At 40.0% G+C, this 124729-nt stretch overlaps 2 protein-coding genes and 1 long non-coding RNA gene across 4 annotated transcripts; all 3 read left to right on the top strand.

Annotated features, from left to right (window-relative positions):
* Window positions 1-6982: 6982 nt before the first annotated feature.
* Window positions 6983-15964, top strand: LOC137636480 (uncharacterized). 2 transcript variants are annotated; one of them, XR_011043113.1, is made up of 3 exons: window positions 6983-7041; window positions 8296-8482; window positions 15670-15964. It is a non-coding gene; the product is annotated as an uncharacterized lncRNA (long non-coding RNA). The 2 variants fall into 2 exon arrangements; XR_011043114.1 differs by lacking the exon at window positions 8296-8482 and having other exon boundaries at window positions 6999-7041.
* Window positions 15965-24894: 8930 nt separating this feature from the next.
* On the top strand, window positions 24895-51039 carry LOC137636482 (stromal cell-derived factor 2-like). Its single transcript, XM_068368906.1, has 6 exons — window positions 24895-24952; window positions 25641-25794; window positions 29620-29841; window positions 46646-46754; window positions 48604-48721; window positions 49588-51039. The coding sequence occupies exons 1-4, from the start codon at window positions 24895-24897 to the stop codon at window positions 46683-46685; spliced, it is 474 nt and encodes a 157-aa protein (XP_068225007.1). The 3' UTR covers window positions 46686-46754; window positions 48604-48721; window positions 49588-51039.
* An 11793-nt stretch (window positions 51040-62832) lies between these two features.
* LOC137636484 (uncharacterized) lies at window positions 62833-93556 on the top strand. The gene is made up of 5 exons (XM_068368907.1): window positions 62833-62859; window positions 71116-71322; window positions 74711-74803; window positions 77989-78186; window positions 92546-93556. The coding sequence occupies exon 5, from the start codon at window positions 92552-92554 to the stop codon at window positions 93554-93556; it is 1005 nt and encodes a 334-aa protein (XP_068225008.1). The 5' UTR covers window positions 62833-62859; window positions 71116-71322; window positions 74711-74803; window positions 77989-78186; window positions 92546-92551.
* Window positions 93557-124729: the final 31173 nt, after the last annotated feature.

Genomic DNA, 124729 nt, shown 5'->3' on the forward strand with positions numbered 1-124729 from the left:
TGCTATCTATATTATTTTTATTATTATTATTATTTTTTTTTTTATTATTATTATTATTATTATTATTATTATTATTATTTTTTTTTTATTATTATTATTATTATTATTATTATTATTACTACTACCGGTGCTATCTATATTATTATTCTTATTACTATTATTATTATTATTATTACTACTGGTGCTATCTATATTATTATTATTATTATTATTATTATTATTATTATTATTATTATTATTACTACTGGTGCTATCTATATTATCATTATTATTACTATTATTATTATTATTACTACTGGTGCTATCTATATTATTATTATTATTATTATTGTTATTATTATTACTATTGGTGCTATCTATATTATTATTATTATTATTATTATTATTATTATTATTATTACTGGTGCTATCTATATTATTATTATTATTATTATTATTATTATTATTATTATTACTACTACTGGTGCTATCTATATTATTATTATTATTATTATTATTATTATTATTATTATTATTATTATTACTGGTGCTATCTATATTATTATTATTATTATTATTATTATTATTATTATTATTACTACTACTACTGATGCTATCTATATTATTATAATTATTATTATTATTACTACTGGTGCTATCTATATTATTATTATTATTATTATTATTATTATTATTATTATTATTATTATTATAACTACTGGGGCTATCTATATTATTATTATTATTATTATTATTATTATTATTATCATTATTATTATTATTATTATTACTACTGGTGCTATCTATATTATTATTATTATTATTATTATTATTATTATCATTATTATTACTACTGGTGCTATCTATATTATTATTATTATTATTATTATCATTATTATTATTACTAATGGTGCTATCTATATTATTATTATTATTACTACTGGTGCTATCTATATTATTATTATTATTATTATTATTACTACTGGTGCTATCTATATTATTATTATTATTATTATTATTACTACTGGTGCTATCTATATTATCATTATTATTATTATTATTATTATTATTATTATTATTATTATTATTACTACTGGTGCTATCTTTATTATTATTATTATTATTATTATTATTATTATTACTACTGGTGCTATCTATATTATTATTATTATTATTATTATTATTATTATTATTATTACTGGTGCTCTCTATATTATTATTATTATTATTATTACTACTGGTGCTATCTATATTATTATTATTATTACTTCTGGTGCTATCTATATTATTATTATTATTATTATTATTATCATTATTATTATCATTATTATTATTACTACTGGTGCTATCTATATTATTATTATTATTATTATTATTATTATTATTATTATTACTGGTGCTATCTATATTATTATGATTATTATTATTATTATTATTATTATTACTACCTGTGCTATCTCTATTATTATTATTATTATTATTATTATTATTACTGGTGCTATCTATATTATTATTATTATTATTATTATTATTATTATTATTACTACTGGTGCTATCTATATTATTATTATTATTATTATTATTATTATTACTACTGGTGCTATCTATATTATTATTATTATTATTATTATTATTATTATTATTATTATTATTACTACTGGTGCTATCTATATAATTATTATTATTATTATTATTATTATTATTATTACGACCGGTGCTATCTATATTATTATTATTATTATTATTATTATTATTATTATTATTACTACTGGTGCTATCTATATTATTATTATTACTATAATTTTTATTATTATTATTATTATTACTACTGGTGCTATCTATATTATTATTATTATTACTATTATTATTATTATTACTACTGATTCTATCTATATTATTATTATTATTATTATTATTATTATTATTATTATTATTATTATTATTACTGGTGCTATCTATATTATTATTATTATCATTATTATTATTATTACTACTGATGCTATCTATATTATTATTATTATTATTATTATTATTATTATTATTATTATTACTATTGGTGCTATCTATATTATTATTATTATTATTATTATTATTATTATTATTACTACAACTACTGGTGCTATCTATATTATTATTATTATTATTATTATTATTATTATTATTATTATTACTGGTGCTATCTATATTATTATTATTATTACTATTATTATTATTATTACTACTGGTGCTATCTATATTATTATTATTATTATTATTATTATTATTTTTATTATTATTATTACTACTGGTGCTATCTATATTATTATTATTATTATTATTATTATTATTATTATTATTATTATTATTACTACTGGTGCTATCTATATTATTATTAGTATTATTATTATTATTACTACTGGTGCTATCTATATTATTATTATTATTATTATTATTATTATTATTATTATTACTACTGGTGCTATCTATATTATTATTATTATTATTATTATTATTATTATTATTATTATTATTACTACTACTACTGGTGCTATCTATATTATTATTATTATTATTATTACTACTGGTGCTATCTATATTATTATTATTATTATTATTATTATTACTACTGGTGCTATCTATATTATTATTATTATTATTATTATTATTATTATTATTATTACTACTGGTGCTATCTATATTATTATTATTATTATTATTTTTATTATTATTATTATTATTATTATTATTATTATTATTACTACTGGTGCTATCTATATCATTATTATTATTATTATTATTATTATTATTATTATTATTATTACTACTGGTGCTATATATATTATTATTATTACTATTATTATTATTATTACTACTGGTGCTATCTATATTATTATTATTACTATTATTATTATTATTATTATTATCATTATTATTATTATTATTACTACTGGTGCTATCTATATTATTATTATTACTATTATTATTATTACTGCTACTGGTGCTATCTATATTATTATTATTATTATTATTATTATTATTATTATTATTATTATTATTATTATTATTATTACTACTGGTGCTATCTATATTATTATTATTATTATTATTATTATTATTATTATTATTACTATAACTACTGGTGCTATCTATATTATTATTATTATTATTATTATTATTACTACTGGTGCTATCTATATTATTATTATTATCATTATTATTACTACTACTACTGGTGCTATCTATATTATTATTATTATTATTATTATTATTATTATTACTACTGGTGCTATCTATATTATTATTATTATTATTATTATTATTACTACTGGTGCTATATATATTATTATTATTATTATTATTATTATTATTATTATTATTATTATTACTACTACTACTGGTGCTATCTATATTATTATTATTATTATTATTATTATTATTATTATTACTACTGGTGCTATCTATATTATTATTATTATTACTATTATTATTATTACTACTACTGGTGCTATCTATATTATTATTATTATTATTATTATTATTATTATTATTATTATTACTACTGGTGCTATCTATATTATTATTATTATTATTATTATTATTATTATTATTATTATTATAACTACTGGTGCTATCTATATTATTATTATTATTATTATTATTATTATTATTACTACTGGTGCTATCTATATTATTATTATTATTATTATTATTACTACTACTGGTGCTATCTATATTATTATTATTATTATTATTATTATCATTATTATTACTACTGGTGCTATCTATACTATTATTATTATTATTATTATTATTACTGGTGCTATCTATATTATTATTATTATTATTATTATCATTATTATTACTACTGGTGCTATCTATATTATTATTATTATTACTACTGGTGCTATCTATATTATTATTATTATTATTATTATTATTATTATTATTACTGGTGCTATCTATATTATTATTATTATTATTATTATTATTATTACTACTGGTGCTATCTATATTATTATTATTATTATTATTATTATTATTACTACTGCTGCTATCTATATTATTATTATTATTATTATTATTATTATTATTATTATTATTATTACTGGTGCTATCTATATTATTATTATCACTACTACTGGTGCTATCTATATCATTATTATTATTATTATTATTATTATTATTATTATTATTACTACTGGTGCTATCTATATTATTATTATTATTATTATTATTATTATTATTATTATTATTACTGGTGCTATCTATATTATTATTATTATTATTATTATTACTACTGGTGCTATCTATATTATTATTATCATTATTATTATTACTACTGGTGCTATCTATATTATTATTATTATTATTATTATTATTATTATTATTATTACTACTGGTGCTATCTATATTATTATTATTATTATTATTACTTCTACCACTACTGGTGCTATCTATATTATTATTATTATTATTATTATTATTATTATTATTATTATTACTACTACTCGTGCTATCTATATTATTATTGTTATTATTATTATTATTATTATTATTATTATTATTATTATTACTACTACTACTGGTGCTATCTATATTATTATTATTATTATTATTATTATTACTACCGGTGCTATCTATATTATTATTATTATTATTATTATTATTATTATTATTTTTATTACTGGTGCTATCTATATTATTATTATTATTATTATTATTATTATTATTATTATTATTATTATTATTACTGGTGCTATCTATATTATTATTATTATTATTATTATTATTATTACTACTGGTGCTATCTATATTATTATTATTATTATTATTATTATTATTATTATTATTACTACTGGTGCTATCTATATTATTATTATTATTATTATTATTATTACTACTGGTGCTATCTATATTATTATTATTATTATTATTATTATTATTATTACTACTGGTGCTATCTATATTATTATTATTATTATTATTATTATTATTATTACTACTGGTGCTATCTATATTATTATTATTATTACTACTGGTGCTATCTATATTATTATTATTATTATTATTATTATTATTATTATTACTACTGGTGCTCTCTATATTATTATTATTATTATTATTATTATTATTACTACTGGTGCTATCTATATTATTATTATTATTATTATTATTATTATTATTATTATTATTACTACTGGTGCTATCTATATTATTATTATTATTATTATTATTATTATTATTATTATTATTATTACTGGTGCTATCTATATTATTATTATTATTATTATTATTACTGGTGCTATCTATATTATTATTATTATTATTATTATTATTATTATTATTATTACGACTGGTGCTATCTATATTATTATTATTATTATTATTATTATTACTACTACTACTACTACTGGTGCTATCTATATTATTATTATTTTTATTATTATTATTACTACTACTACTACTAATGGTGCTATATATATTATTATTATTATTATTATTACCGGTGCTATCTATATTATTATTATTATTATTATTATTATTATTATTACCACTGGTGCTATCTATATTATTATTATTATTATTATTATTATTATTATTACTACTGGTGCTATCTATATTATTATTATTATTATTATTATTATTATTATTATTACTACTGGTGCTATCTATATTATTATTATTATTATTATTATTATTATTATTATAGGTGCTATCTATATTATTATTATTATTATTATTATTATTATTATTATTACTACCGGTGCTATCTATATTATTATTATTATTATTATTATTATTACTACTACTGGTGCTATATATATTATTATTATTATTATTATTACTACTACTACTGGTGCTATATATATTATTATTATTATTATTATCATTATTATTATTATTATTACTGGTGCTATCTATATTATTATTATTATTATTATTATTATTATCATTATTATTATTATTATTACTACTGGTGCTATCTATATTATTATTATTATTATTTTTATTATTATTACTACTGGTGCTACCTATATTATTATTATTATTATTATTATTATTATTATTACTACTGGTGCTATCTATATTATTATTATTATTATTATTATTATTATTATTATTATTACTACTGGTGCTATCTATATTATTATTATTATTATTATTACTACTACTGGTGCTATCTATATTATTATTATTATTATTATTATTATTATTATTATTATTATTATTATTATTATTATTATTACTACCGGTGCTATCTATATTATTATTATTATTATTATGATTATTATTACTGATGCTATCTATATTATTATTATTATTATTATTATTATTATTATTACTGGTGCTATCTATATTATTATTATTATTATTATTATTATTATTATTATTACTGGTGCTATCTATATTATTATTATTATTATTATTATTATTATTATTACTACTACTGGTGCTATCTATATTATTATAATTATTATTATTATTATTACTACTACTACTGGTGCTATCTATATTATCATTATTATCATTATTATTATTATTATTATTACTGGTGCTATCTACATTATTATTATTATTATTATTATTATTATTATTATTATTATTAGTCAGATAAATGGAGGTCGGCATTATGACAATAGACTTCATTCGTTTATCTTGAAGAATTTTGACATGCAAATTGGGAAGGTGAAATCCTTAACCTTTACAATTCAGTTATGAAATATATTAACAAATGTTTGATATATATATATATATATATATATATATATATATATATATATATATGTGTGTGTGTGTGTGTGTGTGTGTGTGTGTGTGTGTGTGTATTGTATACATAATGTTATGCTAGCTTTAATAATGTCAAGTAATATTTATTTTGTCTTTTTCGTGAAGTTCCCCCTTAATTGTACTTCCATAGCATTTACTCCGTAATCCTTGTTTGAACCGTGATTTTGTTTGTATTTATTTTTCCTTGTTGGGGTGAAGTTTAGTCTTCTTTGGAAGTTAGAATTGGTTTTGAGATCAGATTCTTTTGCGCTGTGTAACTATTAAGTATTACTCTTTAAGTATCTCCAGTATTTCGTAAGTTGCTCCAGCAAGAGTTGATTTTGTATTTTATTCTATTGTTTTAGTGTACACGAGTTGTGGTGAATTTATTTGTATTTATTTTGTAGTGCAACAGAGAATAGTGACCCCTTTAGTTCAATGTTTTGAAGTGTAAGGGGCGAACTACTTATTCAGTTTTTTTAACTTTTCAACGATGCTGCGATTATGAATGTGAGGTTAGCTTGTAAGGCGTACAAGCTAACTACTGAATTCTATTGAAGTAATATTCGGAAATTTGTAAGGACGAAATTGTGTAGAACATGTTCATACCTTAGTATTTTGATGTGGGTCAAATCAGCTCGGGTTGGCATATTTGTAAAGTAAAGAGAATTGAGTGAGCCAATTTTACGAGGTATTCGGTTAAACCTTAATGGAAAGTAATTATAATATTACACATCTGGTAGGCTTAAGAACCATAGGTTAGTTCATGTGTATCTCCAGAAATTGGATGGAATTGATAGTGAAAATTCACAGTTAATTATGGCTACTGTGATTACAGGTGATAATCTTCCTACCCTAAAAGGCTAACTTTATATATGTAACACTTATAATCTTGCCTGACATTTCGTGCATTATAAAGTCCCCAGCTTGATAATACTTGGCTGATATTACTACTTTTTCAGATGTACCTCTACCATCAGTTGTTGCTTCACAGGTGGTATTGACACCTGGGACTAATCTAGTGTCAGAGACCCTACAGAATACCACTGGCTGATATTACTACTTTTTCAGATGTACCCCTACCATCAATTGTTGCTTTACATGTGGTATTTACACCTGGGACTAATCTAGTGTCAGAGACCCTACAGAATACCACTGGCTGATATTACTACTTTTTCAGATGTACCCCTACCATCAATTGTTGCTTCGCATGTGGTATTTACACCTGGGACTAATCTAGTGTCAGAGACCCTACAGAATACTACTGGCTGATATTACTACTTTTTCAGATGTACCCCCTAGTGTCAGAGACCCTACAGAATACCACTGGCTGATATTACTACTTTTTCAGATATACCTCTACCATCAGTTGTTGCTTCACATGTGGTATTGACACCTGGGACTAATCTAGTGTCAGAGACCCTACAGAATACCACTGGCTGATATTGCTACTTTTTCAGATGTACCTCTACCATCAGTTGTTGCTTCACATGTGGTTTTGACACCTGGGACTAATCTAGTGTCAGAGACCCTACAGAATACCACTGGCTGATATTACTACTTTTTCAGATGTACCCCTACCATCAGTTGTTGCTTCACATGTGGTATTGACACCTGGGACTAATTTAGTGTCAGACCCCCTACAGAATACCACTTACAAAAAAGAAGTTTTGGAAAGTTATTTTTGTCAAGAAATGGTTGGCAGAAAAGTGATCAAATCATGGACCTTCCCCTGCATCCTCTACCAAAAAACCAGGTAAGTCTTTTGAGTCTCTGAAGGTTATCGGGAGTTAAATTCTGTTGCCACCCATAAGGACTCTAATCCTTTGAAAAGTTAGAGTTTTTCAATATTAAACTTACCCGATAATCATGTAGCTGTCAACTCCGTTGCCCGATAGAATTCTACGGGAGGGATACGCCAGCTATCACAATACTAGAAGGGGGTGTACTCACCAGCGCCACCTGTGGCCAGGTACTACAGTACTTCTTGTTGACACCTCCTCAATTTTTCCTCTGTCGTGCTTCCGGCAAGACGTTCTGGGATACGCTTATGATCTTGGAGTATTTTCACGGCTTTTGGTGAAGTATTTCTCTCAGATTTCGGCTGTCGCTTTACTGGAAAACTTCTATATTAGCTTAGATAGGTATTATTTAGTTCTGATTAATGGTTAACGATCTTTTTGCTTGATTTGGAATCCCCACTTGGCTAACTCTTTGATTCAAGATGTCTGACATTTCACAAGCCCCACCCCATAGACGATGTAGGTCTTGTAATAGGCGTATTCCGAAGGCCTCGGTAGATCCTCACACCGCTTGTTCTGACTGTAGGGAAAGACCCTGTCAGTTGGAAGATCGATGTGAGGAATGCGCCGGACTTTCGGAACTTGATTTTGTCCGATTTCTTAAGTATTCTACCAAGTTAGAGAGAAAGAGAGTTAGGAGGAGTTCTTCTCGCTCTTCACTTTTTTCCTCACCTCATGATCCCCTACCTTTTCCTCCCCCTGTAGTGGCTACCCCCGAACCTACTATTTGCCCTCAACCTGATATGTCTGTTGTTTTGCGTGCCATTCAGGCTTTAAGTGACAAAGTGGAGTCGGTGGTTAGTGATCACAAGTCTCTTATGGCCGAAGTCAAGGAACTTAAGGTCAAGAGTGCAGTGGGTGGTAATAGTGCCAGTGCTGTGACGAGTGCTAGTGTCAGTGCAGTGCCAAGTGCTAGTGTCAGTGTCAGTGTGGTGCGTGAGGGTACTTCTGTGCGTGCCAGTCGTCCTCCCAGTCCGGGACCTCTTGCAAGCTCCCAAGCCCAGGGGAGAAGCAATGTCGAAGGGCAAAAGGGTTCGGCAGGCCTTGATCGGCGCACAGAAGTATCCTCGGTGGTTGCGGGCGTGTCTTCCAGAGACCGTCACTCCCACCCGCAGACGATTGAGCCCGTCTTTTACTCGTCTGCTGAAGAATTGTCAGGGAGGAAACGTTGGACTCAGGTCTCAAGACCTCTCAAACGCAGAGTCCAGACCTCAAGAGCTCTGCAACCTGGCTGCAGTCATTGGATCAGCTCTGACTCGCCGCAGTCATCAGTTGAAGGCACTCCTCCTAAGAGGAGTAAGGTGCTGCCGCAACAGATCTCTTCTGTTAAGGCTTTGCCTCAGCAGACCTTAGTGTCTGCCGACCCCAAGTTGACTCTACTGCAGTCCATGCAGTCACAACTTGCGGTCTTGATGCGTGAGTGTCAGGCTGAGAAGGTTACACCTCCTCCTGCGATCGCTCCGCCTAACCGCAGTCCTGCCTGCCAGGCGCACGATGTTGAGGCTCCTCAGGATACCTTACCACGTACTGAGTTACCAGTTTCCAGCGGTGTGCAGCTACCTCCGCCTTCCTTAAGGCAACCTCAGCAATGGGAACAGGAAGCTTATACCTTACTTCCTCCGCTTCCACTTGCGGTTCCACCAGTGAGGCAACACTCTCTTGAGGTACAACAACCTCTCCCATCCATGAGGCAGACACCTCAGCTCTCGCTGCAGCGACCTCAACCCTCCTCAAGGCGAGAGCCTCAACACCTTAGCCTTGCGCCTCAGGAACCTCAACTCGCGAGACAAGTTATGCGTTCTGCGCAGCCTCTACCCCAACTCTCGCAGCTCACACCTCAGGAACCTCTACTCGTTCCTCAGGAACTTGCTACTGCGCATCCGCTCACCTTACAGCAAGCGCAACCCTTGAGGCAAGACACTCATGCCAGGAGTCAGCCTCCTCCACCCATGCGCCTACCTTCTGCTACTTCTTTTGACCAGCCTTTGCAGCCTGAGCCTCAGGTGTTCCCTCAACAGAGGCTTGAGGAGGAAACCACAAGCGTTTTTGCTCCAGCTCGTGCAGATTCTGCTGTTCAGCATACCTTACCTCTCACTTCGCTACACTCTGGTGATGAGGTTTCTGATGATGAGGCTGCACACCTGGACCCCTCATCAGACGTGGATGAATCAAAGTCTTCTCCGCCTCCTATTGACTTTCGTAAGGTCTTGGCTCTTTTCAGAGAGGTATACCCAGACCATTTTGTCTCTGCTACCCCCCGCTCTCCGCCATCTGAGTTTTCGCTGGGCATGCAGCCAGCCAAGTCAACGTATACTAAGCTCGTCTTTGCAAGGTCCTCTAAGAGAGCGTTAAGGATTTTAGGGGAGTGGTTGCAGTCTAAGCAGCAACTAGGAAGGACTTCCTTTATGTTTCCTCCGACTAAGCTCACTTCTAAAGCGGGCGTTTGGTATGCCACAGGAGAGGAACCAGGCTTGGGAGTACCTGCCTCTGCCCAGGCTGACTTCTCAAGTTTGGTAGACTCTCCTCGTAGAACAGCAATGAGGCGCTCTAAGGTTTGCTGGACCTTCTCAGATCTTGATCACTTCCTTAAGGGTGTATTTAGAGCCTTTGAGATGTTCAATTTCCTAGACTGGTGCCTGGGGGCCCTTAGCAAGAAGACCTCCCCTGCGGACAAGGACTCAGCCATGCTCTTAATGTCCTGCATGGATAAGGCTATTAGGGATGGATCTGGCGAGCTTGCTTCGATGTTTGTGTCAGGAGTGCTTAAGAAAAGGGAGCAGCTTTGTTCCTTCCTTTCCTCCAGCATCACACCTTGTCAAAGGTCTCAACTCCTTTTCGCTCCGCTCTCTAAGTTCCTGTTTCCTGAAGAGCTTGTTAAGGACTTGTCTGCGGCCCTGATACAAAAGGACACCCATGATCTTGTGGCCTCATCAGCTCGTAAGACTAAGGTTGCTACCTCAGTCCCCAGGACTTATCGCACCCCAGTGGCTGATACTCCTGCTACGAGGTTTATTCCGCCCTTTCGTGGTAGAGCCCCCAGCCGAGGAAGCTCCCGTACAGACTCTTCCAGGAGCAAGTCTAGGAAAGGTTCCAAGACTTCTAAAGGCAAAAACTGACTCTCCTCATCTCCAGACAGCAGTAGGAGCCAGACTCAAGATCTTCTGGCAAGCCTGGGAAAAGAGAGGTGCAGACGCCCAGTCTGTCAGTTGGCTGAGGGAGGGTTACAGGATACCATTCTGCCGCAAACCCCCTCTGACCACATCTCCCATCAACCTCTCTCCCAACTACAAAGAAAAGGACAAGAGGCTAGCGTTGCACCAGGAGGTGTCGCTCCTTTTACAGAAGAAGGCAGTGGTTATAGTCCGGGACCATCAATCCCCGGGCTTCTACAACCGTCTCTTTCTGGTGGCCAAGAAGACAGGAGGTTGGAGACCGGTGCTGGACGTCAGCGCGCTCAATGCTTATGTCACCAAGCAGACGTTCACGATGGAGACGACGAAGTCGGTCCTAGCAGCGGTCAGGCAGGAGGACTGGATGGTCTCGTTGGACCTGAAAGATGCTTACTTTCACGTTCCTATTCATCCAGACTCCCAACCTTTCCTGAGATTCGTTTTTGGAAAGGTTGTCTACCAATTCCAAGCCCTGTGTTTTGGCCTAAGCACAGCTCCTATGGTGTTTACGCATCTGATGAGGAATATTGCAAAATTCCTCCACTTATCGGACATCAGAGCCTCCCTTTATTTAGACGACTGGCTGTTGAGAGCCTCCACGAGTCGTCGCTGTCTGGAGAGTCTCAACTGGACTTTGGACTTGATCAGAGAACTGGGTCTGTTAGTCAATCTAGAAAAGTCTCAGCTCATTCCCTCCCAATCCATTGTGTACCTGGGAATGGAGATTCGGAGTCAGGATTTTCGGGCTTTTCCATCGGCCCCAAGGATAAGCCAAGCCCTAGATTGCATCCTGAGCATGCTGAAGAGGAGCAGTTGCTCGGTGAGACAGTGGATGAGTCTCACAGGGACCCTTTCATCGTTGGCCCTGTTCGTCGAGCTAGGGAGACTCCACCTCCGCCCTCTTCAATTCCATCTTGCAGCTCATTGGGACAAGGGGTTGACTCTCGAAGCAGTCTCTATCCCAGTCACCAAAGAGATGAAGACCACTCTCTTGTGGTGGAAGACCAATCTCCTTCTCAGGGAGGGCCTATCGTTGGCGATTCAGACCCCCAATCTTCATCTCTTCTCGGATGCATCGGACTCGGGCTGGGGCGCGACCTTGAACGGACAGGAGTGCTCGGGAACGTGGAACGAGGAACAGGAAACGCTCCACATCAACTGCAAGGAGCTACTAGCAGTTCATTTAGCCCTATTGAACTTCAAGTCCCTCCTGCTAGGCAAGGTGGTGGAGGTGAACTCCGACAACACCACAGCCTTGGCTTACATCTCCAAGCAAGGAGGGACCCATTCGAGGAGCCTATACGAGATCGCAAGGGACCTCCTCATTTGGTAAAGAAGTCTAAACCTCACCCTAGTTACGAGGTTCATTCAGGGCAACATGAACGTCTCAGCAGATCGCCTAAGCAGAAGGGATCAGGTCATCCCCACGGAATGGACCCTCCACAAGAGCGTGTGCAACAGACTTTGGACCTTGTGGGGTCAGCCGACCATCGATCTGTTTGCCACCTCCATGACCAAGAGACTTCCTTTGTACTGTTCCCCAGTTCCAGACCCAGCAGCAGTTCATGTGGATGCTTTTCTGCTGAACTGGTCCCATCTCGACCTTTACGCATTTCCACCGTTCAAGATCATAAACAAAGTCCTTCAGAAGTTCATCTCGCACGAAGGGACACGGCTGACGCTGGTTGCTCCCCTTTGGCCTGCAAGAGAATGGTTCACAGAGGTACTATAATGGCTGGTCGACGTCCCCAGGACTCTCCCTCTAAGAGTGGACCTTCTACGTCAACCTCACGTAGACAGGTTGCACCCAAACCTCCACGCTCTTCGGCTGACTGCCTTCAGACTGTCGAAAGATTCGCTAGAGCTAGAGGCTTTTCGAAGGAGGCAGCCAGTGCGATTGCCAGAGCAAGGAGGGTATCCACTCGTAGAGTCTACCAATCCAAGTGGGAAGTCTTCCGGAGCTGGTGTAGAGCCAATGCAGTTTCCTCTACCAATACCTCTGTGACCCAAATAGCTGACTTCCTATTACATCTTAGGAATGAGAGATCCCTTTCAGCTCCTACGATTAAAGGGTACAGGAGTATGTTGGCTTCAGTTCTCCGCCACAGAGGTTTGGACCTTTCTTCCAACAAGGACCTTCAAGACATCCTTAAGTCTTTTGAGACTTCTAAAGAGCGTCGTCTACCCACTCCAGGCTGGAACCTAGACGTAGTCTTAAGGTTCCTTATGTCACCTAGGTTCGAACCTCTCCAGTCAGCTTCCTTCAAGGACCTTACCCTCAAGACTCTTTTTCTCGTCTGCCTTGCAACAGCTAAAAGAGTCAGTGAGGTTCATGCCTTCAGCAAGAACATTGGGTTCACATCCGAATCTGCAACATGTTCTTTACAGCTCGGATTCTTAGCTAAGAATGAACTTCCTTCACGTCCTTGGCCTAGATCGTTTGAAATACCTAGCCTCTCCAACATGGTAGGTAACGAGCTAGAAAGAGTTCTTTGCCCTGTCAGAGCTCTGAAATTTTATCTTAATAGGTCAAAACCTATTCGAGGACAGTCAGAAGCCTTATGGTGTGCCATCAAGAAACCTTCGAGGCCCATGTCCAAAAACGGGGTTTCGTATTATATAAGGCTTCTGATTAGAGAAGCTCTTTCTCACTTAAAGGAGGAAGACCTTGCTTTGCTGAAGGTAAGGACCCACGAAGTGAGAGCCGTAGCTACTTCGATGGCCTTTAATAAAAACCGTTCTCTGCAGAGCATAATGGATGCAACCTATTGGAGGAGCAAGTCAGTGTTTGCATCATTTTATCTTAAAGATGTCCAGTCTCTTTACGAGAACTGCTACACCCTGGGACCATTCGTAGCAGCGAGTGCAGTAGTAGGTGAGGGCTCAGCCACTACATTCCCTTAATCCCATAACCTTTTTTAACCTTTCTCTTGAATGCTTTTATTGTTGTTTTTATGGTTGTTACGGTAGGCTAAGAAGCCTTCCGCATCCTTTTGATTTGGCGGGTGGTCAATTCATTCTTGAGAAGCGCCTGGGTTAGAGGTTGTGTAGAGGTCCTTTAGTAGGGGTTGCAGCCCTATATACTTTAGCACCTTTGAGTTGATTCAGCCTCCTAAGAGGAACGCTGCGCTCAGTAAGGAAGACGAACTTAAAAAAGAGGCAGAGTAACTGTTCAAGTCGACTTCCTTACCAGGTACTTATTATTTCATTGTTATTTTGAGATAACTGTTATATGAAATACGGGATACTTAGCTATCCTTTAATCTTGTACACTGGTTTTCACCCACCCCCCTGGGTGTGAATCAGCTACATGATTATCGGGTAAGTTTAATATTGAAAAATTTTATTTTTATTTGTAAAATAAATTTTTGAATATACTTACCCGATAATCATGATTTAATTGACCCTCCCTTCCTCCCCATAGAGAACCAGTGGACCGAGGAAAAATTGAGGAGGTGTCAACAAGAAGTACTGTAGTACCTGGCCACAGGTGGCGCTGGTGAGTACACCCCCTTCTAGTATTGTGATAGCTGGCGTATCCCTCCCGTAGAATTCTGTCGGGCAACGGAGTTGACAGCTACATGATTATCGGGTAAGTATATTCAAAAATTTATTTTACTAATAAAAATAACATTTTAATATTGTTGCAAATGTTAATCTTTTTTAATAATTTTCATAAAGATTATACTATATAAGTACCCTTGACAAAATGCTAGGAAGGCTTCTTCCTGCATCATAGTGTAGTTCACTTTCAATACTGTTCTTCCCCTTTGAAATGACAAATGCTGTTGAAAACTTTCAACCTTTCAACGTAGTGTTTAATTTCAATACTGTTCTTCACCTTTGAAATGACAAATGCTGTTGAAAACTTTCAACCTTTTAACGTAATGTGTTCAATTTCAATACTGTTCTTCCCCTTTGAAATGACAAATGCTGTTGAAACCTTTCAACCTTTTAATGTTCTTTTTCAGATAAAATTATGTCATCGATGACAATGGTCCACGACGATACATGGGAAGAACTTTTAAAGCTCGTGAGACCTGTTTCTTCGCCTTGGAAATCTGGCAGAAAACTACCATTGGGAAAGTCTTGTAACTCTGGTCATGGATGTCGGGAGCGGAAAGATTGCACCCAAGGATGGCAGTTACATGCATTAAAGGATTTCCTACTCCCGTAAACAAGGCAGTTCAGTGCTCTGTTTAGCATGGCTTAATTTTATAAAGTTCTGAACGAACATTTTCGGTAGTTGCTGTACCTCTGATTAATCTCGCCAGCCCTAAGATCGACTCTAGTGGGCAAAAGATTGTCAACGTGCATTTCCAGCTATTAAAATGACTAAGTAGGCAGAAGATTGTCAACGTGCATTTCCAGCTATTAAAATGACTATAGTGGACAGAAGATTGCCAACGTGCATTTCCAGCTATTAAAGTGACTGTAGTGGGCAGAAGATTGCCAACGTGCATTTCCAGCTATTAAAATGACTGTAGTGGGCAGAAGATTGTCAACGTTCATTTCCAGCTATTAAAGTGACTGTAGTGGGCAGAAGATTGTCAACGTGCATTTCCAGCTATTAAAATGACTGTAGTGGGCAGAAGATTGTCAACGTGCATTTCCAGCTATTAAAATGACTGTAGTGGGCAGAAGATTGCCAACGTGCATTTCCAGCTATTAAAATGACTGTAGTGGGCATTAAAATGACTGTAGTGGGCAGAAGATTGCCAACGTGCATTTCCAGCTATTAAAATGACTGTAGTGGGCAGAAGATTGTCAACGTGCATTTCCAGCTATTAAAATGACTGTAGTGGGCAGAAGATTGCCAACGTGCATTTCCAGCTATTAAAATGACTGTAGTGGGCAGAAGATTGCCAACGTGCATTTCCAGCTATTAAAATGACTGTAGTGGGCAGAAGATTGTCAACGTGCATTTCCAGCTATTAAAATGACTGTAGTGGGCAGAAGATTGCCAACGTGCATTTCCAGCTATTAAAATGACTGTAGTGGGCAGAAGATTGCCAACGTGCATTTCCAGCTATTAAAATGACTGTAGTGGGCAGAAGATTGTCAACGTGCATTTCCAGCTATTAAAATGACTGTAGTGGGCAGAAGATTGCCAACGTGCATTTCCAGCTATTAAAATGACTGTAGTGGGCAGAAGATTGTCAACGTGCATTTCCAGCTATTAAAATGACTGTAGTGGGCAGAAGATTGCCAACGTGCATTTCCAGCTATTAAAATGACTGTAGTGGGCAGAAGATTGCCAACGTGCATTTCCAGCTATTAAAATGACTGTAGTGGGCAGAAGATTGTCAACGTGCATTTCCAGCTATTAAAATGACTGTAGTGGGCAGAAGATTGTCAACGTGCATTTCCAGCTATTAAAGTGACTGTAGTGGGCAGAAGATTGTCAACGTGCATTTCCAGCTATTAAAGTGACTGTAGTGGGCAGAAGATTGCCAACGTGCATTTCCAGCTATTAAAGTGACTGTAGTGGGCAGAAGATTGCCAACGTGCATTTCCAGCTATTAAAGTGACTGTAGTGGGCAGAAGATTGCCAACGTGCATTTCCAGCTATTAAAATGACTGTAGTGGGCAGAAGATTGCCAACGTGCATTTCCAGCTATTAAAATGACTGTAGTGGGCAGAAGATTGTCAACGTTCATTTCCAGCTATTAAAGTGACTGTAGTGGGCAGAAGATTGTCAACGTGCATTTCCAGCTATTAAAATGACTGTAGTGGGCAGAAGATTGCCAACGTGCATTTCCAGCTATTAAAATGACTGTAGTGGGCAGAAGATTGTCAACGTGCATTTCCAGCTATTAAAATGGCATTTCCAGCTATTAAAATGGCATTTCCAGCTATTAAAATGGCATTTCCAGCTATTAAAATGACTATAGTGGGCAGAAGATTGTCAACGTGCATTTCCAGCTATTAAAATGACTCTAGTGGGCAGAAGATTGTCAACGTGCATTTCCAGCTATTAAAATGACTACAGTGGGCAGAAGATTATAAACATGCATGTCCAGTTATTAAAATAACCTATGTTGAAGGCTATCTGAATCCGACAAGCTGTTTATCTCAAAGTAGAAGATAGTGATGTGGCTGTAGGAGCAGCTTTGATGCAGACTGATGACTTGATTTACGACCCCAGATTATATATTCGAGTAAACTGAAGCCTCAGTTCCTAGATTACAGTGGAAGAGGCGGCTTGGGCTCTCCTTCGTGCTCTTGAAAAATTTTATTCTTATATAAATCATCTTTGTCTCTTGTAAATAAAGTTTAGACAAATCAATCTCGTTTTTTTAGTTTTTTTTTCTGACCGTAAACCATTGTCTTTTGTAAGTAAATTTTTAAAAAATTAGGTTAACTCTTGAGCCTTTTGGTCCTGCAGCAATATAACCTAGGGATATTGCTTATCAAAGGTAATTTTAAACACCATTGATGACATGCTTCTAGATTTTGACTTGCTTCTGTACACAAAAATCTAATCTACCAGTTTATTTGGATCTACAATGTTCTGTCTCCTCTTGGAGGGATGTGTTAAAAGTATTCTTAAACATTTATCCCTTTTGTTCCCTAATATGTGCTTTCATGAAATTACCATGTAATTTTATTGAACTGTTGTTGTTTATACTTTGTTATTCTTTGTTATAGTTTAATCTTTGCAAGTTAGAATTTGTTTTAAGTAAATTAATGTATCTGTAACTGTAAAGGTTTAACTTAACTCTCAAAAGTATTTTCGTAATTTGCTCTCCCAGCACTTGGTTTAAGTCATTGCTTTGCTCTATTAGAATAGTTTTTCAGTTTTTAAGTTTTGATGATTTGGGAGTTTTTAAAAGATAAACATTGATTTATATAAAGTATTTAAACATATAGATAGTCTTGTTCAAAATATAAATAAGTTTTTTTTCCTTTAGTTTTTGTCGCGTTTATTATATATAAAATCTTAAAGCACAGTCTCTTAGGCCAATTCAGCATGGTTACCAGTAGCGTAACAACATGTATACCTATATATGTGCATTTATATTATACAAACTCTTAATTCGTTCTTTACTTGTAAAAGTATCTAACTCTGAGGTTTTCAACAAGGGAGAATTAAAAGGAGAAACATCAGTGGCCTTTAGTGAACTCAAAGATGGTAGAAATGTTCTCTAGTCTCTTGCAGCCTTTTCAAGTGGGAGAAGGGTGCGAAGTATCTCAAAAGCAAATAAGATCAAGTTGATAAATCCAGAGGAAAGTTTAACAACATTGAACTAGGATGGCAATTTAGAGAAGCCTTTGTCAGTTCTTTTAGAATATGAACTGGCTATGTATATTCACTGAAACCAGACTGACTGGATTCGAAAAAAAAAAACCTTGGAGCAAAGTGGTTTCTACATAATGGGAAGAGATCATGGCACTCTATATTAGGAAATAGTATTTTTTTTATGTAAATTAACTGACAATAGGGAACACACTGCTTGAAAACAGATATACCAGAATATACTTGGACATCTTTCAACTCCGGGGTCACCAGTTGTAAGGACAGTGAGACAAGCGTCACCAAGATCAACTGCTACTTTATTCGTTGTTGTTGTTGTTGGGGTATTAAAGCCAACACTTGTTGGCACAGGCCTTTCCCTTGGTTGGCCCGTATGTGCACGAATGTGCACGGGAGTATATTACAAGGTGCGGACGGAAAGGTAGGATAATGCTGGCGCCAAATCAGATTGAAGTGCCCGCCAAAATATATGTGTTTTCTTACACTTACAAATATATGAATTATGGGTTAACAGAAACATGTTATGAAATGATACATATGTCAAAATTTAGCTCTGGTAGAGCGGAATATATATACATGGGAAATCACAGTGTGGCAAAAAGAGAATTCAAATAAATAAGTAGTTTGTCGATTTTCTGGACGACGAAGGGATCGGTGTCCTTACAATAGGATTTTTGTGTTTATAACTTTATATTTAGATAGTGATAGAGGTAAGGGAAAGGGACAATGCCCTAGAGACTGATCATATATACATATGGTCACAGCACTCAAGCTAGGGCCAGACAATGGCTGCTAATGACTTGGCAGGTAGACAGACATATTGCCTAAAAACATCCCATCCATAGCTCACAAAGATAATGAATTATACTAAATTTAAACAGCTCGTTGAGCCAGATGTTTTAGTATATATAAGAGAGACTTTAATCTCTGCAAGTTTTAGAGTTCCTGGTGAAGAAACCCAGCAACTTTTTACTCCTAAATTTCAGTTCCCTCTAGTTATTAGAAACTAAACCTCATTAATTCACGCTATTTTAACTATATAGTTTATTTGAATATCAAATTATATTAATGTCAACATTTTAACACCAGCTGGAGTATTTTTCAGATCATAAGTTAATTCAAGTGTTTCATCATCTGTTTAATGTTTGCTTAAATTATATGCTACAGCTAAACACACACAAACATCGTAATCAAAACAGTCATTTATTCCTTTAAGTAACCAAATTATATTTGAAATTCTACAAAACACGAATTAAAGTTGGGTAGTTCCTTCACCATCTAAGCTCTTTATAATAATATTATCTATTGAATATTCAACATTAGCGATTTTCAACACCTTAAACCAGTAAATAAAATTATTCAGTCATGTAAGCAATCTTTAAAATGCATCCCACAATTGATGACGTCACTAAAACGTGTTACGGCCTTTAATAAGAGCCTTTATTAGTTTAATTAAAGAAGTATTAACTTTTATAAGGTTAATTTTGTAAAATCTAATTGTCCAAGTCCTAATTCATCTGATATACGTATAGGTATTTCCCCCTAGGCCTGACACGTAATTTCATTCATAAAAATACAATTGTATGACGTCACATGCAACCACCAATCACAGCAGAGGACGAATCCGTCAACGAGACAACAGATATTTCCCGCTAAATATACATAAGGCGAGATGGTTCCTCTGGTTTATGGGATGTTTTTGGCGAGAGAGAGAATAGTGTCAAAGCGTTTGAACTTTTAATGTAATAATTAACTGGTTTCTCGAACAGCTCATAGATCATAGGAACTCCCTCTTGGCGGGATATTCCAGCCCTCTGATTGGCTTGTTACATTTGTTTACAAATTCATACCTCATGTTAAACATCGTAGCCAAAACCTAGTTAATTATTTCTTCTAACAAGACGTATTTATTCAGCTTTAGCATTCGAACAAGATTTATTATCTATTTTATTAATAAATTTATTATATTAAAAGTTAATTTTTACTATAAACTATAATTTATCATTCCTAATTCATCTGCAATATGTATAGATATTTAACTCCTACCGAGACGAACTCATTCATAAAATACTATTGCCTGACGTCACATACTACAACCAATCACAGCAGAGGACGTATTAACCAATGAGACGACAGATATTTCCCGCTAAAAATGCATAAGACGAGAGGGTTCCTCCGACTTATGAGCTGCTGTTGACGAAAAAATCGACTTCACGGGATCCATTTCGCGCAAACGCTCTAGTTAATGAGGTTTTTTTCATCCTATTTAAGCGTTTTAATGCAAATTTACTGAAATTTGAGCAGGTTTCTCCAACAGCAACTCATAAGTCCCAGGAACTCTTGGTGGTACATTCTAGTGTTCTGATTGGCTGTATCTTCCCCAGTTCTGATTGGTTATTGCCTTGTTTACTACGGTTTCACGCACAAACGAACACACCTACATAACATCGTAGCCAAACAAACAGTCAATTACTCCTTCAAATATGACTCATTTATCTAACTTAAGGCCTCTAATAAGATTCCTCATTTATTTTATTTCAAAATTAATAGTATTATTAAGATTATTTTTGTAAAATATATTTTTTTCAACCTCTAAATAATCTAAAATACGTATAGCTTTTTTCTTTGGCTTTACGCACAAACGAACACACGCACATATATCATCGTAGCCAGAAAGTTAGTCAATTATTCCTTCGAATATGACTTATTTTTCTAATTTACGGCCTTTAATAAGATTCTTTATTTATTTTATTTTAAAATTAATAGTATTAATAAGACTATTTTTTGTAAAATTTAATTTTTCAAGCTCTAATTAATCTAAAATACGTATAGGTTTTCCACCCCTAGGCCCCATACGTAACATTCATTCATAAATACGAGTGTCTGACGTCAAATACAACCAGCCAATGAGACAACAGATATTTACCGCCAAAAATACATAAGGTGACTTAGGTGAGAGGGTTCCTCTGTCTTATGAGTTGCTGTTGGCGAACTAGTCAAATTCGTGCCTCCTATTTCATTTTCATACGCAACAGTGTGATTATTTATTTATTTATCCTTCATATCTTCAGTCTTAGACAGTATATTTGAAAGCTCTTGAACTTACTTACAGTAGAGATTTATCTTGTCTACATTAATTTACAACCATTTGTAACTATTTTCGTGTTGACATGATTTCCTTGGCTGATGGATATTGCACACACACACACACACACACACACACACACACATATATATATATATATATATATATATATATATATATATATATATATATATATATATATATATATATATATATATATATATATATATATATATAAACTATCTCTTATGTCCCTCTTGTTCCCTAATATGTGCATCAATGAAATTGCCACGTAATTTTATTGAACTGTTATTGTTTATACTTTATTATTCTTTGTTAAAGTTTAATCTTTGAACGTTGGAATTAAGTAGATTCACTGAGTCTGTAACTCAAAAGTATTTTTGTAATTTGCTCCCCCAGGAATTGGTTTAAGTCATTACTTTGCTCTATTAGAATCTTTTTTCAGTTTTTAAGTTTTGTGATGATTTGGGAGTTTTTAAAAGATAAACATTGTTTTCTAGAAAGTATTTAAACATATAAATAGTCTCTTCAAATATAAATCAAGTTGGTTTTTCTTTAGTTTTTGTCTCCTTTATCATATATAAAATCTTATCGCACAGTCTCTTAGATCGATTCAGCATGGTTACCAGTATCTCAACAACATGTATACCTATATATGTGCATGTATAATATTATACAAACCCTTAATTCATTCTATACTTGTAAAAGCATCTAACTGAGGTTTTCAACAAGGGAGAATTAAAAGGAGAAACATCAGTGTCCTTTAGTGAACTCAAAGATGGTAGAAATGTTCTCTTCAAGTGCAGCCTTTTCAAGTGGGAGAAGGGTGCGAAGTATCTCAAAAGCAAATAAGATCAAGTTGATAAATCCAGAGGAAGGTTTAACAACATTGAACTAGGATAGCAATTTAGAGAAGCCTTTGTCAGTTCTTTTAAAATATGGCCTGTATATATGTATTCACTGAAACCAGACTGACTGGATTCGAAAAAAAAAACCTTGGAGCAAAGTGGTTTCTACGTAATGGGAAGAGATCATGGCACTCTATATTAGGAAATAGTATTTTTTTATGCAAATTAACTGATAATAAGGAACACACTGCTTGAACACAGATATACAAAAGCATACTTTGATCTATCTGTAGAAAATATCGTAACCAAATTGACCATTTAGCAATAAATATGTAATGTGATAAGTCACTACAGGATGGGAGATAAAGACAGAGACCTGATATAGGAAGAAACGACAAACTTTGATCTCTACACTTAGAGACACAAGTTGAAGACCAGGAAAACTAATGTAAACCTACCTCACAGATTCCCAGAAATGTTACCCCATGATGAAGTGGAAATAAATTCGAACGTAAATTGTAAAATAAGTTTAAATCTTTCAAGAATCTGCTAACATCACAATCAGACAGTGAATTGGAGTAAAACGAAAGAAATGGTTGAGTTGTGAAACATGAAAACTGATAAAGAAAAGAATAACAAAACTTGACAATCATTAAAGGAATAACAGCAGATTTTTTTACCTAATTAAGAACTGAATATATGAGCCTTGATAGTAAAGTAATGAGATGATTTAGAAGCGAGAAAAGAAGGGTCACAGTTCCTTTTGTTTTTGGACAAGAATGAAAAATAGCAATTTGCTGACTTATGGAACCTGTTTGAAATATCTTAGCCATATAATAATGTATGAAGGACAGCACATACATTAACGTATACTCTGCGAATATGTGTTTTATATGATTATATATAGGCCTATACAGGCCTATACGTATCAATATAAATTTTTCCCATTGTACTGAAATAACTAAACCCATATATATGGATTGAACATTGCATTTTAATGTAATATTGGTCATTTATGCATAATATAAAGTACATTCAATCAAAATAATGATGATTTCGTTTATTTTATATTGTTTTACCATATGTATGGAGACTGAACAATAAGCTAGTAGTGTACTTTAAATGTGAATAATATAATTTAGCATAAATTTATCAAAATGTTATAATAAAGTAATTATTGTAATAGAATATAATATTTATTGTATTAAAATAACTAATTATATTTCATTATGGTGGATAAAGTAATGATAATATACTGTAAAATGAAATACAATACACAAAATGGCCGTTGTCGGTTGTCCCAAATAATGCCAGCGTATGTATTAATATTACTTATTCCTTACTGTATTTCAGCATAGCAAAGCATAAAATAAATCAGAATAGAACTAAAATTTATATTTAATTCTTTTAAAAAGTATAAAAACACTCAACAATTATGAATAAAGTTTTTAAAAATATGAAATAAAATAGAAATTGGAACCATTTTACTTATCTTGCCGGTATTGGATCCCAGAATGAATGTAAACAAACGTTCGGTTCGGATGATTCGGTCCTGAGGCCCAATGTCTTGACCCGCTTACGATTCATATTAACTTATGGCCCCTAAAAGGTGTTAATACATAATTTGCTGTGAGTATAACAGCTAAGTCTTACCCATATTAATATATAATTTATATTGAACATTTCATCTTACTTTAGCAGAGCAAAGCTACCCAGGCTTGATGGAAAATAGTCATACGGTGGTGGGCTGGTTCTCGAATGTAGTTTCATCTATTTAATAATATTTTTAGATAATAGATGAATATTCTTATCATATATCACGTTTCGGTTTTATTATAGTTATATGCAGTAAATGACCAACCTAGTATAACTAGGGAGCAGTTATAGTATTGTTTTCATATAACTGGCTTATGGATGCTATCGCTTATATTTACCCTTGCACCGCTAACCCAGTTTAGGAAGGTAGCTTTACCCTGGTACCCCAATGACCAAATATCTGTTCTGTGACTCCGTTCCTACCCGCCACACCTCGAAGTATCTCGGTACAGTGCACTGGTAAGGGGTGTATGTTTGATAGCGGCCACCTGTATGTATAATGACGGCTGGGGAAGAATAAGCCAGTGTAAGGGGGATTGTAGGGGGCCGTTACACCCCCGTTATTAGGTAAGTAGGTAAGGACACAGGTTGTAGGTTAGGTTAGGGGGGAAAATTTATGTTAATGTCAATTTTTAAACCGAATGGGAGGAAGTGGCCGCTGATATGAAAAGGCTGCGGTAGCTATTCCCTGGTACCCTAATGACCTAATGTCAGTTCAGTGACTCCTTTCCCACTCGCCAGACCTCATAGTGTCTCTGAACAGTACACTAATAACGGCTGGCTAAGAATACGGCAGTGTAGGGGGCCGCTAAACACACTCCCCCTCGTTAGGTAAGTAGGTAAGGACATGGCCTGTAGGTTAGGGTGGGGAAGTTTAGGTTAGCTGGTGTCTATTTACTATGCACTCATGAGGAACTGGCCGCCGATATACAAAGGCTCCTTTGATAAAGTTGAACCGAAGGATTTTCAGAAAGAAATGCACTTTAATATAGCATACAAAAACAGATCAAACTGATTACTGTATTTCAATATACTAAATGGAATGACTGCATTTATTGTATATAATATGTATAGTAAAATAGATATGACCAGTTATTTTTTAGCTTAAGAAGAGAATTCCTCAACTCATTATAGAAAGGCTTTATTATTTCATTTCTTTTTCTCTTTCTCATGATGTCAAGTATGGATCAGAATCTGGCCAGCAATCAGTCACAGGCACCCCAACACAAGAGGATCATAATTCAAACTGGTTGATCAAGGGAACGGAAAAACAGCATTGCAAAAGAGGGTAAGTACTGTTATTTTTTTACAACTTCTGGTTAATTATACTTAGCTGCCACATCTCTCATTTATTTTGTTTATACTACTAATTCTGTTACTGGACTCTTGGATAAAAGTTTTATTCCTGTGGCTGTAGAAATCTTTTTTAGAATTTTCCTGTTAATAGACTTTTAAGTGTAAAAGATAAACCTATCACTTCCTACAAGAGAAAATTAGTTTTTAACCTATTGCGTTTTTAGTTATACAGTAGGGTTAATGAATGCTTCTTCCTCATCCCTTTTGTTCTCTAGACAGAGCAAAGTATGTAGTTTCATCAGTGTTAATTTACTTTTATTTCTATGAAACTCGTCTGGGGTTCATACGGCTTTGTCCTTGAAAAGCTGCCCATTTATCGATGTCTATCTTTTAAATGTTTTGTCTTTTTCCCTCACTCCCCATTGCCAGCCCCCTTGCATACTATTGCCGCATATAATACTGTAGATAATATTGTTTGGCAAGAAGCATGGTCTATTCTTTGGTTCTTCAAGCTTATTGCAATTAGTTGTGTTGTTAGTGCTCCTCTTTTCTAGGTTGAGATGTTGAGTATTACTGTACTTTATAATTAAAATTAGTTAACTCATATGTTTCCTTCTAATGTTGGAATGCATTTGTGCAAGTAGTTTATGGCAAGAACGATTTTATAAGATCCTTACTCTAATTGTGTCACATGCTGGGGACATTTTTATGAGATAAACAACTGTTGATGCTTAAAATGTGTAGACGTACAAGACAACTTATGAAAGATCATATCAAAATTTCTTATAAATGGGTTTGTGTGGACTCAAAACGTAAAAGGAAAGTAGATCTATTTTGTGGAAAATTTTGCCGTGTTCTTGCAGTCTAAAAAGGATATATCTTCTGGCATCGGTAGTGCTTTTGGCATATCCTGTCTTACTACAAACCCCAAGTTATTCCTGTTGTTTTGCCTAACAGTTCTAGTGTAACAATTAATAAGATAATAAGAGTTGAGGGCTGACATGCAGTCCCCTAATTATCTCTCTGATCCAGGTGCTTCTATTGCTGAACCCTGGCCTATCCAAGATCCAGATTCTTGTGATCTTCTGGATTCTGAAACAGTAGTTTAGGTTAGGTTATCTGAGCTCCTAGCCCTCCTGTAGCAGGCGCTAATGAGCAACAGTTTTACACCCTCAATAATGTGGCTTATTCCCCATTGAAGGACCTGCTCCAGAACTCTACAGTTCCAGAGACGACGTTAGCATTTGAGTCACGGACAAGTGTTCTCTACACCTAATGTATCTGGAAATTGGGGTTGGTGGGGAAAACCCATTGTAGACATCGGTAAGACTTTTCAACAAAAAGTTGGAAGTGTTTTTTTCAATGGTACCAGATCCTCTAACATGGAAAGTAGATGGCATATTGAAGGACTGATTGAGCCTAGACTTTTATGGTAACCCCCTGTTCTCAATGATTTGGGCAGTAATAAGCAAATTCCTAGTGACATTGAACTGCAGGATGATTCTTGTGGCTCCTTTTTCCTCTTAGAGGGAATGGTTTATGGGTCTATGCTCTTTCCTGTCAGATTGCTAGACTGTCGTCTCTCGGGACCTAATTACTTAGACAACCTGTCTCTGGAGTCATGGACCTAAGGCCCTATGTGGTTCAGCTAACCCTATTAGAAAAAAGTTTTCTAGACCTTTTTAGACTGTTTATTTTAACTTCCAAGTGATATTCTGTATCAAAGAGAGAGGCATGTCTATTTTTATTGGTGCAAATCTTGGAAATTATCAGTGACTAAATCTAGTTTGGACAATATTATCAAGTTTCTTTATTTTCAATATCCACGATCAAGGATTATATGTCCATGCTTAATACTATTCTCAAACATCTTGAATTGAACCTCTGGTTACAAAGTCAGTTCATTGGAAATTGAATATGCTGTTACAATAATTGAAAAGTTAGCTTTTGGGACAAGAATGACTGGAAGAATTATCTACATTCCATCTTTAGAAAGGAAGGGGGTTAATCCTTCATGGTAAGGTTTCTTTGTCCAATTAAGGACTGAAAGTTTATCAAGACAAAGTGAATAGGATTAGGAAGACCTAACTGTTTGTAGGATCAGGTTATGTACATCCTCTCACCAAGAATACTATGTTCTTTCTTATGAAGACTTAGTAACAAAAACTCGCGATGAATTCGATCCCGGACTTGTGAAAAACTTGAAAATTCTGTTTCGTGATATTAGGAGTACTGCTACTTCTCTTAACCCTTTTACCCCCAAAGGACGTACTGGTACGTTTCACAAAAGCCATCCCTTTACCCCCAAAGGACGTACTGGTACGTTTCACAAAAGCCATCCCTTTACCCCCAAAGGACGTACTGGTACGTTTCACAAAAGCCATCCCTTTACCCCCAAAGGACGTACTGGTACGTTTCACAAAAGCCATCCCTTTACCCCCATGGACGTACCGGTACGTCCTTGCAAAAAATGCTATAAAAAATTTTTTTTTCATATTTTTGATAATTTTTTGAGAAAATTCAGGCATTTTCCAAGAGAATGAGACCAATCTGACCTCTCTATGACAAAAATTAAAGCTGTTAGAGCAATTTAAAAAAATATACTGCAAAATGTGCTGGGAAAAAAATAACCCCCTGGGGGTTAAGGGTTAGAAAGTTCCAAATACCCTGGGGGTAAAATGGTTAATTTCTGTAAGAATCTGTCTATGGAAAGGGTTGAGAAAGCAGCATAGAGGTGTACCAAATCAGTTTTTGCCAAGTATTATTTACAAGTCTTGTTTTCTTATAGAAGTTTCTGGATTTTAGATCCTTTGGTAATGGGAGGTGATGTCGTAATGTAATTTGGCAATTGGCCTTTGTTTCTTTGGGTAATTGGTATTGGTCAAAGTACTTTTAATTTGTTGTTAGGTGAATTTTTTATGCCTTACAATACTGGCATTATGTAGTAATATCAGGCTTTCTCAATCTGGAATAGAGTTCTTGTAAAAGATGAGAGGTGTTCTCTCTAGGTTTTGTTGATTCTAATATACAGAACATTCAATGGATCCATACAAACCTCAGGTAAGTTTCATAGAAATAGAAAGAATTTTAAAAATAAAATTTGTTATTTATTTAGTCACCTGAGGTTTATATATCCCCCACGTCCCCACTGATTAAGGGAGGTCAAGAACATATTGAATTTGCTTCAACTTTGTAAACTGAAGAATGGACCACTTTTTTTGCCAAACAATGCTGTCTTCTACTACTTTTACTACTACTACTAACTAAGCTACATTGCTAGTTGTCATAGCAGATCATCTGTCTCCATTTACTTCTAGCCCCTGAATCCTCCTCTGCCACACCAACTGCCCTCATATTTCCTCTTAATGAATTCATAAATCTCCTTTTAGGCTTTCCTCTCCTTTTCCTACTTGGTGGCTCTATGATTAGCATGTCCCTCCTGACATATTCCTCCTCCCTTCTCATCATGTGCCTGAACCTCATTATTCATGCTTCCATTGCTTTTTTCCAAATTGGTTTACATGTACAGATCCTTTAATGATTTTATTTCTGATCTTATCCTGCCTTGTTACCCATGTGAGAACCTCAACGTTTTCATTTTTTGCATCTTTCAGCTCTGTGTCTTGCTTCTTGATTAAGGTACTGTGCAGTCTCCAAACCATACAGCATAGCTGGTCTTATCACCACCTTATAGGTCTTCCCTTCTGTCGTATAGCACCCTGAATTCTCTTCCTCACTTCCCCATTGTTTACCTTTTTCAGTTCTGTACTGCATTCCTGTCATCTATTATTTATATATTACTGTTGTTTATTCACAGAGAACCCATCGCTTGTGGACAGACTATACGAATGGAACATTTACCCACCAAGAAGAATCAACATTCCCACCGCTTTTCTTCACCACTCTCAGACCTGCAGGAAATATCAGCCTTTGGAGATGAAGGAGAAGGAGACACTGGTGACAAGTGGGTTATCATCTGTGACGGGGAATCATGGGGCCGTCAGCAGACTGTATTGCTTCGACATTCTGATACTGATGTGTAAGGAAACATTGATATTTGTTGCTGAGCAGTCTGTTTGGTAAAGGTTTTTTTAAATATTTAACTTAGCCGGTGAATATATATAGCTGCAACTCTGTTGCTCGACAGACAAAAAAAACAGTAAAACTCGCCAGCGATCGCTATACAGGTTGCGGGTGTGCCCACCAGCGCCAACTGTCGGCCAGATACCATACTCGATGTAAACAAAGACTCAATTTCTTCTCTGTCGACGTGTCGACAAGACGTACTTTACTCGCTGTTGAAACCTGGAGTTTTTCCCATCATATTTGGTGAAGTACTTTAATTTGGTTATGAGCTTTCGCAGTACAGGGTTTTTCTTCAAATAAATCCTTGAACTCTTTTTTGTATCGGATTCATTGTTGATGACTTAGATTGTTTTTTGGAATTTTCCCTTGACCAATTCAAAATGGCTGACCTTTCACAAGTTCCCAAGTTTAGAAAATGCAATGCTAGGGACTGTCATAGGCGTCTTCCAAGGCTTCTCTTGACCCTCACACTGTTTGTTCCAATTGTCGGGGTAAAACCTGTCAATTGGAAGATCGGTGTGAGGAATGCGTGGGCCTTTCGGAATTCGATTTTATCGAATTTGAGAAGTATACACGCAGACTAGAGAGAGATAGGGTAAGGAGAAGTTCTTCTAGGTCGGTAGATTTTTCCTCTCCTCATGCCCCTCAACCTAATCCTTCCCCTGTAGTGGTTGTTCCTAACCCCCCTCCTAGCACTCAGGAACCATCGATGGCTGACATGATGCGTGCTATCCATGCCTTGGGGGAGAGAGTTGAGTCCCTTGCAAGTGACCGCAATCAACTCATGGCGGATGTTAAGGAACTAAAGTGCCAAAGTGCCGCGGGAAGTGATAAAGTGCCTAGTGTTTCTCAAAGTGTTGTGAACAGTGTTGCGCTTGAGGGTTCGTCTGTTCGTGCCTGTCGTCCTCCTAGTCCGGGACCTCTTGCAAGCTCCCAAGCCCAGGGGAGAAGCAATGTCGTACGACGCATGGGTTCGAGAGGCTTTGATCAGCGAACAGACGTTCCCTCTATGGTATCAGGCGTATCTCCCCAAGATCGCCCCTACCAACGTAAGACGAGAGAGCCCGTTTTTACCTCGTCGTCCGAAGGTGTTTCTCGTAAGAAACTTTGGACCAAGGTCTCACGACCTTTGAAGCGTAAGTCGGTCCCTTCAGGACAAGTCCAACGTCCCGGTTGTAGCCACTGGGTCAGTTCGGACTCGTTGCCGTCATCTGATGACTGCTCGCCGCCTAAGAGAGGCAAAGCGGTACCGCCTCAGTCGCTCACCCCGTCTGTTGCCGCACCTGCTGCCGTAGACCCTAAATGGGTATTGCTACAGGACATGCAGTCCAAGCTTGCGTCCTTGATGGAGGACTTCAATGCGGAGAAGGTTGCTGCTGAACCTTCTGGCCAACAACCATCCAAGCGGTCTGTTGTGCGTCCTGTTGACGCTGAGGTTACTTTCTCGCGTCTACCAGTTGAGGTTGTACCCCCACCGATGCGACCCAGTGTGGTTTGCCAGCCGCACGTTGATGTTAGGCGACGCACGGAGGTGGTTGTTGACGTTCAGGACGTTCAACAACCATCAGAGGTGACTTGTTTTGACGCGGTGCGTCAACCTCCGCAACCCGGTATGGTGTTGACTGCACAACCCAGACGGTCTAAACAGTCTCGGGTGGACGCTGTGCGTCCTCGCGCACCCATGGTTGTTGACAGTTCACAGACTGTGCAGCAGTTCCATGACGTTGCGTCCGGATCCGTCACGCATGCACCAGTGCGACCGGACTCAGCGAGCCAAACGTTGCCCACTCCGTTGCCATTTCCTCATCAGTTTTCGGATGAGGAACTATCAGATGAGGACGTTGCTGAACCGCAAGAGGATCAACCTTCAGAACTTGACGAACCTAAGGCAACTCAACCATCATTGGACTTTAGAAAAGTCATGGCTGTATTTAAGGAGTTGTTCCCTGACCACTTTGTTTCTGTGGCTCCTCGTTCGCCGCCGTCAGAGTTTGTGTTAGGCGTGCCTGCTACCACACCTGCCTTTACTAGACTCGTTCTCTCTCGTTCATCCAAGAGAGCTTTGCGGCTGTTGGGAGACTGGTTAGAGACTAAGAAGAGTTTAGGAAAGACAGCATTTGCCTTTCCCCCATCTAAACTCTCGTCTAGATCGAGCGTCTGGTATGCCACGGGAGAAGTTCTCGGCTTGGGAGTTCCTGCCTCTGCCCAGGGCGACTTCTCAAGTCTTGTAGACTCTCCCCGCCGCCTTGCCATGAGACGCTCGAAGATTTGTTGGTCACCATCGGACCTGGACCACCTTCTTAAAGGGATTTTTAGGGCTTTCGAAGTCTTTAACTTCCTAGACTGGTGCCTAGGAGCCCTGAGCAGGAAAATCTCTTCTGCAGATAAGGACGTTTCCTTGCTCATTATGTCCTGCATGGATAAGGCCGTCCGTGATGGGCCAACGAGCTAGCCGCCTCATTCACGTCCGGAGTCCTGAAGAAGCGAGAGTCTCTATGTTCTTTCCTGTCTGCTGGAGTGACGCCATGCCAAAGATCCGAGCTACTCTTTGCTCCCCTTTCCAAGTGCCTGTTTCCTGAAGTCTTGGTAAAGGAAATTGCCCTATCTTTAGTTCAGAAGGACACCCACGATCTAGTTGCGTCCTCGGCTCGCAAAGCTCCCCCTTTGCCTACATTGTCTGCTAGACCGAGGTTAGACACTCCAGCGTCTCGCTTTATTCCGCCCTTTCGTGGCAGAGCCTCCAGCAGAGGAGGTGCTCGTGCCGAAGGGAAGCGAGGGAAGAGGAAAGGATCCAAGTCCTCTAAGGGCAGAGTCTGACTGCCCGCAACTTCAGACAGCAGTAGGAGCCAGACTCAAGAACTTCTGGCAAGCCTGGGAGAAGAGAGGCGCAGATCAACAATCTGTGAAGTTACTCAGAGAGGGGTACAAGATCCCTTTTGTACGCAAACCCCCTCTAGTGACGTCCCCCATCGATCTCTCTCCCAGGTACAGAGAGGTAGAAAAGAAACAAGCCCTGAAACTGGAAGTGTCTCTTTTGCTAGAGAAGGGAGCGGTGGTCAAAGTCTCGGACCTTCAATCACCGGGGTTTTACAACCGTCTCTTCCTAGTATCGAAGAAGACAGGAGGGTGGAGACCGGTGCTAGACGTCAGTGCTCTGAATGTCTTTGTCACAAAGACGAAGTTTTCCATGGAGACCACAAAGTCAGTCTTAGCAGCGGTCAGAAAGGAAGACTGGATGGTCTCGCTAGACCTAAGGGACGCCTACTTCCACATCCCCATTCACTCAGACTCCCAACCTTTTCTGAGATTCGTCTTCGAAGATGTGGTCTACCAGTTTCGGGCCCTGTGCTTTGGCCTAAGCACAGCTCCTCTCGTATTTACGAGGCTGATGAGGAATGTGGCCAAATTCCTCCACTTATCGGACATCCGAGCCTCCCTTTATTTGGACGACTGGCTTCTCAGAGCCTCTTCCAGTCGTCGCTGTCTGAAGGATCTCAAGTGGACTCTAGATCTGACCAAGGAATTGGGACTCCTGGTCAATTTGGAAAAGTCGCAGCTGGTCCCATCCCAAACTATTCTGTATTTAGGGATGGAGATTCACAGTCAAGCTTTTCGGGCTTTTCCGTCGGCCCCCAGAATAGATCAAGCCCTGTTTTCCATCCAGAAGATGCTGAAGAAAGAACGCTGCTCAGTCAGGCTGTGGATGAGTCTGGTAGGGACGCTGTCATCCCTGGAGCAATTTGTATCACTAGGAAGACTACACCTCCGTCCTCTTCAATTCCATCTGGCTTTCCACTGGAAAAAGGACAAGACGCTAGAGGCGGTCTCGATCCCGATTTCCGGAAAGATGAAGTCTTGTCTGACTTGGTGGAAGGACAATATCAACCTAAGAGAGGGTCTTCCCCTGGCTGTTCAGTTACCCAACCACGTTCTCTTCTCGGACGCATCGGACTTGGGCTGGGGCGCGACGCTGGACGGTCGGGAATGCTCAGGTCTGTGGAACATGAGTCAGAGGAGCATGCATATCAACTGCAAGGAGCTGTTGGCAGTTCATCTGGCCTTGAAAAGCTTCGAGTATCTCCTTCGAGGCAAAGTGGTGGAAGTAAACTCGGACGACACCACGGCCTTGGCGTACATCTCCAAACAAAGAGGTACCCACTCACTGACGTTGTACGAGATCGCAAGGGACCTGCTCAGCTGGTCAAAAGATTGAGACATCTCCCTAGTAACGAGGTTCATCCAGGGCGACTTGAACGTCATAGCAGATTGTCTCAGTCGGAAAGGGCAAGTAATTCCAACAGAATGGACCATCCACAAGGATGTGTGCAAGAGACTTTGGGCCACTTGGGGTCAACCAACCATAGATCTCTTTGCAACCTCGCTGACCAAGAGGCTTCCAATCTATTGCTCTCCAGTCCCGGACCCAGCAGCAATACATATAGATGCCTTCCTCCTAGATTGGTCACATCTGGATCTCTACGCATTCCCACCGTTCAAGATTGTCAACAAGGTACTGCAGAAGTTCGCCTCTCACGAAGGGACAAGGTTGACGTTAGTTGCTCCCCTCTGGCCCGCGAGAGAATGGTTCACCGAGGTACTTCGATGGTTAGTAGACGTTCCCAGAAGTCTGCCTCTAAGAGTAGACCTTCTACGTCAGCCGCACGTAAAGAAGGTACACCAAAGCCTCCACGCTCTTCGTCTGACTGCCTTCAGACTATCGAAAGACTCTCGAGAGCTAGAGGCTTTTCGAAGGAGGCAGCCAGTGCGATTGCTAGAGCAAGGAGAGCGTCTACCATTAGAGTCTACCAATCGAAGTGGGAAGTCTTCCGAGACTGGTGGAAGTCAGTTTCTGTATCCTCGACCAGTACCTCTGTAGCCCAAATAGCTGATTTTCTCTTATACCTGAGAAAAGGACGATCCCTTTCAGCTCCCACTATCAAGGGCTACAGAAGCATGTTGGCATCGGTCTTCCGGCATAGAGGCTTAGATCTTTCCAACAATAAAGATCTGCAAGACCTCCTTAAGTCTTTTGAGACCACTAAGGAGCGTCGTTTGGCTACTCCTGGGTGGAATTTAGACGTGGTACTAAGATTCCTCATGTCAGACAGGTTTGAGCCTTTACAGTCAGCCTCCCTGAAAGATCTCACTCTTAAGACTCTTTTCCTGGTATGCTTAGCCTCGGCTAAAAGAGTCAGTGAGATTCATGCCTTCAGCAAGAACATCGGATTTTCGTCGGAAAAAGCTACTTGTTCGCTGCAACTTGGTTTTCTAGCCAAAAATGAGCTACCTTCTCGGCCTTGGCCTAAATCTTTCGATATTCCCAGCTTATCGGAGATCGTAGGCAATGAACTAGAAAGAGTCTTATGCCCTGTTAGAGCTCTTAAGTTCTATTTAAAGCGTACTAAACCTTTACGAGGCCAATCTGAAGCTTTATGGTGTTCAGTTAAGAAACCATCCTTGCCTATGTCAAAGAATGCTTTGTCATACTTTATCAGATTGTTAATACGAGAAGCTCATTCACATCTGAGTGAGGAAGACCGAGCTTTGCTTAAGGTTAAGACGCACGAAGTTAGAGCTGTAGCAACTTCCGTGGCCTTTAAGCAAAATAGATCTCTGCAAAGTATAATGGACGCAACCTATTGGAGAAGCAAGTCAGTGTTCGCGTCATTTTACTTGAAAGATGTCCAGTCTCTTTACGAGAACTGCTACACACTGGGACCATTCGTAGCAGCGAGTGCAGTAGTGGGTGAGGGCTCAACCACTACAATTCCCTAATTCCATATCCTTTTAATCTGTCTCTTGAAATGTTTTTAATGTTGTTTTTTATGGGTTGTCCGGAAGGCTAAGAAGCCTTTCGCATCCTGGTTGATTTGGCGGGTGGTCAAAGTCATTTCTTGAGAGCGCCCAGATTAGGGGTTTGATGAGGTCCTGTTGTATGGGTTGCAGCCCTTGATACTTCAGCTCCTAGGGGTCTGTCAGCATCCTAAGAGGATCGCGAGGCTCCGTAAGGAAGACGTACTTACAAGGCAGAGTAATCGTCTAAGTCGACTTCCTTACCAGGTACCTATTTATTTTGTTTTCGTTATATTGATAACTTCCAAAATGAAATAAAAACTCTTAGCTTAAACGATGTAAACATATTTAACTGGTCTCTACCCACCACCCTGGGTGTGAATCAGCTATATATATTCACCGGCTAAGTTAAATATTTAAAAATGATATTTTAATTATAAAATAAATTTTTGAATATACTTACCCGGTGAATATATAAATTAAATGACCCTCCCTTCCTCCCCAATAGAGACGCAGTGGGATGAGAAGAAATTGAGTCTTTGTTTACATCGAGTATGGTATCTGGCCGACAGTTGGCGCTGGTGGGCACACCCGCAACCTGTATAGCGATCGCTGGCGAGTTTTACTGTTTTTTTTGTCTGTCGAGCAACAGAGTTGCAGCTATATATATTCACCGGGTAAGTATATTCAAAAATTTATTTTATAATCAAAATATCATAATTCCACAGCCTTTGAAAGTACTGTTGAAGGATTGTTGTTGTCATTAATTATGGAACATGGTAAACTTATTTTAATCAAGCTTTTGATGTGAATTACAGTATGTGTAAGTGAAAAATTGTAGATCATATGTTCAAATACGTAGGGTCTAGGGTAAAAATGTTCAGCTATCATCAGTTATAGTAGTCACCTTCTTAACCCTTTTACCCCCAGGCTCTTTGGAAATTTCCAACCCTTAACCCCCAAGGGGTTATTTTTTCCCCAGCACATTTTGCAGTATATTTTTTTTAAATTGCTCTAACAGCCTTAATTTTTGTCATAGAGAGGTCAGGTTGGTCTCATTCTCTTGGAAAATGCCTGAATTTTCTAAAAAAAAATTATCAAAATATAAGAAAAACACATTTTTATAGCATTTTTTTGCAAGGACGTACCGGTACGTCCATGGGGGTAAAGGGGTGGCTTTTGTGAAACGTACCAGTACGTCCTTTGGGGGGTAAAAGGGTTATATGAGAATGATAATTTATCAACTTTCTTCGTGTTATTTAATATTCATTATTAGGAAAATTAGTTTACAGCTTTCATTCTAATTCAAATGGGTAACTATATAGATGCAGTAAGTAAGAAGTAGTTACAGGTGACAGCCTCTATACTGTGGACTTTGCTATCTTGGCTGAAGTTCTCTCTCATGAGGGTACACTTAAGTAATTTTATGTCAGTTTTTTTCTCTTATGTTTTTAGTCAAACAATGATTAAGGCAACATTTTTTATTTTACTGAGAATTAACCATAAATTTTACCAGAATCTTCAACCTTTTTTCATCAGTACAGAAATTAATCGGAAATCTTGTGAATTTTACTTTTGGTGTTTTCTTTATCCTATACTGGCCAGCTTTTTTAATTCTTTATGCTCCTTTTTCTCTTGTTCATATACTGTTTTATCTTTGAAGAGATGGATCTTAACACTATCGAGTTTTGCCCCTAATTTTTTTTTAATCCATCGGGAAGAATCATATTTTGTTCCGTAACTGAAATACAAACCACGCTATTTACATGGGGTAATTACTTCGGCGTAGCTGAATGACGAGCCATAAAAGTTTTAACGAGGGTTTACTACCCCGCCGCTAGTTAGCGGGGGGTAGGGAGGGGTAGCTAGCTAACCCCCCCCCCCCCCTCACACACACCAGTGAATGCTTCACTTTACTTTTGGCTCGGGCGGAGAACAGACCTGTCTGCTCTCTCCCTCGCTTTGACTGCCATTTGTTCCGTAACCGAAATACAAACCGCGCTATTTACATGGGGTATTACTTTCGGCGTAGCTGAAATGACGAGCCATTAGATTTTTAACGAGGGTTAACTACCCTCTCGTTAGTTAGCGAGGGGGTAGGGGAGGGTAGCTACCCCTCCCCCCTCACACACCGGTACAACCGGTGAACTGATTCACTTCGCTTTTGGCTCGGGCGGTGAGCGGACATGTCCACTCTCACCCTCGCTTGGCAGCCATTAATGTTTTGTCTTTACTTAATTACTTAATATATATATATATAAACATTCTTATGTTTATGTATATATTTGGGTATAGAATACAGTAAGTTTCCTTTTCAGTGTTTGTGCTATGTGTGTGTAGTGTACGACAACATCACCGCGTAGTTCCAGGCCACCGCGGTGACACTTCGTGGGTCGCGATCTCTTCCTTGGTCCTTCGGTCGCTCCTTCGGCTTCCGATTCTCGGCCGCCGTGGGGAATCGCCATCGCTGGACTTTATTTATTCATCTGTTTTCTCCGCTGTTCCTCCTTCCCTACGGGGAACTTGGACTATCAGCGAAGGGAACGTGGGAGTTTAGTTTGACTACGGTCTCTCTCTCTCTCTCTCTCTGGAAGGTCGTTCACCCTTTTACTACTACTACGTACTTTACGGTAGCTTCCTTCCCGTTGCGGGTTGAGTTGCTATTCCGTTTATTTTGTCTCAATTATTTTTAATGAATTCTAATTGTATTTGTTAACTTTTCAGCTTCTGCGTAGAACGCTTCCCTTCGGGGTTCAGTCGTTCTTACTATTTTTTAACATTCTTAGATGAATTACATAATTATAATTGTTATAATTCTGTTTTTGTTACAGTTCTCCGCCTTCCCCCCTTCCCTGTGAATGTCAGTGGGGGAGGAGGGCGCATACCTTGAGTGTAATTCTTTTCTTTTCCCTCGGGGTTCCTCTTCGGAGTTCCCTCGGGGGAATGAATGTTAACTAATTATTTATTTTATTTTCACAGTTAACAATCTAGTTTTTTCGTTTGCCTAATGTGCCAACGAAGCAGAGCTGCCCTGTTTGGACCTGGGGAGTCTGCTGTTGCTGCCGCCTCTCTAGGACTTCGTCATGGGCGTGTTCCCTTCTCCTAGAAGTTCTCCCGTGACAACTGTCAGCTCTTTAGTTCATCTTAGAATGCTCAGGAGGTTCGCCTCCAGGGGTGGGTAACTTCCCTTCCGAGGGAGGTTCCCTTCCCAGGTATGAGTTTTTTCCCCTTCAGGGGGGGAACTTCTCTTACCTTAATATTTCCTGGTTGTTTTTTCCTGGTCCTCGGGCGGTTATGCTCTTGGTGCTGAGGGACCGCTTTTGTAACCATGCTCAAGGGGCTGAGCGGTTGCTAGGCCGGACCATGGAATTCGTGCGACTATGCTCTTGGGGCTGAGCGGTCGCACCTGCAGCTACGCTCAAGGAGCTGAGCAGCTGCATGAGCTCCTCTTCGGAGGATTACTCCTTATAGGTCAGCTTGCTGATCCAACGGCCCTTAGGGGCGCCATCATCAGTTTCTTCTTGTCTCTTTTACGAAGTGTTCACCTCTCTCATTCGTGAGAGAGGACACTCATAGAGACTCCTCTTCGGAGGACTCCCCCTGCTGTTGTTGCTGATGTTGCTGAAGGCTCAGTTCCCCCCTCCGAACATCCTTCGAGAGGGCAGCTGAGTCCAACGGTCTCTCCTGCGAGTGCTTCTCCCCTTCTGGGGAGTTCACTAACAGACTCCTCTTCGGAGGACTGATGATGGTGCTCCTGTCCGTGGTCGTCTTCATCTTCACCTCCGACGTCCCCGCAGAGGATCCTCCTCGACGAGAGCAGACCATTGCTGCTGCATCACTAGAACTTTCGGCAGATCGTTCGCGATCTCCGACGCCTTCCAGACCTTCTTGTCTTCAATCTCCGTTCCTGGACGCAGATGCGCTGTGGGCGCCAACGCACCCCGTTATCCAACAGGCACCGGGCCCTTCGGGGCAAAGAGCTTACCTCACAATGTGAGTAAGTCCCTTAAGTGCCAGGTTTTTCCTGTGCAACCACGTTCTCCTGCGCGCTCGCGCGCAATCTCTCTCCTGCTGTGGACCAGACTTCTGCTGAATCAACTCTCCAGCGATCTCCTGTAGCTGAGTCTCGCCGTAGATCTCCTGATCGCCAGTGCTCACCTGCGGTTCTGAGACCTCCTGTGCGCCAGCACTCTTCAGCTCGCCAGCGCACATCTGCGCGCCATGTTCCTGCTACACGCCATGCGTGCCAACGGTCTCCTGAACGCCCACGATCGCCTGCTCGCCAGCGCATATCTGCGCGCCCTTTCCTGATGTGCGCAATGCGCTCCAACGTTCGCCCACGATCTTCAGATCTGGGTGCAGGCAAGGAGATTATTCCTTCGCTGAACGCCCACGATCACCTGCTCTCCCTCAGAGCTCGCCCACACGCAAGCCATCGCCTGCGCACCATAATCGGTGCGCACTTCAAGACTTGAACGAGTCTCTGCGCGCCTGCGCCCGCGCCCCCACGAAAAGTCTCCTGTGCCCGCCCACGAGCGTTCGCCCTTGCGCGCAACCTCACCATCTGGTTCTGCACCCTCGCTGATATCTTCTGGCCGCGCAACAGCGTACCAGCAATCTCCTAAGCACCCGCCCGATTCTTCGCCTCCGCGCAAGCATTTTTCAACGCGCCCACGCTTTAGATCGCCGTAGGTCTCCTACGCGCCCACGCTTCAGATCGCCGTAGGTCTCCTACGCGCCCAGGCGTTAATTCTCCTGTACGCGATCGGTCGCTACGCGCCATCGCTCGCCAACGCGCCATCGGTCTCCCAGCCGCCAGCGCTCACCCTTACACCCGCGCTCACCCTCACCTGCGCGCCTACGCGCACTTTCGCCTGCGCGCCCGCGCGTAAACGCAGAGCAGCGCACGTGCAGGAGCAGGAAGAATCTTCAGAGAGGTCTGGGCAACATTCTTCTCCTTCTTTTCAGGCAGGCCCCATCATCTCTACTCCTCAGGATCGCCCGATCCCCTTCCCTCCAGCGGGAGTCGCTGACACTGCGTCTGTCAGCCGTCAGCAGAGGAGTTACTTCAAGATCATGGGGGAGCCTTGTTTAGCTCTTCCTCTCCACCATTCCGTGGAAGAGCTTACCAGGGGAATTTCTCTCGAGAAACTCTCCGCTTGGCAGGTAACATTCTTGGCTTCGGAGATCTTGAGCCAGGAGAAAGCCGCAAAGTGTGCCATGCAGGCCACTTCGTGGCTGGACGTCTGGCTTGGATCTCTGGGCATCCTGTTGCGATCCGAGGACTTGTCCAAGGAGAGCACCAGGAAAGCCATGGAGACTTTCCTCCTCTCGGGCACGAGCACCATCGATTTCCGGCTCACCAAGTTTCGAACTTGTGGGCAAACTCGATGTTGAAGCATCGAGATGCAGTGACCGAGAGGTTCCTCTCGAAAGTCCCAACCGTGGATGTCTGCAAGCTCAGACACTCTTCCATCCTTGGAAAGAGCTTGTTTGAGCCCAAGGACGTGGAACGGACAGCTGAGAGGTGGAGGAAGTCGAATCACGATTCGCTCCTCCAAAAGGCGATTACATCCAGACCCTACAAGCCTCCAGCACCTCAACAACAACAGCCTCGTCAGTCTAGGACATCGGAACCGGCTCCGGCAGCAAAGACAAAGGTGTCTAAACAGCAGCCCCCTCCTGTCAGGGACAAGAAGGACGGGAAGTCCTACTGGGGAAGCAATGATCTTGGAGGGAGCGGCCGAGGCTGCAAACGCTAGGATTGGAAATCCCCCTGCATGTCCACCAGTAGGGGGATGCCTAAAGTTGTGCGTTCAGGTGGCAGCAACTCGGGGCCGATTCCTGGACGATCTCCGTGATCACCCAAGGATATCGCGTCCCGTTCATAACATCTCTACCTCCCCTGACAGCGAATCCAGTGTCGTTGAGCTTTTATGCCATGGGATCGGCAAAGGGGCTAGCCCTTCGGGCAGAAGTCGAGACCATGCTCAAGAAGGATGCTCTCCAAGAGGTCGTCGACGGCTTCCCCCGGCTTCTTCAGTCGATTCTTTCTTGTAAAGAAGGTGTCTGGAGGCTGGAGACCTGTCATCGACCTCTCAGCTCTGAAAAAGTTTGTCAAACAAACTTCGTACAGCATGGAACAGCAGAGACGATCAGACTTGTAGTGAGACCACAAGACTTCATGTGCACACTGGATCTGAAGGACAGGTACTTCCAGATCCCAATCCATCCGTCTTCCAGGAAGTACTTGAGATTCAGCCCTGACAACAATATCTACCAGTTCAAGGTGCTGTGTTTCGATCTCTCCACAGCACCGCAGGTGTTCACCAGAGTGTTCACCCTGATATCTTCATGGCCACACAGGATCGGCATCCGTCTCCTTCGCTATCTGGACGACTGGCTAATCCTGGCAGTCTCGGAATCGACCCTTCTTTGACACCGAGACAAGCTTCTGGGACTTTGCCAAGAGCTAGGGATCATGGTAAATCTCGAGAAGGCTTCTCTGCTTCCATCTCAACAACTGGTATATCTAGGCATGATATTAGACACCAATCTCCACAAAGCCTTTCCATCAGATGACAGGATAGCAAGGCTGAGGAGAGTCGCAGAACCTTTCCTCAGACGAGGAGAGCTTCCAGCCCATTCTTGGTTACGTCTCCTAGGTCACCTTTCCCCCTTGGCCCTTCTAGTTCCAAACGGCTGCCTCAGGATGAGATCCCTGCAATGGCGGCTCAAGTCCCGGTGGAATCAAGGCAACGATTCCCCGGACACTGATCCCTACGGGACCTGCGGAACGAATGGACCTGCAGTGGTGGTTGACCTACGGAAACCTTCGAAAGGGAGTGCATCTTCTCGTCCTTCCCCCGAATTTGATACTGTTCTCGGACGCGTCAAAAGAAGGGGGGTGCCACGTTCTGAACCAAAGGATCTCAGGCCTATGGTCAGAATTAGAAAAGTACCTGCACATCAATCTGCTAGGAATGAAGGCCGTATATCTGGCCCTATAACAGTTCCAATATACCCTGGCGGGTCACTCAGTGAGCGACAACACCACGGTAGTGGCTTATTTCAACAAGCAGGGAGGTACCTTTTCACAACAGCTTTCCCATCGTGCAGTAAAGATACCGAGATGAACCGAAGTCCACTCAATACCACTATCGGCTCGCTTCATTCCGGGCAAAAGGAATGTGCTCTCCGACAGTCTGAGCAGAGCCTCGCAGATAGTGAGTGCCGAGTGGTCTTTGGACCCTCTAGTAGCCAACAAAGTCCTGACTTATTTGGACCTGTTCGCGACAGCCTTGAATTTCAAGCTGCCGCTGTACTGCTCCCTGGCCCCGGACCCCAAGGCATTCTGCCAAGATGCCTTCCTACAACGGTGGGACAACATCGACGTCTACGCCTTCCCACCGTTCTGTCTGATGAGAAGGGTGCTCAAGAAGACCAGACTATCGGTCAACCTGTCTATGACTCTGATAGCTCCGCTATGGCATCGTGCAGAGTGGTTCCCGGACCTTCTGCATCTCCTGACAGAACTCCCGAGAGAGCTTTCCCCACGACACGAGCTACTCAAGCAACCACACTGCAACATCTACCACAAAGCCGTAGCATCGCTTCGGCTTCACGCCTGGAGACTATCCAGCATCTCCTCACAGAGAGAGGCGTTTCGCAACAAGTTGCGGAGCGGATGTCTCGACACCTGCGAAAGTCATCTGCAGGGGTCTACCAGGCGAAATGGAGAGTCTTCTGTGGTTGGTGTCGTGGGAGAGGTATCTCTCCCCTCGATGCTACTATTCCAGCAATAGCGGAGTTCTTGTATATCTGCGGGAGGAAATGCGCCTTTCGGTCTCGGTGGTAAAAGGCTACCGCTCAGCCTTAAGCCTGGCCTTCAGGCTGAAAGGAATAGACATTTCCCCCTCACGGGAACTTTCTTTGCTCATACGAAGCTACGAACTTACCCGCCCCCAGTCGGAAGTAAGACCTCCTCCATGGAACGTGGTTCGGGTTCTTAGGGCTCTTAAGAGACCTCTTTGCGAACCATCGCGCTAGGCTTCTGATCGTCACCTGACTTGAAAGATGGTGCTCCTGCTCGCTCTGGCCTCGGCCAAGAGTATCAGCGAACTCAGGGTCTTTCGTACAACGTCGCCCATTCAAGAGGATAGGGGGAGGTAACGTTCAGGTTCGTCACTGAGTTGGTTGCTAGACTCAAAAGGATTTCGAGTCTCCGTTCTGTAACAGATGACCAAGACCATCTCCTACTATGCCCAGTAAGGAGTCTGGGGTGTTATCTTAAAAGAATAGCTGCAGATCGTCCTCACATGCAAGCCCTGTTTGTAAGCACAGGAAGGACGAAGAGGAGGGTCACCAAGAATACCTTTTCAGCCTGGATTCAAAGGGTCATCCATCACGCCCTAAAATCCAGACCCTCCTCCGTCACGTCGCCCTAGAGCACACGATGTCAAAGGCATCGCAACGTCCCTGGCCTTCAAGAGGAACTACTCTGTGACGCAGGTGCTACAAGCTGGAGTCTGGAAGCGTCAAACGACCTTCACAGCCCACTACCTGCAGGACGTGACCCACAGGAGCCTCGATACTTTCTCTATCGGCCCTGTGGTGGCTACACAACAGCTGGTCTAACCTGAGGCTCCTTAATGGACAAGTAGCAGAAGGTTGAGGGCATTGTTACCCGGTTTTAGACTGCATGAAGGAAAAAGTATGTCTGGCCCGTACTCTTTTCTTCATCCTCCCTCTCTTGGGGAAAGCAGCATCCTGGGTTCTCTGCATAGCTGACCTCAAACCACTGCAGGTAAACCATGCTTCCTTGTGTTCCTAGTAATAATATAATACTGTTGCGTCCCCCATACCCTGACGAGGTGGTATTGGGAACGTCCTAGCCTAGAATTCCATCTAAAGGACTTCAGGTCAACTTCCTAGGACAAGTCACACTTCATTCCTTCACACACAAGCTTGTGTAGGCCGCACGTTCCTTGCGGAGCAAGGAATTTGCGAGGTGCAGGGACTCCTTTTCTCAAGTGCTACTCACTCGGATTCTGAGTCCCCGGGCAAAGCCAAAGCCAGTAAGGCTGGGACTTTTCCACCCTACCTAAGGGTTAAGTCACCCTATGTAAATAACGTGGTTTGTATTTCGGTTACGGAACAAATGACAAATTCAGATAACTTGTATTTTTCCTAACCATACAAACCTTACCTATTTACACATATTTGCCCGCCAGCCCTGTCCCCCGTGAAGTCCTACCTCTAAGCGAAGTGAATCAGTTCACCGGTGTGTGAGGGGGGAGGGGTAGCTATCTATCCCTCCCCTACCCCCTCGCTAACTAGCGAGAGGGTAGTTAGCCCTCGTTAAAAATCTAATGGCTCGTCATTTCAGCTACGCCGAAAGTAATACCCTATGTAAATAGCTAAGGTTTGTATGGTTAGGAAAAATACAAATTATCTCCGAATTTGTCATTTTTCCTAGCTCTACAAACTTGAATCATTACCTCTTCCAACAAAATTGGAAGGAGGTTATGTTTTACCCCCTGTTTGTAAACAGCTTCCTGACCATAATTTTAATTGTATATTAATGAAACTTGCAGGGATTAACTGCTATGTAAAAAGCTGCAAATGATTAAATTTTGGAAGGTTACAGTCAAGGAAAATGTCCAGTTCATGTAATCACCCACAATTTGTACATCATTGTCACAGAGACTTCAAACTTGGTTTATATTTGAGTGTATGAAAATCCACGCCAATTAATACATGTTAAGGTCAAAGGTTAAGGGCAAGCAAATAGTCGAGAAATAAGTTTCTGGGGTGAGGACTGCACTCTACTGAATTCCCTTCTAGTTTATATATATTTCCCAACTCATTCACGCTACAAGTCCTGACCAAGAACAGAGTGATAACAAAGGAGCTAGCTCCGACACCCTGAGCCAGGTGGGAATAATCTGCAACCACACAATGTTGCTAACGCCACGATATTTCATCAATTTTGTTGTAACAAAACCACAGAGGTAACCCTTATAAAGAACTCGGCTTTGTATAGCTAGGAAAAATACAACTTATTTTTTAAATTTGTAGTATTTTGGCCGTAAATAATCTTGGTTTTTGATCATATAAGTTCTGACATGAAAACAAATCTCTTGTTCTTAAAACAAGAGAAACTTCATTACAAAATGATATTCCTTGATTTTTTTATTTCCTTTTACGTATATCAATTCTACTGCCATTTTCTCTTCATGCTGCTTATTCTATCTGTTGAGATACTACCGCTAGAGTTATTGGGTCGTTTCAACTGGCCATATTGTACTACACTAGATCCCCTTCTGGTTACTGCTCATTTTCCCTTCGCCTACACATACACCGAATAGTCTGGCCTTTTCTTTCCCATTCTCCTCCGTCTTAATTCACCTGACAACACTATCACCAAACAATTCTTTTTTGCTTAAGGGGTTAACTACTGCACTGTATTTGTTCTGTATCTACTTTCTACATGGTAAGGATAGAAGAGACTCTTTAGCTATGGTAAGCACCTCTTTTAGGAGAAGGATACAGTACTCTAAAACCAAACCATTGTTCTCTAGTCTTGGGTAGTGCCATAATTGTACCACTGTCTTGGGTTAGAGTTCTTTCGCTTGAAGGTACACTCGGTCACACTTCTGTTTCCTTATTTTCTTTCCTCACTAGACTTTTCCCTGCTGGAGCCCTTTGGGCTTATAGCATCCTGCATATTCAATGAGGGTTGTAGCTTAGCTAGTAATAATAATGATAATATTTACATGTGATTTTAACAGGTATGGACATTTTCCTAACCCTAAAATGATGGTCAGAGATTTTATTCTTGTGCCTCTGATATTTTGTTAGTAATTTTATTAGTAAAGAGTCTTTTCTTATGTACTTGTTTACACTTTTGATAACAATCTTCAATCAATCTTGGTAAATCTGAATGATCCATCTTCTTTCAGGATGTCTGAGAAACTAAGTTGCTCAACTGAGGTGGATTAAATAGCGTCTTGCACGGTCTGCTCGTTAATCCTGTTGCTCGGACACTTTCCAAACACAGAGCTTTTCCAGGTATGGTAATATACTCTTCCATTTAGTTCAATGGTTTCCAAGAGACCAGATGTAAGTTGATTTTCACTCTATAAAGGGAGGCTCTTAACTTCCAAACATCCAGATATACAAACGCAAATCCAACTGAAATTCTAAATGTCAGATATTTTATAAAAAGTTCATGATGAAACGCTGTAATTGAACAAAATTATTTCATTTAATGCAGAACTTTCATTACTTATCTGCTACCATTTTATATAATCCTTATACAGTATTAAGCTTCTGTGTGAAGTATAGTACTGAAAAGTACACTTATAAAACTACTTAACTAAGATTTTATTTTTATAGATTGACCTAAAGTTGGAACTGACATGCCAAGAGGGAATATTACTGCATTATCAAAAGGGCTTATCAGTGTAAAGGTCACTTTCTATCCATTTCATGTTATTTCATAAGATTTGTCTTTCAGGAAATGTTTAGAATTAGTTTTTTATTCATACAATATATTGCTGAATTTTATATTTGACTTCTGGAGTAAAAATCCACATCATTATTTAGTAAAATTTTAGATGATTTTTATGTAATCTCATTGCAGACAGAAATGCTCCCCAGTTTCCATTTAGTGCAGTGTGCCCTTTTGAAAGGGATTGGTGCACAAGTTAAAATTTGGAGGAACTTGTAGTAATAATAGCTTTGCTTTTTAGGTATTTTTATATATACCAGTATCTATTTATTCTTCAAATATTAGAAATTACTTAAATATTGGAGTAAAGTGTCTTTTGAAAGGATTGGTGAACTAGTTAAAATTTGGAGGGATTTGTCACATTAATAGTTTTGGTTTTTAGGCATTTCTATACAACCCTGGTTTCATTTTATGTTTAAAAGTATATTAGAAATATTTTACGTAAATGCTACTATAGGAATTTCATACTCTCAAAAGCCTAAAATTGTCGAGAAAATAAGGTCATTTAAAAAAACATAAGGACAAGGGTAGTTGGAAAGAGGCCAGTACTGTAAAAAAAGAAAAAAAAAATATAATTGCATTTAGCAGAATGGTCAGCTTGGTTGATGCTGAAGATATACACTGTTTTAGAGACGGAAAGATTCATTTCTATTTTCTTTATGCAATTTTTCTGTTTCACTAACATATTCAGTATAAATACTCTCTTTATAATTGGATTTTTAGTAATGAAGCAAAATCAATTTAGAATGATGTACTGTAGTGCATTTGTTTTATACACTTTATTTGACAACTCACTCTGTAGCTTTATAACCAAAGTTTGAAACGATAGGTTGGTTTTGTAATATATTCATAAGCCGAAGGAATATTTGAGTTTTCAACACTTCCAGTTTAACCCTTTTACCCCCAGGCTATTTAGAAATTTCCAACCCTTAACCCCCAGGGGGTTATTTTTTTCCCAGCACATTTTGCAGTATATTTTTTTTTAATTGCTCTAAAAGCCTTAATTTTTGTCATAGAGAGGTCAGGTTGGTCTCATTCTCTTGGAAAATGCCTGAATTTTCTCAAAAAATTATCAAAAATATGAAAAAAAAAATTTTTATAGCATTTTTTTGCAAGGACGTACCGGTACGTCCATGGGGGTAAAGGGATGGCTTTTGTGAAACGTACCAGTACGTCCTTTGGGGGTAAAAGGGTTAATGTATATAGTCATCCCCTGCTTATCGAGGATTCGCATATGAAACCTGACTATTTGTTGACTTTTCTTGTTGGAAATCAAAGTCATGGGTTCCAGGTTAGGCTTACCCTAAGTCAAAATCTAACTAAATTTGACTTACAAACAGCTTCTTGTAACCTATTATATTTGTAAGTTTAAGGACCTTCTGTACTGTTTATTTCTTCCTTTTGCAGATCTTGTGGAAGATGGGCTTCTGACGGCACCCCAGATGTTTGTCCAGCAGTTTCCATCCTAATCGGAGCCTTGGTCTACTCGTTACCAGAGAAAGATGCTGTCCTTAGTTCTTAGCTGGTAGGTAAAATGGAAATTACCTGAGAGTTTTCTAGAAATATAATCCAAGAAATCTATTGCCTTGACTTCTCTAATCAATACGATGTACTTACTTCTAACATTTAACGTCTCTCTTATACTGTAGATTCTGTTAACTTTTTTCTTGCTTACACTCGATACATTTGTCCCTTTCACATATTTATGAAAAGGTGAGTGGTATCCATATTGTAGATCAAGTAAGTAGTGTTCATAATTATGGTCATAATTACCCTGAATTAGTTTAGATGGGTTGTGTCCTTACAGTCGAATATTATGATTATTATTATTACTAGCTAAGCTATAACCCTACTAGGGAAAGCAGGATGCTATAAGCCCAATAGCTCTAACAAGGAAAATAGTTTAATGAGGAAATGAAGCTAGAGAACTCTAAACCCTAACCCAAGACAGCGGAAGACCATGATACAGAGGCTATGGCACTACCCAAAAGAATAATAGTTTGATTTTGGACTGTCTATCTCCTAGAAGACACTGGACACAACATCAACCAAGCTGATCATTCTGGTAGATGCAATTTTCATTTTCTTTCCACGCTTATGGTATTGATCTCTTCTTGTTAACTAAAAATATTTTTTAAATTTACACTTCATTAGTGAGTATCGACAATCGCACAGTTTACAAAACTAGAATTCTAAGTTACGACAAGGAAAAAACTACATTCTACACTTATAAAAAAATGTAATTTTAATCGGAAATTCAACGTAGAAATATACTGTTCTCGGCCGTATTATTTTGTTTGGTCCAAAATAATATTACTATCATCATTAACAATACATGAACCATATTTATTTTACAACTAGTTATCTTGTATTTATCAATCTCTCATACAGCACCAACAGCACATGAAACTCTACGGAAAATACGCGACTTTGGCTTCAAATTGGTCGACCACCCGCCTTACTCTCCAAACGTGATCCCCTCCGACTATCACCTCTTTCCACAACTGAAGAAACATCTCAAGTGAACGAAATTTCATGAGTTTTCATAACCCAGTCAAAAAAAAACAATTACGAGGATCTCAATGTGAAGCTGGGCTCTTAGGTGAGGGTTCTATAGTGGCATAGCTATATCTTGCTCCCCCCAGATTGCTATTTTAGTCTCAGAGTTTAGAATCTACAAAATTTGTCTTTATTTTCTAATTACTTTTTCATAAATATGCAACTTCCAGTGCACACTTGTCTTCTCTTCTGTCCCATTGGAAAATTCTGGCCACAGCTTCATTATAGTTTGCAGAATCAGCAAGTCAGTCCGAAAGCTCCATTCTTGAACGAAGTAGCAAGAAATACGCGTAAAGGGAAGGAACGAACACTGCAAAGACTTTTTCGTGAGGATTACAGTGTGCCAGGCCAGGCAAAAACGTGCAATACCCATTTCAGATCTGTTCCGTGGTCATGAACAAACAGTGAGAAATCAAAATTGTTCTCTAGTCTCAGGTAGTGCCATAGACTTCCACTGCCGTGGGGTAGAAATCTCTACTTGAGGGTACACTTGGGCACACTATTCTATCTTATAACTCTTCCTCTTGTTTTGTTTTTTCTTTAAGGTTTTAGTCTTTATATGAAAGATTTATATCAATGTTGTATCCATTCTTAAAATATTTTATAATTGTTCATTACTCCTCTTGTACTTTATCTATTTCCTTTCCTCACTGGGCTATTATTCCCCGTTGGAACCCTTGGGCTTATAGCATCCTGCTTTTCCAACTCAGGTTGTAGCTTAGCTAGTAATAATAATAATAATATATTTTCTTCTTTGTCATAACTTTCAAGTTTAGTAAAGTGTGTGCATATAATTGTGGTGTTGGTTGGTAGTGGTGTGACTATCAACGAATCCACTGTGAAGCCGATGGAGGTTGTACACATTACTGGGTTTTCGTGTGTTGTTAGCGAGAAGTGCAACTGTGCATTCCTCTTGCTATCCAAAATGGTGTTGACATGTAACTTGTGTTCTTTAAGGATATGTGTTAATGCTACAGATGATGGGAGAAATTACTTGACGTTTGTTACAAGATATTTCTGATAAGTATCACAGATGGGGCATTGTCGTAAGTGACTCTTTTTTTAGTTAATTGTTACTTATGTACCGACTTGGTGGTAATGGTGATTGTGTAATGACATGATAATGATTATTCTTATAATTATTGGTGTGAGTTTATATATGTTTATGTTATGTGGTGATTACCCATGTTTCTGCTGTATTGATAAGTAAATTATTTGTGGTGTTGGTATGTTTTATTGACTTGTTATACTGTAATTCTTACAGGTCGAAATAAAGTTTTTATTAAGACAACCCTAGTTTATGTGGTATCCAAGCAAGCATTTCAGCAGTACTCAACATGACAGGTAAAAAGGGCAGCTCTACTGGAGAGGACAACATTGCTGGGATGTTACTGGAGGCACAGAAGAAGGCAAAACAACAGAGGACAACTGTTAAGGCAAAACTAACGCATAAGCTTGGTATGTTTCATGAGTAAAGGTCCCCAACTCACAAAGATTCGGACATTTGGACCTTTTCAAATCAAAGATAATGTAAAGAAAAGAACAACTGGGAAGGCCTATGGGGATATATTCAATTATATTGTCACATGAGGCATGTACATTGATGTTGTTGGTGAATATAACAGTCTTTTAATGTGTTTCAGAAGATTCACAACTGTTCATAGCTATCCTGATACTGTGCACTGATTGAAGCTCACAAATAGTATTGGCAAATAAAGACCTGAAGAGTGACATTCACAACAATGGGACATGCATGAGGTCACTGAATTTGGAGCAAAAGAAAGCTTGAAATGGAAATTTATTCGTTCAGCAAATGCTGTATGGCCAAACGGTGTGAGGCATTAGTTAACTAAAAAAAAGGTTTCTGTTATTGCTCGTAGGGGCTACTATTTTAATATTTATGTGATTTACAGAACTTTTTTTGAAATACCAGACTTAATGAATGGCAAGCCTATTGGATTGAAACCTGGTATAGATGTGGAATTAGGACCATTGTGTCCAAACTATTTACTTTTGGGTACAGCATGAAATAGAGTACCATCTGTTTCATGGTCTACTTCAGGTGACACTAAGAAGTGTTTAAACTTTATACAAAATGTTGTCAACACTTATTGGAGTAAGCGGCAGAGAGATATCTTCACACTCATTGTACGGTGAAAGTGGCACTCGGAAAAGAGAAACATACAAGTCGGTGATATCGTTATAATAAAAGATAAAAATGTTGTGTGAGAGTAATAGAAAATAGGACAGCTTGTAGATACAGAAACAGGCAGAAATAGTCAGGCAAGAGATGTGAGAATTGGATGCAAAATACAAAGACCAGAAAAATACTAGAGACATAGTGACAGTTATCAATAGATCTGTTCACAAGTTAGTGGTGTTGCCACCCGTTGAGGAGCAATAAAAGTGGCAGGAGTGTATTATCAGTTACAGACACTAATAATTATTATTATTACTACTAGCCAAGCAACAGCCCTAGTTGGAAAAGCAAAATGCTATAAGCCCAAGGGCTCCAATAGGGAAAAATACCCCAGTGAGGAAAGGAAATAAAGAAATAGATAAATGATGAGAACAAATTAACAATAAATCATTCTAAAAACATCAACAACGTTAAAATAGATATACATACATACATATACCAAGGCACTTCCCCCAATGTTGGGGGGTAGCCGACATCAACAAATGAAACAAAAAAAAAAGGGGGGGGACCTGTACTCTCTACATTCCTCCCAGCCTAACAAGGGACTCAACCGAGTTCAGCTGGTACTGCTAGGGTGCCACAGCCCACCCTCCCACATTATCCACCACAGATGAAGCTTCATAATGCTGAATCCCCTACTGCTGCTACCTCCGCGGTCACCTAAGGCATCGGAGGCAGCAGCAGGGCCTACCGAAACTGCGTCACAATCGCTCGCCATTCATTCCTATTTCTAGCACGCTCTCTTGCCTCTCTCACATCTATCCTCCTATCACCCAGAGCTTCCTTCACTCCATCCATCCACCCAAACCTTGGCCTTCCTCTTGTACTTCTCCCATCAACTCTTGCATTCATCCCCTTCTTTAGCAGACAGTCATTTTCCATTCTCTCAACATGGCCAAACCACCTCAACACATTCATATCCAATCTAGCTGCTAACTCATTTCTTACACCCGTTCTCACTCTCACCACTTCGTTCCTAACCCCTATCTACTCGAGATACACCAGCCATACTCCTTAGACACTTCATCTCAAACACATTCAATTTCTGTCTCTCCATCACTTTCATTCCCCACAACTCTGATCCATACATCACAGTTGGTACAATCACTTTCTCATATAGAACTCACTTTACATTCATGCCCAACCCTCTATTTTTTACTACTCCCTTAACTGCCCCCAACACTTTGCAACCTTCATTCACTCTCTGACGTACATCTGCTTCCACTCCACCATTTGCTGCAACAACAGACCCCAAGTACTTAAACTGATCCACCTCCTCAAGTAACTCTCCATTCAACATGAGATTCAACCTTGCACCACCTTCCCTTCTCGTACATCTCATAACCTTACTCTTACCCACATTAACTCTCAACCTCCTTCTCTCACACACTTCCAATTTCTGTCACTAATCTGCCAAGCTTCTCTTCTGTGTCTGCAACCAGTACAGTATCATCTGCAAACAACAACTGATTTACCTCCCATTCATGGTCATTCTTGTCTACCAGTTTTAATCCTCGTCCAAGCACTCGAGCATTCACCGCTCTCACCACTCCATCAACTTACAAGTTAAACAACCACGGCGACATCACACATCCCTGTCTGAGCCCCACTCTCACCGGAAACCAATCACTCACTTCATTTCCTATCCTAACACATGCTTTACTACCTTTGTAGAAACTTTTCACTGCTTGCAACAACCTTCCACCAACTCCATATAACCTCATCACATTCCACATTGCTTCCCTATCAACTCTATCATACGCTTTCTCCAGATCCATAAACGCAACATACACCTCCTTACCTTTTGCTAAATATTTCTCGCATATCTGCCTAACTGTAAAAATCTGATTCATACAACCCCTACCTCTTCTAAAACCACCCTGTATTTCTAAGATTGCATTCTTTGTTTTATCCTTGATCCTATTAATCATTACTCTACCATACACTTTCCCAACTACGCTTAACAAACTAATACCTCTTGAATTACAACACTCATGCACATCTCCCTTACCCTTACACTATATAGTGGTACAATACATGCACAAACCCAATCTACTGGTACCATTGACAACACAAAACACACATTAAACAATCTCTCCAACCATTCAAGTACAGTCACACCCCCTTCCTTCAACATCTCAGCTCTCACACTATCCATACCAGACGCTTTTCCTACTCTCGTTTCGTCTAGTGCTCTCCTCACTTCATCTATTGTAATCTCTCTCTCATTCTCATCTCCCATCACTGGCACCTCAACACCTGCATCAGAGTATTGTGTGTCCCATTGACAAAATGCATACACTCACTTACAATTTCTGATGTGCACCTTTTTTATCTTTTAATAAATGAAGCTAACATTCATGGTCAATTGCATGTATGGCGCAGCAACAACATTGGACACATCTCAATCAGACCTCCCAGCCACTGACATCGTCTTCAGCTTTTTAGCCTGTTGCCTCTAATATCACTCGCAGAAATGGTGCTTATTGTACCATCCAATGCGACCTTGCTAGGCATGCGACTTTTTCCCCATAATAATGGTTTGCAAATTGTCAGATTTTTCCGCAGTAAAAACATAACCCAACGCTAGCAGAGAAACTGGCACAGCCTCTCAGGTGCACAAAACTCGCATTTCACTTTTACCTTGTAGCTGGATTTTGTCACATCTCTCTTATTTTTCTGGTAAATTGTAATTACAGCTGCTTATTCTAACTGTGGCATAGCTGATTCCTCGTCCCCCTTGATGCCTGCCTCGTTGAACTGCCTTTGCTCCCCTTTTTGTATGGGATATCTACATTCCTGTGCTGCCTCCTTGAATCTCATTTTTCCAATGTTTCACTAATTTAATTAGATTTCTCAGAGGGTTCTGAAGTATCCTGTTATAGCTTTTGATTCAGTATGCCAATGCGTTTTCACTTGAATCATCACTGCATTTATGGGTACGCAAACACGTACTCGATGGCTTCCCGCTGGGACCTGTAGATTTATTTCGTTCGCTGTTTCTCCTGTTTGACATCCTGTGAAGAAATTATCCCACAAAACTGGTATGTTCGCTGTCTTTGGAGAAATTTTCATTGGTCATCAAAGGCATCGTCTACCCTTAAACTATTCCTAGTGACTGAAGAGAATTTAGTGTCTATGCTCCTTGTCATTTGTCTTTCCAGAGTAGCCTGATATTCATTACTGCCTCATCGCAGAGGAACTTACTGATTTTTATCCAATGCATAGATTGCTTACAGTGTCTGAAATCCTCTGTTGAGACTTCATTTATGATATGCTTACTATTTCCCCTGCCTTGTGCTGGATTATTCCAACCTGCTTGAACTAATGCATGTAGAAGTTTAGATCCACAGCCAGTCTCTCTTCTGCTGTTTCTCATCTTACTAATGTAGGGGTGTAATTCAGCAATCTTCAGTGAAACCCCAACAATCTGCGTAAGTAATATTCCGTCAGTGCACCATGTATTATTATTATTATTATTAGCCAAGCTACAACCCTAGTTGGAAAAGCAAGATGCTATAAGCCCAAGGGCTCCTATAGGGAAAAATAGCCCAGTGAGGAAAGGAAATAAATAAATAATGAGAATAAATTAACAATAAATCATTCTAAAAACAGTAACAACGTCAAAACAGATATGTCCTATATAAACTATTAACATCGTCAAAAACAGATATGTCATATATAAACTATAAAAAGGCTCTTGTCAGCCAGGTCAACATAAAAACATTTGCTCCAACTTTGAACTTTTGAAGTTCTACTGATTCAACTACCCGATTAGGAAGATCATTCCACAACTTGGTAACAGCTGTCATAAAACTTCTAGAATACTGTGTAGTATTGAGCCTCATGATGGAGAAACGCCTGTGTATATAGAATTAACTGCCTGCCTAGTATTACGAACAGGATGGAATTGTCCTGGAAGATCTGAATGCAAAGGATGGTCAGAATTATGAACAATTTTGTGCAACATGCATAATGAACTAATTGAATGACGGTGCCAGAGATTAATATCTACAGCAGATCAGGAATAAGAAATTTTATAGACCGTAAGTTTCTGTCCAACAAATTAAGATGAGAATCAGCAGCTGAAGAGCTGACAGAAGAACAATACTCAAAGCAATGTAGAATTAAAGAATTAAAACACTTCAGAATAGATTAATCACTGAAAATATTGAAAGACTTTCTCAATAAACCATTTTTAGTGCAATTAAAGAAGACACAGACCTAATGTGTTTCTCAAAAGTAAATTTGCTGTCGAGAATCACACCAAAAATTTTTAAAGTCATACAAACTTAAAGAAACATTATCAATACTGAGATCAGGAGGTTGAGGAGCCACTGTCCTTGACCTACTTACAATCATACTTTAAGTTTTGTAAGGATTCAACTTCATACCCCGTAATTTGCACCATGCACTAATTTTATATAGATCTCTATTAAGGGATTCAGCAACCCCTGATCTACATTCAGGGGATGAAATTGATGCAGAGAGAGTAGCATCATTTGCATATGCAACAAACTTGTTTTCTAGGCTAAACCACATGTCATGTGTAGCCTATATAGTATGAAAAGTAATGGGCCAAGAACACTACCCTGTGGAACACTGGATATCACATTCCTATACTCACTATGGTGCCCATCAACAACAACCTTGAGATCTATTACTTAAAAAATCAATAATAATGATAAGAAACGACCCACCCACTCCCAACTGTTTGAGTTTAAAAACAAGGGCCTCATGATTAACAAGGTCAAAGGTAGCACTAAAATCAAGGCCAATCATACGAACTTCCTGACCACAATCAAGGGATTTCTGTACAGCATTGGAGATTGTAAGAAGGGCATCACATGCTCCAAGGCCTTTACGAAAACCAAATTGCAGACTAGGGAATAGATGATTACCTTCAACAAACCTATTAAGACGTTTTACCAGAGGACATTCAAAAACTTTAGATAATATGGGAGTTATGGAAATTGGGCGGTAATCAGTTAAACTTGAGCTACCGCAAACACATTTACATAGAGTAATATTACTAATTCTCCAACAAGTGCTAGAAGCTCTTTTTGCTAACCTGCGCAAAATAACAGATAACTTTGGAGCTAAGAAATCTGCAGTCTTTATAAAAAAAACAACAAAGGAAAAATACCATTTGGGTCTACAACTCTATAAGCATCAAGGTCCATCAACAGAGCTTTAATTTCACGAGATAGAAAAGCTAAACTAGTTAGTTTAGCCTCAGGAAAACAGGAATGAGGAAGTTCAAGTTTTTCATTACTCTTTTTACTATAAAAAGCATCAGCCAAAAGGGTTGCAGATTTAAGGGTAGACCACCATTTATGTTCCTGAGTTGTACCAGAAAGGGTTTCTTTTATGGTTAAATTGTATTCCTTTTCAGTTGAAGCATAAACTCTCTGAGCAAAAGCTGTAAGCTGAGTATAGTTATTCCAGGTCAAATCTGATCTGTTACCCTTCCAAAGATGATAGGCCTCCTACTTCCCCAAATAAGCCCGTCTACAATCATCATTGAACTACAGTTTTTCCTTCACTTGGTACCTTAGTACACGAGAAGAGACACACCTGTCAATTATGTTGACTAGATTCTCATTCAAAGGGACAACAGGATCAACAGTACTATATAATTGTGACCAATTCAAGCACAAAAGATCATGCAAAATCCCATTCCAGTCTGCTTGGGATTTCATATAAATTTTACAAGAGTATGATACATCAGGGACAGGCTGCTCAGTCTTCACTACTAATAAAACCAAGGCATGATCAGATGTCCCGACTGGAAAACCAACCTTACTTGTAACAACACCAGGGGAGTCAGTGCATACGAGGTCCAAGCAATTACCAGACCTGTGAGTAGCTTCACTTATAGTATTATTATCATGGACTAGATCAAAACTTGAATTGCTGGAGTTTTCAGGAACCAGTCAAAATATATTTGCATATTAAACTCATGTTTCAAGGATTCTTAGGTGTTTATAACCATCTCTTTAAAGAATGACTGAGACAAGGTAAAATGACAACACTCTAGGAGGAAAATGCCTTAGAGACTGATTCTATATACATATGATGAGCACTAAGCCCCGTCTTCTCTCAAGTTAGGACCAGAGAGGGTCAAGCAATGGCTGTTGATGACTCAGCAAGTAGACCTGTCTGTCTGTATAGATTGCCTTACCTTGTGTAAGACCAGTAGATCCATATGTTGCCCCAAAACACCCCATCCATACCACACAGAGATAATCAGTTATACAGAGTTTAAACAGCTTGTTGAGCGAGATTTTTTACTATATATAAGAGCGATATTAATCTCTACAAGTTTTGAGTTTCTTAAAAAGAAATCCAGCTAATTTTTACTCCTAAATTTTAGAGCTCCCTCTAGTTATTAGAAAATTATAACCTTATCAGTTCACACTAATCTAACTATATAGGTTATTTGAATATCAAATTATAGGCTTCTAATGTCAATATTACAACACCAGCTGGAATATTTTTCAGATCATAAGTTAATCTACGTTTTTCATCATCTGTTTAATGTTTGCTTAAATTCTATACTACAGCCGTACACACACAAACACCATAACCAAAACAGTCATTTATTCCTTTAAATCAAAGTTTACTTGAAATTCTACAAAATATGAATTAAAGTTGGGGAGTTCCTTCACTATCTAAGCTCTGTATAATAATAGAATCTATTGAATATTCCTCATGATTTTTAACACTTCAAACCAGCAAACAAAATTATTCAGTCATTTAAGCAATCTGTAAAATGCAACCTACTGTTCATGACGTCACTTAAACGTATTTTTTTAATAAAAACACAGATTTAGTCTCTAAAATGTATCCTTTTGATAGATTATGTTCTATAAACATCTTACAAGGACTATCTCTATATATTTTGTTGAAATACATCTCTAATTTCCCGTTAAACAATAAATCTTCTGCCCCGCCTCTCATGACTAGACATCGTAGCCAGAAACACATTTTATTATTCTTTCGAATTTGACGTATTTGTTTAACTCACGGCCCTTAATACGAGCCTTTATTTGTTTATTTAAAGAAGTACTACATTTTTTAAGGTTATTTTTGTAAAATTTAATTTTCTAAGTCATAATTCATCTGATATCCGTATAGGTATTCCCTCCTATGCCTCCTACGTAATTTCATTCATAAATATGATTAGTGACGTCACTTACAACCATCAATCACAACAGAGGACGAATCAACCATTGAAACAACAGATATTTTCCGCTAAATGTACAGATAAGGTGAGACGGTTCCTCTGGCTTATGGTGAACAAATAAATAGAGGTAAAGCTTTTGAGTTTTTTAATGTAATAAGTAACTGGTTTCTCAAATAACAACTCATAAATCGCAGGAACGCCCTCTTGGCGGGATATTCCAGCCCTCTGATTGGCTGTATCTTCTCAGCTATGATTGGTTGTCACCTTTGTTTACAAATTCCCACATTCAAGTTAAACGTCGTAGCCAAAACCTTGTTGATTATTTCTTCAATAAAGACGTATTTATTCAGCTTAAGCAATCGAACAAGATTTATTATCTATTATATTTGTAAATAAATTATATTAAAAGTGTATTTTTACAGGAAACTATAATTTATCAGTCCTAAATAATCTGCAATACGTATAGATACTTCAGTCTTACCGAGTCAAATTCATTCATAAAATACTATTGCCTGACGTCACATACAACCGCCAATCACAGTAGAGGACGTATCAGCCAATGAGACGACAGATATTTCGCGCTAAAAATGTATAAGGCAAAAGGGTTCCTCCGGTTTATGGGCTGCTGTTGACAAAAAAAGTCAGATTCACGGGAAATTTTGCGCAAACGCTCTAGCTAATGGCGTTTTTTCATCCTATTTCTTTCTTTTTTTTATACGTACAACAATGATATTTGATTACGAAATTATTGTTTTCGAATTTGTTTAATAAAAGTTGCAATTTTAAGCCATACTTTATCTGAAATAAGTATATTGTTGGCATTTAATCCATATAATGATGTTTTAAGGTTGATTATGCACGTATTCGACTGAATATGATATGATATAATTGATTAATTATCTATCTCCACTGTGTGTTAACCGTTTTAATGTGAAATTTACGGGTATTTGGGCAGATTTCTTCAACAGCAACTCATAAGCTCCCGTAACTCTCGGTGGTACATTCCAATCCTCTGATTGGCTATATTTTCCTCAGCTGTGATTGGTTATTGCCTTCAGTACTACGGTTTCACACACAAACGAACACACATATTTAACATCGTAGCCAGAAGGACAGTCAATTATTCCTTCGAATATGACTTATTTATTTAACTTACGGCCTTTAATAAGATTCCTTATTTATTTTGTTTTGAAATTGATAATGTTACTGAGATTATTTTTTGTAAAATTCAATTTTTAAGGCCCGAATTCATCTGAAATGGGCATAGGTTCATCCCCTTAGGGCTTACACTAGCATTCATTCATAAAAACACGATTAGTGACGTCACCTATAACCACCAAGCACAGAAGAGGGCGAATCAGCCAATGAAACAACAGATATTTCCCGCTAAATATACTTAGGGCGAGATGGTCGCAGGAACTCTCTCTTGGCGGGATAATCCAGCCTTATGATTGGCTGTATCTTCTCAGTTGTGATTGGTTGTTACTTCTGTTTACAAACTCCCACATACAAGTTAAACATCGTAGCCAAAACCTAGTTCATTATTTCTTCTAAAAAGACTTATTTAATCAGCTTAAGCATTCGAACAAGATTTTTTATCTATTTTATTATTAAGTTAATCATATGAAAAGCTCATGTTTACTATGAACTATAATTTATCCGTCCTAATTTATCTGCTATACGTATAGATACTTCACTCCTACCGAGACGAACCCATTCATAAAATACTATTGCCTGACGTCACATACTACAACCAATCACAGCAGAGGACGTCTCAGCCAATGAGACGACAGATATTTCCCGCTAAAAATGCATAAGGCGAGAGGGTTCCTCCGACTTATGAGCTGCTGTTGACGAAAGAATCGGCTTCACGGGATCCATTTCGGTCAAACGCTCTAGTTAATGACGTTTTTTTTTTCATCCTATTTTGTTTTCATAAGTGTTTTAATGTAAATTTACGGGTATTTGAGCAGGTTCCTCCAACAGCAACTCATAAGTCCCCGTTACTCTTGGTGGTACATTCCAGTCCTCTGATTGGCTAGATCTTCCTCAGCTGTGATTGGTTATTGCCTTCATTCACGCACAAACGAACACACGCATGAAACATCGTAGCCATAAAGTTAGTCAATTGTTCCTTCGAACATGACTTATTTATCTAACTTACGGTCTTTAATAAGATTATTTATTTATTTTATTTTGAAATTAATAGTATTGCTAAGATTATTTTCTGTAAAATGTATTTTTTAAGCTCTAATTAATCTTAAATACGTATGGGTTTTTTCATTCATGAATACCAATGTCTGACGTCACATACAACCAGCCAATGAGACAACAGATATTTCCCGGTATAAATGCATAAGGCGAGAATATCTTGTAATACCATATACGCAGAAAACAGCAATTATTAAACTATTTTTGGTTAATAAAAATATATTTAATTAAAGTATTTTTACATTTATAATGCATACACCCTTCTCCTTTCTGTATTTAAGTAAATAAAACGAGTTATGGATAATGACGTCATCAATCAAAAATCAATACTAGCTATGAATAATGACGTCATGAGTCAAGAACCAATTATGAGCTCGATAGTTAATGACGTCATTACCAAAGCAACCAATCACAGTACATAACCTTCCCACTAGACGAGCTTTACACTGGGGCTTATGAAATGCTATGCTGACTTATGGAACCTATTTAAAATATCTCGGACATATATTAATGTATGAAGGAAAGCAAATACATTAATGTATACTGTACTATGAATGTGTTTTTATATACAGTAATAATTATGCATACACGTTTCAACACAATTGTTTCCTGTTGCACTGGAATAACTAATCTCTTACATATGGATTATAAATCAAATTTTGATGTTCTATTGGTCTTTTATTCATAATATAATGCACATTTAATCTAAATTGGTTGATTTTTATATTGTTCTTCCATGTGTACGTAGATTGAACAATAAGCTACGCTATGAAATTATGCCAGCCATAAATGAAAAATTGTTATGTATTCTATAATGGATGAAGATAATTTGTGTGACTTGTGCAAAGATGAAGAAGATACTACTGAACATTTATTTTTATGCCCAAAATTAGGACAGCTAATGAATGTAGACATAAGATTAGGTACGCTGAAAAATCCTAGCAGGGATCTGGCTGCATTTATAGGTAGGGCAATGCATATAAAAGAAGAATTTAAGAAATACTGATTACCACATTAGGTTGCCAAAAACTGATGATAGCAAGGTTTTATCCTATCTAATTTCAAGGTAGAATGGAATAAAAGTAAAGATTGAGAATCTCATTACGATATTAATTTATTCAAGGCACAGGTAATATAAACTTAATAACAATAATAAGAAGAAGCTTTGCACCTATCTATAAAGAGTGAGCAATAAGGAACTAGGAAGAAGTTTCTATGACGTCATGGGTATAGCTTTAATCCCGGTAAAGTATCTTAATTAAATCTTCAAATTCAACTAATATCCAGAATAAATTCTACTAAAACGTATTTAAGTATAATAGTAATTTATGTATATGGTTTATATGTCATATATTTATATTATTTCAAGTAATAAAATAAGATAAAACATTTCAAAGATGTATAGTTTATTTGTTTTGGTACGACGTCACCAAGAAGCCATCTCTAATTTATGACGTCATTACCCACAAGTAAACATTAAGAAACCAGAAACCCATCGGGCAAGGTAAATAATTCCATAATATTGTATAATTGTATTACATTACGTATTTTATAATGTAATTATCATTACTTAAAAATAACTCTTAACTGGTAGGAACACAGTAAGTGAATACAATCCTTTTAATTATAAGAATAATCACGCTTGCTTGACGTGTAAATGCTAGCGGTCCAACCATTATTTCCCTTGCAAATAAATAGTTAATAAGATATACCCCAATATATCCTACAGTCATGGGGCCAGTCAGTGGGAACCATGGGTTCAGGGTAGGGGAGATTTACTGGCGAATGGATGATTAATGGTAAAACTAACCTTTTTTTCTATATACGTTACTCTCTGGGACGCATAATAAATCCTCGAAAAATTGCACAAAATATGGGGATCCTCTTCCCCTGAATTGTATATTTCATTCATTAGGTCATGTTTTGTGAATTGGAGGTTTCGGAGCCTTTGTATATCAGCGGCCAGTTCCTCCAGCGAGCATAAAATATAGACACCAACTAACCTAAACTTCCCTCCCCTAAACCAACCTATAAGCCGTGTCCTTACCTACTTACCTAACGGGTGGGTGGGGGCTGCTAATGCCCCCTTACACTGCTGTATTATTATATAGTCAGCCGTCATCATACACACAGGTGGCCGCTTTTATACGTACACCCCGAGGTTTCTGCTCCCATTTGTGCATCTGTACATGGTTTCTTGCGCGAATATGAGCTTATGCTTCCTGCCCATTAGCCATCCTCCTTATTGCTCCATGACGAGTTTATACTGTGTACTGTATTTATTTGTACTTTGGATTGTTCTGGGTAAATATATGATACTTTAATTTCATGTTTGATATATTTCTGCCAATGATTATTGGGGCTAACCTCCTGTTTGAGGTTTTGGACTCCCTTTGAAAAAAAATTTATGGTGAACTCCAGTGGGAAATCGGGGTTTGTTGGGTGAGGAAATGCCAAAAACGAGTGATTTGCAGCAATAATAATGGTCAGAATTGCAAAATAAACACAAGGTAACAAGTTGGAAAAATATATGGTTCATGTAAGTGGCTGAAAATTAAAGTATTATGATTATCTATTATTCACTAAATGTCTTCTTAATGGTTTTTTCTTTGCCGTGGCTCTCTAAACTCGCAAAATTAACATTGCATCCCTGCTCCTATGTCTGGCAACCGGTACATGTTGAGCTGTGCTAGCAAGCCCCATTGGTCTTTATTTCAGGGTTATTTTCTTCTTTTACATCATCAACAATAGCTATACACTGAATGGAGTGTTTTCATTATAATCAATTACTGACAGATGAAATTACACCAAATTAAAAAAGAAAATACATTTTCAAAATAGATTGTGCATCCCTCTTTGAGATGTCTTTGTGATGGTCAAGCTGAACCTGAAGGGGAAGGTGCTAAAATAAATGGCTGTTGTAGAATGGCATCCCGGAACTTGTGCATAAACATTTGGAAGCTTTTATTTGGTTTAAAAAGCCAGGCAATGATTGTCATGCAAAAAAAAACAGAACAGCGGGAAAAAGCAAACGCAAGCAACATATGCGCAATAACTCGCCATCAATCTACCAAATGTAAACAATGGAGTTAAAGTAAGAATTAGCCCTCACATTTTAATCAACTATTACGTAAGTTATTATGCCCCAGCCCCCATTTACCATACAGAGAAAAATGCTAAACTAGCCAGCACTTGTCCATTCCTTATAGCGATTTTCAGTTACGCTAGTAATTAAAGTATCATATATTAACCAAAAAATTACATACAGTATTGAAAATGGAAGCTAACCAAGAACACAACCTAATGTAACCTAACCTAGGATCCTTATTGTTACCTACTCAATTACTGAGGGGGTGTGGGGCTGCGGCTCTCCTCAGACAGCTGTATCCTTAGCTTACCGTAAGGCTATGTCTCAACTCTGTGTTTGCTTCCTACCCGGGTTCCCTCCTAGCTAGGTAAAACTAAATCATATTTCATAAATCGTAAAACAAGTTTCATAATATCGTATTTCAGACTAAGATAGACAGCATTTTCCCCAAGAGAAAATAGATTTGACAAGTGATAAAAAAGTTTATGCCTGTCCCAACCAAGTACTTATACCCCAATTCCATTAATACATACATACATATACTAAGGCACTTCCCCCAATTTTGGGGGTTAGCCGACATCAACAAATGAAACAAAACAAAAAGGGGACCTTTACTCTACGTTCCTCCCAGCCTCCATTAATATGTGCTCAAAATTCTTTTAATGTGGAGTTCTGCCCCCAGACTCTTATTTCGTTGTTGTATTTCTCAACCCATAACCAAGTGATTAGCATATAACCGGCCATAAGAGAATTCTGTGTCTGAACTATGTCCTAGCTTTGGTGTTGATTGAATGGGTAAAATTGTTATTGTATATTCTGGGAGGAAAGAGGACAAATAAATAAATTCACATGCAAACAATTAATATATCTTGACCATTCGTACCATTTTTGAAGTCGCTGAATCCAAATTCTTCGGACTCTAGCAATCATAATTATGAGGACGATCGGAGTTAGGGGGCACATGACTTGATTCAGAGTTTTCACACACTCTGGAAGTCGACCAAATAGGCCTTCACAAAATAAGTATTTGAACAGTTTATGCATGTGGTACAATTGCACAGATGTAAATATTCTATTGTTTTATATACTGTACTGTAGTATTTGTTTAGGCGTAAATAGAAACCCTCGGCTATTTATAAGGGTATTACTTTTGACGTACAGTGATACCTCGGTACTCGACCATAATCCGTTCGAGATCCGTGTTCGACCTCCGATTTGTTCGAGTACCGAATTTTTTTCCCCATAAGAAATAATGGTATATATTCTATTCCGTTCCCAAGCACTCGAACAGGCCCAAAATATTAATAAAACGTGTACCTAAACAACAATAATTATCTAAATGTGTATGAAATTGGTCAGAAAATCCTATAAAACAATTTTAAACCATTTACTGTACTAAAATAAAACAATTTTAAACCATTTTCTGTACTGTAGTGAACATACCTTTGAGCAGCGGTTCGATGGCATACAGGGATGGATGTGGAGAGGATGGAAGGGGGAGGTTACTGCTTGGAAGGAGAGTCCCCTTCCATGATGTGGCGGGGTAGTTCTCCTTCAGGAGTCGTTTCTCTCTCCAATGAAAGGGTGGGCAGATCTATTTCAGGGGTTTCTTCTCTTCTTTGTCTCTTCTTTGGAGGAGAAACAGGCTTTGATGTAGCAGCTTTCTTTTCTTTTGTGAAAAACTGGTCTATTGTTAATTGTTTCTTCCTCCTCTGCAGTATTCTTCGAAAATGATACATGACACTATCATTAAACATATGCACTGCCCGGTTTGCTACTGCAATTTCTGGGTGGTATTTTTCAGCAAAAGCCTGCACATCTGCCCACTTGGAACAAATTTCATTGATGAGAGAACTTGGAACATCCTCCCTTACCTCATCCTCTTCTGAAGATTCCTGCTCCACAATCAGATCCTGCTGCTGTTGTTGTTGCAGGTGCAACAATTCCTCCACAGTCAACTCGGTAGAATGGCTTTCTACAAGCTCATCAATATCATCCTTGTCGACCTCAAGCCCCAAACTCCTGCCCATGACAACAATTTCCTCAACGACATCAGTGTCATCAGAAATTACAGGGGTAGCAGTGCTTGGACCCGCCTCTGGTTGGAAACCTTCAAACTCCCTCTCTGTGACACATGATGGCCACAGCTTACGCCAGGCAGAGTTCAATGTCCTATAGGTCACACCTCGCCAAGCTTGGTCAATCATGTTAACAGAGTTGAGGATGCTGAAGTGTTCCTTCCAGAATTCCTTTAGGGTCAACTTCGTGTCACTGGTCACTTCAAAACACTTTCTGAAAAGGGCCTTGGTATAGAGTTTTTTGAAGTTTGAAATGACCTGTTGGTCCATGGGCTGGAGTATGGGAGTAGTATTGGGGGGCAAGAATTTGATTTTGATAAAGCTGTATTCTTCTTTCAAGTCATCCTCGAGACCTGGAGGATGTGCAGGAGCATTGTCCATAACCAGAAGACATTTCATTGGCAAGCTCTTTTCAATGAGGTAAGCCTTAACCTGGGGGGCAAACACTTCGTTTATCCACTCAGTAAAGAATTGTCTTGTGACCCAAGATTTAGTGTTCGAGCGCCACATAACTGGTAGTGCACTTTTACAAATATTATTTCGTTTGAACACCCGGGGGTTGTCCGAGTGGTACACTAACAAGGGTTTGATCTTGCAATCGCCACTTGCATTTGCACACAGCAACAATGTTAGCCTATCTTTCATTGGCTTGTGACCTGGCATCTTCGTCTCGTCCTTGGTAATGTACGTATTGGCTGGCATTTTCTTCCAAAATAACCCAGTCTCATCACAATTAAAGACTTGTTGTGCGATCAAATTTTGTTCATTTATGTACCGATCGAATTCCCCCACGTATTTATCGGCTGCAATTTGATCCGAACTAGCTGCCTCCCCATGCCTAGTAACACGATGAATACCTGTTCTATTACGAAACTTTTCAAACCAACCCCTGCTCGCTTTAAATGTAAATGAATCACTTTCACTGGTACTCGGACTTTTCTTCACTAATTCTTCATAGATATGCAACGCTTTTTCACAAATGAACGCTTCACTAACACTTTCCCCGGCCAACTGTTTTTCTTTAATAAATATTAAAAGCAACTTTTCCATCTCCTCAATCACTTGTGGCCTTTGCTTAGTTACCGCCGTAACTCCCGTTGCAACATTCGCCTTCTTAATCATTTCTTTATGCTTTAAAAACGTAGAAATGGTCGACTTCGCCATTCCGTATTCTACCGCTAAATCGGACACTCGTACACCATTCTCATATTTCGCTATAATTTCCTTCTTCAACTCGATCGTTGTTCGCACTGTTTTCCTCTTCTCCTTCCCCTTAACACTCATTACTTTCTTGGGACTCATTATGAAAGCTAAAAAAGCAATTAAAAGCACTGAAAATCACTAAATCACAACGAATGCTGATCGCGCGTTGTCTGAGTGACGCTCTCGAGAGAACTGATGCTTCCCGAACAAGCGAGAGTGGCCGAGATGGCGCGATCATCACAAAGCCCATGCGGTCGTCACGTGTTCGGCTGGTCGAGTACCGAATTTTTGGTCGAGCACCGCAGCAAAAATTTCTCGAAAATTTTGGTCGAACTCCGAATTGTTCGAGTATAGAGTCGTTCGACTACCGAGGTATCACTGTAGCTGAAAGACTAGCCATGATAATTTTTGTGAGGGATAACTACCCCATCCGCTAGTTAGCGGGTGGGGGTTGGGGTAGACTGGCTACCCCGCTCACTCACACCTCTCGGCTGAGTAACCACTTTACTTTGTGGCTGGTAGAGGACGGACATGCTGCCTTTCTCTTCCGCACAGATTTGCCTTGATTGTTTTTCTGTTTAGTTTATTCTTTTGTGTGTGTTTTTATCTCATACATATATATGAGTGTATATATGGAAACATACTCATTTTGTAAAATACAGTACAGTACTGTACTTGTAACTTTAATTACAATTGACAGTCTCCACCGTAAGGGAGTTTTCTTTGTACTGTATTGATACTACTACTCCCCTATCTTGCCGCCCTCCCGACACTCCCGTGTGTTTGTTTCAGTACTTGAGCTAAAGTTCATAACAATTCCGCTCCCTTTCGAGGAATTCTCTTACAAGGAAGGGGACTTATTTTTCGAATAGTTTATGTCATGCAGTGGAGTTATGAATTGTAATTCATCACAGCTTTTATTACCTTTTCTAACAGATAGCACCGACATGCCGATGGCTTCGGCCGCTCTGGTCAATGTCCTGCACTTCCTGTGGCAGTTCGTGAGCTGCTCACCTTGTGAGGTAGCACTCGTTGCTGACCTTCAACTTGAACAAGGCTTGGTGATGGGAAGCATAGAGTGCTGTCAGTGTTAACCTTCCCCCGAGTTGGGCTGCCCTCCCTTCCGAGGGAGAGCTTTCATACTTCAGCCGTTTAACAACCTTCCCTCTTTCAGGAAGAATTACTGACAGCTCGGAGAGATCTGCTTCTGCTATCTCGTCGCCGAAGACTGTGCTTCTTCCCCTTGAGTTGGGGAAAAGCAAATCCAAGGCTTGTACCTCCTTCGGCAGGAACTTCCCTCTCGTTCGCGAGAGAGATCGTTACGCCTATGCTTTTTCCCATAGAGCTTGGAGAAAGGTTGTCTTAGGCGATGTCCTTCTTCGAGAGGACTTCTCTCTCGTTTGCAAGAGAGATTATTATGCTTACTCTTTTTTTCCCATAGAGCTGGGAGATAGCTTTTCTTAGGCGATGTCCTCCTTCAGGAGAACTTTCCTCTTGTTTGCGAGAGAAAACTTATGTTCAGCTTTTGCGTTAGAGCTGCGGGTTGTAGCAGGCGCGGCAGCCCGTCGGTCAGGCCTTAAGTCTGTTTCCGACTCTAAGGAGTTTGCTGATCCACCAGGGGCTGTAGCAGAGCTTTCTCCGAAGCAGGTATCTCTTTCGGGGAACGAGTTTCTCAATCTCAAGAGAAGACTGCCTCTAGGCATCGGCGGTTCCCCTTACGCTTATGGTTTTCCTCCAGGGGCGGAGCGAGAGCCTTGTCTTGAGCGACGTTCTCCTTCGGGAAAACAAACCTCCCCTGCGGAGGAGGTAGCTTTAGAGATGGATCAGTCTCCCCATCGGGCGGAGTCTGCTCTGCGTTCCTCTCCAGAGGATCATAGGGTGGAAGTATTTGTGATCCCTCGCCATCCTGTACGTTCTCCTCCTCGTGCTGTGAGGAGACGTCTTTTTGAACCTGCTGGTTCTCCTCACGGTGTTCGTAACCTCCGGGCTATCGTCATGTTGATCCTGCGGGATCTCATGACTTTAGGAGTCCTTCGGGCGGTCCCCTTAAACGCACTCTGTTGGAGCCCTTGAGCATTGGACAGGTGTCTGACGCTGATGAAGAGAGTAGGCGAGTTGCATGGCATCTCCTATGCCGTTCGTCATTCTGAAGAATGGAAAAAGGTCTTGATGACCTTTGTTCCAGAGTTTGTAGCCAAGACACGGAACCCCAGAGTCTATGACCCTCTTCTAGATGTGACTAACGATCAAGAGGACCTACTTCTCTGTCGTATTAGAGCTCTACGGTGCTATCATAAGAGAACCAGGCATTTCAAGCTAGAGTATAAGGTGTTCCTCAGCCGATCTCGAAGAGCACACTCACTTTTTGGCTTTGTAAGGCCATTAAACTCCCATACTCTGCTTCTGAGAGAAGCCTTGAGTAGTCTCCCTATTTCGCTAACCAACAAAGTCAAATTAATCTGTTCCACCCTCGCATTCAGAAAGAATGTCCTTGGCGCAGTTGCTGAAGGCAGGCGCCTGGAGTCGTGGGACAACCTCCACTGCCCGCTACCTGCAGGAGTATACCCACAACTCCCTTGACCCATTTTCCTTAGGTCCTATGATACCTGTTCAGCAGGTTGTATAGGAAGCCTAGCACCCTCATGAAACAAGAAGCATCTTTTCTTAGATAGCGGTTGCGATACAAGTCCGAGAATGAAAGGTGCTGTAAGAATGTCTGGGCATTTTTCCTTTCTTGCTCCCCTACCTTAAGGTTTAACAATCGCGACGCTACGTACCTGGATCGTACGATCCATGCAGGTAAGCTATTTGACAGAGAACGTTTCCTTCACTTTATTTCATTGAAGTATTTTCCACGTCCATCTGTACAAGGGGAAGGATGGAGAGAAGGTGTGTTCCCAGTCATAATACTTATACATTCGGATTCTCATATCCGGAAGGATGTAGAATCCTCCTAGATTGTCCACTAATCCTTAGCGGGGGGCTTTGTCTAGCACCTGTGATATCCCTACGCTCGGGTAGTTAAGAGGTTGACGTGAGTCATGATTTTTGCTTCTTTTACAGAATCGAATAAATCGATATTTCTGCCTTTCTACGGATGAGCCTTCACTTGAAGGTATAAGGTTTGTATTATGTATGGGAATAAGTCATAGATTTAACATGTATTTCTCCTAATTATTAAAACACTCAGGTTTTTATGGTTTGGAAAATTCAAATATGTTAAAAAAATTTTATATTTAAAGGAGTGGGTCATTGTATAGCTAGGTAGAATACAGAATACTTGGAAAATATGGATTATTTAGATTTTAGAGAATAGGAAAATCACACTTTTTGATTTTGATTACAGTACTGTGAAGCTGTACCCTGACATTTAAGTGAATACATCTTTCAGAAATTGAAGCAAATATGAGGCCAGATTTCTTCAGGGGATTCCCCCTCCTCGTCAGAAGGCTTCAGCTGTTGTCTGCAGAAAAAATCGCTAGAGAACGTGGAGCCTCTCGAGCATCTCCTGGAAGATTTGTTGAAGATCATCTCGTTCCAGCGATGCCGTCGGTTATACGGAACTTTAATCCAGCTTTATGTGGCAGCTAAATTACTTGTGAGTTGTAGTTCTTTTTTTTTAGTTGTTCCTATACATCTAAGTACTTGAAACAAACCTTTAATTGTTCCGTAACTGAAATACAAACCACGCTATTTAATATGGGTTATTACTTTCGGTGTAGCTGAAATGACGAGCCATCAGAATTTTTACGAGGGTTTACTATCCCACCGCTAGTTAGCGGGGGGTAGGGAGGGTAGCCTGCTACACCCCCCCCCCCACACACACACACCTGTGCTGAGCTCACTTTGCTCTCGGCTCGGGTGGTAGTTGGACGTGTCCGCTCTCACCCTCGCCTCTTTGACAGCCATTAATGCTTTTTGTTTTTTTACTTACTTTTTTCTTATACTTGTTATACATATATAAACATTCTTAATGTTTATGTATATCTTTGTGTATAGAAATGTAGTAAGTTTTCTTTTCAGTGTTTGTGCTGTGTGTGTGATGTACGACAACGACACCTGCGTAGTGCAAGGCCACCACGGTCTCTCGTCATGGGGTACGGCCTCTCCCTCTTGGTCCTTCGGTCGTTCCTTCGGCTTTTCCATTAACTCGGCCGCCGTGGAGAATCGTCATCGCTGGATTTTCTTCATTCATCTATTATCTTCGCTGTTCCTCCTTTCCAAAGGGGAACTTGGATTCTCAGTGAAGGGAATGTGGGAGTTTAGATTGACTATGGTCTCTCTCTCTACTCGAGGTCGTTCACCCCTTAATACTACTACGTACTATTACGGAAGCTCCTTTCCCGTTGCAGGTTGGGTTGCTATTCTGTTTATTTGTCTCAATTTTTTTTAATGAAATCTAATTGTATTTTTAACTTTTCAGCATCTCTGTGGGGAACACTTCCCTTCGGGGGTCAGTGGTTCTTACTGTTAGTGAACATTCTTAGATGATTTAGATTATTATAATTCTGTTTTTATTACAATTACTCCGCCCTCCCCCTTCTCCCGTGAATTTCAGTGGAAGAGGAGGGCGCATGCTCAATTTCTAATTCTTACTTTTTGCTATTCCCGCGGGGTTACTCTTCGGAGTACCTCCCTGGGGAATCTCTGTTAAATAATTATTTAATTTTATTTTCCCAGTTAACTATGCAGTTTTTTTTTCGTTTGATTAAAGAGTGCCAACGAAGCAGAGCTGTCCTGTTTGTGCCTGGGGAGTCTGCTGTCACTGCCGTTCCTCAAAGGACGTCGTCATGGGCGTTATTTCTTCTCTTAGAAGTTCTCCAGTGACAACATGCCAGCACTTAAGATCATCTTAGAATGCTAAAGGAGGTTCGCCTCCATGGGTTGGATAACTTCCCCTCCGAGGGAGGTTCCCTCCCCGGGTGTGAGATCTTCTCCCTGCAGAGGGAGAACTTCCCATACCTTAATAATTCATCGCCGTCGACTACTGTGCTGCTCTTCGGCCAGACTTTTTTCCTCCCTTGCTGAGTTTCTCTTCCTTCAGGGGTGGAGCACAGTCTTGGCAAGTCTCTTCTACGAAGTGTTCACCTCTCTCATTCGCGAGAGAGGCCACTCATAGAGACTCCTCTTCGGAGTATTGCTCCGTATAAGGTCAGCTTGCTGATCCAACAGCCCTAAGGGGCGCCATTAACAGTGTCTTCAAGTCTCTTCTACGAAGTGTTCACCTCTCTCGTTCGCGAGAGAGGCCACTCATAGAGACTCCTGTTCGGAGGATTGTTCCTGATTAGCTCAGATTGCTGATCCGGACCTCTCCGCAGATTTATTCGCCATCTCCTTGACCTGCCATCTCCGTTCCTGACTGCTGACGCGCTGTGGACACCTACATTAAACAGGCATCGATCCCTTCGGGGAAAAAAGGGCGTATGGGCAAATACTGCGCATACTTCCCTTAAGCGCCAGGTTTCCCCTGCGCACCAGCGCACATCGTTAGAGTTTCCTGAGATTGCACACAGGCACTCTCCAGTGCTTAAGCCTGCGAGTGTCGCCAAGTCTCTTCTACGAAGGGTACCTCTCTCGTTCGCGGGAGAGGTCTCTCATAGAGACCCCGCCTCAGAGGATCAAGCAGAACTTCCAGTGTTGATGGTCCTGCCAGCTGACCTACCGATCTTCCAGCTCAACCTTGCGCCCTCCCCCGTGCGAGGCTGCCGGACATTGGGCGGTAAGGGAGCCACCCCCCCCCCCCCCAGCACAGAACAGCACGCTTGCCGGTGGGGGGAAAGGTTCCAGAGAGGCCCAGGGACATGCCTTCCTTAAATAACCTCATTCTATGACTAACATAACCTACTAAAATTGAATAAAAAAGCCAGAAAAGACCGAAATTGGCCATTATTTTCTATCGAGTACAATTATTTGCGATACATCATAAGATATTGGCACCTAAATTTTGTAACCTGAGGGCGGAAGTTAATAGTCCTATATAACCGGTTTATGATTTTTCCGAACCATGAAAACCTAAGACCTTTAAGTCACGCTTGGTTGGAGGGCTCGGCACAACTACAATCAGGTACCTACCACTACAGTATTATTATTATCATTATTATTATTATTATTATTATTATTATTATTTTCTAAGCTACAACAGGGAAAATAGCCCAGTGAGGAAAGGAAACAAGGAAAAATAAAATATCTTAAGAAGAATAAGAACATTAAAATAAATATTTCCGATATAAGCTATAAAAATTTTAACAAAACAAAAGGAAGAGAAACTAGATAGAACAGTGTGCCCGAGTGTACCCACGAGCAAGAGAACTCTAACCCAAGACAGTGGAACACCATGGTACACAGGCTATGGCACTACCCAAGACTAGAGAACAATGGTTTTATTTTGGAGTGTCCCTCTCCTAGGAGAGCTGCTTACCATAGCTAAAGAGTCTCTTCTACCTTTACCAAGAGGAAAGTAGCCACTGAACAAATACAGTGCAGTAGTTAACCCCTTGAGCAAAGAAGAATTGTTTAGTAATCTCTGTGTTGTCAGGTGTATGAGGACAGAGGAGAATCTGTAGAGAATAGGCCAGACTATTCAGCGTATGTGTAGGCAAAAGGGAAAGAACCGTAACCAGAGAGAAAGATCCAATGTACTACTGTCTGGCCAGTCAAAGGACCCCCATAACTCTCTAGCGGTAGTATTTCAACGGGCGGCTGGTACCCTGGCCAACCTACTACCTATGACCCCGTTAAAAGTTGAAATGACCGTACTAGCTTTGCGGAAGTCACGCTCCCATGAAGAATTCGTGTTTGTATGGTTAGGAAAAGTACAAAAATGCTTAAAATTTGTGATGCTTTTTGGTTTTATTTTTACCTAATTATGGTCAATGCACTCAGCATTTCTTCTCTACTTTATCAATCTTAAAGATACAAATACAAACATATCCTTAGCAAAGATGCTTCTCTCTCTAATGTTGTTACTACATTTTTGTTTTCCACAGAATTTACACCGGAAAAAGTGTCCTTCCAATGAAATCTTGAACCGGTTCCCCCTCTTCAACTGGGAGCAGATTAAGACAGATTTTCATCTTTATGTGAGTTTCACTTTGTATACTTTTTTGTAGATAAATTAGAAGGTATTGAAATAATGAAAGAATATTGTTATCTGAGTCTTAGTTTTAAGGTATTTTGGTAATCTGAGGCTGAGTTTTAAGGTATTTTGGTAATCTGAGGCTGAGTTTTAAGGTATTTTGGTAATCTGAGGCTGAGTTTTAAGGTATTTTGGTAATCTGAGGCTGAGTTTTAAGGTATTTTGGTAATCTGAGGCTGAGTTTTAAGGTATTTTGGTAATCTGAGGCTGAGTTTTAAGGTATTTTGGTAATCTGAGGCTGAGTTTTAAGGTATTTTGGTAATCTGAGGCTGAGTTTTAAGGTATTTTGGTAATCTGAGGCTGAGTTTTAAGGTATTTTGGTAATCTGAGGCTGAGTTTTAAGGTATTTTGGTAATCTGAGGCTGAGTTTTAAGGTATTTTGGTAATCTGAGGCTGAGTTTTAAGGTATATTGGGGGCAAATTGAAGAAATATTTACAGAAAATCCTCGGCTTGCAAACTTAATAGGTTCCGAGAAGCTACAAGAAGAAGGCCAAGGTTTGGGTGAATGGATGGAGTGAAGGAAGCTCTGGGTGATAGGAGGATAGATGTGAGAGAGGCAAGAGAGCGTGCTAGAAATAGGGATGAATGGCGAGCGATTGTGATGCAGTTCCGGTAGGCCCTGCTGCTTCCTCCGGTGCCTTAGATGACCGCGGAGGTAGCAGCAGTAGGGGATTCAGCATTATGAAGCTTCATCTGTGGTGGATAACGGGGGAGGTTGGGCTGTGGCACCCTAGCTGTACCAGCTGAACTCGGTTGAGTCCCTTGTTAGGCTGAGAGGAACGTAGAGAGTAGAGGTCCCCCCCCCTTTTTTTGGTTTCGTTTGTTGATGTCGGCTAACCCCCAAAATTGGGGGAGGTGCCTCGGTATATGTATGTATGTATGAGAAGCTGTTTGTAAGTCAAGTTTTATTGAATTTTGTTGTAGGTTAGGCATCAGCTGACCCGCATGCATACAAATACAGTTGTCCAGTTTCATATGGCAAAGGTCGTCTTGTTTACTTCATTGAATTATGATATTGTATTTCATTATGAACTTTTGATACAATATCCAAGATTTATAATATCAGTTGGATATGTGTTTGTTTCTATGAATGTAAGTTGAGGACCTTCTGGTATTGTATTTAGCCTTTGCTCTTTTCTATTTGCATGGTAAAAGTAACGTATATTTGTTACTTGTATTAGTAGCTCCTTACGTAACTTTTTTTTATTACTTAACTAGTTTGTATCTGTCCACATCTTTTATTTCAACTTTGTTCCAACACGGAAACTTACCTCGAACTACTTTCTTAGGAGTTACCTGGAATCTCCTCTCATCCGACCAGAGTTTTGTGTAGTTTACCCTACTTCCGTTTTCTGTGAGGTCTAACCTCAGGTGGTAGGATACGTGCCCTGAGGCTAGGCCCGTGTCAGGCAGCCTGCTAGCTTGGGTCTCGGTCCTCAGTAAGTTCTCTGGTCGCGGCGCGATATCATCTCGACGCTCTCCTTATCTCAGTGCGACTCTTTATGTCCCAGACTCCTTTGTGTCCCGCGTGGTATCCCTGAGCTATCCCTTTGTGTCCCCGTGTGGTTACCTTATCCTTCCCTTGTGTTCTCACGTGTTATCCTTGTCCTTATTTCATATGTAATAAATAAACTTATTTTGAATGTACTTTTTTAATTAATCATGGCAACAAGATACTTTTTTTTTCTTTTTTTCTGTCAGCTGATTAGCCAACACTTTGAATGTAAATTGATTAAATTCTTAGTGGCCATTACAGATTCGTAAAGTCGTCATTATTATTATTTTGGAAAAGCAGGATGCTCTAAACTCAGGGACTCCAACGGGGAAAACATCCCAGTACGGAAAGGAAACGAGGAAAAATAGAATATTTTAAGAACAGTAATACATACATATGTATACCAAGGCACTTCCCCCAATTTTGGGGGGTAGCCGACATCAACAAATGAAACAAAAACAAAAAAGGGGACCTCTACTCTCTACGCTCCTCCCAGCCTAACAAGGGACTCAACCGAGTTCAGCTGGTACTGCTAGGGTGCCACAGCCCACCCTCCCCCGTTATCCACCATAGATGAAGCTTCATAATGCTGAATCCCCTACTGCTGCTACCTCCGCGGTCATCTAAGGCATCGGAGGAAGCAGCAGCATGGACGGGACGAGGGGGCTAGGAACCCCCTCTCCTGTATCTACATCCTGTGAGACATCGACAAAGAACAGTAATAACTTTAGATTAAATATTTCTTATACAGTATAAACAATAAAAACTTTATTCTATCTAATTTCTCTTCCTCTTGTTTTGTTAATGTGCCCGAGTGTACCCTCAATCAAGAGAACTCTAACCCAAGACAGCGGAAGACAATGGTACAGAGGCTATGGCACTACCTGAGACTAGAGAACAGTGGTTTTGATTTTGGATAGCCCTTCTCTTAGAAGAGCTGCTTACCATAGCTAAATTGTCTTCTACCCTTACCAAGAGGAAAGTGGCCACTGAACTCCCTTTATATGACTTGACGGTTGCATAATTAGGAAAAGTACAAATTACTTTAGAAATTTGTGATTTTCCTAGAAAATTAGACCAATTTTAGAGCAGTTGGAAGAAAATGTGAATCGGTATACTGTGGTGCCACTGCTTGTGAAATTCAGAAGTTAAGTAAATCTTTTGAATTTTCCCCACTGGTGGGAACAACCAGCAGCGAAAACAAAAAACCAAACACGGTTAACCCTTTTACCCCCAGGCTGTTTGGAAATTTCCAACCCTTAACCCCCAGGGGTTATTTTTTTCCCCAGCACATTTTGCAGTATATTTTTTTTAAATTGCTCTACAAGCCTTAATTTTTTTCATAGAGAGGTCAGGTTGGTCTCATTCTCTTGGAAAATGCCTGAATTTTCTCAAAAAATTATCAGAAATATGAAAAAAAAAATTTTTATAGCATTTTTTTGCAAGGACGTACTGGTACGTCCATGGGGGTAAAGGGATGAGTTTTGTGAAACGTACCAGTATGTCCTTTGGGGGTAAAAGGGTTAAGATGATGTTTACGTACGTTTATTTTAATACCAGTTTAAAAATTTCAGGTGGAGCCACTGACTAGCATAGTATTTTCTTGCTAATTTAATTTAATTTTATTTTACAGGATGATTTTTTCAAGACACATTTAAAAACCTACATTAATGACGCGCACGACATCATCCGGCGAGACTTCTCCTGGAGCCGATGTTGTCTGATTCTCAGCGATCAACTGCTTGCCGAGTTGAAGGGGCGCCTGCAGACCAAAGTGCCGAAGCTTCTCGCGTTGTTGCAGCAAGTCTTTCCCAATACAGCCTTGGATAAGGTGAGTTCCATTGTAGATATTAGTCCTTGCATGTCTTGTAAAAAGCAATACAGTGCAGTACTTGTTTCTTGCATATTTTGAAAGAACTAATTAAGTTAACCCTTTTACCCCCAAAGGACGTACTGGTACGTTTCACAAAACCCATCCCTTTACCCCCATGGACGTACCGGTATGTCCTTGCAAAGAAATGCTATAAAAAAATTTTTTTTCATATTTTTGATAATTTTTTGAGAAAATTCAGGCATTTTTCAAGAGAATGAGACCAACTTGACCTCTCTCTGACAAAAATTAAGGCTGTTAGAGCAATTTAAAAAAAATATACTGCAAAATGTGCTAGGAAAAAAATAACCCCCGGGGGTTAAGGGTTGGAAATTTCCAAAGAGCCTGGGGGTAAAAGGGTTAAAAGTACAAACCCATTACTGTATATCTGAAGCTCAGTACTGTATGCTGTCTAATATCCTTTACTATATTTTCCACACTGAAAAGGACCGGTGTTTGGGATGCATTTATGAAGTACCGTATTTTCCATGTCATAAGACTCGCTTTTTTTTTTCCTTTAGTGTTATCTTAACACTTAGATAAAGTTGTATAGGGGAGTTTGACAACTCTCAAACACCTCGGTAATGACATACACACACACACGCATCTGAAGTAAAATATAAGCCTACAATCATCATTCATATGTCGTCACCCTCATAAACTAACTGCCTAAGTCATTTTCTCCACTTGTTGGGAAATAAAAAAAAACTTTCTCATTTCCTAATTCTTTATATTATTGTCTTGAGCTTCAATTCACAAATTCTTAATAGAAGAATTTGTGAATTAGGATTTGTTAATTGAAGCTCAATACAATAATATAAAGAATTAGGAAATGAGAACGTTTTTTTTATTTCCCAATATGTGGAGAAAATGACTTAGGCAGTTAGTTTATGAGGGTGACGATGTAATAAACTTACAGTATTTTTAATGTACAGTACTTTTTTAATTAATCATGGCAACACATCTACATGCTACGATGTATTACTTGTTGATGCAGTATTTGTTCCGGCGTAAATGCAAACCCTCCGCTATTTATGGGGTATAATTTTGGCGTACTTCAGAATACCCTATAAATAGCTCCAGGTTTGTTTACTAGGAAAAATACAAATTTGTTATTTTTATATTTTCTCATATTTTCTTAATTTGTAATACATACATACATATACCAAGGCACTTCCCCCAATTTTGGGGGGTAGCCGACATCAACAAATGAAACAAAAACAAAAAAGGGGACCTCTACTCTCTACGTTCCTCCCAGCCTAACAAGGGACTCAACCGAGTTCAGCTGGTACTGCTAGGGTGCCACAGCCCACCCTCCCCCGATATCCACCACAGATGAAGCTTCATAATGCTGAATCCCCTACTAATTTGTAATAAAGCAATAATATGGCGATGACTTTGTTGCATGGGTTCTGAAAAATACAGATAGTTGTTGCTGACCAGAAAATTGAAAAAACATCTCACTGCAAGTTGAGTCACAGTGTTACCAAGTTAGCTGAAAACTAACTAGACCTAGTCGCACAAACCGCAGAAAAAAATCTTCCTTTTCACAGCAGTACAGGGAGGAAAGGACCAATGCTTGAATTTCTGCGAGCATTTGCCCGCTTTAACCCTTTTACCCCCAAAGGACGTACTGGTACATTTCACAAAACTCATCCCTTTACAGTACTCCCATGGACGTACCGGTACGTCCTTGTCAAAAACTGCTATTTAAAATTTTTTTTGCATACTGTATTTTTGATAATTTTTTGAGAAAATTCAGGCATTTTCCAAGAGAATGAGACCAACCTGACCTCTCTCTGACAAAAATTAAGGCTGTTAGAGCAATTTAAAAAGAATATACTGCAAAATGTGCTTGAAAAAAAATAACCCCTTGGGGGTTAAGGGTTGGAAATTTCCAAATACCCTGGGGTAAAAGGGTTAATAGGTCGCGTCGGCAACAGTTGGCGCTGATATATTGCGCGCATGTCATCCGGTACTTGCTTACTCTAGTCAGTGTTGCCAGATGGAAATATTTCTCCAGTGTTCTTTTCAAACTATGATGGGTGTTTTTCATCAGGGTACACTATAAAAAAAAAAAATCTAGCATTGAAAAAACACACTCATTGTTTTTATATTTCCATTTAAGCTCACGATTATGTATTTCCATCCTTCTCGGGGGGGAATTTGGGATCTGGCAATCTAGTAAGGCTAACTAAAGTCCTGAAAACAATTGCAGCAATGCCGACGCCATATGTTAAACAAGAAGCCTATGTTGAATATATTGTCCCTCAAGCATAAACTATCAATTAATGGTGTATATTGAATGTATAGATCAGTGGTTCTCAAACTATCTTACCTGACGCCCCCTTTTTGCTTCCAGTAGACCCGTACGCCCCCACTCCTCTCTTTTTTTTATATATGAAATTATTCTTACATTTATTTCTTAGCATTGTACAGGAAAACAGATTTCTGTTTGTATTACATTTTGATAATGAAAGCCACTCATACAAGTAATATTACATTCCAGTAACTAAAAACGAATCATTTGGTTAAGTGAGCGAAAATGAATTTGAACATTAGCATTTTCAATATTAAACTTACCCGATAATCATGTAGCTGTCAACTCTGTTGCCCGACAGAATTCTATGGAGGGATACGCCAGCTATCACAATACTAGAAGGGGGTGTTCTTACCAGCGCCACCTGTGGCCAGGTACTCAAGTACTTCTTGTTGACACCTCCTCAATTATTCCTCTGTCGTGCTTCTGACAAGACGTTCTGGGATACGCTTATGTTCTTGGAGTATTTTCACGACTTTGGTGAAGTATTTCTCTTTGATTTCGGCTGTCGCTTTACTGGAAACTTCTATTTTAGCTTAGTTAGCTTTTGGAATTAATTTGATTATTTTTGGTGACGAAGAGAGTATGAACTCTCGTTCACCTTTCAATGGCCGACCCTTCCCTTAGACGGAAGTGTTGGTGTCTAAGAGAGTATAGACTCTCTTTCTTAATTTTGCTTAACAAAAGTTATAGATTTATTTTATATCTCTCCGCCTCTTATAGGCCTCTTCGATTAACTTCCTTTTATTATAAACTTATTAAAATTAATTTTTATATTTGTTTATATTCGACCTTCCTAATAGTAGGCGGTCTTTTCTTGGTACCGAAGTTAATTATCGTGAGCCCGTCATTTCGGTTTTACCTGTTAACATATTATGCTATTTTAAGGTCTTTGAAAGAATTTCTTTGATAGTCTCGTACTTTTTCAAAGTTGAACTAACGTTTTGTTTGTCTCGGCAGTTGTTGACGTTCAGAACGTTTCAACTTGCACTCTATCGTTACGATAGAGAAAGAATGTTCACGGTTTCACATTGCAGTAAGAGTAACCGTGTCTAGCGTTTTGTTCATTCTTTCTTAACTTAATGGTTTTGATCCTAATAAGGAACTTTTCTTTTTGGGAAATATTTCAGTTTTTTCCTTTAACAATAATATGTTTTAACGATATATATGATTGGGCTCTTCTCTCAGGTTCTAAGTCAAGAGAGAGAGAGAGAGAGAGAGATAGAGACGGAGGGAGAAAGAGGATAAACGTTTCCCTCAAGCCTGCCAGGCGTACGAGTAACGTCGTTATCGTTTTGCTCTTATCCCTAGTCTCTTTAGGGGAAGAAACTAAACGTTTCTAGAGTGATCTAGTGTTTAGTCTCTTTCCAGCCACTGAATTTTCTTTCATTAGATTTTTCTGTTACATTGTAATTCTGTTTTCGCAATTACTAACTTTTGAGAAGGATAGAATTGCGTGTTTCAGGTACAAACCACTTAAAGTTTCGAGTTCAGTGAAATAAGTGCAAACAGAAATCAAAGTGATAAGTGATTAGCGCAAAGTATGTCAGTGTTATGCGTGAGGGTACTTTTGTGCGCGCCAGTCGTCCTCCCAGTCCGGGACCTCTTGCAAGCTCCCAAGCCCAGGGGAGAAGCAATGTCGAAGGGCATAAGGGTTCGGCAGGCCTTGATCGGCGCACAGAAGTATCCTCGGTGGTTGTGGGCGTGTCTTACCGAGACCGTCACTCCCACCCGCAGACGATTGAGCCCTTATTTTGCTCGTCTGCAGAAGAGATTTAGAGGAGAAAATAAAGGCAGAGTTACGCTGGTCTCAGGTCTCAAGACCTCTTAAACGTAAAGTCCAGACCTATGCCAGACGTACGAAGTAAAGTTCAACAACCCGGATGCAGTCATTGGGTTAGCTCTGACTCTCCTCAGTCATCAGTTTGTCGGGCTGAGAGTGCGCCTACACTCCCCCCCCCCTATGCTCGCTCCGCCTGATCGCAGTACCACCTGCCAGGCGTACGATGTTGTGGACTCTACTACAGTCCATGCAAGCACAGCTTTCGGACCTGATGCGTGAGTGTCGTGCTGAGAGTGTTGCACCTCCTCCTCCTCCTGCACCGGTGGTGCACCAACCGCCTGCACCCGTTCAGCCTGTGCTGCACCCGCCTGCACCGGTGGTGCACCAACCGGCTGCACCCGTTCAGCCTGTGCTGCACCCGCCTGCACTCGCTGCACCCAGTCGCAACACCATCTGCCAGGCGTACGATGTTGTGGACTCTACTACAGTCCATGCAAGCACAGCTTTCGGACCTGTTGCGTGAGTGTCGGGCTGAGAGTGTTGCACCTCCACCTGCACCCTTTCAGCCTGTGCTCAACCCGCCTGCACTCGCTGCACCCAGTCGCAGCACCATCTGCCAGGCGTACGATGTTGTGGACTCTACTACAGTCCATGCAAGCACAGCTTTCGGACCTGTTGTGTGAGTGTCGGGCTGAGAGTGTTGCACCTCCCCTGCACCCGTTCAGCCTGTGCTCAACCCGCCTGCACTCGCTGCACCCAGTCGCAGCACCATCTGCCAGGCGTACGATGTTGAACCTCTTTCTGTGTTCGCTGTTCCCAGTGTTGTTCAGCCTCAGCCTTCTTTAAGGCAACCTTCGGTTTGGGATCAGGAGGATTACCCCACTCTTCCTCCTCCTCCCCTGGCTGCTCCACCGGTGGTGCAACTCTCGGTGGAGGTACAACCTCTTCCACCTGTGAGTCAGTCTCATCAGCTGCTGCACCGAGCTCAACCCGTGCACCCTGATCCTGCGCCTCAGACACCTCTGCTTGCGGGAACTTTACCTTGTTCTGCGCAACCTCGGTCTCTTCACGCTCCACTCATACCACAGGAACAGGAACTTTCTGCACCTTCCACTGTTGTTGTTCCAGCTCGTTCTGACTCTGCTGTTCAGCATACCTTACCTCCATTTTCAAACCATGGCAAAAATATGAATCATGAGTTATGAATGTAAGGTAAACATTATGTTGATTTTTAAACCCCATGCAAGCATGCATAAAGCACTCTAGCACTGGTCATGGAATTTCTGAGAAATGTTAAACGCCATGCACACGCTCTGCTTTCCTTACAGCAGGCTCTGCTTACAGCAGGCTCTGCTTACTACATGCTCAGCATTCAGCATGCTCTGCATTCAGCATGCTCTGCATACAACATGCTCTGCATACAGCATGCTCTGCATTCAGCATGCTCTGCATACAACATGCTCTACATACAGCATGCTCTGCATACAGCATACTCTGCATTCATCATGCTCTGCATACCTTACCGCATGCTTCTCAACATATCTTGGGTTGTTGCCAACTCACTAGACTGTCAAGCAGTTTCATAACGTTGCCTTCTAGTCTGCTGCTTTTGCACCAGTGAACCCTCACTCAGAGAACTTAGCTTTTCTAGGATAAGGTCCCTGTAGATGAGAAAGTTCTTTTCTCCCTCCTTCTGATATTCCCTTGAGGACTCTGTCATTTGGAGGGAGCCTTTAGCTGCATAACCTCTTATGGACTTTTATTTAAGCATAACATGCTTACAGGGAAGGTAATGGTTCCACTTCAGCCGCTAATCCCGTCTGTTACCACACCTGCTCCCATAGACCTTGAGCTGTGTTGCATGACATGCAGTCCAAGCTTAGTCCTTGTTAGAGGATTTTTGTTTACGGAGTCAATGTGTCACGGGGAAGACGTTCAACAACCAACAGAAGGGACTTGTTGTGACGCAGTGCGGCAACCTCAGCAACCCGTTAAGGAGTTGTCTGTACGACCCAGATAGTCTAGACAGATTCGGGTTGTCACTGTACTTCCTCGCTTGCCCATGTTTGTCAGTTTACAGACTGTGCAGCAGTATCATGATCTTGTGTCCGGCTCCGTCAGACGACTGGCTTTTAAGAGCTCCCACAAGTCGTCGCTGTCTGGAGATTTTCAAATGGACTATGGATCTGACCAAGGAACTGGGCCTCCTGGTCAATTTTGAGGAGTCTCAGCTCGTTCCATCCCAGACCATTGTTTCCTTGGGTATGGATCTTCAGAGTCGAGCTTTTCGGACTTGTCCGTCGGCCCCAAGGATCTTCCAAGCCCTAGAATGCATCCAGAGCATGCTGAGAAGGAACCGATGCTTAGTCAGGCAGGGGATGAGTCTAACAGGGACACTTTCATCGCTGGCCCTGTTCATCGAGTTAGGGAGACTCCACCTCCGCCCCCTTCAGTATCATCTAGCTGCTCACTGGATAAAGGACATGACGCTAGAGACGGGCTCAGTTCCTGTTTCCGAAGAGATGAGGTCTACTCTAACGTGGTGGAAGAACAGCATTCTTCTCAAGGAAGGTCTACCTTTGGCTGTTCAGACCCCCGACCACCGTCTCTTCTCGGACGCATCGGACACGGGCTGGGGTGCGACACTGGACGGACAGGAATGCTCGGGAACATGGAATCAGGAGCAAAGGACACTTCACATCTATTGCAAGGAGTTGTTGGCAGTTCATCTGGCCTTGATAAACTTCAAGTCCCTCCAGCTTAACAAGGTGGTGGAGGTGAACTCCGACTACACCACAGCCTTGGCTTACATCTCCAAGCAGAGAGGGACTCATTCGAGGAAGTTGTTCAAGATCGCAAGGGACCTCCTCATTTGGTCAAAGATCGAAAGCTCACGCTGGTAACGAGGCTCATTCAGGGCGATATGAATGTCATGGCAGATCGCCTCAGCCGTAAGGGTCAGGTCTTCCCCACAGAGTGGACCCTTCACAAGAATGTTTGCAGCAGACTTTGGGCCCTGTGGGGTCTGCCAACCATAGTTCTAGTCGCTACCTCGATGACCAAGAAGCTCCTCTTGTATTGTTCTCCGATTCCAGACCCAGCAGCAGTTCGCGTGGATGCCTTTCTGCTGGATTGGTCCCATCTCAACCTGTATGCATTCCCGCCGTTCAAGATTGTCAACAGGGTACTTCAGAAGTTCGCCTCTCACAAAGGGACACGGTTGACGTTGGTTGCTCCCCTCTGACCCGCGAGAGAAGGGTTCACCGAGGTACTGCAATGGCTGGTCGACGTTTCCCAGGACTCTTCCTCCTAGAGTGGACCTTCTGCGTCAACCTCACGTAAAGAAGGTACACCCAAACCTCCACGCTCTTCGTCTGACTGCCTTCAGACTATCGAAAGTCTCTCAAGAACTAGAGGCTTTTCGAAGGAGGCAGCCAGAACGATTGCCAGAGCAAGGACGACATCCACTCTCAGAGTCTATCAGTCTTAATGGGAAGTCTTCCGAAGCTGGTGCAAGGCCAATGCAGTTTTCCTCAACCAGTACCACTGTAACCCAGATTGCTGACTTCCTGTTACATCTAAGGAACGTAAAATCCCTATCAGCCCCTACGATCAAGGGTTACAGAAGTATGTTGGCAGCGGTTTTCCGCCACAGAGGCTTGGATCTTTCCTCCAACAAAGATCTACAGGACCTCCTTAGGTCTTTTGAGACCTCAAAGGAACGTCGGTTGTCCACTCCAGGCTGGAATCTAGACGTGGTCCTAAGGTTCCTAATGTCATCAGGATTTGAACCGTTCCAATCAGCCTCTTTTAAGGACCTCACATTAGAAACTCTTTTCCTCGTGTGCTTAGCAACAGGTAAAAGAGTAAGTGAGATCCACGCCTTCAGCAGGAACATAGGTTTCACATCTGAAACGGCTACATGTTCCTTGCGGCTCGGTTTTTTTTGGCTAAAACGAGCTTCCTTCCCGTCCTTGCCCTAAGTCGTTCGAGATCCCAAGCCTGTCCAACATGGTGGGGAACGAACTAGAGAGAGTACTTTGCCCTGTTAGAGCTCTTAAGTACTATTTAAGAAGGTCAAAACCATTACGAGGACAATCAGAAGCCTTATGGTGTGCTATCAAGAAGCCTTCTCTACCAATGTCTAAGAACTCAGTTTCTTACTACATCAGGCTTCTGATTAGAGAAGCAAATTCTCATCTGAAGGAAGAAGACCTTGCTTTGCTGAAGGTAAGGACACATGAAGTGAGAGCTGTGGCTACTTCAGTGGCCTTCAAACAGAACCGTTCTCTGCAGAGTGTTATGGATGCAACCTATTGGAGAAGCAAGTCAGTGTTCGCATCATTCTATCTCAAAGATGTCCAGTCTCTTTACGAGTACTGCTACACCCTGGGTCCATTCGTAGCAACGAATGCAGTAGTAGGCGAGGGCTCAGCCACTACATTCCCATAATTCCATAACTTTTTAACCTTTCTCTTGAATACTTTTTATGGGTTGTTCGGTCGGCTAAGAAGCCTTCCACATCCTTGTTGATTTGGCGGGTGGTCAATTCTTTCTTGAGAAGCGCCGAGGTTAAAGGTTGTGATGAGGTCCTTTAGTATGGGTTGCAGCCCTGTATACTTTAGCACCTTTGGGTTGATTCAGCCTCCAAGAGGAACGCTGCGCTCAGTAAGGAAGACGAACTTAAAAAAGAGACAGAGTAACGGTTCAATTCGACTTCCTTACCAGGTACTTATTATTTCATTGTTATTTGAGATAACTGTTATATGAAATATGGGATACTTAGCTATCCTTTAATCTTGTACACTGGTTTTCACCCACCCCCCTGGGTGTGAATCAGCTACATGATTATCGGGTAAGTTTAATATTGAAAAATGTTATTTTCATTAGTAAAATAAATTTTTGAATATACTTACCCGATAATCATGATTTAATTGACCCTCCCTTCCTCCCCATAGAGAACCAGTGGGACCGAGGAATAATTGAGGAGGTGTCAACAAGAAGTACTTGAGTACCTGGCCACAGGTGGCGCTGGTAAGAACACCCCCTTCTAGTATTGTGATAGCTGGCGTATCCCTCCATAGAATTCTGTCGGGCAACAGAGTTGACAGCTACATGATTATCGGGTAAGTATATTCAAAAATTTATTTTACTAATGAAAATAACATAATTGGCAAAATTGAGTTGCAATTTTAACGTGTAAAGAGAACTAGCTTAATAGAAAACGGGTTGAGTGACTGCTATAATTATACTTTGCATGTATGTAATGACAGATATTTGTTCTTTTAATGATTTTATTACTCTATTAAATAAGTAATTTCGAGCAGATGACTTCACGCCCCCCTTGTATCGTCCTCACGCCCCCCAGTTTGGGAACCACTGGTATAGATTATTATAACTTACAGTATATTTGTATTTCATCAAAGTCTGAGATTGTACATAGAAACAGGACCTAATAGAGGATAAGGCCACTTCCAGATGCCCTTATTTTACTAATGTAAGCACAAACCCGTACCTCTAGAAACAAACATCACATTAAATATGGAAAAATTAGAGTATCTTCTCTAACCATATCTCTATATGATATGAGAAAAATATGGCGGTTAACCCTTTTACCCCCAAAGGACGTACCGGTACATTTCACAAAACTCATCCTTTTACTCCTATGGACGTACCGGTACGTCCTTGCAAAAAACTGCTTTTTAAATTTTTTTTGGCATATTTTTTATAATTTTTTGAGAAACTTCAGGCATTTTCCAAGAGAATGAGACCAACCTGACCTCTCTATGACGAAAATTAAGGCTGTTAGAGCAATTTAAATAAAAATATACTGCAAAATGTTCTTGAAAAAAATAACCCCTGGGGGTTAAGGGTTGGAAATTTCCAAATAGCCTGGGGGTAAAAGGGTTAAATTTTGTATTAACTCGTCTTGTGTAAAGGAAGGGAGTCCTCAGCTCTTCTAGGAGAAGGACACTCCTAAATCAAACCTATTATTCTCTAGTCGTGGGTAGTGCCATAGCCTCTGTACCATGGTCTTCCACTGTCTTGGGTTAGAGTTCTCTTGCTTGAGGGTACACTTGGGCATACTATTCTATCTAATTTCTCTTCTTCTTGTTTTGTTAAAGTTTATATAGGATATATTTATTTGAATGATGTTACTCTTCTTAGAATATTTTATTTTTCCCTTTTTCCTTTCCTCACTGGGCTGTTTTCCCTGTTGGAGCCCCTGGGCTTATAGCATCCTGCTTTTCCAACTAGGGTTGTAGCAAGTAATAATAATAATGAGAAAGTAAATGAACAGGCAACAAACTAAATAAATTTGAAAAAAGAATATAGGTAGTCTAATGATCAACATGATTTAATACAAATATATGGAAAATCACTAGATGAATAATAATAGACCAATTATTGGGTAACTGTTATGGTAACATAATTTATGAACCCTCTGAAATACCGAATCCTGTACAGCTTTTTAGCCAGTTAGTTCAGTGTGTCGGCAATAGATGGCACTAATCGGGCACACAGGTTTTTTTTTTATAGGTAGGCTTTCCTGTCTTTCCTCTACTGTCTTTGCCTTGTGAAATTCTAGATTATTCTTTATTTGATCAATAGTTAATTTAGTTTGAAATGTGTACATGAGGAATTAAGGAAATATTGCTGGAATTTTACTTCTCCGCCGAAATTTCATCACGATCATTTGGCAACACTGCTTTTATGTGAACAAACACTTGGAAACATTGTTACTGTGGTATCAGCTAAGACTAGTTTGGTGGGTTTTTTTTAATATGAATATGTAGCAAAATATAAAAATATACCGTGCTAGACGGAAAACCACACGAAAATCGCTGACTAGGCATTGCTGCTACGATAGGTTGGGAAATACTCAATTTCTTATTTTCCAAAAATTACTTGGATGAATATAGGGTGCATCCTACCACTTGTTGTGTCTCGTGCCGCGGGAAATACGGTACCTCTTCATTTCTCAATTCCTTGGCAGGTCAGTATCCTAGTTGATGGTCAGTAGTAGAATGGCCAGGGCACCAGCCACCCATTGAGGTACTACCGCTAGAGAGTTATGGGGCCCTTTGACTGGCCAGACAGTACTACATTGAATCCTCCTCTCTGGTTACGGTTCACTTTCCCTTGCCTACACATACACCGAATAGTCTGGCCTATTCTTTACATATTCTCCTCTGTCCTCGTACACCTGACAACACTGAGATTACCAAACAATTCCCCTTCACCCTAGGGGTTAACTACTGCACTGTATTTGTTCAGTGGTTACTTTCGTCTTGTTAAAGGTAGAAGAGACTCTAGCTATGGTAAGCAGTTCTTCTAGGAGGACACTCCAAAATCAAACCATTGTTTTCTAGTCATGGGTAATGCTATAGCCTCTGCACCATGGTCTTCTACTGTCTTGGATTAGAGTTCTCTTGCTTGAGGATACACTGGGGCACACTATTCTATCTCAATTTCTCTTTCTCTTGTTTTGTTAAAGTTTTTTATAATTTATATTGAAATATTTTTTTAAATGTTGCTGTTCTTAGAATATTTAATTTTTCCTTGTTCCCATTCCTTGAGCTATTTTCCCTGTTGGGGCCCCTCGGCTTATAGCATCCTGCTTTTCCAACTAGGGTTGTAGCTTAGCAAGTAATAATAATAATGATGATAGAAGGCCATTCCCCTAGTAGAGACTCAGTTTCTATGTAGTTCAGTCCTATACAAACAGGTCAGTCGTCCAGTGCAGGAAAAAGGTCAGGGGTCTGTGGTATGGTATTGCAAATATCTACCTGTTAACGACATTACTCGTAGTTCATTTGATATTTGGATAACTGTTTGTTTCTCCTTTTATTCAAGCAGCTTATTACTTTCGTGTTTTTGTTTCAACTACGGTATCTACATTTCAATGAAAAAAACATTTCTCTGCTCTGTGTAAATGGAAGCTTTTACCATCTTTTAGAAGTCCCAAAGCGTAGGACGCTTCAAAATATCTCACTGCACGAAGTTGCTCTCGTGGATATGTGACTGTAAATTTTGATACCGAGTAGCAATTGAACATGGCAAAGATTCTCTCAGGTCTCGGGAAGGGATTTAACAGTTTCTATACATTACCTACTTTATGCCGAACGGGGAGCAGTAGAGTGTCTCAAATCTATAAACATGGGGGGGGGGTTCAAGACCCCCCCCCCATGTTTATCGGGCAGCTACCGTTGGATAAAGAAGACGTTGGCTGGGTGATTGTTCCATTGTCTTATCTGTGGTGCTCTGGTATTGTTGTACGAGTGATTTTCCCAATAGCCCCCCCCCCCCTCTCCTCGACCTCCAGCTGCACCTCTCCTACCTGGGTCCATTTCCCCTCCTCCTAAGTCTGAGTCTCCTAAGAGAGAGTAGTTTGTGGTAAGTGTTGTGTTGGAACGAATGACAATTTCTTTAAAAATTGTATTTTTCCTAACTTACCACAAACTACTCTCGGGTTACTACCCATCCTGCCTTCCTCGCTGAAACCCCTCTCGGTAGGAGTCGAGATCGGTAGTTTTCTTCAGACTGGAATGGGGTTAGTTAACCCTTTTACCCCCAAAGGACGTACTGGTATGTTTCACAAAACTCATCCCTTTACCCCCATGGACGTACCGGTACGTCCTTGCAAAAAAAATGCTATAAAATTTTATTTTTCATATTTTTGATAATTTTTTGAAAAAAATTCAGGCATTTTCCAAGAGAATGAGACCAACCTGACCTCTCTATGACAAAAATTAAGGCTGTTAGAGCAATTTAAAAAGAATATACTGCAAAATGTGCGGGGAAAAAAATAACCCCTTGGGGGTTAAGGGTTGGAAATTTCCAAAGAGCCCGGGGGTAAAAGGGTTAAGCTGTCCTGGGTATGCGTGATCCTGAGAGGTCGTCCTAGGTGCATTGTGGGTCAATAGAGGAGGTTGTACTGGAAGGGTGGTTGGCAGATTTGTGTGTGGGGGGGGGGGATTTCTGGTCGTGGGAGAGCTGAAGCCCCCAGATAACCCAAGAGAGAGTAGTTCGTGGTTTGTATGTTAGGAAAAATACAATTTTCGAAGACATTGTCATATATATTGAGACTTTTCAAGTAATCTTGCCTTGTCTCTTAATGATATGTTTTAATTCTTTTATTCTTCTATACTATCACCATTAACCATGTAATAGTGTACATGCAGTTAATTCTTGAAGTCTTCTAGTGTCCATGACCAAAATTTGCAATGATATTCCCAACAAACTTTTCTTAGTAAGTTCATTTTCATGTCAATTCTTAGTTCATCTATTTCATGTTTGTTTTTACCTTGCTACCTTCATTGTTTTATTATTTGTAAACATTTTTATTTTCTTCATTTCCTAATTTTTTTACGTACATCAATGCTTTCCTTATTGGAGCCCTGAGGAACTGGGAGGAACGTAGAGAGTATAGGTCCCCTTTTTTGTTTTTGTTACATTTGTTGATGTCGGCTACCCCCCAAAACTTGGGGAAGTGCCTTGGTATATGTATGATGTATAAAGGAAATTCTGTAATTTTATCCTTGTGCAAAAGGAATAAGAAAATGTATATAAGCTTTTAAGTATTTACAAAGAAATTTAATTCCAGTCCGCTGCATCAACAGTGTTCAAAAATTAGATCAAAATTAACTTTCATGACAAATAAAATCACAAGGAATGATGGAATTAAGTAAGTTCTAAGTTGAATATGTGTGACTTTAGGCGATTTCTATTTTACCCCCTTCAAAGTTTAAAGTTTCGAACTGTTTGCATTGTCTAACGTTAGTTAATTCTGTTATGTGACTACTTTTCAGTCGGTCTTCCTTGTAAAATATTATCCGTTTAACCCTTTTACCCCCAACGCTAATTGGAACCTTCCAACCCTTAACCCCCTGGGGGTTTTTCTTTTTCAAGCACGTTTTGCAATATATTTTTCTTAAATTGCGCTGACAGCCTTAATTTTCGTCATAGAGAGGTCAGGTTGGTCTCATTATTTTGGAAAATGCCTGAAGTTTCTCATAAAGTTATCAAAAATATGCAAAAAAATGTAAATAGCAATTTTTTGCAAGGACGTACCGGTACGTCCATGGGGGTTAAGGGATGAGTTTTGTGAAACATACCAATACGTCCATTGGAGGTAAAAGGGTTAACAGAATTCAATCATTTAGTTAAGATTGACAATGTATATGAAACACTACTCATATTATATTCAATTGCAGCTTGCTATGGATCAAGATCACTGCCGCCGCCTCCTGAGATATGGAGTGGGAGCCTATAGCGTGCTCATCAAAAGTCTACGCAACGTCGACGGAAAGGCAAAGTTCACGAGAGAGTCTGTCGAGGCGGTCGTTCGATCTTTGACGCTGAAGAGACTGCCTTCTTCGACTACCATCGACGACAGCAATGCTGCGAAGACAATTCTTTCAGAAAGTTCATCTACCCCAGATTTTCTTTGGGCTGAGAACATGAAGGGCAGAGGGCCTGCACACACTCCTCCCTCCCCCAGAGTCACTAGGTCCCGCAGTAGAAGTTCATCATTGGGATGTAGGCCGAAGACTAGTGTTGGAGTTAGTTTTCCGGATACAAGCAAAGAAGAGAGTGAATTTCCCAAAGTGGTCATTAAGCGAAACTATGTGTATGTTAGCGGAGTGGAATGGCCAAATGGAGAGAGCAAACTTGACTTGAGTGTGAAATGTGACAACGAAAGTTCCACAGTAAACAAAGCAAGGTCTGTCAGTAGTAGAAAGATGGCATTACATTCAGGAAAGGACAGACGTCTACAAAGAAAAGATAAATCGCCAACCAATTATTCTCATGGAGTTGACAAGACTTGCAAAAAGACAGATGATGATTCTCATGGAAATTTAAGGCTTCATTCTCCTGCGGAAACGAACATCGAAGATAGTTTTGGCACCTCCGATAAGTCCGTTTCTCAGCGTGTCCCCGTAGAAAACGAGTTTGAAACCAGAAATGTGCGCTCACCAATGCTGACCATCAATGGTAAAGAGTATCCGATGGCTCCTTTTGCTCCCTTTCATCCCTTGAATATACAGGGAGTACATACGGGAGACTCGGATACCAGTGAGGAATCTGAGGCTGTCGCTAATTTGAATGTTTTGAGAGAGAATGTGAGAAACTTTGACAGAGAAAAGTTTTTGCAGATCCCTGGCGCTGCTTGCAAGTCGTTTGGCGTGGCGAATAGCCTAATAATAAGAATAAAAGCTTCATAAATTAATTATAACGCTGTTACGCTTTGAATTAAACTGTGCATACAGTACTCCACTGAAAAGTATTAGTAGCATCTAGGATGTACACCATAGAAGAGGCCTTGAGGCTCGCAACCTCACTCCAAAAAGGACTTGAAAATAAACGCCTTGGAGTGAGACTAATGGTATAAGAATAAAAACATTTAAAACTAGGGTATAAAAATTTATTGAAATATCGCATTAGAACAACAACAACAATAATAATAATAATAATAATAATAATAATAATAATAATAATAATAATAAATGATCATACTCTACTCGGTGGACCACGTGGTCATCCTACGCTATAACCTCTCCTAAGCGCTCAAATATCTATATGATGTTAAAATTAATTTAAGTTCTTTTGTTGGTGATAGTCAAGGTTATGAATCTCCAAATCAGCTGTTTGATGTCCATGTTTTTACGCACTATGGCTAGTGTGTTAAAAATTTCCTCAGAGCCAGAGAAAGAGAAAGTCTACTTATCTTGCATTGGTGGACGCCATCTAGTCTAGAGCCTTTCCTCTAGAATCATTTCTTTTGGGTGGATTAAGTAATAATGGCCACGTATCGTTATTTATGTCCTTATGGAACGGAACAGTTCTCTCTCTCTCTCTCTCTCTCTCTCTCTCTCTCTCTCTCTCTCTCTCTCTTTTGTATTCGCCGTTTATCTATCTCCCTTATCTGGGAAGGAAATTTCTTTTGTTCGGGAAAGAGAAAATGGTCATTGGCCGGATATCCTGATAAGTGTATGCCGATAATGCACACACAGACACACAGTCGAAGAGTTTTTCATATTTTTTTTTCATCTTTTTGTAACTCGTGTGTGTATATACAGTATATATATAATATTTATATATATATATATATATATATATATATATATATATATATATATATATATAAGTACATATATGTATGCATATATACTATATATATAATATATATATATATAATATATATATATATAATATATATATATATATATATATATATATAACTATATATACACACATATATGTGTATGTGTTTATATATTTTTGAATATGTATTTATTTATTATGGTTAATGGAATTATGTTAGACGATTGTCCTCGAACTCTCTAAGGCTCAGGCCTTATATACAACCACCTTGAAAGAGAGGGCCTTTACTAGTTCCAAGGTACCGACTCTCAGCAAAAAGCACCCATCCTTTATTGCTGACCCCAAACATGCCTTCCCCTTTATAGACAAAGGGTTTAAGGCACGCAGGAAGAATTGGGGAATTTCTATTAAAAAAAAAAAAAAAAAAAAAAAAAAAAAAAAAAAAGCATTATCCTTGTGCAGTGACTGCTCTAGGCGGCATTTACAAATGTGTTGTAAGAAGAATTTTGGGAACCGTGTTAGACTTTTATACACGTAAGGAAATCTCCACCAATGAAAAACTTAAATTTTTTATAGAAGGTGAATGTTAAGAATAGAAGTGTGTTAATTAATATGTGAGAGATATATTTCAACGTTCTTACTGATCTTGAAATGTACATTAATTATTCATTACTTCTCGTGTAGTTTATTTTCTTGTTTCCTTTCCCCATTTGGCTATTTTTTTCTTGTTGGAGCCCTTTGGCTTATAGCATTTTCTTTTTCCAACTAGGGTTGTAGTTTGGCTAGTAATAATAAGTAGAGGGGCACTCATTATAGAGCATGCCCTCGCCACGCCACGCCACGTCAGCTCGACTAAATGATGTCAGAAATTAATGATTTTCAAAGATAATGTCCAAACGATTAACATTGTTTTCGAGAGAGAGAGAGAGAGAGAGAGAGAGAGAGAGAGAGAGAGAGAGAGAGAGAGAGAGAGAGAGAGAGAGAGAGAATTATTATTTTAGAGAATAGGAGACAAATTAAGTGTGTGGGACGACCCACTAAATACTGTCAGAAAATATTTTTCTAAATTATATCCGTATGATTAACGCCGTTGTTAGAGAGAGAGAGAGAGAGAGAGAGAGAGAGAGAGAGAGAGAGAGAGAGAGAGAGAGAGAAATAAAATTCTTATTTTAGAGAATAGGAGACAAAATAAGTGTGTGGGACGACCCACTAAATACTGTCAGAAAATATTTTTCTAAATTATATCCGTATGATTAACGCCGTTGTTAGAGAGAGAGAGAGAGAGAGAGAGAGCTCAGAACAGCAGGATTAGGCTGTCCTTAGTGGGTTTGTGACCAGGAATTGCCTCTTCTGCTGTATTGTAGATCCTCCTGGTCATCTTCTAAAAAACATTGGTTTGCTTTTCAAAATGTCAGCAGACATTACTTTTGATTTTTCACAAATATTGTTTACAGTAATCAAATCTCCTCCTAACTGCATTTCATTGATGCTGATAAGCAGCACCTTTTCACTGATATAAAAAATGTATGGCTGTTGTTTTGTCAATGCACAACACTTAATTGATTTGATCTCTTCCCTTTTTTTTTTTCTTCAGAATTGTACAAATCATGGGTGTTATATGATTGTATATTTTTCAATATTAAACTTAGCCGGTGATTATATAAGCTGCAGCTCTGCTGCCCGACAGAAAAACCTACGGTCAAAATACGCCAGCGATCGCTATGCAGGTGGGGGTGTACATCAACAGCGCCATCTGTCGTGCAGGTACTTAGTACTCCAAGTAAACAAAGAACCAATTTTCTCTCTGTCGTGCCACCGGCAAGACCTACTAAATTCGCTGTTGCTTACTGGATTGGTTTTCACAGATTTTGGTGAAGTACACATTTCTAGTTATTAGCTTTCGCTTTGCAGAGGTTATCTTCAATACATCCTTGCATTCTTTTATTGAATTTTGGATTATTTGTTGACGACTTGGATAGATTTTGAATTCCCCTTTGACTAATTCAAGATGGCTGACCCTTCTCAAGTCCCTAAATACAGAAAGTGTAGTGCTAGGGACTGTTCAAGGCATCTTCCGAAGGCCTCTATCGATCCGCACACCGTTTGTTCCAATTGTCGGGGTAAAACCTGTCAATTGGAAGATCGATGTGAGGAATGCGTTGGGCTTTCGGAATTCGATTTTCTCGAATTCCTGAAATATTCACGTAGGCTAGAGAGAGATAGAGTCAGGAGAAGTTCATCTCGCTCTGTTGATATTTCCTCTCCCCATGCCCCACAACCTATTCCTTCCCCTGTAGTGGTTGCTCCTGATCCCCCTTCTAGCACTCAACAACCTTCGATGGCAGATATGATGCGTGCCATCCAGGCTCTGGGTGAGAGAGTCGAGTCATTGGCGAGTGACCGTAACCAACTCATGGCAGACGTCATGGAGTTGAAGGGTAAGAGTGCAGTGGGTAGTGACAAAGTGAGTGGTAGTGTTGTGGAAAGTGTTAGTGTTGCGCTTGAGGGTTCGTCTGTTCGTGCCTGTCGTCCTCCCAGTCCGGGACCTCTTGCAAGCTCCCAAGCCCAGGGGAGAAGCAATGTCGTACGACCAAAGGGTTCGACAGGCTTTAATCAGCGGACAGACGTTCCCTCCGTGGTTTCGGACGTATCTTACCAAGATCGCCCCACCCACAAGAAGACGAGAGAGCCCATTTATTCCTCGTCTGCGGAAGATGTTTCTCGGAAGAAACAATGGACCAAGGTCTCACGGCCTCTTAAACGCAAGTCGGTCCCTTCCGCGCAAGTCCAACGGCCCAGTTGTAGCCACTGGGTCAGTTCGGACTCGCTGCAGTCTTCCGATGATTGCACACCTCCTAAGAGAGGCAAAGCGGTACCGCAACAGGCAGTAACACCGTCTGTTGCCGCACCTGCTACTGTAGACCCTAAGTGGTCTTTGCTGCAGACCATGCAGACGCAGTTAACGTCTTTAATGCAGGACTTTCGTGCGGAGAAGGTTGACGCTGCACCCGTTAGCCTACAACCAACCACGGTTGTGCGTCCAGTGGACGCTGAGGCTACCTTCTCCCGCACTCCAGCTGTGAGAGTCCCGCCACCCATGCGCAGTGTACCCTGCCAGCCGCATGTTGACGTTCAGCGACGCACGGAACCCTCCGTTGACGTTCGCGAGTTACAACAACAACCTAAGTTGTTTTGTTTTGACGCTGCGCGTCAACCTCCGCAACCCAGTGTGGTTACCACTACTCGCCCACAGCAGACTAGACAGTCAGGAGTAGACGCTTTGCGCCCCCGCGCTGCTATGGTTGTTGCCAGCTCACAGACTGGCCAACAGTTCCATGACGTTGCGTCCAGTGCAGTCACGCATGCACCCGTGCTGCCGGACTCAGCTGACCAGCCAATTCCTACTCCTTTGCCGTTCCTCCTCAGTATTCAGATGATGGACTCTCTGATGATGACGACGCTGCACACCTTGACGACCCGCACACGGACATCGACGAACCCAAGACCACGCCTCCCTCCTTGGACTTTAGGAAAGTTCTTGCACTGTTCAAGGAGATGTATCCTGATCAGTTTGTTTCTGCAGCCCCACGCTCTCCTCCATCTGAGTTCGCTTTAGGCACGCAGTCATCCGCGCCTGCCTTTACGAAGCTCGTCCTCGCCCGCTCGTCCAAGAGAGCTTTAAGAGTGTTGGGAGATTGGATGCAGTCCAAAAAGCACCTTGGGAAGACAGCGTTCTTGTTTCCCCCTGCGAAACTCGCTTCCAGATCGAGCGTCTGGTATGCCACGGGAGAAGTTCTCGGCTTGGGAGTTCCTGCCTCTGCCCAGGGCGACTTCTCAAGTCTAGTAGACTCTCCCCGCAGGCTAGCCATGAGACGCTCCAAGATTTGTTGGACTCCTTCAGACTTAGACCATCTGATGAAAGGAGTGTTCAGAGCCTTCGAGGTTTTTAACTTTTTGGATTGGTGTTTGGGAGCGTTGAGCAGGAAGACCTCCCCTTCTGACAAGGAAACTTCCATGCTCGTTATGTCCTGCATGGACAAGGCCATACGGGACGGTTCCAGTGAGCTTGCGGCTTCGTTCGTTTCCGGGGTCCTCAAGAAACGGGAAAACCTTTGCTCCTTCTTGTCAGCTGGAGTAACACAATGTCAGAGATCGGAACTTATGTTTGCTCCTCTCTCAAAGTGCCTTTTCCCAGAGGAGTTGATCAAGGAGATTGCTGCCTCCTTGATTCAAAAAGACACGCATGACCTGGTTGCGTCATCTGCCCGCAAAGCCACCCCTTTGCCTACCGTGTCTAGACCCAGGATGGATACTCCAGCGTCAAGATTTATTCCGCCCTTTCGTGGCAGAGCCTCCAGCAGAGGAGGTGCTCGTGCCGAAGGTAAACGTGGGAGTAAGAAGAAAGGTACCAAGTCCTTTAGAGGCAGAGTCTGACTGCCACCTTCTTCAGACAGCAGTGGGAGCCAGACTCAAGAACTACTGGCAGTCCTGGGAGAACAGGGGCGCAGATGCACAATCTGTGAAGTTGCTCAGAGAAGGGTACAAGATACCGTTCTTGCGCAAGCCCCCTCTAGCAACGACTCCCATCGACCTCTCTCCCAGGTACAGAGAGGAGGACAAGAGACTAGCTTTGAAGCAAGAGGTGTCTCTCTTACTAGCAAAGGGAGCGGTAGTCAAAGTCCGGGACCATCAATCCCCGGGCTTCTACAACCGTCTCTTCTTAGTGGTAAAGAAGACAGGAGGGTGGAGACCGGTGCTAGACGTCAGTGCTCTGAATGTCTTTGTCACAAAGCAGACGTTCGCCATGGAGACGACAAAGTCTGTTCTAGCAGCGGTCAGGAAGGAAGACTGGATGGTCTCTTTAGACCTCAAGGACGCTTACTTTCACGTCCCCATCCACCCAGATTCCCAACCTTTTCTAAGGTTCGTTTACGGGAAGGTTGTCTACCAATTTCAAGCCCTGTGCTTTGGCCTAAGCACGGCGCCTCTTGTCTTTACGAAACTGATGAGGAATATTGCCAAATTCCTCCCTCTATTTGGACGACTGGCTTCTAAGAGCTTCGTCTAGTCGTCGCTGTCTGGAGAATCTAAAGTGGACTCTAGATCTGACCAAGGAATTGGGTCTCCTGGTCAATATGGAAAAGTCCCAACTGGTCCCATCCCAAACTATAGTGTACCTAGGGATGGAGATTCACAGTCAAGCTTTTCGGGCTTTTCCGTCGGCCCCCAGAATAAGTCAAGCCCAAGGATGCATCCAGAACATGCTAAAGAAGGACCGATGTTCAGTCAGACAGTGGATGAGTCTGATAGGGACGCTTTCATCACTGGACCAGTTCATTGCGTTAGGGAGACTGCACCTCCGTCCCCTTCAATTTCACCTAGCTGTTCACTGGAGAAAGGACAAGACACTAGAAGCGGTCTCGATCCCCATTTCCGAGAAGATGAAGTCATCACTGACTTGGTGGAGGGACAACATCAACCTCAGAGAGGGTCTGCCCCTGGCTGTTCAGACCCCCAACCACGTTCTCTTCTCGGACGCATCGGACACGGGCTGGGGTGCGACATTAGACGGTCGGGAATGCTCGGGCACTTGGAACTCGGAGCAAAGAACGTTACATATCAACTGCAAGGAGCTACTGGCAGTTCATCTGGCCTTGAAAAGCTTCAAGTCCCTCCTTCTAGGCAAGGTGGTGGAGGTGAACTCCGACAACACCACGGCCTTGGCGTACATCTCCAAGCAAGGAGGGACCCATTCTATGACGTTGTACGAGATCGCAAGGGACCTCCTCACCTGGTCAAGAGATCTAAACCTGTCTCTAGTAACGAGGTTCATTCAAGGCAACATGAATGTCATGGCGGACCGCCTCAGTCGGAAGGGTCAAATCATCCCAACAGAATGGACCCTTCACAAGAATGTGTGCAAGAGACTATGGGCCACATGGGGCCAACCTACCATAGATCTCTTTGCAACCTCGATGACCAAGAGGCTCCCAAATTATTGCTCGCCAATCCCGGACCCAGCAGCAGTTCATACAGATGCTTTTCTACTGGATTGGTCCCATCTAGACCTTTATGCATTCCCCCCGTTCAAGATTGTCAACAAGGTACTGCAGAAGTTCGCCTCTCACGAAGGGACAAGGTTGACGTTGGTTGCTCCCCTCTGGCCCGCGAGAGAATGGTTCACCGAGGTACTGCAATGGCTGGTGGACGTTCCCAGAACTCTTCCTCTAAGAGTGGACCTTCTACGTCAGCCACACGTAAAGAAGGTACACCCAAGCCTCCACGCTCTTCGTCTGACTGCCTTCAGACTATCGAAAGACTCTCGAGAGCTAGAGGCTTTTCGAAGGAGGCAGCCAGGGCGATTGCTAGAGCAAGGAGGACATCCACTCTTAGAGTCTACCAGTCGAAGTGGGAAGTCTTCCGAAGCTGGTGCAAGTCGGTATCAGTATCCTCAACCAGTACCTCTGTAACCCAAATAGCTGACTTCCTATTATACCTGAGGAAGGAAAGATCTCTTTCAGCTCCCACGATCAAAGGTTACAGAAGCATGTTGGCAGCAGTCTTCCGTCACAGAGGCTTAGATCTTTCCAACAACAAAGATCTACAAGACCTCCTTAAGTCTTTTGAGACCTCGAAGGAGCGTCGTTTGGCCACACCAGGTTGGAATTTAGACGTGGTACTAAGATTCCTTATGTCAGAAAGGTTCGAGCCACTACAATCAGCCTCCTTTAAAGATCTCACTTTAAAGACTCTTTTCCTCGTCTGCTTAGCAACAGCTAAAAGAGTCAGTGAGATACACGCCTTCAGCAGGAACATCGGATTTTCATCTGAAACGGCTACATGTTCTTTACAGCTTGGTTTTCTAGCCAAAAACGAACTACCTTCTCGTCCTTGGCCGAAATCGTTCGATATTCCAAGCCTTTCTAATTTGGTTGGAAATGAACTAGAAAGAGTCTTATGCCCTGTTAGAGCTCTTAAGTTCTATTTAAGACGAACTAAACCTTTACGAGGACAGTCAGAAGCTTTATGGTGTGCTATTAAGAAACCTTCTTTACCTATGTCAAAGAATGCAGTTTCCTATTATATCAGACTGTTGATACGAGAAGCTCATTCCCATCTGAATGAGGAAGACCATGCTTTGCTGAAGGTAAGGACACATGAAGTTAGAGCTGTCGCAACTTCAGTGGCCTTTAAACAAAACAGATCTCTGCAGAGTATAATGGACGCAACCTATTGGAGAAGCAAGTCAGTGTTCGCGTCTTTTTATCTTAAAGATGTCCAGTCTCTTTACGAGAACTGCTACATCCTGGGACCATTCGTAGCAGCGAGTGCAGTAGTGGGTGAGGGCTCAACCACTACATTCCCCTAATTCCATAACCTTTTTTAATCTTTCTCTTGAAATGTTTTTATTGTTGTGTTTTGGGTTGTCCGGAAGGCTAAGAAGCCTTTCGCATCCTGGTTGATTTGGCGGGTGGTCAAATTCTTTTCTTGAGAAGCGCCTAGATTAGAGGTTTTGATGAGGTCCTTTAGTATGGGTTGCAACCCTTGATACTTCAGCTCCTAGGAGTCGCTCAGCATCCTAAGAGGATCGCGAGGCTCAGTAAGGAAGACGTACTTAAAAAGGCAGAGTAATTGTTCAAGTCGACTTCCTTACCAGGTACTTATTTATTTTATGTTTGTTATTTTGAATAACTGCTAAAATGAAATACAAAATACTTAGCTCATAATAATGTAAACATGTAATGCTGGTCTCTACCCACCCCCCTGGGTGTGAATCAGCTTATATGATCACCGGCTAAGTTTAATATTGAAAAATGTTATTTTTATTAATAAAATAAATTTTTGAATATACTTACCCGGTGATCATATATTAAAGGACCCTCCCTTCCTCCCCAATAGAGACCCAGTGGACCGAGGAGAAAATTGGTTCTTTGTTTACTTGGAGTACTAAGTACCTGCTCGACAGATGGCGCTGTTGATGTACACCCCCACCTGCATAGCGATCGCTGGCGTATTTTGACCGTAGGTTTTTCTGTCGGGCAGCAGAGCTGCAGCTTATATGATCACCGGGTAAGTATATTCAAAAATTTATTTTATTAATAAAAATAACATATTTTGGCCCAAACAAATATGACCAGCACATTGTAAAGCCTCTCTTTGTAGAATAAAGTACTTGCATTTGAAGAGGGTGATTCAAGGGAAAAGAAATCGGTAAGTACAGTACTGTGCGGTAAAAATTAAAGGCACATACGAACAGCAGCTTGGAAACAAGTCCTCTAAATTATGGTGTAGAAACCTCACTCTACGATTTAGCATAGTAATATGTTGTAGATGTAAGAATGAAATTGTCTATTTCTTTAGGAAGATCATTCCTCAATCAGGTTTTACAGTAATCTGTAACCTTACTTCAGATAATCTTTATTTTTCCATTTTGTTTTACAATAGATTTCAATCAATCATGACTTCTACTTCATGAAACCAACTCATGTTTAATTTGTCTTGAAGGCTCATCTTAAGTCTCCTCACTTATTAAAACTACTGTATAGTGTTTGGTTGAATTTCTCATATTATACAAATGAATTTAAAACAACCCTTTCTAGTGTTTCGTAAAGAGCCCTGTTTCTCCGGCCAGCCTTACAGCTGCTAAACAATCTTCTATTATAGTCATCCAATATATTCTTTGTGTTATTAGGACTTGTTCAACAGTTTTTGAAATGTTTATGTCTTGACGAATTATAGCGCTCTAAATTTTTTTTTCAGGTGCTGCCGACGTCAACAGAAGAATGTGACGAGGCCGTACGGTTGATAGCAACCAATTCAACAAGAAGGCTTAAGATATGAGAGCCGTCTCTACAAGTGCAGACTTGCCGTCAGCTATCCGAAAATGTAACCGACATACAATCTCTCCCCTCCAATAGCGATCTGACTTATGCATCTGATTTTCATTCATGGTCCTCTTAAATTGCTTTTAAAATGTTTTGGGAACTTTTATGTGAGTCATATGCATATGCCTGGTAGCTAATTGATAGGTTTCTAAACTGTGCTCCAAGTTGTCTTTCATTTAGTGTTGGAATGCTTAGGGCAGTGGCGGCTCATTACTTAACCTAAATTGTTACTGTTTAAGCTTGATCCATTTATTTGAAAATTAAATTCATTTTTTTTTATTTTAATTTGAATGAAAAGATCAATTATTTTCTTGATCTCTGGATGACAACAGGAATTTTTTCTCCATGGAAAATGTTGCAAGTGCGTTTAGTCTATCCGAATTCATAGTACTTAGAAAAGTTTTTATGGTTTCATTGTTGAAAAACAGCATTCTGCCTCTGTTGTAGTCATGGGAATTGTCAAGAGAACTGAAAAAAAAAATGAATCAAATAGACTATCTGGAAGAAGGATAATAATTTAAGAATATAGTAAACATTTGGTGTTTGTGTTCTATTATCTAATGATCTTGTGTATCTCTTTACATTGGAAGATAGTTCCTCCTATGATAATTCAATTCAAACCATTATTTCAAATGTAACGATCCATAGATATACATGTATTTGCAGTTAAAAGAGTATACAGTTATAGAATGAAGAAATATTACTGAAAAATATATCTGTAGTTGTTGGTAAATTACCCATTGTCATATACAGTATATAAACTGTTATGCCAGTGTCTCCACAGTGTTATAAGGAGTTACAAGGATTTTGGATGTCTCATAGACTTTTTAGTCTATCTGCGGAGACTCCATTTGCTCTTTGGTCGAGCGATTTAGTTTAAGCATTTAGAGTTCTTAAGATCTTGTCTAACTTATTCTTGAACTTGTTTATTGTGTTGCTGTTCACTACATCCATTGGAAGTCTATTCCAAGTATTTTCTATTTTTTACATTAGGCTACCCCCCAAAATTGGGGGAAGTGCCTGGGTATATGTATGTATGTATAAAGAAATTGCCACATTGAGGGGTGTTGCATTTTTTCAAACAATTCAGTTTGGGGATGTGAATCGTGTATTGCTAATGGTAGGATTAACCAATATTTTATAATATAATTTTCTGACTTTTGGTAAGTGCAAATGAGGCTAATGTATTTCAATTATTATTGGATTCATTATCAAGGTTCTCTTTACCAATTGCTGTAGCAAATGCTTGAGTTTCCAAACCCACTTTGGCACTTAGATCACCTGCAACTATGATGTCGTGTTTTTTGCATTTGATAAATGATACCTTACAGTTCATCATAAAATGTAACCTTTTCATTATCAGGGGAATCTTATGTCGGTGCATGTAGACCAATTGTTAAATTAACGGATTTTTAAGCAAAGCGAAAAATCTATTTTTGGGTGAGATGGCCATGTCGTCCTGATAGAAGCTTCCTATAGACAGCTTTCTAAGGGATATTTGACTACAGTGATACTCCCAGAGATTTGACTTTTAGGTCTCCAGAATTCTAACTCCTAGCGCGAGTATCCTTAAAATTTTTCTTAAGCATATCGCATAATATCAGGGGACGTATATCTTGATACGACACACGGAAATCTTCACCCCGAATAGCGTTTTCCCTTTGAGGGGGAAGAGTGGCGAAATTGAAGGGGAGCCGTTATCAAGGTTACCCTTCCTCCCCTACTATTACAGGGCTCCAAGATGGCGCTCATTCCTATTTCAGTAGCGCTTTCGCATGGTGTTTCTCCCTGCTTTTCTAGTGCTCTAGATCACTATTTTTGAGGATTTATTATGCATTCTCCAGCATCTTCTGCCTCTGGAAAGGAGGAGCAGAAAATGGAGTGCGGTGTGATGTACTGTAACAGCAAGAGTAGGAACTTTTGCGGTCACACCATGTGCAGGTCTCATGCCGCCTGCGTTGTTACCACCAAAACCTTGCGGTGTTGAGACCCTAAGGACTGCAACATCTGCTCGGCCTTGGTGGCTGAGAGTTTCGGAAACTTCATCGATTGCCTTGAAATCTATCATAGATTTTCTCACTTTTGCTGACATCCTTATTGCCACTCCTTGTTGATGGAGATTATCTGTCCTTCCAATATACAATATATAATGGAATATTTATCAATAATGGATTCTCCATATCCTGTCCTTCTTGTTTCTTGCAGGATACCAAAATCAATTTTGTTAATATCGAAATATTTATCAATAATGAATTGTCATTATTCTGTCCATCTTGTCTCTTGCAGGATACCTAAATCCATTTTGTGATTTTTTTAATTCCTGAATAATAATTTTACCATATCCAGTCTGTACAAGCTTTTGACATTCCATGCTCAAAGTTTTATAGGAGTTTTTTAGGGTGTTTGTCCAATTCCTTACAGGTCGTCATCAGATCCATCCAGTATACGTCTTTCTTGAGTTTCAGTAACCATAGATTTTTTCCCAGATAGGGGTATTAACCCTTCACTCGACCCTCCCTATTTATCCGGGCTTATGACCGGCATGTTTTACCATGATGCCTGTAGTGTTATGACAACAGTTATTGCAATGGGGAGCTAACTGATTGACCAGCCCAAAATGTCTGTTTTAAATATAAAACTTACCCGCTGGTTATATAAAAGAGCTGAAGTCCCTGACGCCAGGGCAGAAATTCAAATCTCGCGCTATCGAAGATACGCCAGGTGTACCAACCGCACCCTAGCGGTAGAACAGGTGGAACTACACACCAACTCCAGTTCTTCTCTCTGCCGTCATAGCTGACTGACATATAGAAGTTCGCTCTCGTGTTTTTACTCTCTTGGGAAGTTGTTTGGTGAAAGTTGAGTCCTTAGCAGCCGATAGAAATACTATCTTTTCCGAGTTAAAGGTATTGAAAAACCGTGAGCCTATCGGAACTGTGGAAAGTGTTTCAGTGTCTGATGTGGTACCGAAGAATCGTGACTCTCTCGGTGTTGTGACAAGTGTTGATAAATTTTGTTCATTAGATGATAGGTGTAATGAGTGTCTTTCCTTAACTAATGATGATTTTGTTACTTTCGATCGTTATGTTAGGAGACTAGAGAGAGATAGAGTTAGGCGTAGTTCTTCCCGATCTGTGGATAGAACCTTACCTAATTTACCTGTTCCTAATCCTGTTCCTTCCCCTGTGGTGGTAGATCAGGAACCTACTATGAAGGACATGTTTACTGCTATTTTGTCTCTTGGTTGTACAACGTTCTTTTTTGAGTTTAAGCTATCGTTGATTAATTTTCCTTGGTTCTTATCTTGAAATCTTTTTGTTTGAGATTTTCTTTATTGCTTTTTCCCTTACTTTTTGCTTGTCGGTCTCTCACGTTAGCTTTAAAAATGGCCGACTCCTCCCCTGCTCAGCGTAGGTGTGTTAGTGAGGGTTGTCGTACACAACTTCCTAAAGGATCTATTGATCCTCATTCTATTTGTGTAAAATGTAGGGGTAAATTTTGTCATCGTAGGAAAGGTGAGGTTCATGCGTTATCCCCGTCTTCCGATGAAGGGTCGGGGAGTGAGATCTGGCGTCGAGCGTCGAGACCGCTTAAACGAACCCATGTTGATTCACAGCGTCGAGAATCGCCTGTGCGTCCAGGATGTAGTTCGTGGGGTTCACCGGAACGTTTCCGTTCTCCCAGCGCTTGCACTCCGGCCAAACGTTCAGATCACCGTGTTCGTGTGGATATGATTCCTTCCGATTCGGACCTTGTTACTATTCATGCACCCCCTCTTCCATCGGATTGGCTTTCTTCCCCGAAATGCGTGGTGACGTTGGTGCGAATCTTCCTTCTAGGAGTTCTGTTGATCCAAAATGGTCTGCGCTTTTGTCTATGAAGGAACAACTCTCGTCGTTGATGGATTCTTATCAACCAGGTGTTGGCGTTGTGTCTGGGCGTTCGATGTCAGACCAGTTATCGCACAAACGTTCGATGGTATCTGGTCTTGACGAGTTATCACTTAGGCGGTCTCCCAGTCATAGTGTTCAACGCCAGGTTGATTTTGATGAGTCGCGTCAGAGAGTTTTGGTTGACCAGTTTTCGTATTCTGGTCGCGGGGAAGAACATCGGCGTCGACAAGTGGACGAGACGCGTCAACAATTTGAAGTAGTGGATCGCCCGCGGCAACAACTTTTGGACGCGTCGCGTCAAAACATTGGTTTGCAGCGTCGACATCCTGACTACTTTGATCGTTCGCAGCAACAGTCCTCGGACTTTACGCGACCTCGCGGCGATCTTCAACAGTTACCTTCTGATTTCAAGCGTTCTTCTGTTCAACAGCAGTCGGATTCTAAGCGGTCTAGGCAGTTGTTGGTTGAGGATGATCGTCTACACGTCCGTGTTTCGCATCAATCCACTTCTACTTCTCCCCATCAAATTGACACAGATGTTGGCCTTGACAGGCAATCCCATCCAGACGTTGTTCCTTCGGTTCAGGCTGCGGCTGTTGCTGCACTGCCAGAAGACGAACCAGAGGAAAAGTCGGATGAGGATAATCCTATTGAGGATGTCTCTGAGAATGAGGAGGAGAAGCATTATCAGCATGCTGTGGACCTTCGCAAGTTTATGCTTATTCTGACTGGAATTTTCCCGGATTCTTTTACCCCTGTGGCCCCTCGTTCTCCGCCTTCTGAATTCATCTTAGGTATAGCTACTAAGGTTCCAGTTTATACCAAGATGGTTCTTTCTCGATCCTCTAAGCGGGCCTTGAAGTTAATGGGTTCTTGGTTGGACTCCAAGAAATCTTTTGGCAAGACGGCCTTTGCCTTTCCTCCCGCTAGGTTAGCCTCTAAATCTAGTGTGTGGTACGAGACTGGTGAAGTGTTGGGCTTGAGTTTTCCTTCTTCTGCTCAAGGGGATTTTTCAAGTTTGGTAGATGCTTCTCGTCGTCTTGCCTTAAGGAAGACGAAGATTTGGTGGTCCATTCCAGAGTTCGACCATTTGCTTAAAGGTCTTTTCAGGGCCTTCGAAGTTTTTAATTTTTTGGACTGGGCTTTGGGGGCTTTGAGTAAGAGGGTCTCTGATATGACGGAAACGGACACTAGTGGTTTGGTTCATTTGATGTCCTGCTTGGACAAAGGTGTGAGGGATGGCTCCAACGAACTTGCTGCCTTGTTTACAGCTGGAATTCTCAAGAAAAGGGCCACGATGTGCTCTTTCCTCTCCGCAGGAGTGTCTCCCTATCAGAAAACGGGCCTTCTTTTCGCACCTTTGTCTAATTCCTTATTTCCTCAGGAATTGGTTGGCGAGGTGGCTACTGCTCTCACGCAGAAGGCCACACATGACTTAGTTACTCATTCGACTAGGAAAGTTTTGCCTCCGTCATTCTCCTCTCGTAAACCTAAGGAATCTTCTTCTGGGTTTCGACCTCAGTCCTTTCGTGGGAAGCCCTCTGGAAGAGGCTCTTTTAAACCAGAAGGAAGGAAGCCTAGAGGCAGAGGGGGCAAGTCCGGCCGAGGTAAAGTCTGACTGCCCTCTCCTTCAGACAGCAGTGGGGGCCAGGTTGACTCACTTTTGGGAGGCTTGGGAGAGGAATGGAGCGGACCCCTGGTCCGTCCAGGTGTTAAAGGAAAGCTACAAGATCCCCTTCCTGACCAATCCTCCTTTAGTCACGGATCCAGTGGATCTTTCGCCCAAATACAGAGAGGGTCCCAAGAAGCAAGCCATGCTTCTACAGACGTCTCTTTTATTAGAGAAACAAGCAATAGAGGAAGTGCAGGATGTTACGTCTCCGGGGTTTTACAACCGCCTTTTTCTAGTACCCAAGAGTTCCGGGGGGTGGAGACCGGTTCTGGACGTAAGTGTGCTAAATGGTTACGTCCAGAACTCGACGTTCATTATGGAGACTCAGAAAACAGTTCTGGCAGCTGTGAGGAAGGACGATTGGATGGTCTCTTTAGATCTTCAGGATGCCTATTTCCACCTTCCGATTCATCCCAGCTGCAGACGTTATCTGAGGTTCATGGACGGAAACAAGGTCTTCCAGTTCAGGGCTCTTTGTTTCGGACTCTGCACGGCTCCTCTATTGTTCACCAAGATCATGCTGAACGTGGCAAGCATGCTGCATTCGAGGGGAATCAGGGCCTCTCTGTATCTGGACGATTGGCTGATAAGAGCCTCCTCAGCCGATTGTTGTTTGAAGGACCTCAAGATGACTTTGGATCTCTCCAGAGAACTGGGTCTCCTGGTGAGCTCGGAAAAATCACAACTCATTCCATCCCAGGAGATTCTTTATTTGGGGATGGAGATTCACAGTCGGAGTTTTCGGGCTTTTCCGTCGTCGGTGAGAATCCAAGCAGCCCTCCTAAAAGTCCAAACGTTCCTGAAGAGAGATCTTTGCTCCGTCAGAGATTGGATGAGTCTTCTGGGGACTCTCTCGTCGTTAGAGAAGTTCGTGACCCTGGGGAGGTTGTACTTGCGTCCTCTTCAGTTTCATCTCAACCGCCATTGGAAGAAAGGGGACAGCCTCGACAGGGATTGCATTCCCATCTCGACTCCCATCAAGTCTCATCTTCAATGGTGGAACAACGAGCCCAGACTGAAAGAAGGCTTGTCTTTACTTCAGAGGAACCCAGACCTCGTGTTGTGTTGCGACGCCTCCAATTCGGGGTGGGGAGCCACTCTAGAGAAGCAGGAACTTTCGGGGACTTGGACGGTGGAGCAAACCTCTCTCCACATCAATCAAAAAGAGCTTTTAGCTATTCATCTAGCTCTCATCGGCTTCGAAAAGCAGATCAGGGGCAAGGTGGTCCAAGTCAATGCGGACAGCACGACAGCTCTGGCCTATATTGTGAAACAAGGCGGGACCCACTCTTGGCCTCTGTTCGAGATTGCAAGACTGCTCCTCATCTGGGCGGAGGAAAGGAAGGTGACTCTTTTGACGCGGTTCATCCAGGGGGTCAACAATGTGAGCGCAGACAGACTCAGCAGGAAAGGTCAGGTTCTCTCCACAGAATGGATTCTGCACCCGGACATCTGCAAGAGTCTGTGGCGGTTATGGGGTCGACCTCTCGTGGATCTCTTTGCCACCGCGAAGACCAAACGGCTAGAGTGTTACTGGTCTCCGGTTCCAGACCCCGAAGCTTTACACATAGACGCTTTTCTGATGAACTGGTCACACATGGAGGTTTATGCTTTCCCTCCGTTCAAGATCCTTTACAAAGTGATTCAGAAGTTCATTTCACACGAGGAGACCAGAATGACACTGATAGCTCCGTTCTGGCCGTCAAGGAGCTGGTTTCCAGAGGTACTGGAATGGATGGTGGATGTTCCGAGAAGCCTTCCCATGAGACCCGATCTTCTCAGACAACCTCACTTGGCCCGAAATCATCAAAACCTCCGAGCTCTACGTCTGACTGCCTTCAGACTATCGAAAAACTCGCTAGAGCTAGAGGATTTTCGAAGAAGGCAGCCAAGGCAATTGCAAGGGCAAGAAGGTCTTCAACCATCAAGGTGTATCAGTCCAAGTGGGAGTTGTTCAGGGAATGGTGTAGAACTAACGCGATTTCCTCTTCCAGTACATCGCTTTCCCAAATAGCAGATTTTTTCTTGGACCTTAAAGTTAAGCATAACTTCTCGTCATCGACTATTAAAGGTTACAGGAGTATGTTGGCGACGGTTTTTCGACACAGGAACCTAGACCTTTCTAATAATAAAGATCTACGAGATTTACTTAGGTCTTTTGTGATACGACCAAGAAGATTCAAACAGCTCCCATCGCCTGGAATTTGGATGTTGTCCTTAAATTTCTCATGAGTGACAGATTTGAGCCTTTACACTCGGCTTCATTTAAGGACTTAACCTTGAAAACCCTTTTTCTAGTTACCCTCGCCACTGCGAAAAGAGTTAGTGAAGTTCACGCTTTAAGCAAGAACATTGGTTTTCGGAATGGGAAAGCCATTTGTTCTTTGCAACTGGGGTTCCTGGCCAAGAACGAAAACCCTTCTCGACCATGGCCCAAATCCTTCGAGATTTCTAACCTTTCTGATTTGGCTGGCGGTGAATTGGAAAGGGTTCTCTGTCCAGTTAGAGCTCTACGGTTTTATGTGGACAGAACTAAGAATCTGAGAGGTAACTCAGACGCTCTGTGGTGTGCAGTCCGGAAACCCTCGATGCCCATGTCTAAGAATGCCTTGTCTTTTTTCGTTAGATTGTTGATTCGAGAAGCTCATGCTCAGTGTGATGAGTCGAATCAGAGGCTCCTCAAAGTCAAGACACATGAAGTCAGAGCGGTAGCGACTTCAGTGGCCTTTAAACAGAACCGCTCTCTGCAAAGTCTGATGGATACAACATTTTGGAGAAGTAAGTCTGTTTTTGCATCCCATTATTTGAAGAATGTTCAGACTCGCTATGAGGACTTTTTTACGTTGGGTCCTTTTATAGCGGCTAATGCGATAGTAGGTGAATGATCTACCACTACGTCCCCTTTTTTCCTAATACCCCTTTTCTATCTCTTGGAACTCGTTTGTTATGGTTGTTTGTGGAGATTGGGCGTCAGTCTTCCGCAATCTTTGATTTGCTAGGTGGTCAATTTGTTCCTTGAGTGCACCCGGAACAAGGGTATTGGTTGAGGTTCTGTCATGTTATAGGTGTTTGTACCGTTTGACAGCTCCTAGAGATTTTCAGCCCGAGTGGATTACTGGATCTCTTAAGGATAGCGGACGAAATGAGGCAGAGTATCATTGCTGTCAGCTTCCTTATCAGGTGAGAACTGCTTAAGTTTATTGTATGTAACCCTTAAGTGAATTTTCTATATGTAGCTGTCTCTGACCCGCCACCAAGGGGTGTCAATCAGCTCTTTTATATAACCAGCGGGTAAGTTTTATATTTAAAAATGATATTTTCATAATAAAATAAATTTTTGAATATACTTACCCGCTGGTTATATAAATTTAACACCCACCCTCCTCCCCTCTAGAGACTACCTATGGTATGGCTATGAGGCATGGAAGAACTGGAGTTGGTGTGTAGTTCCACCTGTTCTACCGCTAGGGTGCGGTTGGTACACCTGGCGTATCTTCGATAGCGCGAGATTTGAATTTCTGCCCTGGCGTCAGGGACTTCAGCTCTTTTATATAACCAGCGGGTAAGTATATTCAAAAATTTATTTTATTATGAAAATATCATATCAAGCATCGGGTACTTTATAGTAAGCGGCTTATCCTTTGAAGGTCGATATTGCACCCAGCACAATAACCCAGAGAGTTCTCATCCCTTTGACCAAACTTAAATTCATTTGGGTTTTAGAGTTACAATATCGAAACCTCCCCAAGGGGTTATGAAAGTCTGAAGCTTTCGACTTTCTTTTTCCAACTAATAAAAGGAATCCTTGATAGTGTATGGTATTATGGGAAAACATCTGTTTGCATGAAATATTGTACAGTACAGTATCTAAATGTTCCAACAGCTATTGCTTAAATAGGGGAACGTTATCCTCTTTGGGGAGGTATGGCAATTCATTGGGTATCATTAATCGCCCTCCAAACCCAAAACTGCATTCCCATGAATATCATAACCTGTTTGAATAGGGAAATTGGAACCCACCAGCCCTAGTGATGTGGAAGCATACAATTGACAAAATACATACTCTTACTTTTTGATATCCTGCCACTCTTAATGTTAATCTGACAATATCCCATTACACTCGTCAGACCTTCTGGTGCATGTTGCAAATTTAATTCTGATTTATTTTGACTATCACAGCATTTTCCAGGCTCTATGCCTATACTGGCCGAGCAATGCACACCTCGGCCTTAATATCAGCTACAACTTCTAATGTGCAACTTTTTTATCTTTTAATACATGAAACTGTGACATTCACGGTCAGTTGCATGTATGGTTCAGTACCAACATTTGACACATGTCGATTAGATTACGTCTTCGACATACTAGCCTGTTGTCTGCCGCTAATATTACTCGCAGAAATTGAGCTTGTTGTACCATCCAATGCGACCTTGCTAGGCGCGTGGCTTTTTCTCCCATAGTAACGATTTTCTAATTGACTTTTCTGTAGTAAAAACATAACGCAACGCTAGCAGAGCAATTGGCACAGCCTCTCAGGTGCACAAAACTCGCATTTCACTTTTATCGCATCTCTCTTCTTTTTCTGGTAAATTGCTGTTACAGTACTTCTAACTGTGGCATAGCCGATTCCTCATCCCCCTTGATGCTTGCCTCGTTCAACTGTCTTTGCTTCCCTTTTTGTATGGGATATCTACATTCCTGTGCTGCCTCCTTGAACCTCTCATTTTGCCAAGATTGCATTAATTCAATTGTATTTCTTAGAGGTTTCTGAAGTATTCTCTTGTAGCTTTTGATTCAGTATGCCAATGCGTATTCACATAAATCCTCACTGCATTTTTAGTCATGCAAAAGCACACTTGAGAGCTTCCCGCTGTGACCTGTAGATTTATTCCTTCGTTGTTTTTCCTGTCTGACATCTTGGGAAGAAATTATCCCACACAATCACTATGTTCGCTGTCTTTGGAGAAATTTTTGGTGGTCATCAAAGGCATCCTCTACCCTCAAACCATTCCAAGTGGCTGAAGAGAATGTAGTGTCTATGCTCTTTGTCATTTGTCTTTCCAGAGTAGCCTGATGTTCATTACTCCCTCATTGCAGAGGAACTTGCTGATTTTTATCCAATGCATAGATTGCTTACAGCATCTGAAATTACATTCGACTGTGTATGTGATGCATAGTTTTCCTAAAGTTTCATAACTATAATGAAAGTAAAACTTGGATATAGTAAGTGAATGTATCTTTAGGTGTGTAAAAGGGATTTTGACATAGGAAAAATCTATTTTTGGGCTCAAGCCATGTAATCCAGATGGAAGTTCCTTCTGGAAACTTTGCAGTATAATATTTCTGCGATTGATATTACAAGAGAATTACCGTCAGGTATCACGGGGTTCCAACCCCCGGAAACGACTATCCGAAGGTATCGTGTATAATCAGGGACGTATCCTAAGAAAACCATAGCTATCTGCACCCCAAATAGACCTTACCCAGTCTAATCCACTAAGGGGACAGGATAAGTAAGGAACCATTACATATCCTATCACCTTCGAGTGCCCTTATATGTTCCTGTTTCGCATTCCTTCGAACGCAGCTGATGGCTACAGTTCAGTTGATATTTGGGAGTGCTTTTTTCGCAAACTTTGACGATTAGTTTTGTGAATTAGCTTCCCCTTTTTTGCAAAAGTTGAGTATCCTTCATATAATTACTTGGCTTTGTAGGTCCTATTGCCTGGCTATTTAGCCCTAATTTCTTGAATCCATCTTTAGCTTAAACAATTTTAGTTTTTTATTATACCCTTTTTTGCACATTATTCTTTCCCTGTTGTTCAAATCTCAAGTTTTATTATCATTATTAGTATCGTTACTAGCTAAGCTATAACCCTAGTTGGAAAAGCAGGATGCTTTAAGCCCAAGGGCTCCAACAGCAAAAAATAGCCCACTGAGGAAATTAAATAAATAAACTACAAGAGAAGTACGGAACTATTAAAATAACATTTTAAGAACAGAAGCAGCATTAAAATGGATCTTTCATAAATAAACTATATAAAGACACTTGTGTCAGCCTGTTCTACGTAAAACATTTGCTGCAAATTTGAAGTTTCATCGATTCAAGTACCCGATTAGGAAAATCATTCCACAAATTTGTCACAGCTGGGATGAAAACCTCTAGAGTACAGTGTAGTATTGAGTCTTGATGGAGAAGGTCTGACTGTTAGAAATTCAATGAATTCAAAATGATTAGAGGTACAATCCCTATCTGCAGAACACAAGTACTCTGGACTGATCAGGATAACTGTATCGTAGATTGTACTTTATGGTTTAGAGTTAAGGCTTGGATAGTCTAGACTAAAACCATCACAAACTGAAGAAAGGTCAATGTTGCAGTGCTTTCGTTACCAAATTATAATCGTTTCAATATTATTATTACTTGCTAAGTTACAACTAGTTGGAAAAGCAGGTTACTATGAGCCCAAGGGCTCCAACAGGGAAAATAGCCCAGTGAGGAAAGGAAAGAAAGGTAAATTAATATCTTAAGAAGAGTAACAACATTAAAATAAATAAATATCTCCTATATGATAATATAAAAACTTCAACCAAACAAGAGAAAGAAAAAAAATAGAATAGTGTGCCTGAGTGTACCCTCAAGCAAGAGAACTAAGACAGTGTAAGACCATGGTACACAGGCTATGGCACTACCTAAGATTAGAGAACAATGGTTTGATTTTGGAGTGTCCTCCTAGAGGAGTTGCTACCCATAGCTAAAGAGGCTCTTCTACCCTTGCCAAGAGGAAAGTGGCCACTGAACAAATACAGTGCTGTAGTTAATCGCCTTGAGTGAAGAAGAATTGTTTGGTAATCTGTGTTGTCAGGTGTATGAGGAAAGAGAAGAATGGGCCAGAATGCTCAGTGTGTGTGTGTGTGTAGGCAAAGGGAAAATGAACCTTAACAAAGAAGGATCCAATGTAGGACTGTGGCCAGTCAAAGGACCCCGTAACTCTCTAGCAGTAGTATCTCAACTGGCTTTAATCTACAATGTAGATACCATCACTACTGCTACTCACAGTATTGAAGACCTATTTTAAAATCATTACTAGTATGGAGGTAAGTACTCTTCATGTTGTGTACTGTGCATGACTTTAAAGTTTCTTTTCTTTATTTTTGTCGTCCAACATTTTTACTTCATAAGTAAAAAGGTTCTTTGAACATATAGGTAGGTCAAATGTCCCAAAATCCATACATCCTTGCCAATCAAATTTCACAAAAACTTGCAAAACCAAGATGCTGTAAGCCCAAGGGTTCCAACGGAAAAATAGCCTAGTGAGGAAAGGAAATAAACAAACTTCAAGAAAAGTAATGAACAATTTAATTAAAATATTTTAAGAATAGTTAAAACATGAAATAAAATGTACATATATAAACTAGAAAAAAAACTAATAAAAAGTTTGAATTGAAATACATAGAATATGGTGTCCACATGTGCCCTCAAGCAAGAGAACTCTAACCCAAGACAGTGGAAAACAAAGGTAGGCTACATTGTCTTATCATATTGGACTAAATCAAGACTTTTGTGTTTATAACTTGATATTGAGATAGTGATAGAGGCAAGGGAAAGGGACACTACCCCTGGAGGACAATGCCCTAGAGACTGATTATATATACATATGATCAGCACTCAAGCCCCTCCACTCATGCTAGGACCAGAGAGGGCCAGACAATGGCTGCTAATGAGACGGCAGGTAGACCCATAGATTGACCCCAAAGTACCCCATCCATAGCTTGCAACTTAAACAGCTCGTTGGGCCAGATGTTTTAGTATATATAAGAGAGACATTAATCTACACAAGTTTTAGAGTTCCTGATAAAGAAATCCAGCTACCTTTAACTCCTAAATTTCACAGTTTCTGGTAGTTAATAGAAAATACTATCACTATTATTTCACTTTAATTTAACTGTAGGCCTATACTTTATTTAATTATCAAATTATACTAATTTACTTAGAATATCACTACATCAGCTGAGGCAAATTTCAGATCATAAGATTAATCCATATTTTTCATCATCTGTTCAATGTTTGCTAAAATTGTATGCTACAGCTTCACACACACAAACATCGTAACCAAAACAGTCATTTATTTCTTTTAATAATCAAAGTTTACTTGAAATTCTACAAATACGAATTAAAGTTATGTAGTTCCTTCACTATATAAGCTCTTTATGATAATAATATCTATTGAATATTCATTATTAGCGATTTTCATCACTTCAAACCAGCAAACAAAATTATTCAGTCATTTAAGCAATCTGTAAAATGCATCCTACTCTTCATGACGTCATTGAAACGTATTTTCTTAAAAGAAAAAAAAAACACAGATTTGGTCTCTAAAATGTATCCTTTTGATAGATTGTTATATAAACATCTTATAAGGACTATCTCTATATAGTTTGTTGAAATATATCTCTAATTTCCCGTAAAACAATAAATCTTCAGCCCCGCCTCTCATGACTAGACATCGTAGCCAGAAACACAGTCTATTATTCTTTCGAATTTGACATATTTGTTTAACTTACGGCCCTTAATACGAGCCTTTATGTGTTTATTTAAAGAAGTACTACATTTTTTAAGGTTATTTTTGTAAAATTTATTTTTCTAAGTCATAATTCATCTGATATCCGTATAGGTATTCCCTCCTAGGCCTCCTACGTAATTTCATTCATAAACATGATTAGTGACGTCACCTACAACCATCAATCACAACAGAGGACGAATCAACCATTGACACAACAGGTATTTTCCGCTAAATGTACTGATAAGGTGAGACCGTTCCTCTCGTTTATGGTGAACAAATAAATAGAGGTAAAGCTTTTGAGTTTTTTAATGTAATAAGTAACTGGTTTCTCGAACAACAACTCATAAATCGCAGGAACGCCCTCTTGGCGGGATATTCCAGCCCTCTGATTGGCTGTATCTTCTCAGTTGTGATTGGTTGTCACCTTTGTTTACAAATTCCCACATTCAAGTTAAACGCCGTAGCCAAAACCTTGTTGATTATTTCTTCAATAAAGACGTATTTATTCAGCTTAAGCAATCGAACAAGATTTATTATCTATTATATTTGGAAGTATATTATATTAAAAGTGTATTTTTACAGAAAACTATAATTTATCAGTCCTAAATAATCTGCAATACGTATAGATACTTCACTCCTACCGAGTCGAATTCATTCATGAAATACTATTACCTGACGTCACATACTACAACCAATCACAACAGAGAACGTATCAGCCAATGAGACGACAGATATTTCCCGCTAAAAATGCATAAGGCGAGAGGGTTCCTCCGACTTATGAGCTGCTGTTGACGAAAAAATCGGCTTCACGTGAGCCATTTCGGGTAAACGCTCTAGTTAATGACGTTTTTTTCATCCTATTTTGTTTTCATAAGCGTTTTAATGTCAATTTACGGGTATTTGGGCAGGTTCCTCCAACAGCAACTCATAAACTCCCGTTACTCTTGGTGGTACATTCGAGTCCTCTGATTGGCTACATCTTCCTCAGCTGTGATTGGTTATTACCTTGGTTTCACGCACAAACGAACACACGCATAGAACATCGTAGCCAAAATGTTAGTCAATTGTTCCTTCGAACATGACTTATTTATCTAACTTACGGTCTTTAATAAGATTATTTATTTATTTCATTTTGAAATTAATAGTATTTCTAAGATTATTTTCTGTATAATGTATTTTTTAAGCTCTAATTAATCTTAAATACGTATGGGGTTTTTTTCATTCATGAATACGAGTGTGTGACGTCACATACAACCAGCCAATGAGACAACAGATATTTCCCGGTATAAATGCATAAGGCGAGAATATCTTGTAATACCATATACGCAGAAAAGAGCAATTATTAAACTATTTTTGGTTAATCAAAAGACATTTAATTAAAGTATTCTTACATTTATAATGCATACACCCTTCTCCTTTCTGTATTTAAGTAAATAAAACGAGTTATGGATAATGACGTCATCAATCAAAAATCAATACTAGCTATGAATAATGACGTCATCAATCAAGAACCAATTACGAGCTCGATAGTTAATGACGTCATTACCAAAGCAACCAATCACAGGGCACAACCTTCCCACTAGACGAGCTTTACACTGGGGCTTATGAAATGCTATGCTGACTTATGGAACCTATTTTAAACATCTCAGACATATATTAATGTATGAAGAAAAGCAAATACATTAATGAATGTGTTTTTATATAATAATTATGCATACGTATCAACACAATTGTTTCCTGTTGCACTGGAATAACTAATCTCTTACATATGGATTATAAATCAAATTTTGATGTTCTATTGGTCTTTTATTCATAATATAATGCACATTTAATCTAAATTGGTTGATTTTTATATTTTTCTTCCATGTGTACGTAGATTGAACAATAAGCTAAGCTATAAAATCATGCCAGCCTTAAATGAAAAATTGTTATGTATTCTATAATGGATGAAGATAATTTGTGTGACTTGTGCAAAGATGAAGAAGATACTACTGAACATTTATTTTTATGCCCAAAATTAGGACAGCTAATGAATGTAGACATAAGATTAGGAACGCTGAAAAATCCTAGCAGGGATCTGGCTGCATTTAAAGGTAGGGCAATGCACATAAAAGAAGAATTTAAGAAATCCAAACTGATTACCACATTAGGTTGCCAAAAACTGATGATAGCAAGGTGTTATCCTATCTAATTTCAAGGTAGAAGGGAATAAAAGTATAGATTGAGAATCTCTTTACGGTATTAATTTATTTAAGTCACAGGTAATATATGCTTATTAACAATAATAAGAATAAGCTTAGAGGCTTTGCACCTATCAATGATAGTGCCCGCAAACTTATTTTGCGGAGTGAACAATAAGGAACCAGGAAGGAACCAGGAACCTGAACATGAACAGAACATAAACATAAAAAAACGATCTATGAAATAAATATCATTTGGGAAAATGTCGATAAAGATGTTTCAATATTATTATCTTTATTACTAATATTATAATATGTAATAGTAGTTTGAATAATACAATGAATATATGTATAAAATTTCTTAATTATAAAACAGAACGCAACCTAAACCAGTTTCTTGTTCAACAGACGACGCCCATAAATGTAAACAAAGTGAGGGCCGGGTGAGAAGGCCACGCTGTTAAATTCAACTTTAACCTGGTCATTAGGTAATTTTGGTATTTTATGCCCTTTTCAGCATCCTGCGTAATTCCTAAGGACACGTTTGAAACGTGATTGAAATAATTAAATGCATATATTTGGGATTTTGTGTGAAATTTAAGAGCTATAATTCCGTCTATCCTGTTAATGATTGTCCTAAACTGTGGTGTATGTAGGATAGCGGCCACCTGCATGTACGCTTACGGCTAACTTAGAATACGGCATTAGGTAAGTAGGTAAGGACATGGCTTGTAGGTTAGGTTAGGGGGAAAAGTTTAGGTAAGCTGATGTCCATTCTTAATCAACACGAGGAACTGGTCGCTGATATTGATAACCGCGGGCCATCCGGGTAACTGAGCAGTCACGTGACTTCCCGCACTTGGCGCAGTGAAAACAAACCACACTTTAACGTGGTGCTGCATGAACGGTCGTCTGTTAAAGCTAAATTATTCGCCATTATGCCTTCATCATGTGTTATTTTCAACTGCAAGAATCACAATATGATGCAAGGAAAGATGTTGCATTTTTACAAGTTCCCCAGTTGTAGCAGAAGCCCGGATAGGAGGGATAAGTGGCTTGCAGCATGCCAGCAAATGAATCCAAATGGACACAAATGGTCCCCACTAAAGAGTCGGGTTATTTGTAGTGAACACTTTATCTCAGGTATTTATGATATTTAACATATTTTGATAAAATTTAACATTCTGGTGGTTGGTGTTCCAACAGTATGTCTATTGGTGTTCATTATGAATTTATATTAAATTGCCAAAATACAGGTAAACCCAACATAACTGAGAAAGAACACCCAGACTACATTCCATGCATACTGCCTTTCAAGAAAGACAGCTATGCCAAAGCCAAACGACAACTTGAGAGGCATGAGCGAAATGACAAGAGAAGGCGATTGGTTTGAGGCCAGCAGTAATACACCTCACACTTGTGCGCTGTAAACAGTTCAAAATAATTATTGTTTATCATCATTTTTAACTTGCAAGTGTTGCTAGAAGTTAGAACAGTTGTATTTTATATCTTATTACTCACCTGAAGCATTTAACTTTATATTGTAACGTGTTTTAGCAGCTCCATCCAAAGAATTAACGTAATCGTAAGCCATTGCTCTGGTTTGTTTTCACTTCGCTTGATTCCTGCGCTAGCGATTACGTCATCGATGACGTCAGCCCGCGGTTATGAATACAAAGGCTCCAACCATTATTTCCCTTGCAAATAAATAGTTAATAAGATATACCCCAATATATCCTACAGTCATGGGGCCAGTCAGTGGGAACCATGGGTTCAGGGTAGGGGAGATTTACTGGCGAATGGATGATTAATGGTAAAACTAACCTTTTTTTTCTATATACGTTACTCTCTGGGACGCATAATAAATCCTCGAAAAATTGCACAAAATATGGGGATCCTCTTCCCCTGAATTGTATATTTCATTCATTAGGTCATGTTTTGTGAATTGGAGGTTTCGGAGCCTTTGTATATCAGCGGCCAGTTCCTCCAGCGAGCATAAAATATAGACACCAACTAACCTAAACTTCCCTCCCCTAAACCAACCTATAAGCCGTGTCCTTACCTACTTACCTAACGGGTGGGTGGGGGCTGCTAATGCCCCCTTACACTGCTGTATTATTATATAGTCAGCCGTCATCATACACACAGGTGGCCGCTTTTATACGTACACCCCGAGGTTTCTGCTCACATTTGTGCATCTGTACATGGTTTCTTGCGCGAATATGAGCTTATGCTTCCTGCGCATTAGCCATCCTCCTTATTGCTCCATGACAAGTTTATACTGTGTACTGTATTTATTTGTACTTTGGATTGTTCTGGGTAAATATATGATACTTTAATTTCATGTTTGATATATTTCTGCCAATGATTATTGGGGCTAACCTCCTGTTTGAGGTTTTGGACTCCCTTTGAAAAAAAATTTATGGTGAACTCCAGTGGGAAATCGGGGTTTGTTGGGTGAGGAAATGCCAAAAACGAGTGATTTGCAGCAATAATAATGGTCAGAATTGCAAAATAAACACAAGGTAACAAGTTGGAAAAATATATGGTTCATGTAAGTGGCTGAAAATTAAAGTATTATGATTATCTATTATTCACTAAATGTCTTCTTAATGGTTTTTTCTTTGCCGTGGCTCTCTAAACTCGCAAAATTAACATTGCATCCCTGCTCCTATGTCTGGCAACCGGTACATGTTGAGCTGTGCTAGCAAGCCCCATTGGTCTTTATTTCAGGGTTATTTTCTTCTTTTACATCATCAACAATAGCTATACACTGAATGGAGTGTTTTCATTATAATCAATTACTGACAGATGAAATTACACCAAATTAAAAAAGAAAATACATTTTCAAAATAGATTGTGCATCCCTCTTTGAGATGTCTTTGTGATGGTCAAGCTGAACCTGAAGGGGAAGGTGCTAAAATAAATGGCTGTTGTAGAATGGCATCCCGGAACTTGTGCATAAACATTTGGAAGCTTTTATTTGGTTTAAAAAGCCAGGCAATGATTGTCATGCATAAAAAACAGAACAGCGGGAAAAAGCAAACGCAAGCAACATATGCGCAATAACTCGCTATCAATCTACCAAATGTAAACAATGGAGTTGAAGTAAGAATTAGCCCTCACATTTTAATGAACTATTACGTAAGTTATTATGCCCCAGCCCCCATTTACCATACAGAGAAAAATGCTAAACTAGCCAGCACTTGTCCATTCCTTATAGCGATTTTCAGTTTCGTTAGTAATTGAAGTATCATATATTAACCAAAAAATTTCATACAGTATTAAAAATGGAAGCTAACCAAGAACACTACCTAATATAACCTAACCTAGGATCCTTATTGTTACCTACTCAATTACTGAGGGGGTGTGGGGCTGCGGCTCTCCTCAGACAGCTGTATCCTTAGCTTACCGTAAGGCTATGTCTCAACTCTGTGTTTGCTTCCTACCCGGGTTCCCTCCTAGCTAGGTAAAACTAAATCATATTTCATAAATCGTAAAACAAGTTTCATAATATCGTATTTCAGACTAAGATAGACAGCATTTTCCCCAAGAGAAAATAGATTTGACAAGTGATAAAAAAGTTTATGCCTGTCCCAACCAAGTACTTATACCCCAATTCCATTATTATGTGCTCAAAATTCTTTTAATGTGGAGTTCTGCCCCCAGACTCTTGTTTCGTTGTTGTATTTCTCAACCCAGCTTTGGTGTTGATTGAATGGGTAAAATTGTTATTGTATATTCTGGGAGGAAAGAGGACAAATAAATAAATTCACATGCAAACAATTAATATATCTTGACCATTCGTACCATTTTTGAAGTCGCTGAATCCAAATTCTTCGGACTCTAGCAATCATAATTATGAGGACGATCGGAGTTAGGGGGCACATGACTTGATTCAGAGTTTTCACACACTCTGGAAGTCGACCAAATAGGCCTTCACAAAATAAGTATTTGAACAGTTTATGCATGTGGTACAATTGCACAGATGTAAATATTCTATTGTTTTATATACTGTACTGTAGTATTTGTTTAGGCGTAAATAGAAACCCTCGGCTATTTATAAGGGTATTACTTTCGATGTAGCTGAAAGACCAGCCATGATAATTTTTGTGAGGGATAACTACCCCATCCGCTAGTTAGCGGGTGGGGTTGGGGTAGACTGGCTACCCCACTCACTCACACCTCTCGGCTGAGTAACCACTTTACTTTGTGGCTCGGTAGAGGACGGACATGCTGCCTTTCTCTTCCGCACAGATTTGCCTTGATTGCTTTTCTGTTTACTTTATTCTTTTGTGTGTGTTTTTATCTCATACATATATATGCGTGTATATATGGAAGCATACTATTATTTTGTGAAATACAGTACAGTACTTGTAACTTTAATTACAGTTGACAATGTATCCGGCTGTCTCCGCCGTAAGGTAGTTTTCATTGTATTGATAAGACTACTCCCCTATCTTGCCGCCTTCCCCTGTGTGGATGGCCGACAGTTCCTCGACACTCCTGTGTGTTTGTTTCAGTACTTGAGCTAAAGTTCATAACAATTCCGCTCCCTTTCGAGGAATTCTCTTACAAGGAAGGGGACTTATCCTTCGAATAGTTTATGTCATGCAGTGGAGTTATGAATTGTAATTCATCACAGCTTTTATTACCTTTTCTAACAGATAGCACCGACATGCCGATGGCTTCGGCCGCTCTGGTCAATGTCCTGCACTTCCTGTGGCAGTTCGTGAGCTGCTCACCTTGTGAGGTAGCACTCGTTGCTGACCTTCAACTTGAACAAGGCTTGGTGATGGGAAGCATAGAGTGCTGTCAGTGTTAACCTTCCCCCGAGTTGGGCTGCCCTCCCTTCCGAGGGAGAGCTTTCATACTTCAGCCGTTTAACAACCTTCCCTCTTTCAGGAAGAATTACTGACAGCTCGGAGAGATCTGCTTCTGCTATCTCGTCGCCGAAGACTGTGCTTCTTCCCCTTGAGTTGGGGAAAAGCAAATCCAAGGCTTGTACCTCCTTCGGCAGGAACTTCCCTCTCGTTCGCGAGAGAGATCGTTACGCCTATGCTTTTTCCCATAGAGCTTGGAGAAAGGTTGTCTTAGGC

Source organism: Palaemon carinicauda, unplaced genomic scaffold, assembly GCF_036898095.1.
Source record: "Palaemon carinicauda isolate YSFRI2023 unplaced genomic scaffold, ASM3689809v2 scaffold31, whole genome shotgun sequence".
In the NCBI taxonomy this organism is placed as follows: domain Eukaryota; kingdom Metazoa; phylum Arthropoda; class Malacostraca; order Decapoda; family Palaemonidae; genus Palaemon; species Palaemon carinicauda.

What these genes read in the sequence shown, in the direction of transcription:
- LOC137636482 (XM_068368906.1), top strand. Translation starts at nt 24,895, where the DNA reads ATGACCAAATATCTGTTCTGTGACTCCGTTCCTACCCGCCACACCTCG. An exon ending in CCACACCTCGAAGTATCTCG is followed by an intron (nt 24,953 to 25,640) that starts GTACAGTGCACT and finishes AACTCATTATAG; the next exon opens with AAAGGCTTTATTATTTCATT. An exon ending in AAACAGCATTGCAAAAGAGG is followed by an intron (nt 25,795 to 29,619) that starts GTAAGTACTGTT and finishes GTTTATTCACAG; the next exon opens with AGAACCCATCGCTTGTGGAC.
- LOC137636484 (XM_068368907.1), top strand. Translation starts at nt 92,552, where the DNA reads ATGGATCAAGATCACTGCCGCCGCCTCCTGAGATATGGAGTGGGAGCC.